Below are 144,179 nucleotides of genomic sequence, written 5' to 3'. Positions count from 1 at the left end.
CAGAGTAACTCCAAACTGCTTAAAAGTTCCTGTTGCATAATTAGCCAGGCAGAGTATTTAGCTGACAATGTGTGGGGTATTCCTAAACAACAGTAAAAATTTCTATTTGAAGGGATAACTCACAAATGCAGCATATTGAAGAATCCTAGTAATTAGGTGTGGTCTCCCTTCCCCCAGCCTGGAACCTGCTGGCTCAGGGGTGGAGTTTCCTGCTCATTTGTTCTGCCATGCCCACTGCTGGACCCTGTCGCTTTGCTGCTTGGAGCCACACAAGTGTTCATCCTGCTACTGGCCCCCGAGTTACTTGGCGGGAAATCGGGTTCCCTCCCCCTTCCTTTATAACTGGATGTCGAAACTAGTAAAAGGGGGCCTTGAACATGAAATCGTCTTGGCCTCGTTCTTTCTACCGCCCGGTCTAGTATCCTCTCTTTTCAGCTCGAACTGCCATCCTCAGTTGAACCATTCACATTGCGGACTGCTGGTCGGACCGCAACAATTAGGTATCATGTTTTCTGTTATTGTTGTTTGGGGGTTCTTGAATTTTTTTTTGTTTTCTTTTGCTTATTTGTTTGTTTTGTTTGTTTTTTCTTTTCTTTTATTGGATGTTTTCCTTATTTACCTTTAAAATGTTATCCCCTTTCCCAATTATCCTACTGGAAATCCCCTATCCCATCCCTCCTCCCCCTGCTTCTATGAAGGTTCTCCCCCACCCACTCCTGCCTCCCCTCCCTGGTATTCCCCTACACTGGAGCAAGGGCCTCTCCTCCCATTGATGCCCAACAAGGCCATCCTCTGCTCCATATGCAGCTGGAGCCATGGGTCCCTGCATGTGTACTCTTTGGTTGGTGGTTTAGTCCCTGGGAGCTCTGGGGGATCTGATTAGTTGATATCCTATGGGGTTGCAAACCCCTTCAGCTCCTTCAGTCCTTTCTCTAACTCCTCCATTGGGGACCCCATGCTCAGTCCAATGGTTGACAGTGAGCATCTGCCTCTATATTTGTCAGGCTCTGGCATAGCCTCTCAGGAGACAGCCATATCAGGCTCCTGTAAGCAAGCACTTTCCGGCATCCTCAATAGTATCGGGGTTTGATGACTGTATATGGGATGGACTGTGGGGCAGTCTCTGGATGGCCTCTCCTTCATTCTCTGTTCTACACTTTGTCTCTGTACTTCCTTCTGTGAGTATTTTGTTCCCCTTCTAAGAAGGACCGAAGCATCCACACTTTGGTCTTCCTTCTTCTTGAGCTTCATGAGGTCTGTGAATTGTATCTTGGGTATTCCAAGGTTTGGGGGCTAATATTGGCACAAGCTAGAGTTATCTGAGAAGAGGGAACATAATTTGAGAAAATGCCCCAGTCAGATTGGTCTGTAGGAAAGTCTGTGGGAGAATTTTCTTTTTCTTTTTTTTTTTTAAATATTTTCATTACATATTTTCCTCAATTACATTTCCAATACTATCCCAAAAGTCCCCCATAGCGCCCCCCACTTCCCTACCCACCCATTCCCATTCTTTTGGCCCTGGCATTCCCCTATATTGGGGCATATAAAGTTTGCAAGTCCAATGGGCCTCTCTTTCCATTGATGGCCGACTAGGCCATCTTTCGATACATATGCAGCTAGAGACAAGAGCTCCAGGGTTCTGGTTAGTACATCATGTTGTTCCAACAATAGGGTTGCAGATCCCTTTAGCTCCTTGGGTACTTTCTCTAGCTTCTCCATTGGGAGCCCTGTGATACATCCAATAGCTGACTGTGAACATCCACTCCTGTGTTTGCTAGGCCCCGGCATCGTCTCACAAGAGACAGCTATATTTGGGTCCTTTCAGCAAAATCTTGCTAGTGTATGCAATGGTGTCAGCGTTTAGAAGCTGATTATGGGATGGATCCCTGGATACGGCAGTCTCTAAATGGTCCATCCTTTCCTCACAGCTACGAACTTTGTCTCTGTAACTCCTTCCATGGGTGTTTTGTTCCCAATTCTAAGAAGGTGCACAGTGTCCACACTTTGGTCTTCATTCTTCTTGAGTTTCATGCGTTTAGCAAATTGTATCTTATATCTTGGGTATCCTAAGTTTTGGGCTAATATCCACTTATCAGTGAATACATATTGTGTGAGTTCTTTTGTGATTGTGTTACTTCACTCAAGATGATGCCCTCCAGGTCCATCCATTTGGCTAGGAATTTCATAAATTCATTCTTTTTAATAGCTGAGTAGTACTCCATTGTGTAAATGTACCATAATTTCTGTATCCATTCCTCTGTTGAGGGACATCTGGGTTCTTTCCAGCTTCTGGCTATAAATAGGGCTGCTATGAACATAGTGGAGCATGTGTCCTTTTTACCGGTTGGGACATCTTCTGGATATATGCCCAGGAGAGGTATTGCTGGATCCTCCGGTAGTACTATGTCCAATTTTCTGAGGAACCGCCAGACTGATTTCCAGAGTGGTTGCACAAGCTTGCAATCCCACCAACAATGGAGGAGTGTTCCTCTTTCTCCACATCCTCGCCAGCATCTGCTGTCACCTGAATTTTTGATCTTAGCCATTCTTACTGGTGTGAGGTGGAATCTCAGGGTTGTTTTGATTTGCATTTCCCTGATGATTAAGGATGTTGAACATTTTTTCAGGTGTTTCTCTGCCATTCGGTATTCCTCAGGTGAGAATTCTTTGTTCAGTTCTGAGCCCCATTTTTTAATGGGGTTATTTGACTTTCTGGAGTCCACCTTCTTGAGTTCTTTATATATATTGGATATTAGTCCCTTATCTGATTTAGGATAGGTGAAGATCCTTTCCCAATCTGTTGGTGGTTTTTTTGTCTTATTGATGGTGTCTTTAGCCTTGCAGAAGCTTTGTAGTTTCATGAGGTCCCACTTGTCAATTTTCGATCTTATAGCACAAGCCATTACTGTTCTATTCAGGAATTTTTCCCCTGTGCCCATATCTTCAAGGCTTTTCCCCACTTTCTCCTCTATAAGTTTCAGTGTCTCTGGTTTTATGTGAAGTTCCTTGATCCACTTAGACTTGACCTTAGTACAAGGAGATAGGAATGGATCGATTCGCATTCTTCTACATGTTAACAACCAGTTGTGCCAGCACCATTTGTTGAAAATGCTGTCTTTCTTCCACTGGATGTTTTTAGCTCCCTTGTCGAAGATCAAGTGACCATAGGTGTGTGGGTTCATTTCTGGGTCTTCAATTCTATTCCATTGGTCTATTTGTCTGTCACTATACCAGTACCATGCAGTTTTTATCACAATTGCTCTGTAGTAGAGCTTTAGGTCCGGCATGGTGATTCCACCAGAGGTTCTTTTATCCTTGAGAAGAGTTTTTGCTATCCTAGGTTTTTTGTTATTCCAGATGAATTTGCAGATTGCACTTTCTAATTCGTTGAAGAATTGATTTGGAATTTTGATGGGGATTGCATTGAATCTGTAGATTGCTTTTGGCAAGATAGCCATTTTTACAATGTTGATCCTGCCAATCCATGAGCATGGGAGATCTTTCCATCTTCTGAGATCTTCTAGAATTTCTTTCTTCAGAGACTTGAAGTTTTTATAATACAGATCTTTCACTTCCTTAGTTAGAGTCACGCCAAGATATTTTATATTATTTGTGACTATTGAGAAGGGTGTTGTTTCCCTAATTTCTGTCTCAGCCTGTTTATTCTTTGTGTAGAGAAAGGCCATTGATTTGTTTGAGTTAATTTTATATCCAGCTACTTCACCGAAGCTGTTTATCAGGCTTAGGAGTTCTCTGGTGGAATTTTTAGCGTCACTTATATATACTATCATATCATCTGCAAAGAGTGATATTTTGACTTCATCTTTTCCAATTTGTATCCCTTTGATCTCCTTTTGTTGTCGAATTGCTCTGGCTAGGACTTCAAGTACAATGTTGAATAGGTATGGAGAAAGTGGACAGCCTTGTCTAGTCCCTGATTTTAGAGGGATTGCTTCAAGCTTCTCACCATTTACTTTGATGTTGGCTACTGGTTTGCTGTAGATTGCTTTTATCATGTTTAGGTATGGGCCTTGAATTCCTGATCTTTCCAAGACTTTTATCATGAATGGGTGTTGGATCTTGTCAAATGCTTTTTCCGCATCTAACGAGATGACCATGTGGTTTTTGTCTTTGAGTTTGTTTATATACTGGATTACGTTGATGGATTTCCGTATATTGAACCATCCCTGCATCCCTGGGATGAAACCTACTTGGTCAGGATGGATGATTGTTTTGATGTGTTCTTGGATTCAGTTAGAAAGAACTTTATTGAGGATTTTTGCATCAATATTCATAAGGGATATTGGTCTGAAGTTTTCTATCTTTGTTGGGTCTTTTTGTGGTTTAGGTATCAGAGTAATTGTGGCTTCATAGAATGAGTTGGGTAGAGTACCTTCTGTTTCTATTTTGTGGAATAGTTTGTGAAGAACTGGGATTACATCTTCTTTGAAGGTCTGATAGAACTCTGCACTAAACCCATCTGGTCCTGGGCTTTTTTTAGTTGGGAGACTATTAATGACTGCTTCTATTTCTTTGGGGGATATAGGGCTGTTTAGATCATTAACCTGATCTTGATTCAACTTTGGTACCTGGTATCTGTCTAGGAACTTCTCCATTTCATCCAGGTTCTCCAGTTTTGTTGAGTATAGCCTTTGGTAGAAAGATCTGATGGTGTTTTGGATGTCTTCAGGATCTGTTGTTATGTCTCCTTTTTCATTTCTTATTTTGTTAATTAGGATGCTTTCCCTGTGCCCTCTAGTGAGTCTGGCTAAGGGTTTATCTATCTTGTTGATTTTCTCAAAGAACCAGCTCCTTGATTGGTTGATTCTTTGAATAGTTTTTCTTGTTCCCACTTGGTTGATTTCACCCCTGAGTTTGATTATTTCCTGCCGTCTACTCCTCTTGGGTGAATTTGCTTCCTTTTGTTATAGTGCTTTTAGGTGTGTTGTCAAGCTGCTAATGTGTGCTCTCTCTAGTTTCCTTTTGGAGGCACTCAGAGCTATGAGTTTTCCTCTTAGAAATGCTTTCATTGCGTCCTATAAGTTTGGGTATGTTGTGGCTTCATTTTCATTGAACTCTAAAAAGTCCTTAATTTCTTTCTTTATTCCTTCCTTGACCAAGGTATCATTGAGAAGAGTGTTGTTCAGTTTCCATGTGAAGGTTGGCTTTTTATTATTTATTTTGTTATTGAAGATCAGCCTTATTCCATGGTGATCTGATAGGATGCATGGGACAATTTCAATATTTTTATATCTGTTGAGGCCTGCTTTGTGACCAATTATGTGGTCAATTTTGGAGAAGGTACCATGAGGTGCTGAGAAGAAGGTATATCCTTTTGTTTTAGGATAGAATGTTCTGTAGATATCTGCCAGATCCATTTGATTCATAATTTCTCTTAGTTTCACTGTGTCCCTGTTTAGTTTCTGTTTCCATGATCTGTCCATTGGTGAAAGTGGTGTGTTGAAGTCTCCCACTATTATTGTATGGGGTGCAATGTGTGCTTTGAGATTTACTAAAGTTTCTTTAATGAATGTGGCTGCCTTTGTATTTGGAGCATAGATATTCAGGATTGATAGTTCCTCTTGGAGGATTTTACCTTTGATGAGTATAAAGTGTCCCTCCCTGTCTTTTTTAATGACTTTGGGTTGGAAGTCAATCTTATCAGATATTAGAATGGCTACTCCAGCTTGTTTCTTCATGCCATTTGCTTGGAAAATTGTTTTCCAGCCTTTCATTCTGAGGTAGTGTCTATCCTTTTCTCTGAGATGAGTTTCCTGTAAGCAGCAAAATGTTGGGTCTTGTTTGTGTAGCCAGTTTGTTAGTCTATGTCTTTTTACCGGGGAGTTGAGTCCATTGATATTAAGAGATATTAAGGAAAAGTAATTGTTGTTTCCTGTTATTTTTGTTGTTAAAGTTGGCATTTTGTTCTTGTGGCTGTCTTCTTTTAGGTTTGTTGAGGGATTACCTTCTTGTTGTTTCTAGGGTGTGGTTCCTGTCCTTGTATTGGTTTTTTTCTGTTATTATCCTTTGAAGGGCTGGATTTGTGGAGAGATAATGTGTGAATTTGGTTTTGTCGTGGAATACTTTGGTTTCTCCATCTATGTTAATTGAGAGTTTGGCTGGGTATAGTAGCCTGGGCTGGAATTTGTGTTCTTTTAGTGTCTGTATAACATCCGTCCAGGATCTTCTGGCTTTCATAGTCTCTGGTGAAAAATCTGGTGTAATTCTGATAGGCTTGCCTTTATATGTTACTTGGCCTTTTTCTCTTACTGCTTTTAGTATTCTATCTTTATTTAGAGCATTTGTTGTTCTGATTATAATGTGTCGGGAGGTATTTCTTTTCTGGTCCAGTCTATTTGGAGTTCTGTAGGCTTCTTGTATGTTCATGGGCATCTCTTTCTTTAGATTTGGGAAGTTTTCTTCTATAATTTTGTTGAAGATGTTTGCTGGTCCTTTGAGTTGAAAATCTTCATTCTCATCCACTCCTATTATCCGTAGGTTTGGTCTTCTCATTGCGTCCTGTATTTCTTGGATGTTTTGAGTTAGGATCTTTTTGCATTTTACATTTTCCTTGATTGTTGTGCCGATGTTCTCTATGGAATCTTCTGCACCTGAGATTCTCTCTTCCATCTCTTGTATTCTATTGCTGATGCTCGTATCTATGGTTCCAGATTTCTTTCCTAGGGTTTCTATCTCCAGTGTTGCCTCATTTTGGGTTTTCTTTATTGTGTCTACTTCCCTTTTTAGGTCTAGTATGGTTTTGTTCATTTCCATCATCTGTTTGGATGTGTTTTCCTGTTTTTCTGTAAGGACTTCTACCTGTTTGATTATGTTATCCTGTTTTTCTTTAAGGATTTGTAACTCTTTAGCAGTGTTCTCCTGCAATTCTTTAAGGGATTTTTGTGCTTCCTCTTTATTGTCTTCTGCCTGTTTAGCAGTGTTCTCCTGTATTTCTTTAAGTGTGTTATTAAAGTCCTTCTTGAAGTCCTCTATCATCATCAGGAGATATGCTTTTAAATCCGTGTCTAGCTTTTCCGGTGTGTTGGGGTGCCCTGGACTGGGCGAAGTGGGGGTGCTGGGTTCTGATGATGGTGATTGGTCTTGGTTTCTGTTAGTAAGATTATTACGTTTACCTTTCGCCATCTGGTAATCTCTGGGGTTAGTTGTTATCGTTGTCACTGTTTAAAGATTGGAGCAGAAGCTGTGCTCCACTCACCAGAAGTCTTAAGATCCTGTGGCGGGTGTTGTGGGTAGCTGGCGAGTGTCAGTCGACCCTGCGCCCCAGCTGCCCCGGTGCTTTTCTGACAGGAAGAGGGTTGTGGCCCTATGTAGGCCGGATTTCTCTCTCCCCAACCAGAGCAGTCTCAGGTCCCGCGTGATTGGACTGGAGCAGAAGCTGTGTTCCACTCACCAGCAGTCCCAAAATCCTGCGGCGGGGGTCGTGGGTAGCTGGCGGGTGTCAGGCAACCCTGCGCTCCCGCTACCCCGGCGCTGATCCGGCCGGATGAGGCCTGTGGCCCTACTCAGGCCGGTTTCTGCTTCCCTAACTAATGCAGTCTCAGGTCCCGAGCACTTGGATTGGAGCAGAAGCTGTGCTCCACTCACCAGAAGTCTTAAGATCCGGTGGCGGGTGTTGTGGGTAGCTGGCGAGTGTCAGTGGACCCTGCGCCCCAGCTGCCCCGGTGCTTTTCTGACCGGAAGAGGGTTGTGGCCCTATGTAGGCCGGATTTCTCTCTCCCCAACCAGAGCAGTCTCAGGTCCCGCGTGATTGGACTGGAGCAGAAGCTGTGTTCCACTCACCAGCAGTCCCAAAATCCTGCGGCGGGGATCGTGGGTAGCTGGCGGGTGTCAGGCAACCCTGCGCTCCCGCTACCCCGGCGCTGATCCAGCCGGATGAGGCCTGTGGCCCTACTCAGGCCGGTTTCTGCTTCCCTAACTAATGCAGTCTCAGGTCCCGCACAATTGGATTGGAGCAGAAGCTGTGTTCCACTCACCAGCAGTCCCAAAATCCTGCAGCGGGGGTCGTGGGTAGCTGGTGGGTGTCAGGCAACCCTGCGCTCCCGCTACCCCGGCGCTGATCCAGCCGGATGAGGCCTGTCGAGAATTTTCTTGATAAATGATTGATGTGGGAGGGCCCAGCTCCTTGTGGGTAGCACCACCCTGGGGCAAAGGGGCCTGAGTTGTATAAGAAAGTAGGGTGTGCAAGCCAGTAGGCAGCCCTCTTCCATGGCCTCTGTTTCAGGTCCTGCTTCCAGGTTCATGTCTGAAGGTTGGGCTCTGACCTCCCTGAATATGGAGAGTAACATGGACATCCATGTATAATCCCTTTCCTGCCCAAGCTGTGTTTGGTCATGGTGTTTTATCACTGAAATAGGAAGAAAACTATGTTTTCTATATGTTAGGGAAGATGAATGGCTGGAGAACTGCGACATGTGGGTAGTCTGTTACCTCTCTGCTCAACACGGCCCATGTTGCTTTGTAGGTATCATGGTTACTGATGAACCTCAAACAAGAGGAGAGAGCCAGTCAGCACTTGTGGTTCTGTGAACACTAATGATGTTTATATTTCTGCATAAAATTAAAAGTTCTCTTTAATGGTTGATTTAGCAGGGGACCTAAACTAGTTAGACACACAAAGAAATCTTCCTTGTGATTTACCTTTTTCTTTGAAATAATTTAACAAATCTGGGAGCCCAGTGATAAAAGTTAGAGAACACACCTTCTAGAAACTTGAGTTCTAGATGAGAAAACAACAGGGTAAATAGGAAAGAAACAAAATAGATTGTGCTACATTAAATAAGATGGGGATGAAGTCAGAATTTAAATCCAACTCTGTGTGATCACAGTGCTTAAAAATAAAACCAGGGTTTTCTCTATACTGGTAGAGATTGTATGTCACTTTTAGATTGATTTTTGTTCTATGATAAGACACCTAAAAATGTTTGCCCCGGTTATATAAATAAGAATGAAAATACTTTGCAAACTTAAATTTGAGACTTTTCATGGAAAAGTAAAGATGACAATATAGTATAGAGACAACAATTAGACCAGATACATGCGTAGTGAGGACAAACAACACATGGTAAGTCTGGAAGTCTCCCAGGTACAGAACCAGGCTACTACACATGAAGGACTATTCCGTGTGCTGTTCTGACATAACAAGTGGGCCTGGGGGAAGAGTATCTGAGAAAAATACAAAATTATTGCAACCTGGGTGATCTGTGGAGTCTGCATATCCAACTGACCCAAGGGCTTTCTTTCAGAATATGTCAAGTTAACAGGCTCCAGTGATGATGCTGTAAGCTGTAGGAAGAAACATATCTTCTGTTTCTTGCCTGCTATGGCTTTTACCTAGTTTGTGCCCCCTTCAAATGCCCCTGTGTTTTTAAAACCACTGTCTCAGGCTTGGTCCTATTATTAGAAGGAAGCAAGAACCTTTAGGGAGTAAGGCTTGGTGAGGGGGCTAGACAACTGGGGGTATCCTTGAGGGGGCCGTGGTGGGCTCTTTTGTTTACCCTCTCTTTCTATTCTTGGTCATCAGGTACCTATTACTGAAGTAAATACCCTGGAAAAAGCAACTTAAGTGAGAAAGGGTTAATTTGGCTCATGGTTAAAGTACACAGTCAGTCATGGTGGAAGAGTCAAGACAGGAGCCAAGGATGGCTGATCACATTATATCCAGTCAGAAAGCAGAGAGTAATGACTGTTTGTGCTTAGCTAACTCTTTCCTTTTTATATGCTTCAGGATCACAACCCAGGGAATGGTGCCACCCACAGTGGGTGGATCTTATACCCCAACTAAACTAACCAAGAAAATACCTCACAGGCATGTTTATTACAAGTAAAAACCAAAAATGCTTCACTAGAGTCCCATTGAGAGCCTTAAAGCATGTAGTCCTCCAAGATTCATATCCCCTCAGAATCTACACCTCAGCCACCACCAGCCACTACCAGCACTGTCTCTGGAATTCTTGTCTCTGAGAGATGGTCCTCCTAGCATGTCCCTGGAACTTCAATCTCCATATAAGCACACACTTCCTGTACAAAGCATTTCCTCTACCTGTTGCTGAGCCTGACCATTTTGTTAATTCCTTTCATAGAGATAGAGATAGAAGGAGAGAGAGAGAGAGAGAGAGAGAGAGAGAGAGAGAGAGAGAGAGAGAGGTAGAGAGAGATAAAGAGAGATAGAGACATATAGATATAGCAATTGAATGCTCTCCATTCTTCTACTTGACACCTCTCCCCAGAACCTGCTAAAGTGTTCTGAATTTTTCTTTCCATTATTGCAATTTTCATCATTATATTAATTTATGAACTCTCTGATTTACAAACCATTTTCAGATTGTGGGTATTAATCACCTTAAGTGTAACTATTTTGAACTGAGGTTTTTTTTTTATATGTGTAAAACATCCACATTTTGAACAATCATAAAGAAACGTCAAAACAGCATTAATAACATATGGATTTCACGCTGGAATGATTATTTGGGTGTATTGAAATAACTACATTATTAGAGTAAATTTTGCATTTCTTTTAGCTTCAAAATATAACTCTTAAATAATCTATATTATATTGTATTATATTACTCATGTTAAATTTCTATGGGAAAGAGAAGATAAGAAAAAAGTAATGTGAGGTGGCTGGAGAGATAGCTCAGAGGTGAAGAGCACAGGCCACTCTTCCAGAGGACCCAGGTTCAATTCCAGACACCCACATTGCAGATCACAACCATACATAACTCCAGTTCCAGGGTAAAATACATAATTTAAAAATCTTATGTGATTACATATTTCATGTACTCTGTGGTTATTGTATCCCAGACATTACTCATGGAGCAGTGAGTGAAATCATTATTATAGAAGTTGCACTATATAAGTTGAAACAGAATATAAATAAAAATCAATAATTAAATAGATAGATGATATAGATAGATAGATAGATAGATAGATAGATAGATAGATAGACAAAATAATTTTGGAAATTGATATACTTTGTGTTATGAAGAAAAATTAAGTGGGGTACACAGAGTAGGACATTAGTTCTAGATGGCAATTGAATAGAACTTTCTGGACTCAGAACAAGTACTGTGGGCAGCGGGGAACTATTTAAGTCTGAGTCTGTGCAAAGAATGTGAGAAGGACCAGGGCATAGTAGCTGTATCCTCAGTGGTGAGACTATCTTGTGAGCGCCCGTCTTGCCATCAAGAACGATGCCACAACAGGATCCTTCTGCACATGTTTATTGGGAGAGCTTGATTGCAGAAGCGAAAAGACCCATAGGAGAGGTGTGTCTCACACCCGGATTGGTTATGCATTCTACCTCATTTGCATGTCTCACATCTGATTGGTTATACTCTCAGTATCATACCTCATGTACATGTCTCTCATCTGATTGGTTATACTCTCAGTACTTCACAGAACCTCATTATCATACCTCATTTACATGTCTCTCATCCGATTGGTTATACTCTCAGTACCTCACAGAACCTCATTATCATGCCAAAGTTTTTTGACTTGGCAAAAAACTTTACTGCATATGTACACATTGGTTGTTTACCCAACCTTATGCGTGGTGGCCAGCAGTAGCCAGCACCACCTTGTAATGGCATATGTGGCTTTCCACATCTCCCCCTTTATGTTTTAATAAAATGATGCTGGACTAGGCCTGTGCAATTATGTCCATCCGCCATGGCTCCTGTTTTAGGTCGTTCCTCTAGTGTCACAGCCTTACCCGTCATAGGGTAACCCTATTGCCATCGGGCCCAGTGTCTTAGGTTGGTCTGTGCACGAGGAAAGTTGCCCATCTTTGGATACCGCAGTGCTGTGTGACAGTAACTGCTAAATGACCTAGGGCCAACTCTACAGAAGAGGCCAACCAAGTTTTAAAGAAATGAATTAGCGGGGAAATCATGATCACCCTACCGTGTGCAATGAGGAAACCTCAGTGATGTGCAAGGGCTGATCAATGATCGTTGAGTCTCTCTCATCCCAGTGCAATGGATCCATAAATCCGTGGGGTGCAAGAGCAGAGAACTCAGATGCAGACTAATTCTTGAGCATAGATAACCAAACTTCAGGGTAGGGGCCGTTTTCAATGGCTAAGAGTGCCTGAGTTATAATCACCTTGTCATGTTTTTGTTGGGTTCTGAATTTGCAAACCAACCAAAGCATGAACACCAGTCCACAGCATATGGCAGCACCAAACAAAATCACTCCCACCCATTCCTTAAAGTAAGAAAATGCAGAGGTAAGCCAAGAGGTAAAGTCTCCAAGGGTCACAGGTTCCACTCTGGTTCCATTAAGGTTCAGGATCTGTATCTGCAGCCTCATCTGCAACCTTTCCAGCTCCTGCGACCAGTTCCCCTTCAGATAATACAATAGGTCTGTACTTTTAATAAAAGAATTATTAATATACCTATTGGGAGTAATGCACACATGCACACAACTCATTTGTATGACATCCATCATCTGTTCCATGTTATGTTGTAAAATATTCACTCTCTGATTCACTAACATTAACCCTGAGGTGATATGAGAATCCACCCTTTGCAGGGTAAGCAATGCCTCAGACGTTTTTTCTGCTATCTGACTTATGGTGTCAGCAGTATTAACTTGATTGGCCATAGCAATTCCTGCGGTAACCGCTGACACTGCAGACACCACAATGACAGCTGTGATTCCAAAATCTCTCTTCTGCCTAACAAGACTCATTATTGGGAACTTCTCTGGATCTGCCTCAACAGGTACAGGGACAAAGATTGGTAGATGTACCACTAAGGCTAAGAATTTAGTTCCATTCCAGCATTGCGTCAAAAAACAAGTGACATTTGTACAATCTAACCATTCTGTATTATTTTGAAATTTAGCCAATATAAAGAAAAATGGAGGATTAACACAAACTTCTACTGGAGAAGTAGTCATATTTCTGATAACTCTATTAGTTGTCACATTATCTAAATGAGCAGGGGTATTGGAAAGTGTGGCAGAAACATTCAGTATCTCATGAAAGTTTCTAGTCAGCAATGCAAAGGCTGACAAACTGGTACTAGCACCTGCCTCATTACTTAAAATCCATTGATAATATGGCCAAATATTTTCTTTTCCTGTAGCATCTCCTTTATCATCCATTACAGCAAAATCTAATGGAGGTGACAAAACAAAACCCTTGGCTATTTCTTTCCGAGGAGAAATTTTTGATTGACAAGGTGAAAAAACTATAGGAAATGTGAGGTCCGGATGACACCAAGGCATGCTGTGTATAGCAGTACCATTGCCAACAGGCCATCGTGATCTTTTGGGAATAGTCACATTTCCCTTTATCATAATAGTGGTGATGTTTATAGGTGAAGTTACATTATTTTCAATATCACCTGAGCCTGATTGCGCTCCTTGGACAACTTGCGTTAAAGCATTAAGTAACACTCCAGAGCTCACTTTATTTTGGATAATGGGATCTGCCCAATTAGAGATACTATTATACACCCGTGGCTCTTGAGGAGTTTATCGTGCACAAGGCGCATCCAAAAAGCATTCAGTTGCAAAAAACAAAGGCAAGGTAGAGGAATTGGAATGTACCGGTAAAGGTACTGGCCATGATCTCACTATGGCCCACAAAGGTATACTTATCCTGGTCTCAATCATCAGGAGTAAGAATAACAGGATCATCTTGGGATTCATCTTGCTCTTTCACGGTCCTTGTCAGTCGCGTCGGAACCCAAAGTGGATTATCTTCACCCTGCGGAAAAACACAAATAGCTCCCCGGGATCTGATTAATATGGGATCCGGGCCATACCATTTATTATCAAGGACATTTTTCCATTTGACCATTTCATTGGGCGGTTGAGGCCATTGTCCGTGCCTTTCGGCTGGTGAGCTTCCAGCATCATCCAATTTTTAAAAATTAAGAGTAAATATTGTAAGGGATAGAGCCATCTTTGGCGTCATAGCCTCTATCCCCCCTTTTTGTTTTTGCAAATATTGTTTCAGAGTACGATGGGCTCTTTCAATGATGCCTTGGCCCTGTGGATTATAGGGCAACCCAGTAATATGTTTCACTTGCATTTGTTTGCAAAATTGACTAAATTTAGAAGAAGTATATGCAGGACCATTATCTGTCTTTAGCACTAGGGGCTTGCCCCATGCAGCCCAAGCCTCTAAGCAGTGAGATATGACATGAACTGCTTTTTCCCCTGTCAAGGGAGAGGCATGTAGGATACCAGAACTGGTATCGATGGACACATGTACATATTGTAATTTACCAAAAGCTGGGATGTGCGTGACGTCCATTTGCCAAACATCTAGGGGTTGCAATCTGCGAGGATTAATGCCCACTGAAGGTGCATTAATAAATTCTACACATTTACCACACTGTAGGACAATATCTCGGGCTTCTGTTCGTGTGAGCTTAAACTTTTGTCGCAATGTAAAAGCAGGGACATGATAAAGTTGATGAAAATTTTTAGTACTTTCTATAAAACTTTGTGATAGGAAAACCATATCTCTGGTGGCTGAATCAGCAATTGCATTTCCCTTAACCATAGGTCCAGGTAATCAACTCAGAATGAAAAGCCAGTAGCTATAACGCCTCATGAGTCAGGGATATTCCTACCAGAAAATTCAGAAAGCTTTGGTCATTGCCCACAACAACATTGAGATGGCTAAAAACATCCTCCAGGAATTTGTTTCTATTTCTTCTCCTGCCCACGTAGCCACCTAGCACATCTCTTGTTTGGTAGACTAAGTGGGAAGGAAAGTACTGTTCTGTGGTTAATTGATGCTAGCACCTAACACTGGCCACTCCAAAGTGCTGTTTCTATAGGAATGTTGAATTTGTATTTTTTTTTAAGGAAGTTTTAATTCTCCTAGTTACCTAATGACCAGTTTGAGATAGAGGCCTTCATTTACATTCTGTATCCTCCCCAGGACATAGCCTATAGCCTGTGGGAGTCGGTTGCCTTCCCTTGAATAGGATCACTGTACAAGCAAAAGGCTGCCTGCCCCTTTAAGAGCTTCATTTGCAATTGGCCTTCAGCAGAGCTTTTTCAGATGTACTTGACTCCCAACCACAGTGCAGCTAACTTATCAGTTTCTGCTGTGCAGACTGAGACTGCTTTTTAAACAAGTTAAAGGATGGACAGCCAGCAAATAAAGTTTTAACTAGTTATATTTTTCAACATGAAACACAGAACAACAATCATTCAATCATCCAAACAAAAACAAACATGAATTGACATACATATGGACAATTTGGTGCACCAAAAACAGACAATAGACAGACAGGGAATAGAACCTGATGTCTCAAAGGAACACAGATATCCTAACCGGAGCTAAAAATATCTCCATAGGAGCCAGAGAGGAAGCAGGACGTCTCCCGTTTTCCTTCTGTTCCCTAGGAGGGCTCTGAAATAGCTTATTTTCATTTTTTTTCTTTTTTGCTAAAAGATCCCAAACAGGGGATAACTGCTTTAGTGGCTCTCCTTGGTCTCTGGGTGGCCTCATGGACACTGTGGTCTAGAGTGCCCCATACATTTGGGGACCCTGGGGACGGGGGCCCCTCACTCCGTTTTTTGGCTGTTGCACTTTAAACTGAGGTGTTGGCCTTCCTGTTATATCTCTGACTGATCTACATTCATTTGCCCAATGTCTTCCTTTCCCACATTTTGTGCAAAAACGTGGTACTTTCTTTTCAAACCTACTCTTTCTACCCTTTGTACACTGCTTTTGCATATGACCTGTTTGTCCACATTATAGCAGGTTATTCCTTTTGTTTGTGCCATCAAGACTGCGGCAGCCAACCCTGCATTTGAAAGGGGTCCTCCTATTTCTCTACAGGCTTTCATCCACGCCTGTAGTCCTTTCCCTTTCCAAGGTGTGATAGCATTTCGGCATTCTTTGGTACATTGCTCATAAACTAATTGTTCAATTAGCGGCATAGTGGCCTCAGAATCACCAAATATGTGTCCTGCTGCTTCCATCATGCGAACCACAAATTCAGAGAACGGCTCCCTGAATAATTTTTGTCAAATTACCAGATACCTCTCCTCGATTAGGCAATGCTTTCCAAGCTTTCACTGCTGCCTGATTGATTTGATCATAGACCTGCACTGGGTATGCTAATTGATTGTTTGTCCATATACCCTGACCTGTAAGCATTTCAAAGCTCCATGCTGGTTGCCCTGCAGTGGCATTAGCATAGGCCTGACTCAAAGACAGATCATGCCATATAGACTTCCAGTCTAGATACTGTCCCATCGTAAGACATGCCTTTACCACACTCATCCAATCAGAAGAAGTCATGGCATGGTGAGCCAGTCTATCAATCTGGGACTGAGTAAAAGAGGCATTGATTCCATAGGTCCTTACTGACTCTGCTAACTCTTTCACTTGTTTATGTGATATTGGCTCATAATATCGCTGTTGAGCTTGATCCTGATAAATAGGAAAAGCCTGACATATTTTTCACAACCCTCTAGGAGTGCAAAAAGAGTGGCCATTGCCAATTGTTTTCTTATCTGTATAAGGCGGAGGAGGTGGGGGAGCACCGAGACTCCTCCCTATTGGACCAGATCTTTCTGCCTCATACTCTGCAGCAGCCTCCTCCAAACCTTCCTCCTCCCCTGCTGATAATTCCGAGTCCTCAGAGCAAGATAATTCTAATAATTCAAAGTCCTCGAGAGGAGGGTAAATTGACTTAATCTTTTGATCTTCATTCTTTATATTATCTTTTGTATCTTTATATTTTATATTATCTTTTCTATCTTTATATTTTATATTATCTTTTCTATCTTTATATTTTAGGTTCTTTTCTTTTTCTCTTTTTGTATCTTTTATATTACTTATTTTTTCTGCGCGTGCCTTCTTTTTCATTTCTCTCTGTTTCTGACATACTTTCCTGGTGTTCCTGCAAAAGTCGCTGCCCTTCCTTAACAACTAGCTCACATTTCTTGTCCCGGATACAAGCCTTAATCAATTTCTATAATGGACTTGTTGCTGCCTTCATTTTCCCTTCTGCTTTCTCTCTTGCTATATCTCTCCCTAACTCTTCCCAACTAAGTAGCGTCAGCGATCCAGTGAAGGCAAACCAAGGAACGAGTCTGTCTATCTCTTTTAAGAACCCGCTCACTGTACTTTCAGAAATCTTTAAACATCTTTCTTTAAGCAAGGCTTGCACCGGCCCTACTAATGGTGTAGACTGGCCAGTACCCATGATCGTACTGGACTAAAGTGTTCCTGAGACACTCACTTATCTTAGTCCCAAGATCGACTCACGAGTTTATCTTATGTATCTGCCAAGCTATTCCCAGCAGATATACTCGTGTCCAGGGCGATGACAATTAAGGCAATGGCATACTATCAAGGCAAGAAAGAAAGAAAGCAACACAACCCCAGCGCCAATTACCGGATCTATTCCGTAAGAAAGCATACCTCTCAGAGACCTACATTAATTTCTTTTTACTTACCGGTACCACCGTTAGAGTTCTGAATCCACGCAGTCGAATCCTTCTCAGCAGTCTGTTTTGCGGGAACACTTCATTGACCGCTCCTTCCCCATGATGCAGTTCTGAATCCTCCCTGTAGCAGGGGGTCTTCGCTCGTGCCTGAAGATGTCTTGTCCTGGGTTTCGGCAGCACTTCTTGTGAGCACCCGTCTGGACACCACAACAGGATCCTTCTGCATATGTTTATTGGGAGAGCTTGATTGCAGAGACGAAAAGACCCTGAGCCCAGAACTGGTGCTGCTTATATAGGCCTAGGAGAGGTGTTTCTCACACCCAGATTGGTTATGCATTCTACCTCATTTGCATGTCTCACATCTGATTGGTTATACTCTCAGTATCATACCTCATTTACATGTCTCTCATCCGATTGGTTATACTCTCAGTACCTCACAGAACCTCATTATCATGCCCGGGCCAGGCAGTGACTTGGCAAAAAATTTACTGCATATGTACACATTGGTTGTTTACCCAACCTTATGCGTGGTGGCCAGCGGTAGCCAGCGCCACCTTGTAATGGCATATGTGGCTTCCCACAAGACTATATCTCTAGAATGGACCAACTGAGCCTGAGCTGGAGTCATGAAGGCAGAATGGCAAAAGAAGTCTTGAGGCAGAGGTGGAGTATCACATAGGGCTGTGACTGTGACTCTGAACTTCATGCAAAGCCCTTGAGATGTAGAACAAGCCATAAGAGTACCTGGAAAATAAAAGGAGCTACAGATGTCTCCCAAGGAGGAGTCTCAGTGGTTAGAGGATGAAATGACCATTTACTGAGAAATATCAGGCTATGGAGACTGAGGGAGTTGATGATGGTCTGCCCCACTCAAGGGAGGAAATACAGAGCCAACATTCACAGATAGGAGCAACCATATTGTCTTAGGATACAGGAAAGCTTCCTTGTAGCAGATGGGGTTTTAGCCATGCCCTTAGCAGTGAGACTTTCATTGTGGAGGAAGAAAGGATGGAGAAGTCAGAAACGGAGATACGTGGGGCTTGTCCACTTGGCCAATCAGAATGTTTCACAGTCCATAAGCTACTCTGTCTCAGAAAATAAGTTTAAGAGTGATCAAAGTCAACCTATGCCAACCTCTGGCCTTCATAACACACACACACACACACACACAGCACTTAGCACAAACATACAGAGAAGCATAAACACAAGCACATACACATGCACACACAAGCACACAAACAAATACACACACATGCACACACACATACAAAAATCAAGAAGGTAATAAGCTTTTTACACTGGATATTTTTCAGTGATGCCTATGGAATATCTCTCTATATTCTTCTCTAATAGTCATGCCTGTGAAGGGTGGCTTTATGCACTATGTAAACAAACTTCCTTTACCCTTCTATTTATCATCACCTAAGAGACACAGTAGGAGAGATGAAAGCAGGTGGAGAGAGGGGGACCAGGGTGATTGCTGTTGGTAGCCACTTTCTGTTAGGATGGACTTCTGGAAGTCCACAGCTTCTGAGAGGGCTCCAGGCAGCAAGCGGGAAACCATTTTTCTTCCCCTTGTCCCTTGCTGTGGGTAGGTGGGAATCTTCACCATCTCTTGTTTACTTGCTATAGTCTGGTGCCTACCTTTGTTACTGTCTCTTTGTTAAATTAATTTCTGTGACCTTGAGTCTGTTATTCATTTGTCACTGAAGCTATAATTGTGTGCACCAGAGTGAAAAAAACCTTACAATCTTTGCATTTCACCATCTTAGAACTGGCATAGGTAGCCACTGCCACACTGGCTGCTACTTTTCCTCCAAAAGCAGCAGCAAGGATAATAATCTCTGCAAGCATCTGAACTCACACGTGCAAAACACACACGCACACACGCACACACACACACACACAAAGAAGGATAGGCTGAGTCTGGCTGGCATCATCAGCTACTCCCTTTACATTAAGCCTACATTAAGCCTATTTGAGTTTAATGAAATATTTACTTATTTAAATATATGACTTTCTTTAAAAAGTACTTGCTGAGGAACTCCAGAAAGGAAATAACCAGTGTAAAGATAATTTCACTTAAATAAGTCAAGACAAAAAGGTCCAAATGTACAAAAATATCAAAACCTGAAATCCCAGCAACTTGGGAATGTTGGTTAATTCTGGAGCCATAAGAAATGGCTTTTCTATTGACCTAAGTAAACACATAAATCCTGGAATGCCTAACTGTTGAATTGTGGTAATCACACCCATCCCTGTTAGCAAAGCTCCCCAGCTTCCAAGGAGGCAAAGTTCAGCACTGTGATGAACATTAACGACTTTCCATGGTCAAAGTCTCAACTTGTAGGAAGTCAGAATTCTTGGAGAGTGAACATTGAAGAAAAAATTAAATCAGCATTTTATGTTTTGGTGACTGTTTTAGTCAGGGTTTCTATTCCTGCACAAACATCATGACCAAGAAGCAAGTTGGGGAGGAAAGGGTTTATTCGGCTTACACTTCCATGCTGCTGTTCATCACCAAGGAAGTCAGGACTGGAACTCAAGCAGGTCAGAAAGCAGGAGCTGATGCAGAGGCCATGGAGGGATGTTCTTTACTGGCTTGCCTCCCCTGGCTTGCTCAGCCTACTCTCTTATAGAACCCAAGACTACCAGCCCAGGGATGGTCCCACCCACAGGGGCCTTTCCCCCTTGATCACTAATTGAGAAAATGCCTTACAGTTGGATCTCATGGAGGCATTTCCTCAACTGAAGCTCCTTTCTCTGTGATAACTCAGCTGTGTCAAGTTGACACAAAAATAGCCAGTACAGTGACTATGCAACATTTACCACGCCTTTACATTTTATTTACTCAAAATGCAAGGATACTGTATTTTTTTTTTTTTTTTTGGTTTTTCGAGACAGGGTTTCTCTGTATAGCCCTGACTGTCCTGGAACTCACTCTGTAGACCAGGCTGGCCTCGAACTCAGAAATCCGCCTGCCTCTGCCTCCCGAGTGCTGGGATTAAAGGCGTGCGCCACCATGCCCGGCTGACAGTTTTTATTTCTTGAGCTATAAAACTATCTCAGGAAATTACATACTTTTCAAAGTCAAGACTGAAGCCAGTGCTCTGCTTATCATTGAAGAGAAACAGCTTTCAACTTTAAATACACTTTTAAAAAAAGCTATAGATTTTTAAATCTTATTTATTTGTTTGATTATTTATTTATTTAATTATTTATTTGGTTTTTGGAGATAAGATTTCTCTGTGTAGCCCTTGCTGTTCTGGAACTCACTCTGTAGGCCAGGATGGCCTTGAACTCAGAAATTCGCCTGCCTCTGCTTCCCAAGTGTTGGTATTAAAGGCGTGTGCCACCACTGCCTGGCTTAAATACACTTTAAATTCATTGTTATTCCTGGTTTCTAAAATAAGAACCAAATTTACAGCTGTGTAGGAAAAAAAGTTAACACAGTCCCACTTTTGTCCAGTTATGTAAATCCACATTCTAATTTACCTTATAAGTGTTGGATTGGGTATCGGAATACTAGTGTTCCCATGGAAAAATAGCCATTCCTAAATATTTTATTAGAACTAACTTATAAATGATTCCATATAATCTATCTACTTTGTGCTTTGATTATGTATTTATCATTTTTCATGAACATTCTAACTTGGCTTTCCTATACCACCCTTCACGCTTTGTGCTGCGGTTCAAAATTATACTTTTGTAATTCATGTCATCTTTTATATCTCTCAAACATTGTCATTCATTTCTTTACCACAGCTGACCTTGCAAAATCCTTGTGAAACGTGTTTATTAACTTCCTACTGCTCTGTACTAGAAGCTAAGTGTTCAGCCTTGAGCGGTAGGATGGGTTAGGTTTCTATGGTTGCGGTTTATAGAATGTCTTTTAATATGAAATGTTTCTTTGTATCTCTGTGATTAAAACAATTAAAAGTATCTCTGTGTTTTTTGCTTTATTACACTCATGTACTGCATTTCCTAAGCTCTTGCATTTACATCAGGAGCAAACTTGAATAACTAAATGTACTTAAAAAGATAAAAGTAATTCCAAGTAGGGTGGGCATGGTGTCTCAATGTTTTAAATTCCAGTAACTGGGTGTCAGAGACAGGAAGAATTTAAACTCTGTGAGTTCAAGGTCAGAGTTTACCTTAGTTATATAGTTAGACATGGTCTCTAAATAAAGTGATAGATAATAGATAGATAGGTAGGTAGATAGATGATGATAGATAGATAGATAGATAGGTAGATAGATAGATAGTTAGATGGATGATAGGTACATACATACATAGATAAATATAATTTTGAAATTACTATTACTAAACATCTATAATAGCTGATAATTAAATCTTAATCTGATAACATTAATTCTTAAATATGGACATTAGGGGTTTGTTTTATGCCCTCAATATTTGTCCTATTGTTACATTGTTTCAATATTTTTAGTATGATGTTTTACTAGAATTTAGTGATAGTATACTTAAATAGCATTTCTAGAGGTGATAATCACTCCTGGTTGATAACTTGCAAAATTATTTATTTCAATTCCGTTCAAATCCATGCAATGTGCATTCAGCCTCTAGTCCCTACCTTGCTTACTCATTTCCAGGAGATGTGCACACCTGGTGATGTACCGGTATTGATTATTATTCTATTTAATACACACTCACTAGTTAACCATTTCCTTTCACAGTTTATGCTTTGATATCCTTCAACCATGTCTCTCAAGTTTAGATTGATGTTTGGTTTTTATTTTTTGACATGTCTCCAATTTGGTTTTATTTTACATATGAATGTCTGTTGGCTCTGGGTACCATCTAAGAGGAAAAAAATCTATACTTCCTCTCACTGGATCACTCTGTTCCTTTATTGAAAACCAATTAGGCATGAATATTTCAGTCATTTCTGAACTCTTTATTCCATTCTGTTGGTCTACAGACATGGTCTTATTTTTTTTTCTCCCCTCAATAAATAGAACTAAGTACAATAGTTTCTCTAACTTTGTTCTATTTTCTTCCCAGAACTATTATAGGTACTTTAAATATCTATAGAAAATTTTTAAGTAATCTTGTCCATTGCTTACCAAAAAATATTGGGGAGTTTGATTTGCTTAGGAGAGTTGATGTTGTCAAAGTGGTGAATCTTCTAATCCATGAACATGGTGTGTTCTCTTACTCCTTCACATCTTTACAAAACCTGTTTCTGAGTGGGAGAGCTGACTCTGCCTCCTGCTGATGACAGCATGGGGTATCCCAGTTGGAGCAGGGCTGGAAAGCACACCCTGGTGATGTCATGCAGGAGAACCTGAGTCTGAGCAGCTCAGCTGGCTACCACCCAGGCCCACCCCAAAGTCTACATCATCTGTGAACTGTTGGAGAACATGAAAGGGCCCGTCCTCCTTATCCAAAGCTATAGGATCTCCATGACACAGAGCAACAACAGGATGACCTGAAGGAGTCCCAGTGAGAATGCAATACTAACGGTGTCACAGAAGCCAGAGAACTCAAACCAGACCAATGACTCATTGCCGTGAACGCTTGTAAGTGAAGATGTGTGGGCAGAGGGATCCACTGTGGGACACACAGGGACATACTGCAGGTGACACAGTGAGGTGTTTTCTATGCTTTGTTTTGTTTATTTGTGTGGTTTTTATTTTATTCTGAGGGGCAGGCTGCAAGGGCGAACAGCAGATATGAAGAGATGGGGAGATGGGTGGGACTGGGATGCATGATGGGAAATCAATAAAACATTTTTTAAAATATGTCTCTGCAGTGTATTCAGTAAGCAGGTACTCCATCTATTTTGTTATTTTTTTTAATCTCTAAAATGTGGCATTTTGGATAATTTTGTAATTGAAATATATATTTTTCAATGTTTTGTTATCAATATAGAAATGTAATTGATTTTGTACACCAATTTTGATTTAGGTACCTTATTAAAGTGAGATTTATGTATGTATGTATGTATGTATTTATTTATTTGAGATTCTTTAGGACCTTATGTTTACAGTCAATTTTTCTGTAATAACATTTATTCTTTTTAAACTTTCCATGTCTATAATTTTCTATTTACCTTTCCTGTTTAGCAAGCCACTTATGAAATTTTGAAGAAAAAAGAGGGAACTGACATCCTTGTTCTATTCTGCTCCTAAAATTATGAGTAAATCCTGCAGTTTGCTTGTTTTTCTTTTCCCTTTTTTGAGACAGTGTCTCATGTAGTTCAGGCTACCTTCAAATTCCCCATTCCCCAGGATGACCTTGAACTCCTAACCCTCATGATTGCATTTCCCAAGTGCTATTATAGCTGTGGAGCACCAGATCCAGGCAAAATTCTTGAGTTGCTGTCAGCTTTGGTTCCTCCTGTAAATGCATCTGTGGAGCGAATGTTATGTGGAAAGTCAGCATGTGATTGGGGGTGTGTGCAGGGGAAGAGGTGCTAAAGGTAGTGCACACTTCCATCCCAGCACTTGGGAGGCAGAGGCAGGCTGATCTCTGTGAGTTTGAGACTAACCTGGTCTACAGAGTGAATTCCTGGATAGCCAGGGCTACACAGAGAAACCCTGTCTTGATAAAAACCACATTAAGAAAAGAAAAACAGGAGAAAGAAAAGGAGAAAGTCAGAGCATGCAGAGCTTGACTCCTTTGCTTTCCTTCCTTTGGGAGCAAGTAGTTTTGTTCCTACTGTTACTTGGCATGGAGTCCCCATGAAGGAGTTAGGGGAAGGACTGAAGGAGCTGAAGGGGTTTGCGACCTCATAGGAGGAACAACAATATCAACCAACCATCACCTCCAAAGCTCCCAGGGACTAAACCACCAATCAGAGTACACATGGAGGGACCCATGGCTCCAGCCACATATGTAGCAGAAGATGGCCTTGTTGGGACATCAATGGGAGGAGAGGTCCTTAATCTTGTGGAAGCTTGATGCCCCAGTGTAGGGGAATGCTAAGGTAGTGAGGCTGGAGTGGGTGGATGGGTGGGTGTGGGAGCACCCTCATTGAAGCAGTGGGGAGGAGGAATGGGATGGGGGTTTGTGGAGGGGAAACCAGGAAGGGGACAATGTTTAAAGTGTAAATAAGTAAAATAACCAATTAAAAAGAGAAAATAAGACACGTGCTCCACTATGTTCATAGCAGCCTTATTTATAATAGCCAGAAGCTGGAAAGAACCCAGATGCCCCTCAACAGAGGAATGGATACAGAAAATGTGGTACATTTACACAATGGAGTACTACTCAGCTATTAAAAAGAATGAATTTATGAAATTCCTAGGCAAATAGATGGACCTGGAGGGCATCATCCTGAGTTAGGTAACCCAATCACAAAGGAACTCACACAATATGTATTCACTGATAAGGATATTAGCCCAGAAACTTAGGATACCCAAGATATAAGATACAATTTGCTAAACGCATGAAACTCAAGAAGAACGAAGACCAAAGTGTGGAGACACTTTGCCCCTTCTTAGAATTGGGGACAAAACACTCACGGAAGGAGTTACAGAGACAAAGTTTGGAGCTGTGACGAAAGGATGGACTATCTAGTCATTGCCATATCCAGGGATCCATCCCATAATCAGCTTCCAAACGCTGACACCATTGCATACACTAGCAAGATTTTGCTGAAAGGACCCAGATATAGCTGTCTCTTATGAGACAATGCCGGGGCCTAGCAAACACAGAAGTGGATGCTCACAGTCAGCTATTGGATGGATCACAGGGCCCGCAATGGAGGAGCTAGAGAAAGTACCCAAGGAGCTAAAGGGAACTGCAACCCTATAGGTGGAACAACAATATGAACTAACCAGTACCCCGGAGCTCTTGTCTCTAGCTGCATATGTATCAAAAGATGGCCTAGTCGGCCATTACTGGAAAGAGAGGCCCATTGGACTTGCAAACTTTATATGCCCCAATACAGGGAAAGCCGGGGCCAAAAAGGAGTGGGTGGGTAGGGAAGTGGGAGTGAGTGAGTATGGGGGACTTTTGGGATAGCATTGGAAATGTAAATGAGGAAAATACCTAATAAAAAATTAAAAAAAGAGAAAATAAAAGAAAAATTCCTGTTTCTTATATTTATTCCATTTATCAGTGTTCTTGGTGTAGCATGACAAATCTGGGGCCAGCTTCTCATTTATAACTTCACTGTTTAAAGAGACACGTATCTATCCATTAGTAGTCTGTATTTACTTAAACTAATAAAATTTAGTTCTTTATGGTCACAGTTTTATATTATGACTTTGATGCACTTCATTAATTATTTTTCAGCTTATAAGCTATGCATGTCTGAAGAACAAAAAAATGTTTTTAGAAAACTGTACAGGGTAAAATAATCTTAAGTATGGATGAAAACGTTTTAAGAACTCAGACTATTAAGTATCCATCTTTTCAAAAGTTGTACATGTAAGTCTGTGTAAAAATAAATATATAGTTTAAATGAAAAATTTTTCATGTAGGCTGACAGTGCTCCTTCCAAGAGCCAATGACCATCTAAGGAAAACCCAAACACCAGGAATAAGAAGCCCTCTCTTGAGTTGTTGGTCAGGGTTGCCTAAGAAACTTGCAAACCATGGCTGTTGCCCTTAGTTGACCCCAGAAGTGGATACAAGTTCGGACACATGGCCCAGAGACCCCTGGGCTGGAACTAACCTGAATGAGGACTAGCTTTCTGGGTACCAGAAGGTGCCATGTAAGCTTCCAAGGGAAGAATGGAGCCAACCCAACAGGCCTACCCGTCTATGATGCCTATGAACCCCAATAATGACAGGAATGGCATGATAACCCTAAGTATGTGATAGTGGTACACATAGCTTGGCAGTAACAGACTGCTCTCCTGTTAGATTTAAGATTTGTTCTCTCGGAGGAGAACTCACAACTGCCACTTTACTAAGGTAGCGATCTGCTACAAAACACTCTTCTACCTTCTCTGCCAAGAAGAGAGAAAGTTGTGAAAATGAGCAAGTGAAAGACACCTTGCAGGAGTTATGGAGGTCTTGGTAGGCGGCATTAATTTCTCTGTCTCTCAGAGCTGTTTTGTTTTAACTTGTGAGACTACAGTGTCTGGCTAATATCCTGAACTTTTAGCACTGAGTTTATATTCCGGTAACTCTGTATGGCTTTTGTAATCATGAGGAAACAGAGCTATCAACTGTAACTTTAGACGGGAATTTAAAACTGCTGATTAAGGCCATTAGCTGTAATTGAACCAAGCAGAGGAAGGGGACAGGCAGTACTGTGGGTTTCAAAGGGATTATCCTCTACAAAATGGTTTGCTATAGAGACCTTATTTTGTCTTCCAAAGCAAAACCAGCAAACAAATCTGGCACACGCTGATACACAGAGCTATATGGCAAAGTGTTCTTTTAACAGCTATTGACACCAATGGTCTTGATGGGCATCCAGTGTGAAAACAGAAATATGGCAGGAATCTTCTAAATTTGGGCAAGGAATAGAAGCATATGGAAAGGAAGAATTGATATTTTTACAATGCATTCCTTTCCTTTTTGATAGGTTGATTTAAGGAACACTTAATTTAATTGAATCTTGACAGTAGGCTGGAGAGAATTCATGAGACAGTCTGAACACAAATTAGCCTTTAAGTCATCTCCCATTAGTTGGGAACACTTTTCCGTATTACTTAATATACTTTCCTAATAGAACTCAGTATCTAAATCTGACAGAGTTAGAGACTTTTTGAGGTTATAATAAACTCTGTAGTGTGTTATGTACTCTATGAGAAAAAGTGTTCTGCAAATTTTCACCAAATCTGAGATAGTCTGAAGTGCTATCTATAACAAGCCTGAAGTCACACTGTCCTCTCTTTGGGATCCTTTGTAGCATTAAGAATTTTATGTGACCACAAAAGATTAAACACAGTCGTTGCTAAGATTTTTATCAAAGGTATGATTTGTTCTAGGGACTGCTTGAGGATCTGGTGCATAAATGGCTATCTCTGGATAGAATTTGATAGCGTCTCCCAAGGGGTGGTGCTCCTGATGTAGGAAGTGCTGGAGTTGCCTCTGAAAAGTTCTGGTTACATAGCAACAGAAAAGAGGAAATGCCTTGCAAACACACAGCACCCAGAGAGTCCCTTCATGGAACATGATATGAACTTTATGGTATAGTATAGTATAGTATAGTATAGTATAGTATAGTATATAGTATAGTATATAGTATAGTATCAATCACCCCCTAAAGGCAGCATTTGAGAGCCAGAGTGAACAGGCCTGATTTTTCACATGCATGCCTCTGCTTAGCCCCTCCCACTTTCTTCTCACTTTCAAAATTCAGGCTAATTTTGCAGAAGTCAATGGGCTGGAGGGGGGTGGTGATGGTGGTCATAGCTACCAGATTATAAAAACAAAAGGAGTTGTGAGGGAGGCATCCATTGGTATCTGGAATAGCAATGGCCAGAGGTACCATTCCATCTCCCTCATTCTCCTTGCTACCAGCAGACTGAGGATAAACTAGAACACAGGAAGTTGTTTTATCCTTGCCCAGTTTGTCCCTGAGAAGACCTGGGCTCCAGAGAAGGTATTAACTATTCATTTTCCTTTCACTGGGGCTCTTGACAAGGAAAAAAAAGAAAAGAAAAGAAAAGAAAAGAAAAGAAAAGAAAAGAAAAGAAAAGAAAAGAAAAGAAAAGAAAAGAAATATATACACACACATATGTTTATATGTTGTTGTTGTTGTTTAGGTCCCTGAGGATAAAATGATTAGTCACTAGTTTTCAGTTGTTAAAGTGTGGGTGAATTCGGAGCATAAGAAGACCAAGGTCTTTGAAGAGGAAAAGAGTGAAGGGAAGGAAACGAAGGATGAGTTCAGTGCTGTTAGGGAACTAACTAAATAAACAACAACAACAACAACAACAAAACCCCCAAAGCTCAGCAGATTATTCTGGAAAGGAGGGTGAATGCCATGCTGTCAGCTCGTTAGGATTCATTCTTGAGCTGTCTTGTGTGTGGGGTGATTCCTGGTCCTCAGTGCCACAGATGATGAATGCTGGAGCCGACTCTCTGAGCCTTGAGGATGCTTTGAATCAAAGGAAGTGGTTTATTTCCTGGAAAATAAGTCTTCATTGCAAGTGACGGAAATGCAGATAAAGTTAAAGAGTAAGGTGGGTGTGTGGAGAGGCCGAGCAGAAATCCCAGCACGAAGGCAAGAGTTCCTGGTGGAAAGGCAGGAGTAGGGCTGATCCTGGGATTTAAAAAAAAAAATTAATTTTTGTTTATTTGAGACAGGGTTTCCCTATGCGGCCTTGGCTCTCCTGGAACTCATAGAGATCCACCTGCCTCTGCCTCCCAAGTGCTGAGATTAAAGTTGTGCTGTGCACCAGCACATCTGACCCTGCTCCTGGGATTTTTAACAACTGAAACCAAGGACTTGGATACCTCAAGACTTTTTCAGGTTTGTTCCTTCTGTGACAGGTAGAACATTGTTTCATGTAATCCTAGACTCAAGTCTTTATTACAGCCACTGCTGTTTTGACATACCCAGGGAGAAAATGAGATTTCTTTAGGACAGGAATTACTTTAAATACAGAAATTGGTGGTCCACCATCTTAACTACTTAAAGGAACCTGTTCGAGGATCTAAATAAGCAGAGCTGTAACTATGGCAACCTGAATTCAGAAGAAAGCCCTATGCAACTCTCAGAAAGAATGGAAGGGCAGGAAATTGGCTCTCAGGGTCCCTCCCTCCGAGAGGATTAGATGGTCTTTGCTCACCTTGAAAGGGCAGGGGGGTGACAAAGGTTTTGTGAGGAGATGGTGTGATGTAAAAGCTGCTTGTGAATTATTACACTGTGCTAAGGGAGGAGTTCACTCTGGTAGCTTACAAGCTCTTTAATTGCTCTCTGCTTTGGTGGTTAGGCATATAGGAGCTTATAACTTAAATTTTCCTCCATATTTCACATGTACCATTGTTCATGAGGAAGTGAGAGATCAACCTGCCAGAATTCATTCTTCCCTTCCTCCACACGGATTTCAGAGATCAAACTTGGGACATCGTATTTGGCAGCAAGCGACATTACCCACTAAGCCATCTCCCTCCCCCTCCCCCCACAATTTTTGACTAAATGAGAAAAAGAGAAATTTCTTGTTTTATGTTTATGTGTGTGAGATGCATCTTACATAGTTGGCTTATTTATTTCAGATGCATAACTTACCTTCTGAGATGGGGACATGAAGATTGGTGTTATTTACTTAAGTACAACAGAAGGGACATGAAGATATTGGTGTTATTCACTTAAGTGTGACAGAGGGGACATGAAGATATTGGCGTTATTCACTTACGTGCAACAGACGTTGGTCACTAATTTTACTCATTGCAAGATAAAAGGACTTAAGGCTACAAAGGAGATTTTGATCAGAAATTCTCAGAAAACCAAAAGTCCCAAGGTTTTACTGGCTTGTCCAAATTACACATTGCCAAGAAATGTCTGTTAGTGCATTGCATAATACTTGGGTTCAAAATGAATGTCAGTAGGTTGTGCTACTAGACTATTCTGCTATCATGGGTTTATGAGTTAGTCATACGGTTATATGATGATTAGATAATGTGCTCAGTAATCATTATAATAAACGCTAGTGTACATTGCATGTTTACCACAAATTAGCCACCAAGCTTTATAGTATGAATGTATACTGGTCACTTACTATACCACTACAATGTTATACTTACCTTTTGAGGTGTGGTGTCCCTTTCCAATAAGATCTACTATAATGACATCACCACCAACACCACCAACATCAATAGCAGCACCACCACCAGCACCATCAACAACAACATGTGCTACTTCTTTTCAGAGTATACTCTTTGGACATGATTGGTTCAAGGGAAGTTGCATAGCACAAATATAGCCAATTCCTGTCCATCACTGAAAACCGGGTTTACAACTGGAAAGAACATAATGATAGCAAGTACAAATTTCAACATCAGGAATGGTGGGAAGACAAGGTTCTGCCTCACTGGGGAAGGTGCTGAAGAAGAATAAAACTGACACTTTGTGAGAAGTCAGTTTGTAAAACAGATTTGGAGAAAAGAACTTTGGAAAATGGCTCAGTTGGTTAACTGCTCGTCAGGCAAGCATGAGGCCAAGTTTACACCCATAGTCCCCATGGAGAAGCCAAGTGCTATGGCTGAGTCTGTAGTGCTAGCTCTGGGGAAAGAGAAGAGCAGTGACAGATGAAGAAGTCCTGGAGCTCAGTGGAGTCAGGTTCAATGAGAAACCCTGTCTCAGGAAAAATAAAGTGGGGGACAATCAAAGAAGACATTTACTATCAACCTCTGTCCTACACACACACACACACACACACACACACACACACACACACACACAGAGTCACAAGCCCATAAACATACACACTTGAAAACTAGAGGCCAGGAGTGGATGTGTATACATAGGTTTGATGAAATAATAAGAGGAAGAGAGCCCTGGAGTTACGTAATGACCTGGGTTTCAAATACTTTTAAGTATCCTCATAGCTCACTTCTTCAATATTTTCCTCAGTTATCAGATTGTGTTTTCAACTACTGTCTGGTTTTGTTTACATTGGTTTGTTTTTCATTTTTGTCTCTTGTGATGAAAGCAACAGAAGGTGCTATGCAAACTGCTGAATCATGGAAAGAATCAACAACCTTAACCAACTGTTAACTACAATAATAACTGACATGAAAAGATTTGCCCTTGGGTACAATAGTGGCATGTATGTTATGGGGGTAGCCCTCTTAGTTTTTTTTTTTTTTCTATTTCTGTGATAAAACACCATGGCCAAAAGCTACTTGGGGATCAAAGGGCTTATTTCTGCTTACTACGCTGAGGTCACACTCAATCACTAAGGAAAGTCAGGGCAGAAACTCAAGCCAGGAACCTTCAGCCAGGAGTTGAAGCAGAAGCCACGAGAGAATATTACTTAGTGGCTTGCTCCATGGCTTGCCCAACTTACTTTCTTACTTTCTTACACAACCCAGAACCACTTTCCCAGGGTTGGTACCACCCACAGTGGGCTGAGCCCTCCTACATTAATCATTAATCAAGAAAAGGAACTAGACTTGCCTACAGGCAATCTGATGAAAATATTTTTTTTTCAGTTGAGTTTCTTCTTCCCAGTAACTCTAGCTTGTGTCAAATTGAAAACATAAACAATCAACCAGGAAGGTAACTGATCACTTTCTGATTGGATTTAAAGCCCTCTCCCTAGGAGGAAACACTGCAAAACTGGCCAAGAACTCATGGTTGGAGAATTCACAGGCTCCAGGGGTGAGAATCTACAGGTGAGTAGAATCTACTACTGAGATTCTAATAGATTGACATATCAAACTGCCATCCCAATTAATGTCTCTGTACCTGTAGACTACTGCAACTCTTAATTAGAAAAGGATTGAGGGGGGTGTATTATTTTGTTTTGATTGATTCTTTTGCTTTTTGTTCAGTAAGTGGTGGTTAATGAAGAAATTCACGACTGGTCAAGGTTCAGAGTACATTTCAGTAAAGTGCTCAGCCACACCTGGAACATCTGTATCACACCCCTCTCCAAGGCCTAGGGACCATTGTGGAAGAGGTGGCAGAAAGACTAAGAGCCAGAGGTTGGGGAGGAAGAAACAGTGTCTTCACAACATGACAGGATCGCTGCACTCATGAACCCACAGCCCCTGTGGTTCTTGCACATGGCTAACATTCTAGCACAGTCAACATTCTAGCACAGAATAGGAAAAGGGTCGTAAGCCACGCCCCAACTGAGGAGCTATGAGCAATTGAAAGCTTTTGCTGGTAGGAGACTTAGTTTTCTTTAAGGGACTAACTCCTGATAGGTCAACCATGCTCCAGTGGATGACCCCATACCTAAAGTAAACATGTCTCACAAGCTAGGGTTGGTGGGTTATTAAAAAAAATGGACACTAAGTTGGGGGGTGTTGAATATAATTTAAATTAATATTCCTATCCCCAACTAACTTTCAAATGAATGAGACACAGAATATAATTTATTTGTTTAGCTTTAGCACAATTACTGGGTAAATTACCCGAGTCTAATTTTGCAATGACTAGACTAGATACTTCCCAAAATCTTGCTGTTTTGGTTTTCTCAGGTTATTTCTGCTGAAGCAGTCTGTGAAGTGAAAATTTCTGGTTTCTTTGGAGACTCAGTTGTGTCATATGGTGTTCTAGAAACTGTCTTATGAGAGGGTATTTGTGTTGAGTCAGGAACACTAGAGAATATTTTGCTTGAGAACAGACATGTGTTTTTCTGGAAGCAGCCTGGAAAAAGGGCATGTGGTGTTTTGACACATGATGCTCGGAAAAGGTACAAATATATCCCTTTCCAACAGACAGTGGACAGCAGTGTGTGGTATTAGTGTGCCTTACCATTCTTTGCTGGTCATTGTTGGGCTTTGCTGATGCTTGTCTTCCCTGAGAACACTATGGCAATGGTTCACCTTGCCATTCTTTGCTGGTTATCATTTGCTATGAAATGCACCAAAAAACTGATAGTATTTGAGCAGCTTCTTGTCACTTTCACAGACTTTGGCTGATTAGCAGAGCCTTGAGGTTTCTTCTGGATGGACCTGCCATTGCTGATCTGTGAATCACGTTTGCAAGTAAAGCGAGCTACTGCTGCTGATTCTGCTGATTCGTGTGAACTGAACTGCTGATATTCTGACAATGCAGATTGGGTTTGTCCCAAAGAAATATTCTAAACAGGTCCACATCCTCCTTTTCTCTATTAGCGTTTCTTTACCACTACCTCTGGTGGACTATAAAGAAAGTTAAAGCACTTAAGAACTCTTTTTAAAAGTAGGATTTTTAAAAATATAAGCCTACAAGTCTGTCCTGGGAGAGTATTTCACTTGGGCATGTTGGTACATCTCATCTAATGGAGACCTCCTTTTCTCTCTTCTTCTTCCTCTTCTGACCTTCTCTCTCCCTCCCTTTTTCCTTCTCCTTATGGTCCTTACCTGCAACCCCCCCACCTGGTAACTCAAAACACTGCCTCTTTCTATTCTCCCTAGTAATTGGCGGTTACCAGTTTTATTTAACTAATAGTTTTAAATTGGGGACCAAAGTTTATGCCACAAAGGTTGGTGGACATGTGAATTCATCTTGGGGCAGCCAAATCTTGGGATACAGAATTTAGCAATTTAATACATAGCAGCACCAGACCAACCCCCAACATTTTCTCCTTTTTGTCTAAATAAAAAGACTCTTTCTCTTATAATAATAAACAACATACAGTAGGCACATATATGAAACACTTATGAAAACTCTTAGGTTAGAGTTACATTCACAAAGTCTAGTCTGTTTATATTAGCCAAATTTGGATAAAGTATTCTATCAACTATTCTATCTTGGTGTGTTCAGAGTTCTGTATCTAAGTTGTTTTCTCTAATGCCATTTCTAACATAACTTTCTATCATACCTTGTATTACTAACCTAAAACAGTTTCTAAGACCTAAAAACATCTTCTTAAATCCTAAACAATGTAAGCTTCATTGTGAAACTATAATTATGTATTCTTCAATCCCATCAGAGACCTGAAAAGGAATAAGCATTACCTGAGTATTCAGGAATGAAGAGCAAGCAGCTCCCCATTTTGTACATTTTGTCTACACTTAGAGCAATGGCAACTTTTGCCAGTGGCAGCTTGTCACATTTGAAGGAACTCCATTTGGAGATTTTCTGATGTTCATGTCTTCTTCCAAATCAAATGAGGTGCTGTCAAGAGCTGATATGTCTCAATGTTAAAAACAGAACTTTTAATACAACATCCTTAAGTGCCATATTCTGTACGTTTCTGAGAGTTTTGAAGACTATAGGCAAATTTTGTTTGTTTCTAGTTATTTATTATCTGTTCAACCTATGAAGCATATTTTGTGATGAACTAGTCTAGTATCTAACATGACCATGAGTTTGATTGTCTATCAACTTGTATTTCTAAGTTATCCTAAATGGTTTGTAATAGCAGCATTAAAAGGGACTAGAGCTTTAGACTACACCTTCAAATGAATTATACAAGTCTAATACCTATTCAAGAGCTGAAACATAGTATACAGTATGTTGTAACAAAAATACCTTCAAACAACATCACCATATAAAGACCTATAGCAATGAAACAAGATATAAACTTACTATGTATCAAAATTTTAAAATCTATGCCAATATAACAGAATAAAGAGCTTAATGTGTATCAATATACAAAGAACCATATGCCAATTTGACATTCTTGGATATAAAATGTTCTTTGGTTTAAGAGTAATTTTAAGAATCTATTACTGGGCTGGTGAGATGGCTCAGTGGGTAAGAGCACCCGACTGCTCTTCCAAAGGTCCGGAGTTCAAATCCCAGCAACCACATGGTGGCTCACAACCATCCGTAACAAGATCTGACTCCCTCCTCTGGAGTGTCTGAAGACAGCTACAGTGTACTTACATATAATCAATAAATAAATCTTTAAAAAAAAAGAATCTATTACTTTTTCCTATTATTCCTATAATATTTCTATATTATCTCTTTTACTTTTCAACCCCTTTCTCATAACATAAGAAAGAAGGATAGAGAAAAGGAGAGACATCCCTGAGTCTAACCTCCTATACCCTGCTTTCTCCCTGATCTTGGGAATGAAGTGTAGTTCTCTTAAAATTTGAGGTAAAGTATTTCTTTTGGGGACCCAAGAAGATTAGGAAAATGGTTAGCCTTAAGAAAACTAGCCGTAGCATTTGTTGTCCAGTCTCTGTTCACTGAGAAAGTTTAGGCTCAAGTGAAGTCCTGGCTGGACCAGTCTGTAAAACTGAGTAAATTGAAGTCATCTGAGGTCAGCAGCTTTCTTTAAAACTGTTCTGAAAGTAAGTCTTTTGAGAAAATAGCATTGAGGTAGTCTGAGATAAGATCAGATGTCTCAGGATCCACAAGGGTGGATCTTGTTAAAACTGTTTTCTTCTGGTTGTTATTCTCTGTGAACATATATGCCCTTACAAATAATACACAGTTTTGCATTAACATATGTATGGAATGTTCAAGGTGCACAGGTCAGTTAACAAAGATTCCTTGTTCCTTGTTTGAGCAGGTGAAAGATATCTGCCTTTCTTAAGCTAGTTTAGATTTTAACCAAACTGATTTATATATATATGATATATATATATATCATATATATAAATATGATAAATATATAAATATATATATATCATACCATTGAAAAGAACGGTATGATAAGTCCTGAGTGTTCCATAGTCAAAGAAGTATTGGTTAGGTAAGCTGAAAATGTTTCAGAGCTCTTCTAATATGGAGGGATCAGGAAATCATATTGCCTGTCCTGTTTGGTCTTTTTTATTTCTTTCTTCCTGTATTTACCCAGGATCTTTATTTCTTTCTTCCTGTCTGTACCCAGGATCTCCCTCATGATAGCTTATTTTTATCAATTCAGAAGGAACCCATAATCTCTCCTTTCCTGTGGAAACATAGACAAAACCTCTCCTCCACCATAACACATTCCCTGTTTTCGATTCTTAGGTTAGGGCATCTTTAAAATAGATTGGTTTAGTTTAGTGTTTCCTTCGTTGTTTTTATTGTTCTTACCATAACCCAATGTCTCTCACAACTGTAGTTTTTTTGTTCCATAGCATTTAAAAGATTCAAAGTTAATAAAACATTATGTAATAATCATTGGGAGCTTTTGTTACCCATTTATGTTTGTTAAGCATTTAATTTTAAAGTACGATTAGCTCTCTCCACAATTTTTTGTCCTGCAGAATTTTGTGGTATACCTATAATATGTTTTATATTAAAATACGTAAAAATTTGCTTAGTTCTATTACAGACATATGCTGGAACATTGTCGGTCTTAATTTGTACAGGTATTCCCCTAATGGCCATAACTTCTAATAAATGCATAATTACAGAACAATCTTTTTAGAAGTTAAAGCAGTTGCCCATTGAAATCCTGAATATGTGTCTATAGTGAACATATTTCAGTTTACCAAACTCTGTGAATGAAACACATCCATTTGCCAATTTTTTCCCTTTGGATATCTTTAAGGTTACTTCCTGAAAGGTAATGAAATTTGGTCATATAAAGAACAAGTCAGACATTGCTTTACAATTTCTTGGGTTTGTTGCCAAGTGATAGAAAATTCTTTTTTTAAACCTTTGTGTTAACATAGTGTATTTTATAAAATTATGAAGCTTCTAGCATACTTCCTATCAAAAGCTGATCAATTTCATTGTTATCTTGTGCTAGAGGGCCTACCAGACCTGTATCAGATCTAATATGTGTTATATACAATGGATAATTTCTATTTCTGGTCACTTAGAGTTTAATAAATAGTAAAGTCAATTCAGACCCATCCTGAATAAGTCCAGCAGTTTCTATGGGCAAAGCATCTTTTTTGCAGTTTGAGAGGCAATTGCTATATTAAGAGATTCTTGAAAATCTAATAACATCATAAGAATTGCATATAATTCTGATTTTTCAGCTGAATCATAAGGACTCTCAACCCTTTACTTGTATTTTCTGACTTATATCCTGCCTTTCCCAGCTTATTTGCATCAATATAAAATGTAGGGGCTCTAGAAATTGGTGTTCCAGAAACTGCTGTTCCTTTTATTATACAAGGGAGGATCTAATTAGTTCTTTTTATAAACTGAAGTTTTGTGGGTGTTGTCAATTTTACCCTAAAAATTATTTCAAACTCTTTGACAATGTACATCTTGTGCCCACAATGAGGCAATCTCAGCATTAGTAAAAGGTCCCACAGCCTCAGCTGGATCTATTACAGATAATTGATGAAGCCTCCTTTTTCTTTTTAGAATTGATTTAGAGACCTTTTCTATATAGGTTATTTTTTTTTTACTCTCTTGTGTGCTAAAAATACCCATTCTAAAGAATAATCTTCCCTCTGCATACGGATTCCTGTGGAAGAATGAGTGCTTGCAAGATAGCCAAAACCAGGCCATCTTTGGATCTATGTGACCAATAAGGGCGTTTTGTAGGTCTTTTTGTTTATTTTTTTTGTTTGTTTGTTTGTTTGTCTGTTTTTTTTCCTACCAGAGACAATTCCTTTTCAGCTTCAGCTGATAATCTTTTCAAAGTATTTAGTTCTTAAGCACTGTACTGGCTAGTTTTGTGTCAACTTGACACAGCTGGAGTTATCACAGAGAAAGGAGCTTCAGTTGGGGAAATGCATCCACAAGATCCAACTGTAAGGCATTTTCTCAATTAGTGATCAAGGGGGAAAGGCCCCTTGTAGGGGGGACCATCTCTGGGCTGGTAGTCTTGGGTTCTATAAGAGAGCAGGCTGAGCAAGCCAGGAGAAGCAAGCCAGTAAAGAACATCCCTCCATGGCCTCTGCATCAGCTCTGCTTCCTGACCTGCTTGAGTTCCAGTCTTGACTTCCTTTGGTGATGAACAGCAGTATGGAATTATAAGCTGAATAAACCCTTTCCTCCCCAACTTGTTTCTTGGTCATGATGTTTGTGCAGGAATAGAAACCCTGACTAAGACAAGCACCTTGTAAGGTTTGAAACAAATTACTATGCTCTTTATTAGTCAAACCAATTGTAAGTTGTAGCCAGTTAATATCTCCCAGTAGTTTTTGAAAATCATTAAGAGTTCTTAATTGGCCTCTTCTGATTTGTACATTTTGTGGTCGAATTGACTGCAGACTTATATTATATCTTAGATAACTAATGGAGTCTCCTCTTTGTATTTTTCAGGAGTGATTTGTAATCCCCAAGAAGGCAAAATTCTTTTTGCTTCATTAAACATATTTCCTAAGAGATATCACTTGAATCCAGTGAACAAAATAACATCCATATAACTATAAATTATGGATTCTGGAAATTGCTTATGAATCATCTCCAATGGCTTCTGTACAAATTATCGGCCCATAAGTTAGTCCTTATAAGGTAGGACTATTCATCATTCCTTGTGGTGGGACTTTCCACTGGCACCTTTTGGTTGTTGTGCAATGGTTGAATGTGGGAACTAATCTCTCTCATCTTATTCTTGTAAAAGAATTGTTAAAAACCAATCTTTTAGATCAATTATTATGATAGGCAACAAGGAAGGATGGGATTCCAGGCTACAAAGAGCTCATTGGTTGAATAACCTTATCAATTGCTCTCAGATCTGTTAACATCCTCCATTTTCCAGATTCCTTTTCAGTGACAATGACTGGAGAATTCCAAGGCTCATGGACCCTTCTATGTATTGAGCTTCCAGCTGCTCTTGGACAAGCTGTTCTGGTGCCTGTAATTTTCCCTTTGTCATGCACCATTGTTCAATCCAAACAGGTTGATCAGTTAACCACCTTGGTGGTAGGGCAGTTGGTGTGGCTCTTGCAACTAAAGTAGAAGAGTCAGCCTCTACCATATCATTTTATAGAAATCTTGAGGTTACTTGAGGTATCATTTTCAGGAAAAGACTGCCTAAAAATGTCCTGAGCAAAGTGAAGGCAACCAAATAGCTTTGTCACTCACTATGTTCAACAAAGGCACACAGGCTCGGGTAATGTTTGTTTAAAGGTAAGATGGAGTTATCTCTTATCCAGGGTGTGGTGAAGGAGGGAGAGTCAAGCTTCGTCTAAAGAGAAATCTAAAACTGACATTTTATAGGAATGAGTTGACAGTGGTGATTAGAAAGGTGGACGAATGACACCCGAGGGCCAATGATAGATTTCTAAAAATTACGAGGAATACAATTCAGCTCAGTCACCCCTCTTCATCTTCGTATGATTGCATTTCTGTTTTGTTAGTTTTTACCATCATTATTGCTTTGAAGTTTTAGAGATGGAGACTATGACATCATTTTAAGTACTTCTTACCAAGTTTTCTTTTACTTATAAAAACTATTAGTTACAGAAAAAAAAAATGAAGAAAAATGCTCCCACCACAGGAGGCTGTTAGTTCCAGCCTGCTTTTGTGTTAAGGCATTTGGCAGCATGTTTTTGTTTCTGTTATCAAGTCGCCTGCACTGTGACATTAACTTTAGCCTGGAAGGGTCTGAGAGATGACTAGTTATGTACAACTAATATAATTAATAAAATGTCATATTTCACAAAGGTTAGATTGAAATAGAGTAGTTGCATTTTACAAGCATGCATGCTAGAATTTGGTCAGAGCTTTTAGACATGTTCACCGTACTGGTGTGCTAGCTAATTCCATACTGTTTTAAAATCACAAAAGACCCTTGGCAGTCCCAACCATTTCCTATCAAACTTGAAAGGTCACATACGGTGGATATTCTTTAATTATAGTTTTGATGCCCCCTTCTTCCTTTACTTTTTTTTTGTATCTTTTTGATTTCTTTTTCTAGGTACTGCCAGGTCATGGTGGAGGTTCTTCTGAATGGCTGACAGAAGAGAAATTGTCCACACAGGGGTTGGGTGAATCTTTGTAAATAGTTAGCAGATGGATGGCTCAGGAAATACTTATCTATACAGAAGGCATCATATGCTGGACATTCAAAAAGTACTAAAATGATGCATGCACGTCTGGCAATGCCACGTGACCAGATTAAGCTTCGTGGGTATTTTTAGATTTTTCTTTATATCTGTTAACTACATGTGAAATCATGTAAGTTCCTTTTCAGACAGATTAAAAATCATTGTAAGTGCTGTAGGATGGCTGTACCTCAAATCACAAGGCTAGAATTTGAGGTGCATTTATGATCAACACATGTAGATTTTTGTTTGCTCTCAGATTAATTTATAGAGGTAATCCTATGAATTTATCAATGAATATTATTATACTTCCCCTGCTGTGTGGAAATTCTCTCTGGTTATAGCACGCTGTAATGAGCCATCTTTGGGGATGAGCCTTCATCAACAAGTGTTGTCATATCTGGAGTGAGCATCATCCAGGATCCCACAATGAGTAGACATGCTACTGCCACGGCCATACACTAAGATAAACCTAAAGCACAAAAGGCTTTTCTCCCATCTTCATCTTGCCCAGTACTGCCAACAATGTTTGAGCATAACTGAACATAGTATTTGTTGATCATTTCTGACTTTTCAAAAAAGGAGTGAGTTCCCAACTTCTGTCTTCTATTGTATTTTTGGTTTATTTATTGCTTATTGGGTTTTGTTGTTGTTGTTGTTTTGTTTTGTTTTGTTTTCGAGACAGGGTTTCTCTGTGTAGCCCTGGCTGTCCTGGAACTCACTCTGTAGACCAGGCTGGCCTCAAACTCAGAAATCCGCATGCCTCTGCCTCCCGAGTGCTGGGACTAAAGGTGAGTGCCACCATGCCCGGTATTGCTTATTTGTAAAGATCTATAAAGTTGGATGTCGGCCGTGGGCATGGAGAAACTCCACTCGGTCCCACTACAAGGAAAGATTTGTTTTCTCGGCTTCAGTGAATGCCTTTGTGTTAGAGATTGGTTCTAATGCTTTGAATTAACCCGGCCCCCCAAATCGGGAAGGGGTCCTTGTCCCCAATTGGTTTTTGATCGATCAATAAAGAGCCAAGAGCCAATGGCTGGGCAGGTTGACTGAGGGGGGCCTTTAGATTTCCCCAGGCTAGGAACTGGGAGAAAGAGAGGAGGAGAATCCCTATGATTGAGAGAGAGAGATGAATAAGATTTAGAGCTGCAGAAGAAAATTCATCCAAAATGTAGGAGGAAAGGGAAAGAAGTCCTACGGGAGAGGCTGCCCAGAAGGTAACAGGGCAGCAAAGATAAAACGTTTAGAAGGTGTTGAGCCAGGAGTACTTACTGGAGGGAGATGTATGCTACCCAGGCAGAGGATTAGAACTGCCCAACATTTGAGCTGGTCAAGGCATATTAAAATTAACTGGCGCGTGCGTGCGTGTGTGTGTGTGTGTGTGTGTGTGTGTGTGTGCGCGCGTGTGCGTGTGCGTGCGACCCAACACCTTTGACCATCAGCATGTCCAGAAACACCTGTTAAAAGTGTTTACATGCTCAACTGATGTGAAGAGAACAAGCGATGTTATCCCTAATGTTCACTGTCAGCTAGTCGAAGCTGCTTTGGAATCCGTGTTGTTCTTATACACTTCCCCTACCCCTTACTCCCCAGCCCCTACCCTACCTCCCAACCCCCATCCCCGTCCACGCTCTAAACTGCATTCTTCCTTCTGCTTTCCTCCTGTGTTCAAGGAGTGATCCTGTCTCAGCATCTTCTTCGTAGAACCCCAAGCTGAGGCAATAAGATACATTTTACTGTCACAAATGTTTTATCCGGAAGTATTCCTCAGATAAATATTGCCTTGGGACCTTTGTGTCTTCTCTGTCCCACAGCTGCCTTTCCATTGGCCAACTCCTGAAGTGGCATGTCCATACAGAAGCCTCCTTTAATCCAGACTGGATCTGTCGGCTATTCTGTCACAGCTCAAGTACTTTCCACGGTGACATTTGTTTTAAGTTCTATCCATAGGCCGATGTGGTTATTTGTTTAATGCCTGAAATCTCACCAGGGGGCAGGGTTTTTTTTTTTTCTATTTTTTCATTGTTTTATATACATTTGCTGTCCTACTTCTGACCAATCGTAATTTTTAAAAACAAATTTAGTCAAATGAATGAAAATTTGATTATAGGAGGAAAGAAACTATATTATTTAAGAAAACTCATTTTTTTAATAAAGAAAACTGCCCAGTTACTTGATCTTTACGCCTTCTCTCCATTTAAAAAAAAAAAAAAGACAAAAAATGAAAAGTTTAAGCCGTGCTGAACTATTTCATGGGTGGGGTGGAGGTTCTTATGGGGTCAGCATGAGGTCTGATATAAATTAATCCTGTCCACATTTTCTTTTAATGGATTACATAAAATTTATTTGAAATAGCTGCCTTTGGAACCCAGTTCTTCTGAATTCAATTTGAAACCCATTCTTCCATGTAATTAGAATATGTGTAAGAACTGGGGGTGGGGGAAGAAGTCCTGTAGTTAAATCACTTAAAAAACAAAATTAATTCCCATTGCTCAAGGCCTGAAGGGAAAAAAATCTACAGAGTGGGCAGAGAAGATGGGTTGTCTCATTAGATTTTGTTCAGAGCCTATTATTACCAATTTACTGGCTCAACCCTTGAATTGAATTGAAGTATCACTATGGTTTCTATATTTATAATATTATAAGAAATTTATAAGGTGTCACTAGGCTAAAATTTTTTCATGCTTATGTTAGCTTAAAAGCAGTCATAATACTTCACAAGCAAGCCGTTCTGTTTTCCTCATGCCGTTTAACAGTATGCAGTTAGCTCATATGTGGTTCTCATACGGTGGATAAATGTTATTATGTCCATTTACTGAGGAGCCAGAAAGGCTGCGTGCTAAACACTAAGTACACTCTGCACATCCCTGGGACCTGGGTAAAAGCAAGCTGTCTGCTCTGTTTGGTTTTTAAGAGGTGTGTGAGCCTCGGGACACGGGCTTGGTATGACCCAGATGAGATCTCTCCAGCAAGAATTTCAGCATGCTAACATATTCCTTTCTGTCCCCAGACAGGGACAACTAAACCAAGTTCTCAACTTTCAACCTACTTCAATTTGCTTGGTCAGTCTGCTTCTTGGATCATTTGTTTCCTTGAGATTTGGATCATAATCATTTTTTAGCGTAAGAAAAATTATTTATAGAACAGGAACAAAGGGAAAATCACTGGACTTTTCATTACCATTTTTTTTTTTTTTTGGAAGAAACCAAAGCATCAATGGGGCTCCTTCTCATTTTCTTGTTTATCTCATCTGTCATTATCTCACCTGAGCTCTCTGCCACTCTCACCAGCACTTCTGGATGTAGAAGAGAAAGGGTCTACGTCCCCTTTGGTGTTTGCAATTCTAGGAGGCTGGATGGTTTCTTAGATTTGAAAAAGATTTCATTTTTGTTTTCATTAGCTTCTACAAAAATGTAGCCTTTACAAATGGAAGCAACCATGTCTATTGTAGCATTAGTGATTCCTATGATGTCTGACTGCATTAAAAATATAATACTATCGTATCATGTACTCTTTTGTCTTTCAGGTGGTTAGAGGACCCAAACTTTTGGCATTCTTCTTTTCATTTGGACCAATATTAATATATACTTTGTTCTTTCAAGGTATCCAGAGCTGAAGCCTAATAAGTTGAGCCATCTTTTCAAGAATTTTCATGGAACTGAAACTTACAAAACTTAACATTCAGGGATAACGGCTGTTCTGGGGTCAGCAGTAAATACATAGAGAACAGAGTGATCCTCAAGAAAGCCAGTCTGAGCCGGAAGCAGACATATGTCTCAAGCTGGAAGCAGACGTATGTCATGAGCAGGGTGTCTGACAGTGCCAGTGACAGGGGCTGTGAGTCAGGAAACCACAAGGGTGCTGCTGACTAGGTGATACCACAAGGGTGCTGCTGACTAGGTGATACCACAAGGGTGCTGCTGACTAGGTGATAGAGCCAGATGTAGCAACCAACAACAGAAAGAGAATAGAAAAATCTAAACTTAAACTACTGTACTTGCAACTGGTAGTCAGCAGTGGAGGTGCTGTGGCCAGCCTAGGCTACATAGCGAGGCCCCGTTTAAAGAAAGCAGAAGAAGAAAAAGAAAGATGAGGGGGTAGAGGGAGTAGAGAAAAACGAATCTACAGTTTTTGAGACACATCTTTTACCATCATTGGTCAGTTATGCAGTTTTCTTTAGAAAATAGGCCTTTAAAGAGAGAGCAGTTTTATGTTCACAGAAAACCTTAGCGGAACGCACAGACATTTCCATAGTGTATCAGACACATTTCTTGGCACTTTGAAATGTGAGAAAAGCTACCTAAGGAAGGCAGCACTACTTTGGCTTATGGATGTGGGGTGCAGTCATCATGGAGAGGAAGGTATGGTACCAGGAGGCATCTAGTCACACTGAGTCTGATATCAGCAAGCAGAGAGATGAGCACTGATGACCAGCTTACTGTCTTCTTCTTCTTCTTCTTCTTCTTCTTCTTCTTCTTCTTCTTCTTCTTCTTCTTCTTCTTCTTCTTCTTCCTCCTCCTCCTCCGCTCCTCTTCCTCCTCCTCTTCTTTCTCTTCCTCCTCTTCTCCTTTTTCCTCCTCCTCCTCTTTCCTTCTCCTCCTCTTCCTTTTCTTCTTCTCCTTCTTCCTTCTCCTCTTCCTTCTCCTTCTCTTCCTTCTCCTCCTCTTCCTCCTCCTTTTTTTTCTCTTTCTTCCTTCTCCTCTTCTTCCTTCTCCTTCTCTTCCTTCTCCTCCTCTCGTCTCCTCCTCTTCCTCCTCCTCCTCTCTTCTCTAGTTGAGCATCTCTGGAAACAACCTCACAGTTATGATTGGATGTGTGTCTCTTTGCTGCTCTAAAACCTAGTCAGTAGTGCAGATTGACACTCATCAGTCCATTCTGTCAACATACCAGACAAGTGTCACTTTGAAATCATGATATTCCACCCCTATCCCAGGAAGAAAAAAAATCTCATGTTAATTTTATAACACAAAATGTATTTATTACATTTCATGAAGTACCCAAAGTATAAATGTTCCAGGAGTATTCAAAAGTATAAGCATAAAGTTTCTACTGGGGCTCAATCAATCTCTTATGATGAGACCCAGCAGAAAAAGTTACATATTTCTAATGTACAATGACACAAAATCCAACAGAGCGCAATAAGGGCATAGTTAAGAATGATGAGACCATAGCAAGACCTAAACCGAGGAGGCGAACACCAAATTCTGCAGCTCTGTATCTGGCATCTGCAGCTTATACTGGAATCATCTGGGCCTCGTCTGGGGTGGTGGGAACCCCTGCCCACTCAGGTCTCCAACCTAGAGTTGACCATTTACATGGACTGCTTTCACTCCTGTTTAGTTGGAAAATCAACAGCATCTGCTTCACACATATTTCAGGAAAAGGAAAGCCATTTAATTAAAAATCTGAAAAGCTCAAAGGTTGTCTCTCATGTTAGCAACCTGGTATTTTGTTTATTGTGAAGTGACTATAAACTAAATTTCTATAGACTAAAAGCTATTCAATATATTGCGAGTCCTGCAAGTTCCATGCTCTAGTTGTCTCCTGGGCTCCACATTGGACTGGCTCCTGGACACCTCGCTACTCTCAGATACAAAATCAGAATGATGGCTAATATCGGCTACATACCAGTCACCCCAACCCTCCAAGTTCAGCCAGTTTTCTCTCTTAAGTCTATGGGGCCTTACCTATTCAAACCCCCACACTTGCTACATGATAGTGACAGATGTCCACAGAGGAAATTCAGCGAGTTAGGTTCCAAATGTCTACATTTGAAATGGGCAAGTATTGTTGAATACACATCTTCAGAAATTTGTATTTTAAAATTAACCAGTAAGCCAACTTTGTTCTCATAACATGTATTGTATATTCGGTTTTGATCCACAGACATTTCAGTACATTATAGAAAACGAAAGACGAGATTTTATATGTTCAAAATCAAGCCATTTCTTTTTAATGCCATAAAGTAATGTGTTCCCAAATCACATACCCGGAATCTGATGCTAGTTTTAAGAATCCAGACTGTTAGACAGCCCAGAACCTTGTTTCAGCAGGAATTTCTTTCTCAAATATCCAATATTTGAAGTTTAGGTGAAATTTTAAGCTTTCTTTTTTACACATAGGCACAATTGTATAAATCAATGAAATAAACGCAGGAAGGAAATGTTTCCATTTTTTTGTAGGACAACTTAGCTTGCAACTCAGTCTAATCATGCTGACGTGTTACAAAACCACTAATGTCAGCATTTTTTAGAGACTAGGCTGAGCAATGTCTAAGTGGCTAGTGGCACCTCTAAGAGGTCCTTTCAGGAACCTGGGTAAAACCAGTTTTGGTTTTAACTGTCACAATTTAGATGCAGAAAGAACCCAGGAGGTGAGAATGTGAGCCTTGCTCACAGTTGGAGCAGAAACTGGTAGAGGTCCGGAAGACCATTCCAGTGAGGTCTTCCCAATCAACTGGTGTACAGAAAAGGGAAATGGCTGGTTCCTTCCTTAGAACCACAGCTCCCGTTGCTACTGGACCAGACTGCAGAGTAAAGACTGCTGTTGTAACTAGTTGTGGCCACCGGACCAGACAGAAATACTTGTGATGTATGCAATTGCAGAGAAGTTAGAAATTACCTGTACTTGGGTTAAATATTAAAGGGCCTTATGGTGGAAGTGGCGTTTGAGGGAATTACAGATTTAGGGTAAATCTGTGTCAGGTGTCTTTACAAGGACGCTCATCATTATACATTATAGTCGTGTGTGTGTGTGTGTGTGTGTGTGTGTGTGTGTACACACTCCCGCCTTCCGGTTTGGATGGTCCTTTAGAAATTTCTGGAGCTATGCATGCAACCAAGTGCTACATTAATGTAATCAAAGTCTGATCGCAGACACTGACAGTGTGTGAGTGGGTGCGTGGTGGTGAATTCCTGGGGCTTCTAAGGTCCTTGTCTCCTTGACTTGATGGTCTTAGACCTCTGAGGGCTCCTGGAGGAAAGTGGAGGTAGGTGGCCCCAGGAATCCAGAAGAGGGTGGGACTTGATGCCACTTGAGACCGACCGCGGGGAGGCAGTGCGGGCTCCGGGCGGCAGGGGGCGCCGTCGAGCGGCCACGCCGGGCCCAGCACCGACCCTGCAGGCCTCAGAGACGGTCCGCCATGCGCGCGCTGCTGCCGCTGCTGAGCGTCGGCCGAGGGTGGCGCGTGGGGGCCGCCGCCCGCCCTCCGCGCCGCGTCATGTCCCTGTACCGCACGGAGGAGCTGGGCCATCCCCGCTCGCAGGACTACCGCCTGTTCTTCAGTAAGTCGCTCGCCCAGCTCCGCGCCGGCCCGCGGAGGAGCCGCGGCGCCGTGCCCTGCCCTGCCTTGCCCTGCCCGGCCGGGTCCGCAGCCCGCGCCCAAGCCCGCTGCGGAGGGGACCGGTCTCGGCGCGCAGGGCGGCGCGGGGCCAACCGCCCTCTGCAGCGACCGCAGCCGGCCCGCGGCTCCGCGCTCCTCCCGCTGACCTCCGCGCCGTGGCCCGCCGCTCGCCCGCCCGCCGCTCGCCCGCGCCGCCCTCCTGGGCGCTGCTAAGCCCATCCGCCTCGGCACGGACGCAGAACTTTGGGGACCGGGGGCTTCACTCCGAAAGCGAGTTTGCCTGCGACCACGACCTTGCTGTCAGCGCAGGCGTACAGGCAGGGAGGAAAGTGGGAGGAGAATGTGAGCCAGGCGCTGGGATAGGCTTGTGTGCACAACGCCATCACGAAACCTTTTGTTTGGTAAGGTTAACTTAAAAACAGCAACAGTCAACTGAGTTTTTAACCTAAAAGTTTGCACCCTGAATGCCATCCACAAGCAGGAGATTGGCTGGCGTTCTGGCGAGAATGTGGTGCCACTTCTTGCCTAGAGGCGTCTGTGCTGCCCTGGGCTGGGGCCAAAGACAGAAAAGCTCCTGGCTACTTTCTTTTTTCTTTTCACTCTGTAGGTCTCGTTAACAATAGCGTGAAAATAGCCACGTAGATGGGTTGCTTTCAGGCCTCATTTACTTAATACCAGGTAGCGGAGCTGTTGCAACGTCAAGTCTTGTGCACACCTCTTAGGAGGTTCCGCCCTGAAGAGGTGAAGCTAAATCTTGTTCTGAGACCCCCATCCTGGATGAGTGTCTTAACTTGCTAAGCATTAGAATTTTTTTTTCCCTATAAAATAGGGCTGCAGAAACTGCTATGTATGTTCAAAGAAGTCACCGGACTTAGAGTATAACTTGAAATCATTAATAACTGTACTTTGCTTTTTACAGTTACTTTTCTGGAGCCGAAGGTTGAGGATTATTTTGCGATAAGGGAGCAAACCTAGCTTAAACTCTTTTTTTTTTTTTTTTTTTTTTTTGAGACAGGGCCTCACTGGGCAGCCCTGGGCAGCTTGGAACTCAAAGTAGTATACCTCCCTCTGTCTCCTGGATTGAAAACATGGGACACTTCCAATGGCAAACTCTTGTCATTGTAATAAATCTTATAATAAATAGTTTCTTCACAATTAGTTTCTGTTTTCTCCTCTACAAGAGACTCTGTCTTGTTTCTTGTTGAGGCAAGATGGATTTAGGTCTTTTAAAATTTAAAAGCGGGTGTGTACACAACCGGATCCTGGGTAGACAACAGTCTCCAAACAAGAACAACCATAAAAATAAAACAACAGAAGGAAGGGAAGCCCTTAATAAGTGTGCTCATTTCTGAATGGGTTTTATTCCCAAAGTTACAATGTAACAGCCGCTGGGAGTGTTTTCCAGAAGAGATGCTGTTATATAATGGCAGAAAGCCCAAGCAGAAAAGCCTGTGTGTATAATATGGTGGACGTGTCCTGGGTTTTCAATAAGTGCAGTAATATGTCATGAATGTCTCCTATCAGAAACGTCTTTCTACGGTGTCAGAATTAATGGAATAACAGTAAATCGAGAAGCAGCATGGGGTTTGTGGAGCCCCACTTTACCCCTGACTACTGGCGCAGGCAAACACAGGTTCTTTGTGCACAGGTGCATGCCAGCAGTACGACGTCTTGATCCTTGGGTGCTGTTTATTGTATTTTTTGAGACAGAGCGTGCCACTGATCTGGAGGTAGGTGAGGCTAGATGGCCAGGGGCCGCCGAGATCTGTTGGTCTCTGCCTCCCCAGGACTGGGACAATAAGCATGTACCATCCTGCTTGGTTTTGTTACCTGGGTTCTGGGGAGCAAACTCACATCCTACTGCTTGCTTGCACAGCCAAGGGTTTTGCCAATTTAGTTATCTCCCCAGCTCAAACCAGGCTCTTGATTCCAATCTTAGTTAACTGCTAACTCCAAGGTCACGCATACACACCCTGTGGTAAATACATCTCTCTGTGTAGGTTACAGAATGGCTGCAGAAGAGTTAAAGAGGCTGTAGCTGTTCTAGGGCTTCCCAGTGCCTGTACAAAAGGGCAGAAACTGGCTGTTGCAGATGCAGAGAGAATCACTGCAGGTGTTTGTTCAAGGTGCTGGGAAATCAGATAAGCCAGAGGTTTGAACCAGGCCGAGAGCCATGGGGTCAGAGTTGAGCTGAGCTTCATGGTTAAGTCAGGTTGTCCATGTGAAGGGTTGAGAGGGTGTGGGCTAGAATTCTAGTAGGCTGCACCTGAAGCCCCAGGGACAGTGGGAGCTGTCTGTCTCCTGGTCAGGAATGCTGGAAGGGAGCCCTGGATCCTTGTCTCTTCTGACTTCTGTTCTGGAAGCCACCTATGAAGGAAGGTGTGATTGAAAGTCCGGTCCGGGCATTAATCCATTCTGGATCTCTAGATTTTCATGGTTAAAAACAAAACAAAACAATGAGTTATTTCTATTTCCTATTCTCTGCCCATCTTCTAAGAGATTAGAGACTGTTGGGGGAGGGGGGATGTCATTCTTCAAGACCATTGAGGATGGATATACAGCTCTGTAGAGGCTCAATAAGGAAAAGCAATTTTCTCCTATCCAAAAGAATGAACCTTTGGCCCTGGGTGGAGATAAGACCTGCTCTGGTGTTCTCCAAAGATTAGAACATTATGTCAACTCCCATAAGAGTTAATCCATCTGGGCCTGTCAGTCACCTCGCTGAGACTGGCTGTCAGGGAGGCTGATGCGCCTAGTGCTATGCTAAGGAGATGGGAGGAATAATTATGCCCTTTATGTGTAATAAGACTATTGTACTTATCCTTCCCAGACACCCTCACTCAGCATCGAAGCTTACAGAGCACTGCTGAGCCTACCCACTTTTCTGAGTTACTTGGAAAACGGAGTTCTTTCTTTTTTCCAGACTTTCTGAAGCTATCCCTCCCCCTCTCACCTCGTGGCTGCTCACCAGCTATGGCTTTCTCTCTTCCTCTTCCCAGTCTTCTCCCAGGGAGCTGCCCCAATTCACAGCTTGCGACCTCTGATGATTCTTCTTCAATTTCTAATACGATTGTCATCACACTTCCTTTCAAGTCTGTTTCTAGATTCTTTTGTTAATGGAACTAGAAACCCCAAAGCAGAAATACAGTGTCTATGGTTCCCAGTGTGGGGCTCCCCACACCTTCTGCAAACAGGCTTTTCTTTATGGCATCCATGGGAGGATGTTGTAGCACTTGTGTGTGTTTGTGTGTGCATGCATGCACATGCCAGCTATACATGTGTGTCCATGCATGCACATGCCAACTACACATGTGTGTATGCCTGCATGCCCATGCCAGCTACACATGTGTGTCCATGCATGCACATGCCAGCTACACATGTGTGTGTCCATGCATGCACGTGCCAGCTACACACGTGTGTGTATGCATGCATGCACATGCCAGTAACACATGTGGGTCCTGGAGAGCAAATGCAGGTTATTAAGCTGGTCGTTTAGTTGTCCACCAAGGTGCAGAGTCCTCTTGCCTCCCCGCTTTTGGACTTAAAAGGGAGTCAAATTCTGCTTGTAGAATGGAGTTTCTCAGGGTACAGCTTAGCCTGAAACTACTGCTATAGTGAGATACAACCTACCTAGGTCAGGGCGCAGTCTACAAAAAGTGTGCTGAGCAAGCAGGGGATGAAATACAGCCCCGTGCCCTGCCCTCAAAAATAAAAAAAGATATCTGATAGTGAAGACTGTAAAAAGGCAGAGAAAAATTGTTTGAGGGCCTACAATCTACTGCACAGTTGGTCAAGCACTGCATTTGGGGTGGGGAGGCCTGGGTGTTAATCCTGGTTCTCCTGCTGTGTGCTGCTGGGGGCAGTTCTGTCTTAGGAGGAGGCAGCGCACCTTGTCCCAATCCTCTCAAGGTCCTAGCAGCACTAGTATTCCTTCAAGGCATTGAATGCATTCATAGTAGAAATTCAAGTACTCTGTGTTGGACTGTTGGACAAGATCTGTGACAGCATCTCTGAGGCTACCCTGTAATTTGTTTTTTTGGTTTTTTTTTGGGGGGGGGGGTTGTTTTTAGCATCAAATATACATAAGATTATTGTGAAATTAGGATGTCATAAGTAAAAATTATTTTTTATTTAATAGAGTGAGTAGGGCAGAACAGAAGGGAAAAACAGATAAAATGTTTTACTGCAGCAAATGGCAAAAATCCGAATAAAATTGGGCGCTTTCTGGGGAAAGGGTTCAAATGGCTTAATTCTTACTGGAAAGTGGAGTTAGACAATTCCTGTACCTACCACCAGAGGGCACCAGTGGACCGGGACTGCTGAAAGGGGTGACTGAAAAGGCAGTCAATCTACTACTTGAGGGTGAGCTGGGGAAGAGGAGATGAGGAACTTTTAATCCAGACAGTCACAGTCACTGAAGGAGAGGTTGAAGGGGGACAGGAGATGCAAATGCTAACTCCTAGTTTCGTTTACTCGTTACAGTAACTCACTGTAATATCAAAAATAAATAAATAAAATTATATATAAAAAAAGAACCCAACCTGGATGCATTTGGTGCTGGTGCCTATGAGCAATTCAAGGGTATTCTGTTTCAACAGAAGAGAAGCCAGAGTTAGGGATGAAAATCATCGTTCAGCAATGGAAACATTGCCCGTATTTCACACATATCCCAAGTCTCTGAGATATTGATACAGTCGCAGACAGAGCATTTTTGAGCTTCAATTTTTTTTCCTCCACAATTAATAAGAATAATTGGTTGATAAAATGTTTTTTAAAAATTGGAATATGTAGAAAGGTAGAGACATGAAACTGGGTGATACCAGGAAAGCGCTTCGGGAAAGGGCTTCGGGGACTGCCACGCCTCTCTGCCCCGTGGTCTTGCTTAGTGACTTGCTGAACCCTTGTCTCCGCCCTTTACGTTTCTTGACGTCATTTTATAAATCGTGGAGCGAGAAGCTTGGACCCGGTAACCCAAACTGTGCTTTCTTGAACACTTGCGTCCATTTGACGCGTTAGTTTTGCCTTCAAACTTAGGGTTTTGTGGCTTAACCAAAACATTTCATTTTACTGCCTTCTTGGAGAATAATAATGTACACATTAAAGTTCTGAAGAATTCGGACGTCAGGCAGCATGTCCCAAACATTTGAGCCATGTGACTCACTTCTTAGAACATTGGTAACAGCCTCGTGCAGTGTTTCTCAACCTGTGGGTTGTGACTCTAGTGGCCCTTTCATTGGGGCCGCATATCAGATATTTACATTATTATTCATAACAGTAGCAAAGTTACAGTTCTGAAGTAACACTGGAAATAGTTTTATGGTTGGGGGTCACGACCACATGAGGAACTGTATCAAAGTGTCACAGACTTAGGAAGACTGAGCGCCACCGTCCCCATAGCTCTGGAGTTTTCATGGCGTTCAGCCAGGGAAGTACCCTATAGGGTGGTTCCTGAAGCTTCTCGAAGCTTCTTCTGTGCTGTGGTGACAGGTGCAGGCCAGCAAGCAAGGCCTTTGGGTTTCAGTTCAGGCTTTCTAACCTCAGACAAGTTACCTGGCTGAACTAACTGTGGCATGATGCATGATGTCTCTGACCTCCGATGACATCTTTTAGCTCAGGTTCTCTCTAACATGGGGATAGCAGTAATCAGAGAACTGCCCTGGAGTGCGTGCAGTGAGGTGTGCATGAAAGTGCTCAGTGTCTCAGGTGCAGTACATACCTAATGGTTGTATTTCTTTCCTCTTTTGACTTTAAGAACTTAGACATTTTAATTTTCTCTTTATTTTTGAGAATCTTATACATAATAAAATCTCACATCTAACCCTACTTCCCTTTTCCGACTCTCCCAAATCCCTCCCAGATCTCTCTCTCTCTCTCTCTCTCTCTCTCTCTCTCTATATATATATATATATATATATATATATATATATATATAAAATGTTTCATTAAGTCTAGCTAGAGGTAGCTATGGATGTGGGACCAGGCACGAGGGCATATGAGAGCAGCTGATTGCCCTATCAAAGCTGTGCCCCTGTGGCACCAGCAGGCACGTCTTACCTGGCACGTCAGTGTTCAGTGTTCGTGAGGAGCAGGAATGTGTTTTCTGCCCCAGCGGCCTGCAGAGCACATTCTCACAGCATGAAAGCTAGCCAGCGGGGAGGAGGTTTCTCTGTTAGGTTTAATTAGGCTGTGTCCTGCAGCCGAAGCGTGTGGTGTCTTCAGCAATGGGTCTTATGATATTGCTCCAGTAGGTAAACAAGGGCCCTGACAATAGCCTATGTGGTTGAACACCTCTGGGGCATCCGTGACCAAAAAGCTCAATAGCAGGGTATCCCACGCCTTGCCCTGAGATTTTTATTTATAGCTGTCTTCTGGAAGTGTCATTGTCCACTCAGGTAGGGTACTTCATTCAAACTCCTTTTTAAATTAGATTTTTTTTTTTTTTTTTTTTTTTTTTTTTTTTGGTTTTTCGAGACAGGGTTTCTCTGTGTAGCCCTGGCTGTCCTGGCACTCACTTTGTAGACCAGGCTGGCCTCGAACTCAGAAATCCGCCTGCCTCTGCCTCCCGAGTGCTGGGATTAAAGGCGTGCGCCACCACGCCCGGCTTAAATTAGATTTTTAAGTGAGCTCACTAACTAGTGGTTTTCCATAGAGCTTTTCCACATCCATAGTTTTGGTTAATGTATTTATGACCTCTTTTCTTCTCCTGCATCTCTTTTCTTCCATCCCCACTTAATCCTTAACCCCTATCTTTTTCCCATTTTCTTCCATATTCCATGTATTCAATCATCCTCCAATTATATATCTTCAATAAGTCAAGGATCGTGGGTTTACCTATGGGTTTTTCACGTGTGTTTTAGGGTAGTCCTCCCTAAGGACACATTACCCATCCTCCCACACCCTTCCCTCCTCAAACCCCTCTACCCCAGTCTTCCACCTCACTGCTTTCATTTTACCTGTAACTACTATATTCATAGTACACTCACAGATATACACACACACCTGGAAATAAGCCTAATGAAGGAAACGGAAGACCTCTGCAATGAAGATTTTAGGACACTAAAGAAAGACATTGAGCCCCTAGAGGATGGAAAGACATCCAATGCTCACGGATTAGCAGAAAAGAGAATGTGGAAATAACCATCTTACCAATCAATACTCCAAGGCCATTCTTCAGCAGACATGAACAATCCAAAAGTTTATGGGGAGACACAAAAGACCCTGAGTAGTCAAAGCAATACTAAACAGAAAGAATACTGTGGGAAGTATCTCCATACCTGGTTTGAAATTATACTACAGAGTCATGGCGGTGGTGACACATTCTTATACATGGAGGGTGAGAGTAACGGGAGCGAGCGTAAGACTGAATATTTGGAAACTTGCAGTGTTCGGGATTTTCGCAGACGCAGCCTTCCGGCCTCTCATTAACTGTGGATGATAACGAGGCTGATAATGATAATGGATACTGATAACGTGCTAGCACAGGAGCAAAAGGGCAGCAGTGCCTGCCCTGTCCCTCTGATGCCTCAGTGACTTCTGTCATTGATGATAGTTTATTTATTGTGGAGTTTACATTCTCCTCAGCAGACAAGGGGAAAGCCGTGCTTTTCATAGTTTAGACTCTTGTTGCTGTGGGGTAGAAGGTGATTCACTCTATGAACCAGTGTTCTATGTAATTCAGTTACTTTTATTTATTCTAGGACTGAATCATACAATAACATTTTTTTTTTTTTTTGTAAATAGAGGCTGAAAGTACAACATGTTTTCTTGATTACATCACTTGAGTAGTGGGTGGTTACATGTTTGAACTTAGTAAAACTCCGGGTGAATAAGTTTCTGTATATTGGCCCCTATCATGGGACTTGAATCGATACATTGGAACATAATAGCTACTACGTAAGCATTTAAAGATATGTTCATTTGATGTTAGAATCCTATAGAATTGGATGTGAAATGGAAATCGTGTGATTCATACTGTCAGTAAGATGCAGCGCTCTACAGTTGTGTCGGTTCCTCTGCCGACTTTCCCTTCATCCTGGCCTTTGTGTGAGCTTTCGTTCTCTCATTTCTGAGCTCTAACCTTTGAAATGCCTCAGGATTCAGTTTGTAACCCATGTCTCTGCAATGCCTCTCTACTCTGGTGTTGGCCAAGCTTTCTGTAAGGAACCACATGGGAAATATTTTAGGTCTTGTGAACTGTGCATCTGTCACAACTGCTCATTTGATGCATCCTGGTACACAGCCATCAGCAACCAGAGTCTAATGAATGTGGGAGGTCCCACTATGTGCCTTAGTGTTGGAGGTCCCACTATGTGCCTTAGTGTTGTGGGGTCATCCATTTGGTGGTCATGGAATCCATTTTACCAGCTGTGCTCACTAGTGTTCTGTGGAGCCTGGTGTAACTTCAGTGATGTGTCTTCAACTAACGTCTACTCTCCTTACCCTATAGCCTACTTGCCCCTTCTCTTACCTTTCTCCCACATCTGGGTCATTGGCATCATATCCTTTTGGGACATAGCCAGCTCAACTTTATAGTGTTTTTTTTAAAGATTGATTGATTGATTGATTGATTTGTATATGAGTGCTTTATTTGCATGTACGCCTGCATGACAGAAGAGGGTGACAGGTCCCATTGCAGATGGTTGTGAGCCATCATATGGTTGCTGGGAATTGAACTCAGGGCCTCTGGAAGAGCAACCCAGCACTTCTAACTGCTGAGCCATCTTCCATCCCCAGCTCAACTTTTGAAACGTAGCCAGATGACATTTTTCTCTTAGTGCTGCCATCCTTGTCTCCTCCTCTGCGTCACCATCATCTTCAGCTGATCAATTGCAACAGCCTCCAGATTCTCTCCCTTTGCTCTACCGAGGACACAGCATCCCCTTTAAAACACACAAGCTCCGTGGAAACTCAGAGTTCCTTCTATTTTATTCCAAAAATATGCCAAGGACTATGTCAGGAGCCCAGGTTCCTTACAGTCAGATGCTAGACACTGCACCGATTTCAACACCAACCAGTTTTCAGACTTTGATTGCTGTTCCTGCCTGGCTGTCCTCGCTGGTGTTTCTCGGTGTCTGTGTTGCATTCTCTCCATATTGCTTCCTCCGGGCTGCTGTTAGACGCTGCTCGTGTGGGCCACACCTCCTGGCCGTCCAGACTCACTGTTATTCTCTTTCCGTGCCTTGGTCTGTTTACGTTTTTTATCTTGCGGTACTTGCTTGCCCTTTATGCTGTAGTTTATACACATCCATCACTGCCGTCTCCCACTAGAATATAGCGTGCATACGAACAGGAAGTGAGAATCTGTATTCCTAACACCTAGAACGGTATTTGGAAAAGCATATGTGTTCTCTGAATAATGACCAAATGAATTACTGTAAGGGGGCCTAGGATATAGGAGGAAAAAATAAGAAATCAGAAACCTGGGAATTTGAATATTTAACTATTAATGGGGAGCAGAGAAATAGGTCATTGGTTAGAAGCACTTGTTGCTCTCTCAGAGGACCCAAGTTTACTTCACAGTAGCTCATAACTCCAGTTTGGGGAATTCGATGCCCTCTTCTGAGTTCTGCAGGCAGCAGACATTCAAGTTGTACACACATGTAAAAGACACCCAGTATCATAAAAATAATAAAAAGCCAAACACTTGAGTATTCTCATTCCCGTGTGCTCTTCCTCGGCTGTGGAGAGGATCTCTTCTTGTAAGCATCATCGCCTGTCAGTAAAAAAGCTGAGGTGGAAGTAGGAGGTAAGACATGCATCAGGGATAGAGGGAATTCTGGGGAATAGAGGCCGGGGAGATTCATCCCGAGACAGCTATAAACCAGCAGGTCGCTGACCTCAGGATAGAATCAAGGGGAGATTTGTCCCAGGAGCTCTGAGGAGACAGATGTAAGAAGATGAGGAGAAGAAAGCAGCCACATAGCTGAACTCAGGTTAGAGTAACAGAGATCGTAAGTTAAGAGCAAGTCAGAGAACCAGCCAGAGCTCACGGCATAGGCGTTTGTGAATAATAATTAGTCTCAGGGTCCTCGTTGTGGGAGCCAGGGCTGGGAGGAAAAACTTGAATTTAGTTTTTACACTCAGCTTTACCCATGCCTGTCACATGTCATACAGGAGTTACCTTGTTGCCAGAGTAGGGAAGGGGGAAACAAAATCGTAATGAGTCATTTATTTCATAACTACTAAATGCCGGTTAGGTGCTAGCCACTTTTCCTGTGCAGGGAATTCAATACAGAATAACAAAGCAGACAGACACAAGAGCCAACTAGAACACTTTCCCTCAGAATTTAATCCTCTTGAGTGTTCATGGCCTGGGGAGGGAGCGTACAATTATAGTGAGGTGGCATGCGAGAGGTGTGTTAAGTTACACACTCCTGCTTTTATTGAGCTGAACTCAGGCCTTGCTTATCTGTTGTGTAGTCAATTCTTTTGTAATAATTTTATTAATCATTTACTTTGGCCTTTTATGGGCCTCTTTCCACCTCCACCTGGACCTATCTTTCTTGTAGGTGGAAGTCGAGGCTTACACTGTTAGCTCTCTTATGAGAATGGGTGTCAGCTTAGACTAATTCACTTAGTAATGAGTCTCTGTTCAAAGTCAGAGTTTTTCTCCTTGGAGCATTCATTAGTCTACCTTAGATGTTTTGTGCAGTGGGTATTTGAAGCCAGCCACGACATTGAATGAAATGGTCTCAGTGACTGAGTCTGGGTTAGTTGGCATATATTTCTCTCAGGCTGCAACAAGTCTCGAAAGCCAAATTAAACTTTTAAGGTGTGAAGTTAGCTTTGCAAAAAGCATACAAGTTCAAAAAGCAGCCCAGGACCTTCTTTCGATCAAGAGCAGCGTGTGCGCGGCGGTAACTCTGTGGCTCTTTTCTTTGCAGAGCATGTAGCTGGTCACTACATCTCCCCGTTCCACGACATTCCTCTGAAGGCGGACTGTAAAGAGGTATTGTTTCTACTTGGTTGGGGCATGAAGAACTTCCTGCACACGATAGGATCAAAATGCTTCTCTATTGCCCAAACGATGCTTGTGTAGGAACGCCTTAAAGTGAAGATGTGCTGGGCAGGCAGGGGAGGAAACCGAGGAGCTAGAACGGGGCAGTAAGCCTCCGTTCTAAATTAAAATTTGTATGAGGCCAGAAGAAAGGGAGGCATTTACAGACTATGAAGTTTAGACTGCAGTGAGAATTGAAGTTTCAAGGGTAGTAATATGGGAGATTAATCTGCTTATTTTGAATCATAATATAGTTAGCATTTGTGGGTGACTTCTGTGTACTGGCCACCATGTGAACGTGTTATTTTCTTTAACGCACTTAAGTTGCCGTCACAATGTCCAAGGGTCATAAGGTAGTGGGCATTTCGTTGGTTTGTGTAGCAGTCTACAGCTGACAAGTGTCAGAGCCAAGTTTGGAACCGGCCTTTCTGATCACAGAGTTCCCTCCCCTTACCACTCTGAAGCAGAAATAGAAGGCTGGAAAGACCTGGCGCTTCGTTAGCTTCTTTCTCTCTTTAAAAGTCACTTGACAGTTGGAAGGATGGTGGTGAGGTGGGCGTGTCAAAGCCACTGCTAAAGGGAGAGCTGAGAGGGCCTGAGGTTTTAGGAGAGCTAGGCCAGTGCCCAGCGCTGGCCACGTGACAGCGCAGCTCTGAGGGCAGCTGCTATTACCAACTTACTCGTTGGTAAGGTTCCAACCCTTGCCCTGGGTCACAGATGTGGGTAGAGGTGGGTGTGGGACACAGGTAGGCACACATCTGTGTGCATCCTGCCTATGGACTCTGAGGAAAGGACAGGACAAATCATAAGACCAAAGGCCAATCCCTTCTAACGATGAGGAGGTCCACACACACAGTGTTTATATAAGCAGCCTTCCCTATTTCTGACCCAGTCATGATTACAATTTTTGCTCCTTGTATTTGGGGATGTAGAGTTTTCAGAACAAAGATAGTGTTTCAGGGCAGCATGACTTGGGGTAATCATTTCCTGTTTATTTTGGTCCTTTCTTAGTAGTCACTTTGGTGTGTAAGTTTTACATAGACCCAATGAACATTTGTGAACGGCGTAGTCTCTCTTCCCGCCCCACCATGCACTCCGGCTTAATTTAAAAGTACTTAGTGGCAGCGCTGTAATCACACCTTGGTAGAATTCACAGGCGGGAGGTACAAGCACTTTCACAGCTTGTTAGTCAGGCTCCCGGGAGTTTCATTTCAATAATGAAATGACTGTTTGTGACGCAGTCACTGGAACCTGCTGGGCTCTCCTTAAACACTCAGCTGAGCCTTTGCCTGCGCCAGACAGACGTGGGAAGTTACGTGAAAGAGCTTTAGATTTTCTGATCATTGACTTTCAAACACTTTGGCCGTCTGTTCATTTGAGGCTGGGGGTGCTGAGGGAGAAGCTGCCCAGGCGTTACTGGTAGGTTCTCTGTTGAGTCTGGTTTCTAGACAATGGCTAGTATAACACACGTATGCAGTGGGCATGTTTTTGTTCCCATGTTGTGCGTCCTACATTCCTTTATGAAGTCTTCCAATCATAATTATCATCTTTGCTCTTACAGGAACATGACATTCCCAGGAAAAAGGCACGAAATGATGAATATAAGGTATATTTTAAGGTTTTTATTGCTTGGGTCATTTAAAAATTCATTTTGTGACTCTGCTGTTTATGTGTACACGTGCACATGCATGCAGGTCAGTACTCATGGAGGCCAGAAGAGGGCGCCAGATCCCACTCAGATGGCTGTAAAACCACGTGGCCTGGGGCAAGGGAAGCCAGCTTGGGGTCCCCTGGCAGGGCAGCCTGCACTCTTGACCACAGAGTCATTCCTCCAGCCCACTCTGTCACTCTCTACAGTCTGTTCATGATCTTGATATGTTTGCATTCTTAAACTGCTCCTAATTTTCCCCCTGCAAGACTTTTGTGTGGTCTGATGGTTTCCTCCCCATGTCTTTTTAAGGTATCTGGGGACAGTCTCACCATTTAACCTTTTTTATAGTGTTTATATTCATAGCATAAGGTTCATTATTTTATCCTTTTCTCACATATATATAAGCAGTTCTTTCCTGCCTCAGTTTATTTCTTTTTCACATTGAGCTAGAAAGAGTCTCTTCTAGAATTAAGACACAGCAGTCTTTTGGAAGTAGAAAAACAGATACAGCAGCTACATGCTAAAATACATTAATTCCAAATGTGTCTTTTAATCATGTGCCTCTTCAGTTCCTACCTAGGACCAACACATTTGATTGGCCCTTTACCCATCTCTTGCTCTGGGTGCTCTGGGTGTTTCCCTGCTAACTTTTGCCTCCTCGCCCTTCTTCCGGCTCCTTACCTCCGCAGCTGAAGTTCCTGCCCCCAGCCTACAGAGGCTGTCAAATTCCTACACCATTTGCCTGCCCATATTCTGTTCTCCTAAAGCGGTCGTCAGACCACTTGTGAAGCACCCACACTGATAAGCCTGCAGCGCTTGTTGAAGGTGTAGGGTCTGGGCCCTTTTTCATCTCTGCTGATGAGAGTCTCTGTTCCATGGGGGCTGGTTAGTCTGTGTTTTAGCAAGTGCAGTTCTGGCGTGAGAAAGAACCATGCTCTAGATGGGAGGTGACACACAGTCTACTCGAAGCTTTGAGGTTCCACGAGACGGGGCATGTTAGTCTGAAATAGTCTTTTCAGTGGGGGAAAATATATTCCAAGCTCAGAGTGTCAAATTAAAATGTAATTGTTGTAATGCAGATTATATGTTGGTGACTGATTGGTATTTATCTGAAAGTTCATCAGAGAAGAAAGAAGGGAAATCTCTCAGTCTTTGTTTTTGTTTTTTACCCCCATTCTTTTCCATTTCTTTCTACTATCTGCCACCTGTTCCCCAGGGGAAAAAGAAAAAGAAAAGGACTAAAGGAGGGGTTAGGTTCCCCTGACATTGTGGACTTATGACGAATGCCAATCTTCGGTAAACAAGACAGACCCTGGCTTTGATGAGTTACAGCTAGAGCGCTCTGCAGCTGGAAAGAAGAGAGGCGGGTAGCATGAGCCGCGGCCATCAGGTGTAAATGGTGACCAAGAGTGTGGCTTGCAAGCTCACATTTCAGACTTGTTCCTAATCTGTTGCTCTTTTGACCCAACTAAGATTGTATAGCCATTAGCCAGCCTGGTCCCCTCTGTCACCTCTTTGTATTCATCTGTCTACATTTGTTCTCTTACAGCCAGGCTTTCAGGGATGAGTGAGTTGTGCAAACATCTGCCATCTACTTAGGTTTTTCTTTTTAAGAGCTTCTCAGACACATTGAACCAGGTACGAGGTCCCTCATGGAAGACCACAGAGGATGAAGCGGGACAGAGGGCTGTGTATGAGGTCGCTGCTGTAGGTGTGAGCTGTCAGCCTGAGCTACAGTTATCTCCTCTGGGGCTCACGCTCTTACCTTGCCAATCATTGTCTTATCTAGAAAATTTTAATTAAAAAAAAAAAGCGCTACTAAATGGCAGTCTTTAATTACTAGCATCTGTTTCTATAAGGAAGTCCCAGAATGTGGGTAACCCATGCTTTAAGCCAGTTCGGACCTTATATTAAGATTCCTCAGAGAGCTTTTAAAAAATTAGCAGTCTCCTGGCTTTGTCCTGGTTGAACTGGAAAGGTAGGAAGCAGGCCCTAAGCAATGTGGTTTTGGTTTTGCCTACTTGTTTGTTAAAGCTCACCCAGTGATTTTTATGTGTGCAGGGTAGAGAGCTACTACATTTTTGCTTTCCTAATCTGTGATAAAAGACTAGGTTGGCTTGTGTGTATTTGTTGTAGCTGAATACGTTTTTAAAACACATCAGAATGAATGATGAAACATATAATTTAAGCTCCAATATTTTGTTAATTTTTAAGATTAGTTACATTTCTCTCTTCCCTTTCCTCTCCGCAAACTCCTATATACCCCTCCCACTCTCATAAAGTGTGTATCCTCTTCTTTCAATAACTGATACTGTGTGCTTGTACATCCACACACACACACACACACATACACGCAATACACACACATGTATGTATGTATGTATGTATGTATGTATGTATTGGTAATATAACCTGCTCAGTCCACATGCTGTTACTTGTACGTATGTGACATTTTCAAGTTCCAGGGCTGACGTTCGTTTGGCACTGGACAACTAATTAATGTGCTCCTCCCTGTGGGAGGGCCACCTCTCCTGCTCCCTGCTTTCCTCAGTTGCCTGAGGTCATTGTGTAGGGTTGAGGCCTTATGTCGTCCCCCACCCCACCCCACCCTACCCCTGGTTCACTTTTGTTCACCTCATGTTTGGGCAGTCATGTTGGTGAGACTTCATGCCTTAGCTTCTGACATTACTAGGTGACACAGTCTCCCATCAGATGTCCCGGGCCTCTGCTGCTTGCTGTCTTTCTGCTCCCCCTTCTCAGTGTCCCCAACCCTTTGGCATGGGAGTGTGTTGTAGATGGACAGACATGTCTACAGAGCTCTAATTTTTTTTTTTTTTGTTAGATTCAGTAGCTATACACATTACCCTCAGTTAGCTGCGAATGCTTCTAAATGCTCAGTTAACAGTCACAGACTGGCAGGGGGCTGGGCCTTGCTCTGGGTAACACTGCTTTAAACTGTTGCTTTCCCGTGACTGATTCAATGTTGCATTAAACACAGCATCCTTACCCTTTTGCGAGCTGCATTTAAATGTTACGACTTACTCTTTGTGAAGCAAGCTGTGGGAATTGTACTTACCCGCCACTGACCTAGTCTCCTTCAGTTAAGCATTCTATAAAGTAGGGACGTGAGAGAAGGAAGCCATGGTCATTTTGGAGTGTTAAGGAATCTGAACCCACTAACTTTGAGTTACAAAGGCATGTCTAAGTCCTCGTAGACTTTCTAATAGCCTATAGCAATAACTCTAATTTTGGATTATCGTTATAGCATGGATACAAATGTTCTTTTCATCATTTCCAGTGTTTTGACTCCTGGATTTTCTGTGTGTGTTCCTTTAAATTACATAATGATATTTTAATCACATTGCCATGAGCAGAAGTGGTCTGTCATTCTAGGTTAGCTGGAAAATAAATATCAAAACTCATTTCTTGCCCAGTGTACTGGCTATTTTTGTGTCAACTTGACACAGCTGGAGTTATCACAGAGAAAGGAGCTTCAGTTGAGGAAATGCCTCCATGAGATCCAACTGTAAGGCATTTTCTCAATTAGTGATCAAGGGGGAAAGGCCCCTTGTGGTTGGGACCATCCCTGGGCTGGTAGTCTTGGGTTCTATAAGAGAGTAGGCTGAGCAAGCCAGGAGAGGCAAGCCAGTAAAGAACATCCCTCCATGGCCTCTGCATCAGCTCCTGCTTTCTGACCTGCTTGAGTTCCAGTCCTGACTTCCTTTGGTGATGAACAGCAGCATGGAAGTGTAAGCTGAATAAACCCTTTCCTCCCCAACTTGCTTCTTGGTCATGATGTTTGTGCAGGAATAGAAATCCTGACTAAGACAAAATGGTACCAGCAGAGTGGGGTATTCCTGTGACAACCTGACCATGTTTTGGGGAGGACTGTGGAAGGACTTTGGAACTTTAGGCTTGAAGATCCATTCATTGTTAAGAGCTCTGTCAGATGTTGTGTAGGAGCTTGGAAGATAATGTTGAGAACAGTGCAGAAGATGGAGGTCTGGTTTGTGAAATTTCAGAGGGAAAATTAAAGACTCTTTTCAGGGCCATTGCTGTTTTGATTGTGAAGATTTTGTAGTTCTGGTTAGCTGGGGCTGAAGAATCAGCTGTGATTAACAAGATACCAGAACTACTAAAGCAAAAACTTTGCATTACTGGGACTATTGATGCTGGTTAGCTGGAGCTAAGAAATTAGCGGTGATTAAGAAGAGACCAGCATCGTTGAGGTGACATCTTCTGGGAAGTGTTTTCTAAAAGCACAAAGAGGCTGTGTTCCAGAGATAGGCAAGGTTGTACTCCTTCTGCAGCGGGACTTGGTAATGTGTAAGGGTCACCCAGGTGGTACTGGTTTTGAAGGCATGAAGGGGTCCTGCAGAGCAGCTGAGGCTCGGCACTGTGAGAGGCCATGGAAGGCCATTGGTGAAGGTGCAGCCTCAGTTGTAATTGAAGGCCCAGGACTGAAGGGGTCATGCAGTGTTTTGGAGATGCCAGTACCATGATATGACCACCAAGAGCAGCAGCAGCAGTGGAGTACAGGCATCTGGAGCCCATAGGACGACGTGTGTGCTACAAAGGGCATGGCTGGAGAAGTGCCCCAAGCCCTTGGAGGAGCCCAGAAGATCGTGAGTTGGATCCCAGACATTGGACGGTTGGAGATTGATTTTTGCTTTGATTGTGACTGTGCCCTGATATTTTCCTTCTTGAAGGAAGAAACTGTTTTAGTGGAGCCCACAGTTAAGAGACTTTTAATTGTAAAAAGACTTTGGATTTTAAAGAGATGGATATTTTAAAGAGATTGAAATTTTAAGAATATGTAAAGACTGGGACTTTTAAAGTTATTTAGATCTTGGGGATGAATAAGAATGTAAGGGTTGAGGCTTACTAGTGATGTGTTTGTGTGTCAAGTTGACAAGGGGTCAATTGTACTGGCTATTTTTGTGTCAACTTGACACAGCTGGAGTTATCACAGAGAAAGGAGCTTCAGTTGAGGAAATGCCTCCATGAGATCCAACTGTAAGGCATTTTCTCAATTAGTGATCAAGGGGGAAAGGCCCCTTGTGGTTGGGACCATCCCTGGGCTGGTAGTCTTGGGTTCTATAAGAGAGTAGGCTGAGCAAGCCAGGAGAGGCAAGCCAGTAAAGAACATCCCTCCATGGCCTCTGCATCAGCTCCTGCTTTCTGACCTGCTTGAGTTCCAGTCCTGACTTCCTTTGGTGATGAACAGCAGCATGGAAGTGTAAGCTGAATAAACCCTTTCCTCCCCAACTTGCTTCTTGGTCATGATGTTTGTGCAGGAATAGAAACCCTGACTAAGACACCCAGTTTGGCGTTGCATGCTTTTAACCCTAGTACTCAGGTGGCAGAGGCAAGCAGATCCCTGTCAGTTTAAGGCAACCTGGTCTGGATAGCAAGTTCTAGGCTAGCCAGAGTTACATAGTAAGACTCTTGTCTCAAAACAGACCACTGAAGCAGACCACATCTCCTGATTTCCAGTATTGTCGATGCCCTGAAAAGTGCTTCCAAGTGTCGGGTGACCTGTCATGGTATGCAGTGGTCATTAGATGTGTGACGCCTCCGTGAGCCAGGCAGCCTTGCTAACTGCAAGAAGGGACTGGGTGCCTGTAGAAGCCAGGAACGAAACATTGTATGTGTGGGATGGAAACTTACACTATTCTCTTATTAAAGGCAGTACTGATTTTCATTTAGCACACAGTCTCTCAATGCCAAGTGAAAAAAAGAAAGAGTGAATAAGAAATGGTAATCTTCTTCTTCTTCTTCTTTTTTAACTACAGAATTTGTTTAATATGGTTGTGGAAATACCTCGGTGGACAAATGCCAAGATGGAGGTACAGATATATTTTATTAATGTAAAATTGAAATGCTAACTTAAAAACAGAAGAGAATCGTTTCTAGCTATTTGGCATTATTTGAAGGATGGATGACAGACTTCTCTATGTAGGAGATTGTTTGGAATATTCTTGTGATCTTAGACCTTAATTTCAAGAACAGAATGTTTTGATCTGACTATCCCTCTGCAGAGTGTTTCTGTGTCTTTGGGCTCGCTTTTATGTAACTTGCTTTGGCCTTTCCTTGACACGGCGGTGAACACGTTCAAATTTTATTCAGACGAATAGACACAAACGAAGCGCTTTGTCTGCTGCTGGTGGCAGTGTCGTTTCTGGGGGTTTAGTTCTTTAGAGTTTTAGGTTGCCTGTGAACAGCACTCTCTCCTGAGTTTGTGGATCTTATCTAAGAGTGCCTACTTCGCCCTTGTTAAGTCTTCTTAAAGACTTTATTTTAATCTTTTCCGTGAAATGCAAGCTGTCAGGAACCATCTTGTGAGCTCTGTCATGCTTGCTCCCTCCTTCCACCGATGAGCCCTTCACAGTTTGGGGCGACTTCTCAAGTGTGGCACTTTGATTCCATTGTTTATTTTATATCATATTTTTTCCCCTTTTCCGATGCTCATGTGAATATGTTTGATAAGTTTAAAATGAACTCACTTGACAAAGATCTGAGCTGATTTTTTTTTAATTGCTGTAAATGAGCAATATATTTGTGGAGTACAAATGTAATTTATGAACATAACAGAAAAATGAAGTCAAGTTAAATCAGCATATCGTCTGAAATATTTTTCTCTGGTGAGGCCATCTTAAATTTTTACTCTCTTACCACTGTGCCTTGCACAATAGGTGTCAAGACAAACACAGCAGTATTCTTAGCCCAAGAGTTTATACTCTTTGCGGTTATGCCCACACGGTGCAGACCAGAGCCTTCTGCTCCTCCACCCCATGGATCCGGCTTCCCCATCCTTTCTCACCTCCTGCTCTTCCAAGCCTTTGGTAACCCCTGTTTGGCTCACACGCTCTAGGAGATCAACCACGGAGCCCATTTTCTTTGTTCATCAGTTGCTGGGCCTTCCTAGTTTCCACCCCTTGGCTGCTGTGATCGCGGTGGTAGCACCCAGCCCTCCTTTCCCTTGCTGTGTCCTTGGAACTGAGTAGCTTGTATGCCAGTTGTTTTCAGGTTCCTAGAGAACTTTGTACTGTTTTCCAAGATGGCTGGCTGGTCTATATTCCCTCGCCAGTGTACAAGGCTCCTCCCCTCGACAGTGAAAGACTTTCCTTTATGCATCCTTACTAGGACTTAGTATCTGAAGTCTTTTAGATAATACTTGTTCTTACTAGAATGAGATGAACCCTCGTGGCGTTTTGTTATTGTCAGTAAGCATTGCTCTCTCTCTGTGCATGTATTTGACTCTGTGTGTGTGTGTGTGTGTGTGAATAGGTAGACAACCTTTGGGAGTAAGTTCTCTACCCCACCAGGTGATGTACCTGACAGCAGATGCCTTTACCATCTGAGCTGTCTTGCTGGCTTCCTCATTATTGTCTTGATTGAATATTCCTGATAGCTATGTTGACCACTTCCTTTTTCTTATGTCTATTGATCTTCTGTGCCTCTTCCTTTGAGAAATTTCTAAGGCTAGTGCTCATTTTTTAATTACAGCTTTTGGTTGTTTTTCTCCTTAGTTCTTCAGCTTCTTGTGTATTTTGGACTTTAAGCCCGTGGTGGATGAAGCGCGTTTTCTCCCGTGATGTATATTGGCTTTCCTCTGTCAATTGTACCTGTGCTGTGCAGAGGCTTTTAGGGTTGGCGTAACCTCATTTGTCTATTTTTGCTTTTATTGCCTGTGTTTTTCATGGTCAAACCCAAACAGTTGTTGTCTATACCAGCTTGTTCTTTTCTCCGGTTTGTAAAAGTTTAACAGCCTCTGCCTTACATTGCAGGAATCCATCTCCTCTTGGTTTCTGTAACCATGTAGGGTAGAGGGGCTCAGTCTTGTTCTTCCGCTCATCTCCGTTGTCTTCCCAGTGTGGTTTTGTGAGGACCATGCTCTTTCCCCATCGCGTGTGACTGGCACCTGCTGAAAGCACTTGCCGTCTGTCTCCCCGGCTGTGTGTCAGAGGCTGATGTTTGCAGATTTCGCTGATTTTATTGCTGTGGTTCTCGAGTGTAGCTGGGAGTCGGTGATGTGACGATGGTTTTTCTTTTTGCTCACAATCACCTTCACATTTTAGGGTGTGTGTGTGTGTGTTTCCATGGAAACTCCACACTTTGCTCTTCCCATATCTATTCTTTTTAAACGACTTTGGAACTTCACTCTGGATCACAGTGACCCTGATTCATGCTACTTCTAATCCAACATGGGGTGTCTTTTGTCTATGTGTGTCTTCTTTGATTTTTTTTTTCTTTTCATTGTCAACTTACAATTTTCAATAGGAACAGATCTTCCTCTTCCTCCATCAAATGGATTTATTGTTGTTTGCCTGTAAATAGGCCAGCCTCTGATTTCTGCTTTGGATGGTTCATTGGTAGCACACAGAAATACTGTGGAATTTTGCGTGCTGTGTTTTCTCTATTGCGTCCTGAAAATTTTCGACATTCATTTTCTACTACATACTTTCATAATTTTAGAGGTAGGTGTGTGTGTGTAAAATCTTAAGAGCTTTCTGCATACATGATTGTATTAGTATATACATGATTGTATTGTATTATCTATAAACAGTGATGATTCTACCCCTTCCTTTCCTGTGTGGATGCTTTTCCTTGCCCTTGCCTAACTGCTCTGGGAAGGGCTTCCAGCATTCTGCTGAATCAATGGCAAGACTAAGCATCCTCGGCTCATATCATCTGTCCAAAAAGCTTTCAGTCTTGTTTGTGTGTGTCTGTGCCCAGTATGCTTGGGTGTCTGCAGGTGCTACAACGGCCAGAAGAGGGCACTAGGTGTGCTTCTCCACCATTCTCCCTATGTTCCTCTAAAGCAGTATCTCCCTGAACCTAGAGCTTGTATCTCTTCTTTCTGTGCTGGGAGTCAGCAAACCCCAGTGATCCCCCCGTCTCTACCACCCCCAGAGCTGGTTTCACAGGGGTTTGTTTGCAGAGCCACCTGTTACATGTGCTGGTGTCTGAAGCTGGTCCCTTAACCTTGTAGCTGGCTCTCTAGAGCAGTGGTCCTCAGCCTTCCTAGGACTGCAGCCTTTCCTCAAGGTGTGGTCACCACCTAGCCAACCATAAAATTATTTGTGTTGCTACTTCATAACTGTAATTTTGCTACTGTTAAGAGTCATAAATATGCGTGTTTTCTGATGGTCTTTCGGGCGCCATGACCCAAAGGTGGAGAACCACTGCTCTAGACCCTCACCATGGTAACCTTTGAGTTAACTATGATATCATAAGACTTGGCAATAAAAACCCCCAAACTAGCAGCAGCAACAACAACAAAAAATTGTCAATTAACTTTCACCCTCCTGCCTTTCCATTTATGCTGTTTTTCTTAGAAACAATGCCATGTATAAATAATTTAAGCCTAAATCTGTAATCGGGTGTCTTCTTTCCAGAAGGATTTTCTTACATGGTACTTGTTCATTAGTAATGAGAATAGACTTAATTTACTTTAAAACACCTTTGAACAGTAAGTTGAGATGCCGGTATTTGTTCGAGCCGCGGTAGGTTTAAAATCTCTTCTTTGCATACCGGACTAATGGTTTTACCCTTCTGTGTGCCTGCCTTCCCCTGTGATCTTCCCAGATTGCCACCGAGGAGCCCCTGAACCCCATTAAGCAGGATATAAAGAACGGAAAACTGCGCTACACACCAAACATCTTCCCTCACAAGGGCTATATATGGAATTACGGGGCCCTCCCTCAGGTAACATCCTTGTTATCGCGGTAAACTTTTATGCCTTCTAAAGAAACCACCTTGTGAATGCTGGGAACTCCCTGAATTGAACGTCGCTCCTAGCACATACCAGTTTCAGGGATTTATGGATTTAATTTTTTCTTAATGTGGCATTTACTTGTCCCAGTAAACTTTACTTCAAACTGCACAGATCGTCACTACTGAGTTCTTGGAGACAGGCTTAGAAGATTGACAGCTGACATTTGAGTGCATCCCTCTTTGTGGGCTTAGCCGATGCCAATGAAGAATTTTCAGCAAGTCTTTATCTAACCTTTAAGTGTGCTTTTTATACATTTCTCTATGACAAGGTGGGTTTTATTTGTAATAAACCTAACAGGCAAAATTGAGTTAAGTTACAGCTGGAGCTCGGGTCCAGGGTTCTGACTGGAAGGCCATGAGGTGGAAGCCAGCGTGATGGCAGGGCCTTGTTCTGCCTCTGTAGAGCTATGCCGACATTCCTGGCCCTTCCTCCCTATCTGTCAAGTTCCTCGCTCGCTCTCTGAAGTAGCAGCTCTTCCTGGTTGTGTACTGAGTAGATCTCTACACGTCTGAGCCAAACTCTGGGTTACAGAGACCTGAAAAATGTGCTGTTTTTTTGTTTTTTGTTTTCCTTATTATAAACTCCACTCTGTCATCAGCTGTGTAGAAATTTAATGTTTGTATTTCTATGTATTAATTTTTAATTACATGAAAATGTACGTGGGGGGCCCTGTAGGAAGTAGGGACAGCTGAGAAAAACAGATGCCCGGTTAGGATAAACAGTCCCGAGAAAACGAAGAGCAGCATCGTTCTCCCGAGAGCCAGCCTCCCTTTGATGCAGCCAGACCACCCGCGTGGATGCAGGCTTGGGTAAAGCTGGCACTCTGGAAACGGTGATTAGAAATGAGAGTGTTCAAGCCATGAGGGCACCCGCCTCGACTTCTTGGGTTTCTAAGTAGGTGGTTCTGTTGGACCTAAGGGGGAGAGGTTAAAAACAGCTTAGGGGATTGTGGGAGAGGAGACCACATGGCTGAAGGGGGGAGGGGGACAGAGAAGCTACTGATGAGCAGCAAAAACCGAGATAGGCAATGCTGAGCCGTTCAGGAATAAGCTAATATCCATCGTTGAGCTGCTTCCTAGGGGTGATGTGCTAGGACACAGATGTGCACAGATGAGAGTCAGGCACCAGGTTCAGCAGAGTGATGGATGACTGAGCAGTGACCTCAGAGCCTGGCTGTCACACCACAGCCAGCCGTGTGACCTCGGACAAGATGCTTTGTGCTTCTGCCCCTGTCTTCACCTGTAAAGTGGAGACCGTGGATATCTACTGCCCGTGGCTGTGCTGAGGTACACGAGACTGTTTCATTAGACATGTGTGACGGACAGCATTCCATGACCACTAGCAATTTTTCTGTCTGGAGGATTAGTGCTCAGTATAGGGGTTTCTTCCTAATGCTGCGACCCTTTAATACAGTTCCTAATGTTATGGTCATTGCTACATCATGACTGTAAGTTTGCTACTATTTGGAATTGTAATGTAAATATCTGATATGCAGGACATCTGATATGTGACACCTGTGGGGGTCGAAATCCACAGGTTGAGAACCTCTGGCTTTGTATCATTTCTTCCTTTTCCAAAGTTATTTACAGTTTGATTAGAGCCATTGACCACTAAGTCAGTGGTTACAATGTAGCGTGACGAGTGCCACTCACTAGCTTACTGATTCTGTCATTTTATTTCATTCAGAAAATAATAAGGCAAAGCTGGGTGTGGTAGCCCCCGTCCCTGTCATCCCAGCGCCTGGGAGGCTGAGGCAAGAAGGTTACTGCCAGTTGGAAGCTGGCCTAGGTTATTTATAGCAAGACCTGGTCTCAGCCCTATCCTGCCCCTCAAAAAGTTTAGCAAACTAACAAAACGCAGATCTACTGGTGAGACAGGAAGGGGTGCCAGATCATGACTGAAAATGAAAGGAGGATCTTTTTGTGGTTTTCTATTTAAAGACCAGGTGCCTCTTTTTCTTTTTTTCTTTTTTTTTTTTTTTTTTTTTTTTTGTACTGCTCTGGGTGTGTCTGAATTTTCAGGGTGTTCTTATCCGTCCTGCTTTGATTCTGTGACGTACAGTTGCCCTTTCCTGATTCAACTAAGCTGAACTGGACCTGTCTCTTAATTTTCTGTATGCTGTGCATTAACTAAGTTTCATGCTTCATCTTACATCCAAAATAATGTCTCAAAAATAAAGATCTGGCTAGACGTGGTGGCACACACCTTTAATCCCAGCGCTTGGGAGGCCTAGGCAGGTAGTTCTTTGTAAGTTTGAGGGCAGCCTGGTCTACATAGAGAGCTCTAGGACAGCCAAGACTACACAGAGAGACCATCTCTACAGCAGAAAGGCCTGGTGATGTTTTTCCATGCGAGAACCTTTCACTGGTTTCTTAGTGGTAAGAGGATCAAGTCTGAAACTCTTAACCTGTCCCCTTGCCCTATCTGACTGTCCCATAGTCAAGGTTTCTATTCCTGCACAAACATCATGACCAAGAAGCAGTTGGGGAGGAAAGGGTTTATTCAGCTTACACTTCCATACTGCTGTTCATCACCAAGGAAGTCAGGACTGGAACTCAAGCAGGTCAGGAAGCAGGAGCTGATGCAGAGGCCATGAAGGGATGCTACTTACTGGCTTGCTTCCCCTGGCTTGCTCAGCCTGCTCTCTTATAGAACCCAAGACTACCAGCCCAGAAATGGTCCCACCTACAAGGGGCCTTTCCCCCTTGATCACTAATTGAGAAAATGCCCCACAGATGGATCTTATGGAGGCATTTCCTCAACTGAAGCTCCTTTCTCTGTGATAACCCTAGCCTGTTTCAAGTTGACACAAAACTAGCCAGAAAACTGACTCTCCCCATGGCTCACTGGAAGACTCCCCCTTTTCTCTACTTCTTCTCCCGAAGACTGCGCAGGGTTGTGATCTCCAGGCCTCCACAGTACCTCCTCATTCAGCACGAACTCACGGGGGCTTCATACTTGTCAGAGTGTTCCCGTTCTGAGTACCGGATGAAAAGCCGAGATCAAAGTCATCAAATTCTTTGGGAATTTTTAATCCACACAGAAAGTCAGACAGTCAACAGAGTGAAATGGCAGATGTTAAAAATATGAAAGAAGGTGCTGGAGAGATGGCTCAGCGGTTCAGGGTACTGGCTGCTTCCAGAAGACTCAGACTCAATTCCCAGCAACCACATGGTGACTCACAACCATCTGTAACTCCCAAGTCTGAGGGGACCCAGACCCCTCTTCTGATCTCCTGGGGCACCAGCCACACTTACATATGTGTAGACTAAACACTCCTACACATAAATTGACAACATTAATCTTGAAGAAAGAATGTAAGAGTAGAGTAGAGCAGGGGATTGGGCCGTGGGGTGTCAGGGGTGTTTCCATTCAGACAGCGAGAAGATCCCATGACTTGGCATTGTCTGAACAAAGACCTCAGAGAAACAAGGGAGGAGGTAGGGCAGGCATTCAGAGGAGAGGCACCGTAGTGGTACGCAGTGCACGGGAGGGGTCTGAGCGAGTACACAGTGAGCTAAGAGGGGGCTGGACGTGAAGGAGAGAAGCGAGCACGTCTGTCCTTGCTTCCATACTATCTTTTAAACGCAGACTGACCTCAGCCTGAGCACCCGCATCCATGTGCAGCTTCACTAAAGATGTCAGGTTCTCTCCCACATAAGCATCACTGAATGGAACAGTTTTTAGACCTGAAATTACAGAGATTGCTCATGGCAAGGCACAATCTCATGTAATTTTTGTACGATTATTGCTCATATAGCTTTTAGAATGAGAGCCAAATACTGGCCCCTTTAGGATGCCGTTTCGTCGCTCCTCTGCACCCTCTGCCTTTTCTCCCCTCTTCTTCATTCCCCTGCCCACCCTCCAGCTGACTCCCTTTTCCGTTTTCACCCCCACTGCCTTATTTCTGGACTACGCCTTTCCAATGTGCACACGGGTCACTGGCTGGAATGTTTGCTCTGGGCCAAGTCTTTGTGATGTCTCTCAAGTCTCCTGTAAATCTTTTCACCCTGACTCTTGAACTGTTATGACTATTCCTGTGTGTTACTCCCCATTTCTCTAAATATCCACCATATTATAACTGACTATGATTTGTTCTGTTTACTGTCAGTTTCTTGACGTTAGAATACAGGTGTCATTAGCTCAGGGTTGTTCTGTTGGTAAGTAGTTTCAAGGGGCCAGTTTGCTTCTTGGCACACTGAATTGGTGATCGGTTTTTTTGTGTGTGCTTGTCTGGTGAGGCTGGCCAGGTGCAAAGATAACAGGACTGTCGCTCTGTGCATAACAGTGAACAGCTCTGTCTTAGTTAGGGTTTTACAGCTGTGAACAGACACCATGACCAAGGCAAGTCTTATAAAAAAACAACGTTTTATTGGGGCTGGCTTACAGGTTCAGAGGTTCAGTCCATTATCATCAAGGTGGGAGCATGGCAGTATCCAGGCAGGCATGGCACAGCAGGAGCTGAGAGTTCTGTCTTCATCTAAAGGCTGCTAGTGGAAGACTGACTTCCAGGCAACTAGAGTGAGGATCTTATACCCACACCCACAGTGACACACCCATTCCAACCAGGTCACACCTATTCCAACAATGCCACACCTTCAGATGGTGCCACTCCCTGGTCCAAGGATATACAAACCATCACAAGCTCTGAGAATGGCTAAGTCAACAACTTCATCGAGGATGTGCTTGCTTCATAGACACACAGATGGATATTAAGTCTACTTGGTTGCCCACATTTTGTCTTGGTTGAGCAGGGAGTTCACTGAGAAGAGTCACCAAGCCAACTGCTTGGAAGGACATGCGAGCAGCAGAACACAAAGGAGAAATCTTAATGATGAGCTTGTGACCCATCGCTATGACATCATTTTCTTAGGCTTTCTGGCTGTCTTCTCTCCCACGCACAGCTTTCCTCCAACCACAACTCTGCCTCAAGTAAACGTCATCTTTCTCCTCCCAGGGCCTTGAACTTGAGTTTACCCATGGTTACGAGGGTTGCTCCAGCATTCCCTTTATCTGAGTGCATATTTAGAACACTTGTCTGGAGAATATTAAAGAGTCAGTTTCACTTTAAAGCCTTCAGGCTGAATACAGTGTTGACATGTTTATTATTTTAAACTTCCTTATCAATTTGAGTCATTGACTACAAATATTAGATGGTTTTTTTTTTTTTTTTTTTTCGAGACAGGGTTTCTCTGTATAGCCCTGGCTGTCCTGGAACTCACTCTGTAGACCAGGCTGGCCTCGAACTCAGAAATCCGCCTGCCTCTGCCTCCCAAGTGCTGGGATTAAAGGCGTGCGCCACCACCCCCGGCTAGATGTTGTTATTTGTTGAATTTAGAGCCTGAGACAGGAGACTAACTCTCTCTAGGTCTGTGTATTCGTCTGATCATGAGTCCTACGCAGAAAGCTGTTGTAATAGGATGATGTGCTCTGGGCAGGGCTAAGCCCGTTAGCTTGCTCAACAGTGCAGCTGTTGCCGCTGGTGTTAGCTGCTGCTGATAAAATTGACAGACTCTATCCAGGTGAAGCTCGGGGTTGGGGTGGGGGCTTGAGGGGGTAACAGACAGGGATGTGTAGCTCCCAGTCTCTCTAATTTGGTGTTGGGAACCTAGATGATCAACAAGAATCTCTCAACACCACCTGTGTGCTGATGTTTTTTTTGTTTTTTGGTTTTTTTTTTTTGTCTTTTTAAATGATTTTCAAAGAGGCCTAAGGGCCAGAACATGGTGGTTACAAGCATATTGGTTAATATAGATTGTAAGGTAATGACCCCCAGTTCCTGTAAAAAGCTAGGATTTGTTTTAAGCCATGTCAATATGCATTCCGATTCCATGTTCATAGATTTATTCTCATTTCTTAAGAGGTTGTTTGTGGCTCTTCGTTATGCTCTCTTGGTTCCATGCTAAGACTTTTTTTATTTTTTAGATTATCCACTGGGTACACACTTTGAATCAAGTTGTGGGTTATATACCCATTCAGCTTTGCTAAACATTCTCAAATAATGACTCATACGTTCTTACCAGCATTATATAGCATAGGTTCCAGGTGACCCGTGTCCTACTATTTTGGGTTAACAGATCTCTAAATTCTTCAAAATAGTGTTTGGAAATAGTGTTGGAATGCAGTTTAATTTGTGGCTCTCAGATCGATTGCTTTTCTTTTTTTTCTTTTTAAAATTATTTATTTTATGTATATGAGTACACTGTCGCTGTCTTCAGACACACCAGAAGAGGGCATCAGATTCTATCCCAGATGGTTGTGAGCCACCATGTGGTTGCTGGGAATTGAACTCAGGACCTCTGGAAGAGCAGGCAGCGCTCTTAACCACTGAGCCATCTCTCCAGGCCCAAGGCACAGAATTACAGTTCAGAAGGCTGTAAGGCATCAATCAGTTGCTGGGATTTGAACTTGGGAATTACTCTTCTTACATGTATAAATCATCCATATTTATTTTTCTCTCTTAAATTACTTGTGTCCTTAGCGCCCTTTGTCCTGTTTGCCCTTTTTCTTATTTAATTGAACAGTTTAAATGTGTCCCTCTTGATACTCCTTCATTCATCTGAGATTTTTTTTCCTTTTGCCCTGTTATGCACCTAAACTTCCACTAGAGGGCACTGTCAAAGTTTTACATTGTTCCACGTTCCCCTGCGAAGTGAAATTACCCTGTAGTTTCAAATGAAAAGTGATGCTGCTTCTTGTTGTTGTTGTTATTGTTGTTTGGTTGGTTTGGCTTGGTTCAGTTTTTCGAGATAGGGTTTCTCTGTTGTAGCCCTGGCTGTCCTGGAACTCACTCTGTAGACCAGGCTGGCCTCGAACTCAGAAATCTGCCTGCTTCTGCCTCCCAAGTGCTGGGATTAAAGGCGTGTACTACCATGCCTGGCTGTGATGCTGTTTAATGTACCTCTTTTATAATAGACCCGAAGTCTATAGATGTACAGTATGAAAGGCAGGGGTGGGCAAGAGACCAGTCTGTCCTTTGGGTTTGGTTGGTTTTTGCTGGTTCAGAACACCGTGAAGAAATGACCCTAAAATTAACAGTAATAAATGGTTTAAGAAGATTTCATTATATTGCTAATTCCTCAATATTAGGAACTAAATTGATAGATAATATTGAGAGTGAAATAGTGAGTTCAGTATGCCAATTAATAAACAGAAAAATCCGCCAATGAGCTGCCAGAGATGACCCAGTGGTTAGGAGCAATGTTACTGCTGCAGTAACCCAGGTTCACTTCCCAGTAGCCATATGATGGCTCACAGTCAGCTGTGACTCCAATTCTTCAGGATCCAACTCCCTTTTCTGGCCTCCACAGGCACCAGGCACGTGTGTGGTACACATATATACATTCAAGCAAGCATCCATACACATAAAACAAAAGTAAATCTTTAAAAAATAGGGGGTGGGGGAAATCTCCAAAGCTGTATTGCATATATGTTATGAGAAGACAGTTTTGTCTCAATCTAAGGGACACGGGCTGTAGAGATGACTCAGCTGATATAGGCTCAGCTCACAAGAAAAGGACAGTATACAGAGAGAGTGTGTCAGAATTTTTTTTTTCGACAGCATAATGCTCTTTACATTTGCAGAGCTATTCCTTACTAATAAAATGCACATTACTTTCAAATGCCAACCAGTAGAAGTAAACACAGGAAGCAGAATAACTTATGATTTTATGGGCATTTTGTTTTAGAAGCTAGAGACTATGTTGGTGGATAAATTCTGTTCTTTTTTTTTTTTTTGATTTTTAATATTTTTATTACATATTTTCCTCAATTACATTTCCAATGCTATCCCAAAAGTCCCCCATAGCGCCCCCCACTTCCCTACCCACCCATTCCCATTCTTTTGGCCCTGGCATTCCCCTATATTGGGGCATATAAAGTTTGCAAGTCCAATGGGCCTCTCTTTCCATTGATGGCCGACTAGGCCATCTTTCGATACATATGCAGCTAGAGACAAGAGCTCCGGGGTTCTGGTTAGTACATCATGTTGTTCCAACAATAGGGTTGCAGATCCCTTTAGCTCCTTGGGTACTTTCTCTAGCTTCTCCATTGGGAGCCCTGTGATACATCCAATAGCTGACTGTGAACATCCACTCCTGTGTTTGCTAGGCCCTGGCATCGTCTCACAAGAGACAGCTATATTTGGGTCCTTTCAGCAAAATCTTGCTAGTGTATGCAATGGTGTCAGCGTTTAGAAGCTGATTACGAACTTTGTCTCTGTAACTCCTTCCCTGGGTGTTTTGTTCCCAATTCTAAGAAGGTGCACAGTGTCCACACTTTGGTCTTCATTCTTCTTGAGTTTCATGCGTTTATCAAATTGTATCTTATATCTTGGGTATCCTAAGTTTTGGGCTAATATCCACTTATCAGTGAATACATATTGTGTGAGTTCTTTTGTGATTGTGTTATTTCACTCAAGATGATGCCCTCCAGGTCCATCCATTTGGCTAGGAATTTCATAAATTCATTCTTTATAATAGCTGAGTAGTACTCCATTGTGTAAATGTACCATAATTTCTGTATCCATTCCTCTGTTGAGGGACATCTGGGTTCTTTCCAGCTTCTGGCTATTATAAATAGGGCTGCTATGAACATAGTGGAGCATGTGTCCTTCTTACCGGTTGGGACATCTTCTGGATATATGCCCAGGAGAGGTATTGCTGGATCCTCCGGTAGTACTATGTCCAATTTTCTGAGGAACCGCCAGACTGATTTCCAGAGTGGTTGTACAAGCTTGCAATCCCACCAACAATGGAGGAGTGTTCCTCTTTCTCCACATCCTCGCCAGCATCTGCTGTCACCTGAATTTTTGATCTTAGCCATTCTGACTGGTGTGAGGTGGAATCTCAGGGTTGTTTTGATTTGCATTTCCCTGATGATTAAGGATGTTGAACATTTTTTCAGGTGTTTCTCTGCCATTCGGTATTCCTCAGGTGAGAATTCTTTGTTCAGTTCTGAGCCCCATTTTTAATGGGGTTATTTGACTTTCTGGAGTCCACCTTCTTGAGTTCTTTATATATATTGGATATTAGTCCCTTATCTGATTTAGGATAGGTGAAGATCCTTTCCCAATCTGTTGGTGTTTTTTTTGTCTTATTGATGGTGTCTTTAGCCTTGCAGAAGCTTTGTAGTTTCATGAGGTCCCACTTGTCAATTCTCGATCTTACAGCACAAGCCATTACTGTTCTATTCAGGAATTTTTCCCCTGTGCCCATATCTTCAAGGCTTTTCCCCACTTTCTCCTCTATAAGTTTCAGTGTCTCTGGTTTTATGTGAAGTTCCTTGATCCACTTAGACTTGACCTTAGTACAAGGAGATAGGAATGGATCGATTCGCATTCTTCTACATGTTAACAACCAGTTGTGGCAGCACCATTTGTTGAAAATGCTGTCTTTCTTCCACTGGATGTTTTTAGCTCCCTTGTCGAAGATCAAGTGACCATAGGTGTGTGGGTTCATTTCTGGGTCTTCAATTCTATTCCATTGGTCTATTTGTCTGTCACTATACCAGTACCATGCAGTTTTTATCACAATTGCTCTGTAGTAGAGCTTTAGATTCGGCATGGTGATTCCACCAGAGGTTCTTTTATCCTTGAGAAGAGTTTTTGCTATCCTAGGTTTTTTGTTATTCCAGATGAATTTGCAGATTGCACTTTCTAATTCGTTGAAGAATTGATTTGGAATTTTGATGGGGATTGCATTGAATCTGTAGATTGCTTTTGGCAAGATAGCCATTTTTACAATGTTGATCCTGCCAATCCATGAGCATGGGAGATCTTTCCATCTTCTGAGATCTTCTATAATTTCTTTCTTCAGAGACTTGAAGTTTTTATTATACAGATCTTTCACTTCCTTAGTTAGAGTCACGCCAAGATATTTAATATTATTTGTGACTATTGAGAAGGGTATTGTTTCCCTAATTTCTTTCTCAGCCTGTTTATTCTTTGTGTAGAGAAAGGCCATTGATTTGTTTGAGTTAATTTTATATCCAGCTACTTCACCGAAGCTGTTTATCAGGCTTAGGAGTTCTCTGGTGGAATTTTTAGGGTCACTTATATATACTATCATATCATCTGCAAAAATGATATTTTGACTTCATCTTTTCCAATTTGTATCCCTTTGATCTCCTTTTGTTGTCGAATTGCTCTGGCTAGGACTTCAAGTACAATGTTGAATAGGTATGGAGAAAGTGGACAGCCTTGTCTAGTCCCTGATTTTAGAGGGATTGCTTCAAGCTTCTGACCATTTACTTTGATGTTGGCTACTGGTTTGCTGTAGAGTGTGTCAGAATTAATGTTGCTCTATGTGGGCTAAGTTAGCTCTCTGTTCACTGGTGGCATGCATGAGATTGTGAACGGCGCTGTCAGGGCAGGACTGAGATGCACCCTGACCATCCTTATCTGGCTTGTGTCTTTCTTTATGCAGTTGAGGAAACCAAGAACTAGATGTTTAGTGAAAGTCCTCGTGGCTGAGGTAGGACTGGCACGTAGCTATCTTCCTCTAGGGCGACATGACTTCTGGTTCATCTCCATGCAAGTGGTATTCCTGCCGCAGGACAGAGAGCAGTCCTTGATAGCTTTAGCTTTATGATCTAGGTGGTCAATCCCAGTTTGGTCCCATGTTGGTTTTCTTGCACATCGAGACAAGTTTTGCATCGCTTATTAACAGCACTCTCTGGGTTACTGACTCTGCCTTATTCCAGTCTTGCAAGTAGATGGGAATGCCTGATAGTTGGTGTAGCAAAGAAGCAGCAGTGTCAAGACTAGGAAAGAAGGGCAGTCTCAGGAGAGTGCACGCAGACACTTGGGAAGTAAGGAAAGGCGTGTCAAAGAGGTGATGGTGAGACTGAGTTTGCTGCTGTTACTGAAATCCCAGCATCATGAGTGCCAAGTCACACGCTGGATTCTAATCCTGTCTCTGTTACTTAGACCACTGTAAACAGTTTCACTTTATTTGTACAATGGACTGAGTAATAATTTATTCCTCACTGTGTGTGTGTGTGTGTGTGTGTGTGTGTGTGTGTGTGTGTGTGTTGTTAGAATCTGTCACCTGTGGCCAGTATGTAAGTTTAACAGTTGTATTGGTTGTTATTCTTGTAGTTTTTTAGTTGTAATAGTTTTGGGGAAAAATTGCTGGGCCTGACTATTTTGTTTTTGTTGTTATGGTTGTTGTTTTTAAGTAAAGATGGATAAGTAGATCTAGACTAGAAGGAAAATACCAGAGTTTTTCTAGGGTTGCCTGTATTTAAGTACACATTTTAGTTACATGAAATAGAGAAAGTATACGTGGATAATGTAAATGTCGGGGTAGTAGCAGTGGCTGACTCTCGAGATGACAGCCTCTCATTCCTTCTAATGTCAACTTAAGGCAAATCATTTTAGTCAATGTCTGCAGTGTGATTCAGAGTCAAGCAGATGTGAAGCTTCTGGGAAGAGATAATGCCTAGGAGAGAGTTTAAACTGATAGTAAATTCCCATCACATTATTCATCTCCAAAACTGTAACGTGTCTTTTGTAGCCAACGGGTCATCGTCTTCCCAGTAGAGTGGAAGAATTGACTTATTTGCATGATTTTGTCAGGATCTTGAAATTTAGTGACAAGAGGTAGAAAACTTCTAAGGGAGGGACATGAGACAGATGCGTTTTCTTTTCTATAGTGGATAATGCCTTGTCCGTTTTTTTGGAGGGAGCACTGTTTCTGACAGTAGGAGACATGTAACCAATAAGAAGTTTGTTTCAGATGAGAAAAGCTAGCCTAGAGGCTGCCACCGTGTTAGATGGACAATTGAGTGACAGGAGCCTCAGATAAGACAGTCAGGAGACAGGCAGACAGGGCACGGGCAGTGGGGACACGCAGACTGAGACTCAGATTTGTGAATGTAAATTTAGCCACTGACTGAGCTTAGGAGATGACTCTTCTGGAAATGCCACCCACGTTCAGATGGGACTTCCCAGACAAATTAGAGACAGAGGGAGGAAGTGCTGTAAGTCTGTTTTAATTATTGTGATGCTGGGGTGGGTGGGGAGGGGGTGTTGCTGGCACGTTAGCCCAGAACCCGAGCAACCTCGGATCATTTTTCCTTTGCATCGTGGCTAGCTCTAAAGCTTCACCGCCGTGTGGACAGACGGGGCTGGGCTGCAGGGGATCTTAGCCTACATTTCTGTCTCACTTTTGTCTTTGTTTCGTTCCTCAGACTTGGGAAGATCCTCACCTAAGAGATAAGAGCACCGACTGCTGTGGGGATAATGATCCCATTGACGTCTGTGAAATAGGCTCAAAGGTTGGTCTTACCGACGGCGGCGCTAATCCTCACCTGTGCTTTGGTTTATTCCTGTCATAGAATCTCATTTTAGCCTCCAGTTCCCTGATTCTTCAAAGCCTGAGCATGCTCTCTCCTCTGCTACTCAGACTCTCTCGGTCGGTATCTCTCTACTTCCCTTTCCTAAGTCTGGGCTCGGTAAACCACAGCAGGTGAAATGCAGCTGCCACCGGGCTCTGATAACATACGTGACACAGCTGCATCCGTGTGTGCCTTGTCTAGGGCGGCCATGTCACAGCAGCAGAGCTGAGGACTTGTAGCAGGCACTGTAAGGCCTTCGCCGTCTGACCCTTTATTGGAAGCTTGCCAAGTCCTGGCTTCAGACTCTTTGCGTTGTCTAGACCGAGACTTCAGTACTGATGAAAAGCAACTGCTGGAGCTGGGGTGTGGCTTCGTGGGAGAATGCTTGATGCTGACACGCCCCAGAATTGCCAGTCCTGGGAAGGCAAAGACAAGCAGATACCTGGACCTTGCTGGCCAAATAGCCAGGCCTGCTTGGTGAAGTTCCAGGCAATTGAGAGACCCTGTCTCAAATGAAGGCAAGGGGAGGGGCCCTAAGGAATGATATTGGAGAGTGTCCTCTGACCTCACACACGTGTAGACAAATGTGCGTGTGCTGGGGGAAGAGGGGGGTGCTGTGTGCATGCATGTATACACACACACACACACACACACACACACGCACACACCAGAACAAAAACCCTCCTCCTCTTTCTTTCCATATCTGCTTCCAGGCTGCTGAGTCCTGTGGAGAGAAATGAAGTCCGCAGGCCTACGGACTTACAGCTTATCAGCTCTTCTGTCTGTCCAGCTCCTGTTTCCACAGCCTGCACTGTTGTTTCTTGTCCTGTGCTCCTCCTATATGGTTGGCATTCCCAGGAGAGCCTCTCATCTTTGGGGTCAAGCTCTGGCAGAGACCAGCTCTCTCCCCGTTCCCGCAGACCTGTGTAAGCTGCTGCGTGCTCCTCCGACCCCATACCTGTGTTCTAGATTTCCACACTACCTGCCTGTAAGTGGCGGTTTCCTCTTCTTTCTCTTTCGGATCAGCAACTCCTCTTTCATCTTCCCGTGCATCATCCCTGACCTCTACACAGAGCCAGGTAAGAAGGGCTTTCAGTTCCCTCCATTTCCTCCTGCTCTCTGCGCTGTCACTCTGCCATGAAATTGGTCCTTCTTCCCTCCCGCCATCATTTGAAGCCCACCACCCTCCCTGGGACCCCGATGGCACTGTAGAGGCTGTGGGGCTCCTTCAGTGCTCACTACCCATCAGTCCTCTTCCTCCTCCGAGGCTCAGGCGGTCGTGCACAGAACTTATATTACATCGCAAAGGTTTACTTTCTGTATTCTGGCTCCCTCCCCGTGGTTTCTGTTACAAGCTTTCCTTCTGCCCACTCAGTCCTGGGGAGCAGGAGGCTGAGTCCTTGTCAATTCTTGTCCTCCTCCCAAGGAGCCCAGGTTTTTCTTAAATTGACAACTTCAGCTCATCTCCTTGCATTCAGTGGCCGTACTCTGGTGTCTCCTGGGCCTCTTCACTTGTAGTCCAAGTTGTATTCGCTTTTCCCGTTTTTAAATTCTCAGCTCTCAGTATTTTTTAAAGTCGGGGATGGGTGACAGGGCACTGGCAACAAAAGGAGGCAACAAGAGGCGCAGTAACTAAGTAGAGAAGATACTGCCTGAAGACAGCATGGCCCTGTCCTTTCACGGCTCCTCTCTCCCACCAGAAACAGGCATCATCCTGACGGCTTGCTTCTCTTCACCCAGTTAATGATGCAATATTGATTTTGTGTCCCAAAGAGCTTTCAAAACGAATTCTTTCCCTTCTCGCTGCCAGCCGCTTCATCTAGTTTGATGGTAATGTCTCACTTGACGTATTCCTCTACTAACCCGTTTCCTCGCTGGGTTTTTATTGTGCCAAACTTGTATACCTTTTGGAACGGCCTCTCCTGGCATTCTTTCTTCCTACTTCTTGTTTGCACACTGCCTACCAGCTATAATCCATCTGAACGGGCCTTCAGTCGTTCTCTTTATGGAGAGAGTTGCACTTTCCCACCATGCCCTCTTTTTCTGGTTGACCTGAAAACTCACTGCTCTGGGCATTCGCAACCGCCACTGGCTTCAGGTGCTGCTCTTTGCTAGGCACATGCACAGTCCTGCGTACACTCAGATGTCAGCATAGTAAAGCTCTAAAGACAGGGGTGTCCACTGCATCTGTCATCACTGCTGGTCTCAACGCCTGGCTCGGAGAATATGCCTAATTTAAAGAATGTCAAGTGGAATTTGCTAGTTGGTACCGTCTTCTGACTTAGTTGAAGTCAGTTGTTGGAAACTTTTCTTCAGGTGGCATCTTAGGATTCTTGCTTCTCTCCTTGTTTCCAATGTCCATCCTTCTGATTCCCCCTTGTCATCTCTTAATCGTCCATGTCATTTGTTGCTTTTTCATGTCTTGATTTTTCTGCTTTCTTTCCATTTTCTCCAGTGTTTTGGCACCTCTTCCTCTTCTCATTCGCCCTCTGATTCCTACTCCTTTGTGAGGCGAGAGATCCTTTCTGTCTCGAAATTCTGATTTTATACCCAGATTTGTTAGAATTCATGTGTCCGTTACTGTTATTCTTGCCTGGCACATGAATTCAACAAAAAAATATGAATGGAGTATTGATTTTTTTTCAAATTTAAGATATAGTTTTCTGAATTTATTTTTTATTTTTTTATTTATTTTAAACTTCCAGGTTTTACTCCCCTCTGGTCTACCCTCCAACTGTTCCACATCCCATACCTCCTCCCCACTCCCCTGTCTCCATGAGGATGTCCCCAACCCCCACCCCACCCCACCACACCTCTAAACTCCCTGGGGCCTCCATTCTCTTGAGGGTTAGGTGCATCATCTCTGACTGATCCCAGACCTTGCAGTCCTCTGCTGTATGTGTGTTGGGGGCCTCATATCAGCTGGTGTATGCTGTCTGGTTGTTAGCTCAGTGTCTGAGAGATCTTGGGGGTCCAGGTTGATTGAGACTGCTGGTCCTCCTACAAGGTCGCCCTCCTCAGCTTCTTCCAGTTTTTCCCTAATTCAACCACAGGGGTCAGCAGCCTCTGTCCATTGGTTGGGTGCAAATGTCTACATCTGACTCATCCAGCTGCTTGTTGGATCTTTCAGAGGTGGTCATAATAGATCTTTTTTTGTGCAGTGTCATGTCTTGGGACCTCCCCTTAAGCTGGATCCCACTCTGGGCCTGTCGCTGGCCCATCTTTTGTAAAAAATATTTTCTTCTAAGAGGGATAAAGAGATATATGTATAATATTAAATAGGTTATATAAAAAAAGATTAATCATCGTAAGGACCAACTCCTATGCCAAGATTCCATGCTGGGTTTCCTGCCCATTTCTTATTTCATAACAAGTGAAGGTCACTAAGTTAAGTAAAATTTCATTGCTGGAAAGATTATGTTCTTAATTTTTTTTCTTATTCTTAGGATATAACTCTTGGAGAGGTGTGTAGTCAATTCCTATTTAGTACAGAATATTCAGTCAACTTAAACCTGGTATGAATAAAAACATTAAAGGCATCTTATTTTCACCCGTGTCAACGCGCCATTGAACACGTAATTAGTGAGACTGTAACTGGAAAAAATGTTAGCAACATTTGACATAAATTGACATGACACAGTCACACTTATCTGAAAGCCAAGAATAATACTAAGAAAATTCAATGTGGATTTTGTGTGTGTGTGTGTGTGTTTTGTTTATTTGTTTTTTTTTTTTTTTTTGAGACAGTTTTTTTGTATAGCCTCGATGTCCTCCAACTATGTGGACAAGGCTGTCCTGGAACTCACAGAGATCCATCTGCCTCTACCTCCCAAGTGTATAATTATTATTGAAAGCATTTTTTTTTTTACATTTTACATATAAAGTGTGGTATATAGTAGGTATGTAGTGTATAATTATTGTAGAGAATATTAATTATTATACTTTATTAGTTTATTCTAGAACTGACAATATTGTAGGCCTGCCTAATTCAGCCATTCCCGACTCTTTGGTCCATGTGATGTTTTGTGCATGCTTGACCCAGAGAGTGGCAGTATTTGGAAGTATGGCCTTGTTGGAGTAGGTGTGGCCTCGTTAGAGTAGCTGTGTCACTGGGGGTGTGGGCTTTAAGCCCTTCACCCTAGCTGCCTGGAAGCCAGTCTTCTGTTTGCCTTTGGAACAAGATATACAACTCTGAGCTCTTATACCATGCTCTCCTGGATGCTGCCATGCTTCCGCCTTGATGATAATGGACTGAACCTCTAAACCTGTTAGCCATCCCCAATGAGATGTTGTCCTTATAAGAGCTACCTTCCTTGGTTATGGTGTCTGTTCACAGCAGTAAAACCCTAAGACAGTCCACAGCAGTAGAAAACCTATTCACACTGTTGTACACAGCTTGACACATTGCGACTTACCATTATTCTCTGTTGTTAACTGGGCCGGGTTGAAGTTTGTTCTCTCTAGAACCAGATCAGTATGGAGCATAGGTTTAAAGGCTCCTCTTATGATTGATTATCCCGGGCTCCTGAGACCTTGCATTTGCTTCGGCTATTCTAGTAAATCCATATAGATCCCAGAGGGGGAAATACTCTCTGTAGAAGACTTTTGGAAGATCTTTGTTTTACTGGTGAGAAACTAGAACCTACAACACTGTGGAATAATTTGCCCCAAGTCATCTCTTGGGATTGTGGAGAACAAATTCAACCCAACATTTATGACAAAAGATCCTGCCTTTTGAAATTTCCCCACAAGACTTGCTGGCTTTACCTGAAACCTGGGGACCACGTTATGGTCTTGCTTCAAATCTCAGCCTAGTTTGGAAACTGAATAGTGTTTGCTCCAGCAGAAGTGGTCACAGCATGTGCTGCATCCTGTCACTGCAAGGGTAAAGTGACAGCCCAGCAGGGGCAGTTGATGTCCTCTGGCAACAGAGCAACTGACTCCTCTAGTCAGCATGAGCTGTGGCAGAACTTACTAAATGAGAAGTTAATATCGTCACCTCTGAATGAAGCAGTGTCTGAGGAGTATCCTTAAGGAGCTTTAAGAAAAAAGGCTGTGAGAAGTCTGAACACACATAGCTACTGGGTGATGGAAAGAAACCGGAGCCTGTCAGTTAATAGACTGAGGGCCACGGACAGATTTTAACATTGTGAATTTCTGAGAGACCATGTATTATTCATCTGTCCTCCATGTGAAGACTGCACATACGGTCAGCATAAACTCGTTGACTTGATTTTTACTGGAGTGTGGCTGCTTGATAGGGATTTTACCGTTTGTTCTAAGCATCCTTTGCAGTTTTGGGTTCTGTTCAGGTGTTACAGCCAAGCAATGCTTCATTTGAAATAAGGCTCCCTTTCTCTCAGGGTTATTATGAGAGCAAAGGCTATCTCATCTGATGAAACCTGACCGTCGGCTCAGCTTCCTTCCTGCTCTGCTTACAGCCTACAAAACAGACTCACTGTCACTGTGTTGTTGGAAATAAGTCTTGTGAGTCAGAAAACAAAGTAATTGGGAGTGGAAATGCTCAAGAACTTCCCTGCTGCCTGCCTCTGTATTGAGGCTGGTGTTGAGGTGGCTAAATCTTTGTCAGAGCAGTGTGTCTCTCAGGCATCCCTCACCTCTTGCACTGAGAGGCTCATAAGCAGAGGTCAGAACTGCCTCTGCTGGAAAGCAGCTCGGCCAGTGCGTCTCTGAGTTACCCAACATGGCCAGCTTTTCATGGACAATTGCACGGAAATTTCAGACTGGTTTGTTTTATGAAGTCTGCACAATTCCTTTGGTCCCTTGTACCATGCTCTTCTGAATGAAGCCTTGTCCTCAAGGGTTTGTACTCTAGATACTGTAATTGCTTCTCCTGACAGATCCTAACTCCTTCTGCCTGTTTCTGGTCTCTAGATCCTCTCTGTCCACACCCTCTTTAGAATGGAGAGTCACTATCAGAGAATACTATGTGACCCAGCCTGAAAACTTAGCCTTACCTACCTGCTGCAAAGTTGCCCTGTGAAGGGCTTCAGGCTTGAGAGTAGGCACACCCCACATTAGACTTTTTATAAGTATCTCTACATCTTCCCTTTGGACTTTGAGGATCAAGAATTTAATAGAGGATAGACTAGCCACACGAGACCCTACTTTCTGCTCTAAAGATGAGGTGTCAGTCCCACTGTACAGTCACACACGTGGCTCCTATGTGGTGACCACTTCCTTCATGTACATGTAGGTGAAGACTTGAGAGTCATTTTACAAATGTGTGGGATAAAATTGCTTGATTGTATGGTTTCACATCATTTTCTTTCTCTAAGCAAACCCTTTGAAAGCACGCAAATGACTTGGCTTTGCACACCTTGTTTTCTGAGTGGCGAGCTCCATCTTTAATCATAAGGCAGTATGTTCATAATGTAAGCTTATGGAGGAGTTTATTAGCCGATTAAACCTTTAAAGATAATAGAATATAGCAGAAATGCTCAAGTGAGGAGGCTGCAATCTCACCTAGAAGGAGGAAGGAAATAGCCACAGGAGGCAGAGGGAGGGACCTGGGTGGAAGAGGGGAGGGGGAGGGAGGGAAAGGGGAACAAGATCAAATGTGTAGGGAGTGGTCAGAAGAGAAGCCCAGGGGGCCAAGAGAATGGGTGGAAATAAGTGACCTCGGGGGTGGGAGGTGGGGGGATCCTGTAGAAAGTACCAGAGACCCTGGGAGGTGAGACATTCTCAGGACTCATTGTGGGTGACCTTAGCCAAAATGCCCAACATTGGGGAGAGGGAACTCGAAGACTCTACCTCCAGTAGATGGACGGAGCCTCAGGTGGAGGGACTGGGTCACTAACCCACAGTCAAAATTCCTGACCCAGAATTGTTCCTGTCTAAAAGAACTGCAGAGATGAAAGTGAAAAAAAAAAAAAAAAAGCTGAAGGAAAAGCAGTCCAATGACCAGTCCATCTTGGTGTCCATCTCATATCGGGCACCAAGACCTGGCACTATTACTAATGCCAAGATGTGCTTACAGACAGGAGCCTAGCATGGCTGTCCTCTGAGAGGCCCTACCAGCAGCTGACTGAGACCGACACAGACACTTATACCCAACCTTTGGACTGAAGTTGGGGACCCCTATGGTTGAATTAGGGGGAAGATTAAAGAAACTGTAGGGGAGAGCGATCCAACAGGAAGATCAGCAGCCTCAACTCACCCAGACCCAGGGATCTCCCAGAGACTGAACCACCAACCAGGAGCATACACAGGCTGGTCCCAGGCCCCTGGCACATATGTAGCATAGGTCTGGCCTCAGTGGGAGAGGATGAGCTTAATCCTCGAGAGACTTGGGGCCCCAGGGAAGGAGGAGGTCTGTTGGGGGATGGGAGCACCCTCAGAGGAAAGAGGGAAGAGGAATGGGATGAGGAACTGTGGTAAGAAGGACTGGGGCGGGGCAATGACTTTAATGTAAATAAAATAATTTTTAAAAATTTAACAAATAAAAAGGATATAAAAGGAATTGCGGCATTGGCAACCTGAGGGTTCTGAAATCACGTTCTCAAGCCAAGGAGCTTCCGTCACCTTCTGGTGTAGTGCATGTATATGATGTACCTGTGTGTGTACATGCATATGTACACGGGAGAGGGCATGCGTGCTTGTGTTACATGATATGGAGACAGAAGTCAGCCTCTGGTGTCTTTCCTGCTCCTGCACAGGTGCCATCCACTTTGGGTGCTGAGGCAGAGTTTTTCATGGACCTTGGGCTCTTGTCCGTTTGGCTGAGCTGATGATCAGAGACTTAGGGTCTCACTGTGCTGCTGATTCCCAGCAGTGGGGTCACAAGCTCTTCACCCAGTTTTTAACCGGAGTCCTGGGAATCGAACTGAGGTCCTCATGCTTAAGCAGCAAGTGCTGAGCTACTGAGCCATCCTCTGGCCCAGCCTCTTACTTAATTTATCCTAACCTCACTTCTCAGCATCTTTTGAACCTGCTTTGTCTCTGTGTAGCACTAATCATTCCGCTGTCATGTTGTCTTCTTAAGACAATCGTCACTGTTTCAATTGTTGGGGCTGGTGTGAAGTAGCCTTTTCTTGAGGACTGTTTTAATCCCACTTTCAGCCTCTTTTACACTGTGCGAATTTCTGAAGTAAAATCTTAGTCTCCAGACTGTGGCACACAAGTTGTGGTGGGGGTTGTTACTGTTTTCACATTGTATCATGTTTCTTTCTTCGTTTATTTATTGTGTATGTGTGTGCACCACACTTATGTGCTTGCACATAGATATGCACCCATGCCCTGGGACAGATGTGGAGGGCCGAGGACACTTGCTGGCTTCCCCTTCCGTAGCCTGTGCTCCACAGATGTGTTGGGCAGAAAGCCCAGACAATTGCAAGGGCCTCCTCCTTGGGTAGCTTCCTTCTGGAGTCAGGGTTCTACAGCATGCCTTGTTCTTTAGTGTCTGGCTTTCTAGAAGGACCTAGAGGTTTTTGTTTGATTGTTTTGTTTCCTTAGTTGGCAGTTCTTTCATGGGAAAAGACAGTAGAAGTCCTGAGTTACTTGCTCCTGGCAAGGGTCCTGCCCGGCAGGCTTCCTGACCATTCTACATGGTTTATATCTACTAGAACTATATACACTTCTGTCTCGTGAGCTCGGTTTTATGGTTAAACCTTCCCTTGCAAATGACAGGCCTTTTCTCTGTGAAGGTTCTTTCCCGTGGAGACGTGGTCCATGTGAAGATCCTTGGGACTTTGGCACTTATTGATCAGAGTGAAACAGATTGGAAAATAATTGCTATCAATGTGAATGATCCTGAGGCTGAAAAATTTCATGGTAAGTCTGACCCTTTCCGAAAAACAGAAGTAAATCAGTGTGTCGTTGGGATTCTTAGAATTGAAAAGGGAGGCATGGAAGGCACCAACGACTCATATATTTAGGGTCTAAGCAGAGTTTTAAAACTCTCCTTCTGTAGTCCACAGAGATTAGCCTAATATGTTTCTGTGTGAGTTGTGTCATATTCCTAGGAGGCAGAAGGGAAAAGAAAAGTTGGAGACAGACAAATGATACTTTGTGTGGGATACAAAAAAGTTGGTACTGTATGTTTCTACCTTCTGTTTACCTTTCTCTCCCTCCCCTCCTCTTCCTTTCCTTCCCTTCCTTCAGTCTTCCTATCTCCCAGCTTCCTCCTCTTTAGTTCTTCCGCATAGTGCTTTTGTTCTGCAAGCAGTGTGTTTATATGGCTAGTTCTTAATCTGTGTATTTTCTTTGACTTGAGCTGGTACTTATAAAGACAGGGACTTCTTAAACATTTCCTGATCTTCTCTGATTCTTTTTTAATATTTTATGTTTCTTCCTAGATTATTCTAATAACTCTAAGTGTCACAAGTTATATTTACTAGAGCAATTCTTGCCTCTGGGCTGGGGAGGGAGGAGTAAGCAGGCAGCTACTGCCTCCTTCCAGGGCACCAACACCAAACCTAGGTACATTCCACCCAAGTCCACTCAGGGAAGCAATGAGTTTTTGGGCTTCCTTCAGAGCATGGGTGAGGGCTCTTTACAGGAGTGTAGGTGATATCAAAGCAGCCACACCAGCAGAAAGCCACCCCAGCCAGCAACGATGATGACTTGCATAGAGAGGGAGTGTCCCTTCAGGTAGCCTTCCGCAGTCTCTAGCACCTCTCGAGGCCACAAAAGTATGTGCAGTTAAGGGAGAATTATACACAGTAGCTGGGAGGGGCAGGAGAGAGTGACAGATGGGTCTAATAACCTTTTCTCCTGCCTTCCTTCTGCAAGAGTACATCGCCAGGCCCTACTCCTGGGGTCCCACACAAGTACTCACAACATCTCTGATGAAGATGGCCACTGTTATGCTCAGATGCTAGTGTATATATGATTTGGTACTTCACCAACTTCAAGCAATGGTTCTAAACTGTCCAGTGTAGAACTTAGGGAGGCAACCACAGCTGTATAAGTTCATGTGTGTCATGTTCAGAAGACAGCATTTTACACCACTCCAGCTTTTATATTCTGCTTCCTCTTCCTTGATGTCTCCTGAGACTCGGAGGGTAGGGGAAAGTGGTAATTGACAAAGATATGTCCTGTTTAGGGCTGGGCACCCACAGTCGCTTACACTTGGTGCTCTGACCAATTCTGAGCCTGTGCATTGACTGCTGCCTAATGCAGAAAAAAAAAATGCTTTTCTGAGCTACCAAGGTTGAGAGCAACCCATGTCTTTGTGTATAGACACAAATATTTAGAAGGCAGTCTGATAACATGACCACTTATCAAAGCAACAATAGCAGGTTCCTCAGTGCCTATAACCTCCTAAGTCATGGTCTCTTCACCAGGTTTACAAAAGTACCAGGCATGAAGTCTCCTCCTGTGAAACAGCCTTCAGATCTAGTCAGAAAGCTGGCTACCCCGAACACTTGTGCAGCTGTTACAGTAGTGAGCTCGTCTTGCCCACGTGTCAAGATTGAGTTTGCAGGGTGCAAGGCTAATAAGACCATTAATGCCTTGCTACCCCTGCAGCCTGCATAGCACATTTTGGCACTATGAAAGCTAGCCAGAAGGGAGGGAGTCTCCTGTTAGTTTGATATTTGTCATTGTTCTGCAGTCAAAGTTTGTGGTGTCTTCAGCCGTAGGGTCTTACCCTATATAGTTATGGGGGGTAACCAAGGACCCTGGAAATAGCATGTGTTGTTTTTAAGACCTCTGCCTTGCTGCTGGGGTGTGGGAACACCACTTGGGCAGGCAAATGGGAGACACTAGCCTGTTTTACCGATGCCGCCATCAGGTGCCGGGCTTGTGGGAAGCTTCTATACACCACTCAGGGGGTGGGAAAGCGTAGCCTAAAATGTAGGTCTCAGCCCGAGTGAGAAACATGCTGCAGGAAATCTCAAGGGGAATCGGAACAGAGGGGGCCCATGGGCAGTGGATCACGATGGGCAGCGGGGGGAAAAAGAACTCTAGCCTAGCTCAGCCATGTCTAGGACCACAGAGGACCCTTCCGTGGGAGAGGGAGATGATAAGGCTCTGTAGACGAAGGCTTTCTCCATGCTCCCTACCGAGGTTCTTGATGAGAGAGACAGCCCATGCTGATCCATTCCACTTAGTGACTGTTCATTGTGGAAAATGGGTGCATACCACATCCTCAGGGTGGACCAGAGATTAAATACCTTCTGTAGGAAGGAGTGTCTGGAAGGGAAGTTTATTGGCCAAACCGTCAGGGCTCATCTAGATACCTCATTAGCATAGAGAACTCTTTTCTGACCTGCGTGACCATTGGTGGGGAGTATGGTCACATGTTCCAGGCCAGGAATCTGGTAGCAAGCAGGGAGATGCCTACTGTCCTGTGAGGGGTGTCTGGGTGCCAAGGTCTCTGAACCCATTCAACCTTACCAAGTTTGTTGGTACGGTCCTCTTCCCCACACGCTGGGGCCACCCTGACCCTCATAATGGGAGAATGCCTTATTCTGAGATTTTTTAATTTAACAACCCACGTCTTTTAGAAATGGCACTGTTAACCTAATTACGTTTTAAATTAGCTCACTAGCTGGTGGGTTTCCCTACATCATTTACAGAGAGCGTTAGTATGGCTAACCCACCTATTCCTCTTCTTCCTACCACACTGCCGCCTCCCCCATGTAATACTTAGCACCTAGTGTCCTCTCTCTCTTCCCACGTATTCAACTGCACCTCTGATTACATTTTTTGAGTGGAGAGATAGTGGGTCTCCATAGACCTTCTTCGTGTGCTCCTCCTTTAAGTGAATCCTCCCTGTTTCTCCTCTCCTCCCGAGCCCTTCCCTTCCTGAGTCTTGCTGCCCTCAGTATTTGACCTCACTACTTTGATTTTACCTATAATCAACTCTTCTTCTGCAATGTATACCTCAGACACACCCAACGACCCTGCAGTGTATACCTCAGACACACCCAATGGCCCTGCAGAGTATACCTCAGACACACCCAATGGCCCTGCAGTGTATACCTCAGACACACCCAATGACCCTGCAGAGTATACCTCAGACACACCCAATGGCCCTGCAGTGTATACCTCAGACACACCCAATGGCCCTGAAGAGTATACCTCTGACACACCCAATGGCCCTGCAGTGTATACCTCAGACACACCCAACGACCCGTCTCTACCTGCCTGGCTCCCACTTGTGCTCCAGGTTAAACACATAAAACTAAAGCTTAGAAGCCAGGATCACCACTTGAGAGAAAACATGCAGAGCTGTGTTCTGGTCTGGGTGACCTCACTAAGTATAGTATTTTCAGTTCTATCTAATGACATACAAACTTTCGTGGTCTTAGTTTTTACAGCTGAGCAATGGTCCATTGTGTAGGTACCTCATTTTCTTATTCACTAATCTAATGGTGAGCATCTAATGGTGAACCTGGGGCTTATGGATTGGCTGGTCTGGCTGGTCAGTGGTGCCCAGAGATCTGCCTGCCTGGGGTTACAGAGACACATCGCCCTGACTTTCGTGGGAGTTCTCAGGCTCAGTCCTCAGGTCCTCGTGCTACTGTGGGAGGCACTTCACCTACTAAGCCATCAATGCAGGTTTAACTGCATTTATTTCCCTGATGGTTAAGGATATTGAACATTTTTTTCATATATTTATTGGCCAGGCTTGTATCCTCTTTGGAGAACTGTCAAATACTGTCTACATTTGCCTGTGTAATCTTCATTTATATTGATAAGTTCACAGGTAGTACTTATATATATGTATGTATATATATTTCTTTTGCAGTTTTTAAAAATTGAAATATAATTACATCATTTCCTCCCCTCCAACTCTTCAGATCACTGCTGCATGGCTTCTTTTTATTTAATTATTATATATAATATGTATATGCGTTTATATATCTACACATAACACAAACATATTTTATATATAAATGTATAAATACAGCCTCTGATTAGCATTGCTTGTGTGATTCCAGAGCTGACCAGTCAGTAGCACTTATATTGATGTAATTCAGTTACCAGTCTATGCCCTGTGCTGTGTGTTGGACAGGCACTGGGGGATTTCCTGCCAGAGAATGATGGAAGAGTCATTTGTCTTAGCCCTGGCTCTCACAGTGGAGCCAAATACTGCACTATAAATGGCTTCACTTTGGCCAAGAAGCAGCCATACAGCACAGAACAATTTAAAGTAGGTCACATCATGACCACAGCATACTAACCTATATATCTCTTACTGTATTAATATAGACATACCTGTAGGCTTTTCAAGGATATTCTGGAGTTATTTTGCTTGTAATGACATTGCTTCTTTTATTGTTTCCCATTGAAAACATGTGCAGACTTTGGTAAGGTATAGTGTCCAACTTTGACACAACTGAGCTGAAATGGCTCTGAGCCATTGCATGAGAAAATATGTTTCTCAGTTGCAAAATATCCTGTTCCTGGCTGGATTTCTGTAATCTTAACTTTAATATCTGGGCATAGTAGTTTACATCTATAAGCCCAGCACTGGGGAGGCTGACACAAGAGACCATCAGTAGTTCAGGACAGCATGAACTACCCAGTGGGAGCTTGTCTCAAAACATTTTTAAAAATCAACATTTCTATCAAGTTTCACATTCTGTAACTGTATTGGACACTGAAATCTTTTTTTTTTTTTTTTTTTTGGTTTTTTGAGACAGGGTTTCTCTGTATAGCTCTGGCTGTCCTGGAACTCACTTTGTAGACCAGGCTGGCCTCGAACTCAGAAATCTGCCTGCCTCTGCCTCCCGAGTGCTGGGATTAAAGGCGTGCGCCACCACGCCCGGCTTGAAATCTTTTAAAAGCTAAATAAAGTTTGAAATGAAATACCCAGTTAGAAAATTGCCCCTCCCCCTTTGGCTCATTAACACTTGGGAAGCACTGATACCTTTTAGTCAACTGTAATTAGTTTTTAGTCTTTAATGCTTCATAATGGTGCCCTAATGGTCTGAAAGAGTTAATAAGACTCCCAGGCACCTAACTGCACTGGAGATGGCTGGGCCATTAGAGATAATCGCACCAGGTTAAGAAATAACCAAGCTGGAGCGTTTTAAGAAGACTGGAGGGGCTCCTGTCACTCTTCTTTGGTTTGATTAACTGCCTGAGGACCTCAGTGGGGCAGGTAATGGGGATTTGCAAACTTGGCAGCCGGCCGTTTCTTCCGGTTTTGTCTCGAGCTAAATGAAAACTGCTGTCTTATGTCCTGTAAAAACTTTGCCTCTCAGGTGATTTCATACTTTTAAAGTGAAAGCTTACGAACCAAAGCTTAAAAATCAGAACAGTGACATTGATTTTAGCCAATTTGAGATGAGTACGTTACATCAGCCGAGCTATGATGGACTCCTTTTACATTAGGAGGCTGGAACCTTTTCAAAGGCCAGCATCAAACTGTCCTAAAGTTAGTTATCAGAGGGTTTTTTTTTTTTTATTTTTTAAAATTAGATATTTCCTTTATTTACATTTTAAATTTTATCCCCTTTCCTCATTTCCCCTTTGAGAGCCCCCTCTCCCATCCCCTCTCCCCCTGCTCTCCAACCCTCCCACTCCTGCTTCCTGGCCCTGGCATTCCCCTATACTGGGGCATCGAGCCTTCACAGGACCAAGAGCCTCTCCTCTCATTGATGTCCCACAAGGCCATCCTCTGCTACAAATGTGGTTGAAGCCTTGAGTCCCTCCTTGTGTACTCTTTGGTGGGTGGTTTAGCCCCTGGGAGCTCTGGGGGTACTGGTTAGTTCATATTGTTGTTCTTCCCATGGGGCTGCAAACCCCTTTGGCTCCTTGGGTCTGTTCTCTAATTCCTCCATTGGGGACCCTGTGTTCAGTTCAATGGATGACTGTGAGCCTCCACTTCTCTGTTTGTCAGGCACTGGCAGAGCCTCTCAGGAGACAGCTATATCAGGCTCCTGTCAGCAAGCACTTGTTGGCATCCATAATAGTGTCTGGATTTGGTAGCTGTATATGGGATGGATCCCCAGGTGAGACAGTCACTGGATAACATTTCCTTCAGTTTCTGCTCCAAACTTTACAATTCATAGACCACATGGAGCTCAAGAAGAAGGAAGACCACAGTGTGGATACTTTGTTCCTTAGAAGGGGGGGAAGGTCAAAATACCCATGGGAGGAAGATACAGAGACAAAGTTTGGAGCAGAAACTGAAATTACCAAAGTTTTTAAGTGTTTCAAATGTAGAATTTGAAGGTTCAATTATGAACATTTAAACATCAAATAGACTTCATATGTTCTTTTATTGTCTTCCAGGACAGGAAATAACATGTAGAAAGTGTGTCAGTTTGGCTATAATTTCACTTCGTATGTGTAAACATGTCTAGTGCCCCTACCATTTTAAAAGATAATTAAATTGTCATGTGCTTGGTTTTCTTCTTCCCAGAGTATAACTTAATATTGTCATTGGAAAACAAAGTAAAGGAAGGGGTGATAGAGGTAGGGAGGTGGGGAGGGAGGGAAGGATGTAGGTGGGAAGGAGAGGATTTAATGGCAGCCTAAGGCAGGATGTCTCTGCTGACTGCTGTAGCCAGAGGCAGACTGTTAGTGTTAGCTTTCGTGGGCTCAGAAGGGACAGACAGCGCATCCATCACTCTTGTATTCCTAGAGCTCTAGTGTATTCGGCACATTGCCTTGTGTCTAGGAACCGTGCCAGATGCCTCTAGAGCTATCTATTTATCACTACACAACTTCAACCAAGATGTGCTCCCCCCACCCCCACTGCCTTTTTTAAGATGCTAGGTGAGGGGAGGGTAACAGTAACGTAACTAAATAAAGCTTCAGCCATTCAAATCCAGTGTGGTTCCAGACCAGGATCTTCACTCCTTGCTCTTCTAAAGTATCAAGTTAGTCAAGTGTTCTTGTAACTTTGGGAGAGTGGAGACCTTTCCCCCTGAGGCAGTAGTGAACTGGTGGTAATTAGAAGTCTGCTAGAGAGAGGGAGCTCTTTTGATGTCTGTCCTTTGATTTCATTAATGGTTTAGAGGCGTGGGTGTGTGCGGAGAGGGTGTGGTGTATAGCATTAGGAACTAATCACTGGAAGTCTCTTGCTTCTTTTTTGAACCTTGACCCCTGTAGGCTTTAGGGCTGTAGTCACATTCCTATGCTGTGTAACATGGGGGAGGTATGAGTTCTAAAAGGTTCCCATTTCCTTGGAAAAGTCATACAACCCCCAAAGCCCTAGAGCCATTCTACAGTTGAGTTGTAGGTTGCCGCCCTCTTATCCTTGACCCCTGATGGAGGTTTCTAAGTTCCTTTCCTAGCAATACCTTTCACCTGACTTCCTCTGTAAGCAAACGGCAATCTTGAGTGTCATTGCTAAAGGAAAGTTTGTTACCATAATTATTAGCAGTATAGCAGTTACATTGATGGTATTCGCTGAGATGGTTTCACACCTGCACACATTTAGAATTACAGATCCAACCATGGGACCATGAGACAGATGTCTTGGGAACACAGCACACTTCTTATCTCTTAGGAAGACTCTTAAGGATTAGCACTGGAGGTTCAGAGGCAGTTTTGACACCATGCCTGTCTGTCCTTGTAGCAACTTTTTGCAATATGCTTCAAATAAAATTACATTAGAAAAGTATCTACATTTCTTTATACAAGGCCAGGGTATAGATTTAATTAGGGGTGGGGGTCCATACAGAGTTTCTTATTAACTACTAATAATGAATATCTATATTTTAGAAAAATAATCTATTTACTCCTATTGAGATTGCTTTCTAATATATTTAGATGTATACAGCGACTTACAGAATATTGTCTTGATTTCCATTTCCATGTGGTAAGTATATTGTTTAGTGTAGGTCCGAGTTGGTAAGAGTAGATTTTGTGGGGCAGGGAGGAGCGTGGAGAACAAAATGAACGCAGTGATGGCGGTGCTCCCAAGCGCATGCGCATGAGACAGAGCCTAGACCAACCTGGAGACATGAGAGTCTTCCGAGGTTCTGAGAAAGCAGGGACAGCTATGGAAAGTCATAGCCTGAGTAGGACCCACCTTGTGGTGCAGAAGGTGCAGGGGGTGCTAGGTACTGGCTGGCTCTGTGTCATAGTGTGGTTATCCCCAACCGCCTTTCTTTTACATAATAGAAGCAAAGATAGATAGCTTTACACTTATTACCAGGTTTTATCTAAATATAAAAATTCCTCAGTGGGATATATGCCTTCCTTTCCTTGTGTTAAGGTTTGTCGTGAATAATCCTAATAAAAGCCGCAGGGTTTCCCTTCTATACTCTGCGTAAGTATGGGTGGCTCCTAGGTGGTAAGAATGAGGGGTAAGGCCGGGCAGTGGTGGCCCACACCTTTAATCCCAGCACTTGGGAAGCAGAGGCAGGCGGATTTCTGAGTTCGAGACCAGCCTGGTCTACAGAGTGAGTTCCAGGATAGCCAGGGCTACATAGAGAAACCCTGTCTCGGAAGAAAAAAAAAAAAAAGAATAAGATTGGGAGTAACATTTTGTGCTGAACTCTGTGCACTGTCCAGCACAGTGTACGCACTAAATGTCTTAATTTATATGTGTTTCAAAAATGAACATTTTTGAGTGAAATCTGGAAACATCTTCAAAATAGGTGTATTTTCATTTATTTCAACAGGAGAAAAACACTCAGTTTTGACATTTTAAATGATTATAGCTCTTTAGTGTCAGGAGAATACACTTTATTTTTATATTTGTGCCATTTTAATCATAGTCAGCTACATGTCGTTGCTAAGTTGCCAACATATATTCTATTGCCGATTTTCTCATTTTAATCTCAGAGGTATCTCGGATCTATTCTTGCTTTTGCATTCCCTTAAACACCCATATCTTTCTTTTCAGGTGGAGCGGTATTAAACATTTCTCTGGTCTCCGCATCCTGAAACCAAAATTTATCTTCTTCATTGTTTACCAAACATTTTAGAGAAATATTACTTTATAGGAGGGTAGAAAACCTCCCCACACTCATTCTTTACAAAGACATCTGGATTCTCTCCCTCTGTAAAAGTCATCTAGTACTTTCCACTGTTTCCTGACATTTACTCTGTAAACCGGGCTCCCTGTCACCTGGCACCCCCACCTCCTACGTATGCCAGGCTCTTCTGTACATTGGTGGCTTTGCAGATACATCTCCATCACTCAAATGTGCTTTAGCGTTCAAGAGCCAGTCTAAATGTCATCTCTCCTCCAAGTGACTTTGATTGTCTAAGGCAAATGTAATCCTTTCCCCACAAACAGCATTCTGTTAAACATTTGATCTCACATGTTTATGGTTTGTTTCTGTGTGTCCACCTGTGTAAACTGTGAATCCCCTGAAGAGTAGGCCTTTCATTTACTTTGTCTGATTACTTGAGACAGGTCCCATGTGCCCCAGGTAACCTCAGGCTTGCTCTGTAGCCGCAGATGACCTTGAACTTCTGATCCTCTGGCTTCCCCCTTGTAAATGCTGGGATCGTGGATGTGCAGTACCACACCCAGTTCATAAGACTCAGACTCAGGGCTTGTCCATACTAGGTGACCGAACGGACACTTCTAGCTGAGCTACTTCCCTAGCACTCCATAGCTGTACATACAGTCACTTTAGTGCACTTTAAATACAGAGTTTAAGGAGTTCTGACAACTGTATATGTTTGTCCTGATACCAAAGGCTTCTGTCATCCACAAACTCCCTCTTGTCTGTGTATAGCCAATGAGTCCTGTCTTCCTATCCTAACCCTGGAGTAAATATTGTTCTCCTTTCTGACTGATAGCCTTCTCTGGAATGTGCATCAGAGCGGCTCAAGATCAGAGCGCTATCCAGGTGTCTTGTGATATGAAATATGGCCTGTAGAATGTGACTTTTTGTTCTCATTCATGTTCTGGAGAGTTGTACGTTGGGCAGAGGAGTGAGGAGTGTGTTCCCTTCCACCACCGTAAGAGCCCTGTGGTGTGCGCCAGTACACTGTACTTGCATTGCAGAGTGGACATTCAGATTCCCAATTTGGAGCTGATACGAGTATTGAAGTTTTGATGGGAATATGTTTTCACTTCCTATAAGGAAATACTCGGGAATAGGATCATTAAATCAGATGTAATTATAAGTGTAGCATTGTAGGCGGCTATTAGAAGACTGTACCAGTGCCTTTCCACCAGTGTATGGAAGAGCATGTTACGTGGTTTTTAAAATAATAAAATACCTGTTAAAATTTCGTAGACTAAGCCGGGCGTTGTGGCGCATGCCTTTAATCCCAGCACTTGGGAGGCAGAGGCAGGTGGATCTCTGAGTTCGAGGCCAGCCTGGTCTACAGAGTGAGTTCCAGGACAGCTGGGCTACACAGAGAAACCCTGTCTCGAAAAACCAAAAAAATAAATAAATAAATAAAATAAATAAATAAAATTTTGTAGACTCCACACACATGCACCCATATAAGGATTGTTTTATATTCACAGAGTTTTCATTTCCGTAGCCACTTACTTACTCCCTTCCAGAAGATTCCCCAGGTCCAAGTCCCCATCTTGACCTCATTTCCCTTCCGTGTAAACATGCCAGAGCTTCTCATAGCCCAGGGCTGTGGTGCACACTGTCTTCATCTTCATGTATCTGAAATTGCACTTTCTTTTATTTTGGAACTATAGTTTCACTGGATATAGTATTTTGAGCTAAAAGTTTTGTTTTTTAAGTTCCATAAACACATCTCTTCCTCCCCTCTTCCCTATCTCTTTCTCTTTGTTTCCTTCTCTCTGCTGTTTCTAATAAGTCAGTAGCCATTTGTGTTTTGAAAGTATTATTTTGCAGGACCCTGGTGACCTTTAATCCCCGCACTTGAGTAGCAGAGGCAGGCAGATTTCTGTGAGTTTGAGGCCAACCTGGTCTATAGAGCTAATTCCAGGATAGCTGGGCTACAGAGGAAACCTTGTCTTGGAAAAAATAAAAATAAAATGGTTTTTTTTTCCCTCAGACTGATAATCATTACTGTTCCAAAACGTTATAGGCATGTTGGCACACACCTTTAATCTCAGCACTCAGGTGGCACCATGTGTGTGAGTTTGAGACCAGCTTGTTTTACATTGTGAGTTTCAGAACAGTTAGGGCTAACTAGGAATGCCTGATCCCAAAACAGAAAAAGAAAAAAAAAAAAAAAAAAGAGAGAACACTTGGGTAACTCTTTTTTCTTTTCTTTGTTTCAGATCATTACTTAAAACTGTGGCCTTTTTCTTCTTCCCTCTTTGATATTTGACTCTGTCTATCTTAGTTCCCCTTCCTAGGGGGATCCCTCCCTCCCACCCAGCCCCTCACTCGCTACATAATTAACCACTGTGGTTCTGTGGATTGTAACTTGCTTAGCGAAAACTTAATAGCTAGCATCTACGTATAAGTGACTACATACCATATATGTCTTTTGGGTCTGGGTTACGTCACTCAGGAGGATTTTGTCCCCCCAGTCCCTCCATTTACCTGCAAATTTCATTGTGTAAAATATACCACATTTTCTTCATCCATTCATCCACTGACAGATATATAGTCTATTTCCAGTTTCAGGCTCTTATGAATACAGCGGCAGTGAACACTGAACTGTGTTAGGGAGTAGAGTCCTTTGGGTGAGTGCCCAAGAGTAGTATAGCTGGCTCTGGAAGATCAAGTCCCAGCGTCCTGAGGACCCACCACTGATTTCCATAGTGGCAATGGGAGTGTTTTCCCTTCCTCTGTGTGCTTGTTCTGTATCTTGGCCATTCTGACTGGTGTGGGATGGTGTGATTTTGATGCGTATTTCCCTACTGACTAAGGGTATTGAACATTTCATTAAGCGTTTCTCAGCCTTTTTCATCTCTCAGAACTCCATTTAGGTCTGTACACCATTTTATAGTTGGGTTACTTGATTCTTTTATGTCTGGTTTGGTTTTAGAGGGTTTTTTAAAAATGTATTTTAGATATTAGCCCTCTATCAGATATAAAAGCCCATTATTTAGGCTTCCACTTTCTCCAAATGATAAAGTCTTTTGCCACAGAGAAACTTTTCGGTTTCATGTTGATCTTAGAGCCTGATCTATAGCTGATCTGCTCAGAAAGTCTTTTCCTGTGCCAATGAGTTCAAAACTATTCCCAGCTTTCTCTTCTATCATACCTGGAATATCAGTCTTTATGTTGAGGTCCTTGATCCATGTGGAGTTGAGTTCTGTGCAGGGTGGTAGATATGGACCTCTGTGCATTCTTTTACATGCAGCCATCCAGTTTGACCAGTGCCATTTGTTGAAGATGCTTTTTCCTATTGTCCTTTTTTTGGGGGGAGGGGGGTAGGATGCTATTTTGACTATATTAATCCTACCTATCCATGAGCATGGAAGATCTTTTCATCTTCTGATATCTTCTTCAATTTCTTTCTTCAATGAGTACAGACATTCTTTTAACTCTCTTTCTGTCTCTCTGTGTGTGCCTCTGTCTGTCTGTCTGTCTCTCCATCTCTTTCTCTTTTCTATCTCATCCATGCTCCCACTTTATATTTTTGAAACAGGCTCTCTCTACATAGTCCTAGCTGTGTAGGAACCTACTATGTAGACCAGGCCAGCCTCAAGCTCACAGAGATCCTCTGCCTCACAAGAGCTGAGATTAAAGCCTGCACTGGACCACCACGCCCAGCCTAAGACTCTTACTGGGACCCTTGCTTCGGCTTTTACTCTGTGCAGGGTGATTGTTTTTCCGCCTGGCAATGGCAGGGTCTTCCTCTTACACGTGTGCTCTGCCCTGAACCATTTCAACATAAAAGCCAAAATCTCAGTGTGACCCTAAGAGTTGTGCATGGCAAGTGTGTGGCTGACCTTCTCACCTCTCATGGCCCACTGTTCACTGAGTTCTAGCCCAGGACTTTACTCTTCCCCCGTTCTCAGATCTTAAAGCACACTTCGACTGCAAGGTATTTCTCCTTTCTCCATCTCCCCTGAAAAACAAATCGCAGAACTCTGAATAGTTGTTCCTGCAGTTCATTTAAGACTCCTCTGAAGGGGCTGGAGAGGTGGCTCAGTGTTTATGAGCACTGGCTATTGTTTAAGGGGACCATGCTTTGATTTCCAGCCCCCACGTGGGAGCTCACAAGCATTTGTAACCCCGGTTCCATGGAGCCTCTGCTTGTGTCCACAGGCACCAGGCATGCATGAGGTGTGCATGTTGGTAGACACTCACATATGTAAAATGAAAGGACAAAAATAATCTTTTAGAAAGAGCTCACTGAAGAACTTGATTTCTACTTTTCCCACACCACTAGCTCAGCAGTCTGCGTGCACGAGAGATGTTTAGTTTTTCTCTCATTTATTACGAGCCCTAAATTGATGACAGATGTTTTTAGTCACCAGTTTTATTGGATTTTTTTCAGAACATTCAAACATAATTTCACAGAAGCCAACACTTTTCTATTAATACATTAACCTGCTTACATTAAATGCTTAGTTAAATCCCTAACTACAGCTGCAGGTAACCATTGCAGAATGCCTTAGGAAGGAAGACTCCTGATACTTGGCAAAGATAAAACCCAACTGCTGGTAGGAGTGATGTGTGCTTCCCTGTAGAACGTTCCACCAGACTTAGCACACACTACCGTGTGGCTATTGTACCCAGTGCAGAGTCTTTGCTATTTACACCGGTAAGGTGATAAGTGGTCCAATTGGAGGGCTTGATTGGCCTAGCAGAGAAACTGAGATGCAGCTTGCTTTTATAAATAAGCACTTCCAGGTTCTCTGTGCTTATTGTTGGAGCGGTTCATCTTTGCAGTAAATGGCATAATTGTTCACATTATAAACTTTCATATATAGCCCTAAGAGTGGGAATAAATGGGAGCTAGAAAATTGCTACTTTTCTTTAAAATAGCATAAATTATAAAAATGTACCGGACAGAGCCGGCCTACAGATGGACAGTGGCAGTGGTTAGACATTATGGGTGGGCACAATGCCACCGAGCTAAACTCCTAAACCACCATGGGGAACAGTAGTTCCTGTTCATGTTTTGCCATGGCGAAGAAAACGTGTAAACACAGCTGTGTTTGTCTCTGACACCTTTGGCTGGACAGTGTATCTATGCAACAAGAAGAAAAGCAGGTTAAGAGTTGAACATCTCCTGGTTCTGATTTATAGTTCACTTGCATCACACATCTCAGCAAACCTGTCAGGCCCTCTTCGCTACAGTTTCCTTATGTTTAACATAAATATGTTCTGTGGCTCTGCTTATCAATTTTAAGTACAGTGTTTCAGACCTTCAGAAAAATCATTCATTGAGCTGGATTTCTGGTTGGACATTTACTACTGAGGTCTTAAAAATGTTGAAATTGCGTGCTTCTGATTTTGTCTGAGCTTTGTGTTGTTTATGAAGATGCAGCTGTTTCCCCCAGGGATGTAATTAATTGAGAATTGGCAGGTTTAGCCTCTGCTGGAGATTTGTACTTGTTTTTGGCATTATTAAATGTTTGACATTTTTAATCGATGGTATCTTAAAGGTCCCCTCCATAAGTTCTGAGCAAAGAGCTCCCTTGCCTGGAAAGTGTATTAGATAATTAGCTTCTTCTCTCTTTGAAATTGATGTGTTAGGTAAAGATAATCAAATGTTAGGCAAAGATAATCAAATGTTTTATACAGTGGAATAAAAAAAAAAAAAAAAAAACAAGAAACAGTGATTGGGTGTGGTCCAGGGATAAAGTCATCCATCAGACTGAAGTATAAGAAATTATTTTGGAAATTAAAGTACATTTTTAGTTCAACATTTGTATACTAAGATATTTTTCCAATCGAATAATATAGCATGAAATTGGAAAAACCCGGACTTAATCAGTTTACAGGGATGCTTTTTGAGAATATAGGGAATATAAGAAAATGACAATGGAAAATCCACCTTAGAAAGAACCTCTCAGATGAGCAGAAAAATATGAAGATAAACAGAATTTGGGGAGGAAACAATACTGTATTAGGTGAAGAGCTTAGGAGTCTGTAACCCAGGGCTGGGCGGAATGGGCCTTGCTGAAAGGGTGGGCTGTGTGGGATTCCCTGTCTTAGAGCATCTGCCATCGGTTACAAAGGCTCAGGAGGTGCTGCGATTTCTTACATTAACTGTGACCTGCACTCGCTTTCAAGCAAGTCTCTCTCTGCCCACCCCACCCCCTTTGGTTAATTCAAACCTTGATGCTGTTTGTTTCAAAATGTTTTGGCTAGATGTGTAGCCCTTAGTATCATCTCAGACTTTAAGAAGAAGAGTGCTGGAGGAAAACCGAAGTTCTCTCTTGCCCTGGCCTCTACCCCACCAGGTCCATCTCGCTTACAAGAAGCTCCCAGCTCTGGAGGTGTTCAACCTCTCCCTGTGTACCAAGCAGGGGGCAAGTGTGAGCAAGTAAGGGAGCAATGCGTGTTTGTAGGAGCAGAGACACGTGACAGGGCGGGGCTTCGGCAAGACTTGACACCAAGTAGTTTCTGGGCTCTCCCTGCCTGTGTGTCACCCATGTTTTTTAGTTATAGCTGTCTAATTTTTCAGGTTTATCACGTCTGTTTGTTATTTGCTATGATATATTGTACATCTCGGAATGGTTCTAAACTTCTCCTTTAGTTACAGTATATTGGCAAGTATTTATTATACTTCTAAATTGATTATTAGAAAGGCTGCTTCCCTGCGGACCTCTTTGAACAAGGGTTTAATCAACTGAAATGCAGTCATTTTACTTCCAGTATATTCCAGTGTGTGTCATTAAAAGTAAACACTGGAAACCATGGCTGAGTTAGGATAATCATTGTGTACCATTCCGGTCCTGCCTGATTTACACCCCACCCCCACCCCGCCCCTCGGACCCACCACTGCCCCCACCCTGCACCTGGCCCCTCGGACGCACCACTGCCCCCACCCCACACCCCGCCCCTCAGACTCACCACTGCCTTCTTTATTTGGCTTCATTTTCTTTATGGGGCTTTTGCCCCTGAACATTTGTTTCTTTGCTGTCGGCTTCTCCCTGCAGTGTCAGCCAGGACAGCTTCTGGCATGCGTGCTCCTGTACATATGTCAGCTCTCACAGCTTTAAACAACATGACACATAGTAAGAGTTCATTAAATACCCGATAACACTTCACATCGCCTTTCCCGTCTATTGTCAGTGCGCTGCCTTCTGGGTACTGCTCTCATTTGTTTTCTTAAGTTCTAGACTAGTATTTCAAACAAACAACAAAAAAGAACCACATGAGTCCTGAAACTGTGATTTTACTAGTTTAACCACTCCCGTTACCTGTCAGATGAGGCAAATCCTTGTCATGGTATGTGCTTGCTTCTTTGTGTCCTTCTATGTGTCCTCCTTCTCCGCCCCATCTTCACACACCCTCCTGACCTGTGTGTTATTATCCGTGGCTTACTCCCTGGCTTCCCAAATGCTGTTCCTTTGGCCTTCTCCGCTCCTGCCTGGCTACTCACTGGACTCCTCTGGGTCGCTCTTTCCCTCTCTTACCTGATATTCCCATCCTGTGTCTATCTGTGACAACCTCCTTGTACTTTATCTGCCCACTTCCTCTCTTATGTAGCCCTGGGAACTTCCAGACAGAAAGAATCCTGTATCTAAGCTTGGTGTGGTGGCGCTCACCTTTTATCCCAGTACTAGGGAGGCATCTCTGAGTTCAAGGCTAGCCTGATCTACAAATAGTGTTCCAGGACAGCCAGAGAATCTCTGTCTTGAAAAAACCAAACCAAACCAAACCAAACCAAACCAAAGAAACCCAAGTGCTGAAGGGTCTCAGTAAATGTCTGTAGAATGAAGGAACAGTATTTTACATAGGGAAATAAAAGTCTGCATGTGACATGAGACATGTCAGCTATTGCCAGCACAATTGGTTACGGTGTAAACTGAACTAGGCCCCACATTTCCTGGCTGCCTCAGACCAGGGCTAACTGTAGTGCTGTGTCAATGATTTTTTAACAGGATGTTTTTGTTTCTTCCCTCTCAGATATTGATGATGTTAAGAAGTTCAAACCAGGTTACCTGGAAGCCACTCTCAATTGGTTTAGACTCTATAAGGTACCAGATGGAAAACCAGAAAACAAGTTTGCTTTTAATGGAGAATTCAAAAACAAGGTAAAGATGAGGATGTATTTGAGTGCACACCTCTTGATGTTTGGCAGCGCATGCTTCCCTAAGATGATCTCATGTGAGTGCTCATAGCACAGAGGGAAGGCAGAATGCTCTCTATTGATGTCTCTATTCAAGGGGGTTAGCATTCATTTTTTATGAATATTTAAGTGAGGCAACAGAGCTAATCTACTGATAACTCATCCCAGAAAGTGAAGGAATTTTGGAGTTAGTTTTCTTTCTTTTTTTTTTTTTTTTTTGGTTTTTCGAAACAGGGTTTCTCTGTATGGTCCTTGCTGTCCTGGAACTCACTTTGTAGACCAGGCTGGCCTCGAACTCAGAAATCCTCCTGCCTCTGCCTCCCGAGTGCTGGGATTAAAGGCGTGCGCCACCACGCCCGGCCTTGGAGTTAGTTTTAACTTTGCAAATTATGTATGAAGAAAAACGCGTCGTTTCCTAGTTTGAGGAGGCTGTTTTCCCTTAATGTAAATCCCTCCAGTGTTCCCTCCTGTCTAAACCTTACAGCGACTGAGTGAAGTTGCTTAACAATTGAAGAGAAGTCTTGAATTGTCTTACTGGTAAAGGATTTTTCCATTAGAATGCCACAAAGCTTCCATAAGAATATTTCTAATCTACTATGACACAAATGGAGAAAATCAGCCAAAGAGCTGACTTACAGAGTCTAAAATACAGAATATTTTTTTAAAGCTGTAACTAACCACTAAATAAATTGCACACTCTTAACCAACTTCTAAGTGGGCACAGGAAGTGTGTTCTGCAAGTGAAACAATGCATTTAATGAAAGCTTAAAACTGACAGCAAGTATTTCTCCGCAAGATTGATTGCTGGACTCAGGGTTTTCTTAAAGGGCTCATTAAAAGGATCCTTCATGTCACAAGGGCTTTGTTCAGAGTTTTAAAATATAAAAAGTATTTTAGACTTGTCTTAAAATGCAGTGTTTGAAATTTTTGAAGTAAATTTTTTCTATCATTTCTCTCTCTCTCTCTCTCTCTCTCTCTCTCTCTCTCTCTCTCTCTCTCACACACACACACACACACACACAGAGTTCTTTATCGTCTCAAAGGTAGCTTGGCAAGTTGTAAATTTACAGAGTCAGTAGTCTTCTGTGGTCTGGAAGCTTTAATAGACATTAGTTCTTTTCTGTATGGTGATTAGATCATTCTTGTAACACCAATCATTTCATGTATTGCTTTTTACGATTGCCATTAAAGTACAGAGCCCAACTCAAAAACATTTAATTGTGCCTCTTTTGCGTGGTTTAAAAATGGCACCAATTTTTTAATTCTAAAGTTTGCCAGCCCATTTCATTAAGCAGGTACTAGAATTTATTACAAACAGAATTATCTGAATAATTTTGTCAAAGACACCTTCCCTGTATTATTCATGTAATAACTTCCATTTCTTATCCCCTATCTAAGACAGTACCCAGAGCCACCATTCTCTCTTTCTCATCTGTGGACTTGAGAGAACTTTATTTCACAGGTTAATTTCTCATTATGATTCAATCTCAGAGCCCAAGATTATTTCTTTGATATGATAATTATTAGTTGCAATTGAAGAGCATAAAGCTAGTATGAATTATTTAATAAATAAGGCTTCTCTGTAAAGAGAAGAAACAACATTTAGTGGGGAAAGATAAGCAGTTATTTTCTTGTGCCTGGAGAGATGGCTCACTGGTTCAGAGGCCTCACTGCTTCGGCAGAGGGCTCAGGTTTGGCTTCCAGCATCTACATAGTGGGCCACATCTCCCTGTAACTCATCTTCAAGGGCATCTGATACCCTCTTCTAACCTCCAGGGCTCCTGCACACAGACCATGCCCATGAACAATCTCAGATGCACACACATACACATAAACTAATCTTGAAAAAATAAGTAAAAATAATTTTCTCCTTTGAGTAAAGGTTTTTATTATATAATACTACTACATATTCACCTAGCCAAATGTTTGTTCATTACTGATTATGCAATTTTAGATATTTTAGAATTAGTTCCAAGAAAAAGTTGGGGCAGTGCTTTTAGACAGTGAATTGTCCAAAATCACAGACTGTATGCAGGCATGCAATGCTGAGATAAACGTGTGTGTTCTCCCTCCCAGATCTTGGGCTAGGCTAAGCACAGCAGTGCATCATTTTATTATTCATTACTAGCTCTATGGTTTAGATCCAAGATGGGCAAACTGTGTCTGTACAGGTCAGATTGCAACACACAGTGTGGCTTCCTAACATCTCAACACTGCCATTGCTCCACAAAAGCATCCATGGCCAAAGAAGGGTGGCAGTCCATATTTGACCCACAGGCTTTCATTTGTCTTCTGCCCTTTACATAGATAGCACCCCAGCCTCACTCTGTGCTATGTCTCTGAGGAGGAGATTGAGGCTGAGTGAAGGTGAGTCAACACCTGTGTCTCAGCTGGTGACTAAGGAAGCTTTTCCACCCGTTTGCCCAGTTGCAGAGCTCACGCGCTTCATGGTTCGTGTGGGCAGGACACTGCTTTGGTTGGAACTAGGTCCTGACTTGCCCTGTCTGTTTTTGGTTGAAACTAGGCTTTCGCCCTTGAAGTTATTAACTCTGCACATGAACGTTGGAAAGAGATGGTTATGAAGAAATGTGACAAGGGAGCGATCAGCTGGTAAGAACGCGTCTCTCCTGCAGATACAATGTTAATTTACTGTCCGTTTCTGCTAAACTCAAGTTTCCTAAGTGCTTACGTCCCAGAGTTTCAAAGAAGGGAGGCCAATTCTTTTTCACATAAAAATTTCAGAACATCTCTTTAGTGGTAGCTGTCACTGACAGCTAGGAATCCAAAGTGGTTCATTTCTATCAAATGATTTCTGTCTCAATAAGATATACTGACATTTGTTTATAAGTTAACAAATGTTTAATGATAGATAATATCTTGTGATAGGTGCAAAGATGGAATAAGAAGGTAGTTTTGATCAAAGAAACATATTTTCAATTATCCCAAGTTATCTATGTCTTGAAGTTATTTTGTTTTGTGTGGTTTTTCACTTCCACAAGGAAGGTGCATTTGAGTCACAGAGCGTCTTCTTGTGGTGCAGTGCAGTGCTGGCAGACAACAGTGCTGCTCTGTAAGCCTGGCTACCAAATTTTAATCCCCTGGACCTCTGTAAGAGTAGAGGGAGAGGACCAGCTGCACAGAGTTGTGCATTGGCCTCTACACATGTACTGTGGCATGCATGCACCTCTGCACCTGACATCCAGGCACAGGAGTAAATGCACAAGTGGCTGCATGTGCGTGCACATACACACACACACAGACATGGTGTTTTATATGCCAGTCAATAGTACCATCTCTATCTAGGTCTGTATATATTTACCCTCCTATAGCATTTTCTTCTACAAACTCTAAGAGTCATGATTCCAGACACAGCAGCCTCACATCCTGTATGGTCTCCCTGGTTCTTCTTGGTTGTGTCACTTTTAAGTAAAAAGCTTCGACAGCTTGTACCCCGGGGCACTGACTTTGACACTGTCATGACCGTGAGCTTTATTTGACTTGAAGACAACAGTTTTCCATGGATTAAAATTCTATATTCTTGACACTATAACTTTTCTTTTGTATCTGTTATTTTCAGGCAATCATTTCTTTCTTATCTAATCTGTGGTTTTGTGATGTTATCTATTTTAACATGTCTTTTTAAATTCTAAATATGATTTGTGTTTGGTGTGTACAGCATTTTTGATATTGGTGATTTTTAACTGCAATGTGTGTCTCCTTGGCTCAGTCCCTGACACTGGGCATGTACTGTACAACATTTATAAACTCTTTATTCAGTTAGTTTTATAATGCTAGGACTTGATAAATTTAGAACAAAAAAGTTCAGTACCTTAAAAGTAAAACACACACACACATACACACACACACACACTCTCTCTCTTGTGCTATTTTCAATCACATTTTTCGCCGTAGGTACCAGCACCCTAGTCCAGCCATTTAGTTGTTATCAGCTTCTCCCACAGGCTGTTGTCAGTTTGAGAGCTGAAAGATCTGGAGATTGCAAGTTATGTAGAGAACTCATTGGCTCTGTGTTTCACTTCCAGCGTGCAGAGAAGTCCTTGACACACAGTATAAATTTTGAACTTGAAAATGAATATAAATCCGCATTGGATAAACTTTTCGTTTTGAGACAGAGATTTACTATTTCGTCCATGTCGGCCTTGAGCTTCTCAGCGCTGTGCATGCAGGACTTGAGCTTGCCCCCCTCCCTCAGCCTCCCCAGTAGATGGGATTACAGTGGGCGGGATTACAGGTCCACACCGCCAAACCCAGCCAAAGAAGCATGGGCCGTTCAGTAACACATGCTATACATTCAGGCAGTCCAAGTACAAAGTGCTGTAGAAAATCCTGGTAGAGGAACAAAGACACATACACATGTGCATGCGCATACATGTCCTTATCCTCTAGACCAGCAGTTCTCAACCTGGGCCCTAGCCAACCCCTTCACTGGGGTCGCCTACGACCGTACGAAAACACAGGTACTTGCATGATGATCTATAACAGTAGCAAAATTACAGTGACAAAGTAGTAACAACACAATTTTATGGCTGAGGATCAGCACAACATGAGGAGCTGCTGTGTTAAAGCCACAGCATTAGGGAGGCTGAGAACCACGGGTCGAGCTGATATATTATTATATATATATATTATTATTATTATTATTATTATTATTGGCTAAATTCCATACTGACCTGTGACTAACGGTAACCCAAAGGGAAAAGGCGACAGAGCCAGCTGGCGTGTACTGGAATATACTGTCAAAATATTTAGTTGAATTTTTTTTTTAAAAACTCAGTATTTTAAAATGTCCTAATGCTGGATTTAATACTGTTCTTTCTAGTGCTGCCGTCTGTATCTGCCTTTGCTGTAGGAAGGGGGTTAGATTAGAAATAAGATTATCAGATTCAACAGATTAAAACTGCATACAGCTCATTTTGAATTTTAGAACAGTTGGTTTTCAAAATCATGTGTGTTCATTTTTATTTTTGGAAAACAAAAAGGCTCACGTGAAGTTTAGGTGTAGTTTGATAGTGCGCATTACAAAAAGGCTCATGTGAAGTTTAGGTGTAGTCGGATCGTGTGCTTTTTGCTTGGCAGTCCTAATTATGGAAGCTGCCATGTTCCCGCCTGCCTTTGCTCAGCAGTGACGAGGTAGAACGGACTTATCCCACATCATGTGTCTCTGGAGGACGGGCACTTAAGCCCTTGCAGTATCCAGTTGTTTTGCCTGTTGCCTGTGCTTTAAGTTTTTATTGTTCTCTTATTTTTTATGTGTAAGGGTGTTTGGACTGCATGTCTCTGCACCATATGTGTGCATTGCCCGCCGAGTCCAGAAGAGGGTGTGGATCCGGTGGAACTGGAGTTATAGGTAGTTGTGAGCCTCATTAGAGGTGCTGTGAATGGAACCCTGGTCCTCTGGAAGAGCAGCCCCTGTGCTCTTAGCTGCTGGCTGAGCCATCTCTTTAGCCTTCTTAATATTTTTACTCTCATTAGAGACACAGCTGGCTTCAGACTCTATCTGTCTCAGTTTTCAAGCTATTCAGACATGAGCTTTGGAGACAAGAAAACATAAAGAAGTTATAACTTAGAATTGGCTGGCACTTCTCATCAAGCCTTTACACAGAGAGCCGGTGCCGTGTGCACCCCTGGAGTCCCAGAGCAGGAGAGGCTGAGGAAGGGGGATTGTAAGTTCAGGTCTACCATGGGGCACATAGCAAGGGCTGCCTCAAAAAACCAAACTAAACAAATAAGAAAAGGTCTGGACCAGCGAAATGGCTGAGCAGGTAAAGGCACTTGCCAACAAGCCTGATGACCTGAGTTCAGTTCCTCGTCTGGCTGAAGGAGAGAAGTGCCTTTCTGAAGGCTGTCCTCTGACCTTCATGTGCGTGCTGTGGCAAAGCATTCACACACACACCTACGTAAATCATGATGTTAGCTAAAAATCTACAGGCAATTCATAAATTAAATATTGTTTGTGGCAAAAATGAAGCTGAATTCTACACTGCATTAATGATGCTAGCAGGATGGGAACCTGCTGGTTACAGACTCACGGATGCTGAGCAACACACACACACTGGACAGGCTTCTCACCACAGACTCCGAACATGGTTTTTGGTATTTTTGGGTTTTTTTTTTTTTTTTTTTTTTTTTTTTTTTTTTTTTTTTGGTTTTTTGGTTTTTTGGTTTTTTGAGACAGGGTTTCTCTGTATAGCCCTGGCTGTCCTGGAACTCACTCTGTACACCAGGCTGGCCTCGAACTCAGAAATCCTCCTGTCTCTGCCTCCCAAGTGCTGGAATTAAAGGCGTGCACCACCACTGCCCGGCTCCAAACATGTTTTACAATGCAGTCTCGAAGCTCACATGCAGCTGATAGGTCCTTTGAAAGAAAACGAGTGTCTGCGGCTGCCCCATTTATTTCTTAGGAGACGATCATTGTCACTTTTTCCTTTGATTAAAAAAGTGACTATTAAAAATAGCTCCCTTCTCCTATAGTGTTATCTACACCCATTTCAACCCATCAGCTTTTCTTTGAAACTTTTAGAAATTGGCCTTACTGTATGTAAGAGTGATAGTGGCCTCTGCTGTCACCTGAGGAGCGGCGCCTGCGCAGCGGTGGCGTGCTTCCAGGTCTCCCAAATTAGGACGAACACGAGTTCCCATGCCCTTACTGATTGGAGACTAAGCCGATGAGGCTGGTGCTCTGCCTTCCTTAGGGAAGTTTTCATGTCCTACTTTCTGATTCTCCTTAAGAGAGAGGGAGAGGGGAGAGGGGAGAGGGGAGAGGGGAGAGGGAGGAGAGGGAGAGAGAGAGAGAACCATTCCAGTACCAGTGCTTATTCTGTACAGGAGAAGTCCCTACACCGTCCCACTCTGTATTGGATTTGGTTCTTACGTTAGGTTAGATGTGTTTGGGATGTTTATGTCTACACCAGGAACTGTTTGATATTGCATCCTTGCAAACCTGTTGTGATTGCGGAGGATGCAGTGGAGGGCCTTCTTCCCTATTTGCGTGCACATTAGTGCTCCTGGTCCTGATCCACATTTGCTCCATTCTCTCTTCCTTGGCTGATGTCGTCACCCCTGCAGCATTTGGGGCTGGTCATTCCCACACACCCACCCCCCCACACACCCACCCCCGCTGTGTAGGCTGACGTCATCACCCCTGCAGCGTTGGGGTTGGTCATTTCCCCCTGTGTTAGCTGACGTCATCACCCCTGCAGCGTTTGGAGTTGGTCATTTCCAGCTGTTAACTAACATCCTTTTTCTTCTGCAGTGTGAATGTGCACATCTGCGATAGCCCTTTCCACTGCACTATGGAGGAAGCAAGATCATTGGTTGAATCGGTAAGGAGACAGGATCCAAGGTGTCTTTTAATCATGTGCATATCATAAGATCGCTTACCGAGGTTCTGAAATATGTAGCAACAAAACATGTCAAGACCTTTGAGAAGCCTAAAATGAAATAATGCTATTGAAGTTAGCTTCTTTTTAGTGGGTGCGGAGCTGGGTCATTTAAGTCAGAGGCTATTAAAATCTTCTAGTTTACTTCTTAAATTCTGGGTTCAAATTGTCTCCATGTTCCCAGTCCATGGCTGTCTGCTCGAATCTCCTCTTTGTGCTCTGCTGTCCCAGTCAGTTGTCCCTCAAGTCATCTGCATAGAGCAGTGCATTTTGGCTGAAGAGATTGAAGTAGCAAAAGCCTTCCTTGTCCTTTGCATGCAGATCACCTAAGTCATAAGCTTTGCTTCATTGGAGGCTTTGGGTAATGATACTGTGTGGTGGCAACTGGCTTTACCAGTATATTAATTCTTAATTAGAGACCACTAGATAAGAGCAGTAATATTTAGGTAATTAGGTATGTAAAGTGTATTGAACAAAGATTTAATAGGCTTAAAAACCCCCCTTATAAATTAAGGGCTTTTAACTAATTATGAGGTAGAAACTAGTAAATGTAGGCCTTTATGAACAACTAAAATGTTCCTAAATGTCATATTTGTTAATTATGGCTGCTTCTAACTTGGATTTTCCCACCACTAATTCATCAGCTATTCAATTATAGCCTACTCTGTGATAATTAATCAGTGCTAGATTGCACACTAAAGCAAAAAACAAAAAAACAAAAAACCCAAAAATTTGTATCCTTTTGAAAGTTACATTTTAGTTGGGAAGATAAATAATAAATGTAGATGGAAAATAGATAGGCTTTCAATGGATGATAAATACCATGATGAAAAATAAGAAGGAAGAAGGGATACAAGGGCAAGGAGAGGATGGGAATTATAGTCATCGAATAGCGGTCTGGGACAGCTCTACAGGAAAGGGGCGCTCCCATGAGTCTGGTGTTGTGAACAGTGACAGAGTGACCAACTGAGTGTAACAGGAGAGCCATCTAAGTCCAAGGCCACAGGCAGTCTGTGGGACCCTGAGGATTCCTGTGAGTTTAGGACTAACTCAAGCAACATACTGAGTTCCAAGGCAGCCTATGTGAGGGGGTGAGACCGAGTCTCACAAAACTAATAAGAAGATGCTGTGCAGTTTCATTTATCAGATTGCCAAGAGTTTAAAAGTCTGATGATGCTGGATGTTTTCAAGTCCATGGGGAAAGAAAGGCCCCATACTCAGTGATTAGCTTGGCAGTCTAGATGGTTATAATTACTTTAAAGAATGCTAAGTAATTCTCACTGAGACTGAAGGTGCTTCTAACTCAGTGTTCTGAAATTGGCCAACTAGATATAGAAATACTAATGTATGAGCTTATAAGATCAAACATAAAAAGTTTGAATCTAGGTGTTGGTTGATAAGATTAGAGAAATAAACATGTACACTGCTGTCCTTGTCATGGTTCAGAATCAGAACAGGAAGAAGACAGGGAGTCAGGGAGGCCAGGAGGACCTGGAGAAGGCAGGGAGTCAAGCAGGAAAGGACCTGGAGAAGGCAGGGAAAACATTATCAGGATATATGCTCTGAAAAGTAAATTTTTCTTTTTTTTTTTAATTTATTTTTTTATTAGGTATTTTCCTCGTTTACATTTTCAATGCTATCCCAAGAGTCCCCCATACCCACCCCCCCAATCCCCTACCCACCCACTGCCCCTTTTTGGCCCTGGGGTTCCCCTGGACTGGGGCATATAAAGTTTGCAAGTCCAATGGGCCTCTCTTTTGATACATATGCAGCTAGAGACAAGAGCTCCGGGGTACTGGTTAGTTCATATTGTTGTTCCACCTATAGGATTGCAGTTCCCTTTAGCTCCTTGGGTAATTTCTCTAGCTCCTCCATTGGGGGCCATGTGATCCATCCACTTCTGTTGCCAATACTGAAGAGTTAAATATCTGATGCTTTTCATTAAACCATTGTTGTTACTCTCAAATTTAAATATTATCCTCTTCTCTGATGTGAAGAAGGCATTTATTAACTGTCACAAAATTCTGATTGTCATTATCTGGCTTCCCATTACGTTTGTTTTCTTTTAAATAGGGGTCTATGTGTTTTGAATATATTTAACCAATCAGGAAATCTGTCCTAACAGTGGAGAAATAACCTTCTTGAGATTTACTTATTTTTGTGTTTTGTTTTTTCCTGGAACTCAATCTGTAGACCAGGCTGGCCTCAAACTCGAGATCTGCCTGCTTCTGCTTCCAGAGTACTTGAGATTATTTTTTTAAGTAATGCCATGATACATGTTTTAAGAGATGACATTCTTGCTTCTTTTTTTGCAATTCTTTTTAGACTAACAAGAAATTACTTGGTTGTTTTATATTTTTGCGCTCTCTCTCTCTCTCTCTCTCTCTCTCTCTGAAATGGTCGGCAGTGACAATTAGAAACAGATGTTAATTTTAGACAGGAAACTGAGCCAGTGAATTTTCCAAAGAATTTTATGACATGTAATATACAGCTTAAAAAGATACAACAGTGTCAAAAGATGAGGCGTTGACAGTCTGCATGTTCTTAAACTTGTTTTAACTTGCTGCCCCCAAAACCAGCCTAGTTAAGCATGTTTTTTTGTGTGAGAGAGGAAGATGTCTTGAATAATAATGATAATCCTCTGTCCTTCTCCTCCTCCATATATTTCTGGGGAAATGTATTAGGCATCTATCTACCTATAGCCTTGCTTTGGTAATGCTACCACAGGTGAGCATGACAGGACAGGCTGCTTAGAGGTGGTCCCTGGGTGCTGTTGTCTGAGTGTGGCTTGAACGAAAGCGTCTTCAAGCACTCAGCTACCGGGTTGAGGACACAGTGGGCTATCTGTCTTACTGAAAGAAAGTATTTCTGAGCATGCGTTCTTTTTTTTTTTTTTTTTTTTTGATTTTTTTTTGATTTTTAATATTTTTATTACATATTTTCCTCAATTACATTTCCAATGCTATCCCAAAAGTCCCCCATAGCGCCCCCCACTTCCCTACCCACCCATTCCCATTCTTTTGGCCCTGGCATTCCCCTATATTGGGGCATATAAAGTTTGCAAGTCCAATGGGCCTCTCTTTCCATTGATGGCCGACTAGGCCATCTTTCGATACATATGCAGCTAGAGACAAGAGCTCCGGGGTTCTGGTTAGTACATCATGTTGTTCCAACAATAGGGTTGCAGATCCCTTTAGCTCCTTGGGTACTTTCTCTAGCTTCTCCATTGGGAGCCCTGTGATACATCCAATAGCTGACTGTGAACATCCACTCCTGTGTTTGCTAGGCCCCGGCATCGTCTCACAAGAGACAGCTATATTTGGGTCCTTTCAGCAAAATCTTGCTAGTGTATGCAATGGTGTCAGCGTTTAGAAGCTGATTATGGGATGGATCCCTGGATACGGCAGTCTCTAAATGGTCCATCCTTTCATCACAGCTACGAACTTTGTCTCTGTAACTCCTTCCCTGGGTGTTTTGTTCCCAATTCTAAGAAGGTGCACAGTGTCCACACTTTGGTCTTCATTCTTCTTGAGTTTCATGCGTTTAGCAAATTGTATCTTATATCTTGGGTATCCTAAGTTTTGGGCTAATATCCACTTATCAATGAATACATATTGTGTGAGTTCTTTTGTGATTGTGTTACTTCACTCAAGATGATGCCCTCCAGGTCCATCCATTTGGCTAGGAATTTCATAAATTCATTCTTTTTAATAGCTGAGTAGTACTCCATTGTGTAAATGTACCATAATTTCTGTATCCATTCCTCTGTTGAGGGACATCTGGGTTCTTTCCAGCTTCTGGCTATTATAAATAGGGCTGCTATGAACATAGTGGAGCATGTGTGCATGCGTTCTTTAATTTGACTACTTCTGGGGGCTCATTTCTTAGAAAGAATGAATACCCCAGTAAAGCAGAAGGAATCTTTACTTTTTTGAAGTTAGAGTCAATTTTATTCCATAATCTCATTAAAAACATTTTTGTGTTCACTTCCATATATAAACATATATATGAATTCTCTCCTGTTCTTGCCTTTAGGTTCCAACACCTTCGATGAATAAGGAAAGCAATGCAGAAGGTACGGAATGTCTCTTATAAACATTGTCAGTTTAAGAGAGAGACTGAGAGTGAGTGTGTGCTTTGGGGAGTCGGTTTTGTCCTTCCACCATACACTCTGGGGATAGAATCCAGGTCATCAGGCTTGGGAACAGGTACCTTCACCCTGAATCATCTCAGCAGTCTTGTTACAATTCTTGAGAGCAAAATCTATGACTTTGTTTATAGTAGTAAAAACCAATAAATAAATAAAACTAGTTTAAAAGTTATATAAATTAAGTAAAATAGATTTCAGATTAAATTGCTCAGATAAAACATCATTTGTCCTAACTTCAACAAATGAGGATTACAGTTGTTAATTTGGAGCTAGCTAGTCTGACGACATGGTGACTGAACACCTGCCATCTGGCTTGCTCGGGCCTCCTCGTGGCTGCTATAGTATGGCAGTGTGACTCACTCACGTGATTGATGGCTCTCTGTGAAGTAATGAGAGATTCCAGCCAGTTCTGGTAAAGTTAGGACGACTCTAGAAACTTGAATCTAAAAGATTTATTTTATTATCTCTAGGCATTTTAACTGAAAGTCTTAAAACCAAAATGTATCATAAGTTCCATGACTTTGGTTATCTTTATTTGAAGCTGTTTTAAGAATTCTTTAGTAACATTTCAGAATGTAAGCATATACGCATACCACATGCCATTCGAAATATGACAATGCTTTTGGCCTTTTAATATAAAATGTTAGGATATTCAACTTTGTGAATTTGGAGGAAAAAAATGAGAACAACTGATGGCGTTCAGCTACGAGATGTTTAGGGGCGAGGGTGTCCCTAGACATGGATCCATGGAAGAGCAGTGCAGCCCTCATCTGCTGACCAGTCAGACTTTTTTTGCAGTACATCTTCTTTGAGTTATTTAATGAACAATCAAATTTTAGAGCAAAAAGGTTTTTCTAAACCTTTCCTATCTTTTGCTAGAGGGCTAACTTCTGTACTCTTAGCCAGAGACTAAAATGCCCTCAAAGGGGGCCAGAAAAATACTGTGAGAAGGTTCTAGAATTCTACTGTAGTTTTCTATGAAGCTTGAGTCAACTGAAAACATGGGAGAACTGGAGGCAGTAGCCAGTCTTAAGGAGAGAGATGACATGTTAAGATTATAGAGACTTTTACAAAAATCTTTCTGGATACTTCCTACAGATGTAAACTAAACATGTCTCATTCTTCCTCCCTTCACTGCTCCTCATGCCTTCTACCCCACCTCCCCATACTTTAAACAGAAGAAGTGTGGCACTTCCTCCCCAACTGATGGGGACACGAGGCTTCTGCGCCGACGTCAGCCTCCAGGGACTCCCGGGGTTCCTTCTCCTTTAGTGCTCTTGCCGGGAACCTGGATGGCCATCTGATGACTTCCTGTCAGACATCACTGTTAAAACTTTTAAAATAAACTTGTAAATAAATACTAACATTTTGAACCTCTCTTTTATATATTTATTAATAAAAGAAAGAAACAGTTTCACTTAATTTTGTATTTGAATCTAAAGGCATTATTTAGCTAATGATTTCATTTACTTTTGTGTCTAATTGGTCAAATGTATAATCAGGAATTTAACAATAAAATTTTTACCAATTACTATTATATTCATAACTTCTAGGCACTTTTCAAGTCCATCATTGGCAAAGCCTTTTTTAACCAAACTGTCCTTTCTTAGCACTGTCTGCATAAGTGAGTCATATGCCTTAAGGCTCATCCTCTGATTGGTTGTTCTAGAGGCCCTTACACCTTCCAGCTTTTCACTCCATCCCTTTGACTTTAGTCCTCACCTCTGTGGAGATTAAAGATCCTCAGAGGAAGAATGCTGCTCAGACATCTCCTTAAATGCTCCGAACCCCACTCTATTCCTAAGTGTCCTCTGCACACACTGTGTGTCCTTTACACACACACACACACACACACACACACACACACACACAATGTCCCCCATCTCACTGGGCACCCCACCCTCCCAGGTCCCTTCTTAGGCTCTGCCTCATCCACATGGCTCTAGGCCTCCTTACCATTGATCATTCTGTCCCTGGCTTTGTTCCAAACTCATCCTCCGTATTTCCACAATTATTTTCTTAGCTCTTCTCAAAATAGATTCAATGGCTCTTGTATTCCCAAGAATAAAACCTAAATTCTCATTCTCTCCAGACATCCATCCTCTCTCCTGAGGTGCTACTGCCCACATCACTGTAGACATGTAGTGTACTTTCATACTCTCGTGACTGTTACCCGCCTGGCAATCCTGGCCGAAGCCTTTTCTCCTTTTCCTTTCTATTTGGTCTCATGGCTGCATTCACTGATATGTTTTTCTGGTTTGCAAAATATTGTTAACAATACTTTTTTCCACTTACAGAGCACCTTTGGTGTCTCAGGAAGTGTTTCAGAAAGCAACATGCATACACCCTATAAAGTAGGTTCTGCTCACTTGGTGTTTGCAGTCCTGGGATATTCTGTAGCTTGCCGAACATCACACAACTAATTTCAGAGCCAGGATTAGAACTATTGACTCGCAAGCTATATATCACATGGATTTTCCTGCCTGTGTATGTGAGATGCTTCTCACAATGAAGGCAAAATTTATAGCATCCTTCTGCATGAAGATAGAGACAATGTAAGCATTTTCAATGCATGTTTGGGGGTGGGGGGTGCATGTGGAAGACATAGCACAACCTCAGGTGTCATTCCCCCTCAAGCACCAGTCATCATTTTGGAGTCAAGATCTGTTGCTGGGATCCAGGACTCACTGATTTGGTTAGGTTGCCTGGCTATAGAGTCCCAGGGAGCCTCCTGTCTTTGCCTCCTCAGTTCTGAGTTGACAGTCACATGCTAACATGCTGGATGCTGGGGATAGAACTTGGGTCCTCATGCTGACACACAGCAAGCACCTTACCAACTTAATCATCGCCCCAGCCCAGCAAGAAAGCAAGACTTTCTTGAAGTCCTTGGACAGTTTGAACAACTTTGAGGGATAGCAAAGAGCACAAGGGAAGAATATATTTTAGTGCTGTACTGACGGTCCTGGTTGGTGGGTTTTGTGGGGGCTGTTGGTTGGTTGGATTTTGTCAGCTTGACACAAGCTAGAATTACGTGGGGAAAGGACAGTTAATTCAGAAAATGCCTGTAGGGAAATCTGCGGTGCATTTGCTAGTGTATGGGAGAGAGGCAGGGGGTGGCAGCCTTCTGGGGCTGTGCTATCTTGGATATCCTGAGTAGTATAAAAAAGCCAGCTGAACAGGCAGTGAGGATGAAGTATGAAGCACCACTCCTCCATGGCCTCTGCTTCAGCTCCTGCCTTGAGTTCCTGCCGATGTCTTCCCTCACTGGTAGGGTGTAATCTTAAGAGTTGTACACTGAAATTTTTAACTAAGTTGCTTTTGGTCATGGTATTTGAGCACAGTAGTAGAAACCCTAACAAGGCACTGACTTAAATGTGAAAATAAAAACACATGTATAATAAAATGTCATATATAAAGAAGAAGGAAGACCATTTGTCATTCCTCCTTAGAATAGGGAACAAAATACCTGTGGAAGGAGTAAAAGAGACAGAGTTTGGAGCTAAGACAAAAGGATGGACCATTCAGAAACTACCCCACCCGGGGATCCATCCCATAATCAGCCACCTAACCCAGACACTATTGCATATGCCAGCAAGATTTTGTTGAAAGGACCCTGATATAGCTGTCTCGTGTGAGGCTATGCCAGTGCCTGGCAAATACAGAAGTGGATGCTCACAGTCATCTATTGAATGGAACACAGGACCTCCAATGGAGGAGCTAAAGAAAGTACCCAAGGTGCTGAAGGGGTCTGCAACCTTATAGGTGAAACAACAATATGAACTAATCAGTACCCACCAGAGCTCGTATCTCTAGCTGCATATGTAGCAGAAGATGGCCTGGTCGGCCATCATTGGGAAGAGAGGCCTCTTGGTCTTGCAAACTTTATATGCCCCAGTACAGCGAAACACCAGGGCCAAAAAGTAGGAGTGGGTGGGTAGGGGAGCAGGGTGGGGGGAGGGTATAGGGGACTTTCGGGATAGCATTTGAAATGTAAATAAAGAAAATATCTAATAAAAAGTCATATTTTTATATATCATTATATACATGTACATATGTGTAATTCAAATTATATATAAATATTTTATGTTTATATAAATATGTTTATATAAATTCTATATAAATAATATTTAACCTATGTATAATATAATAAATAATATATTTATATAATTTACATATATAAACATATAATATATATAATGAGTACAGAACACTTAGCCCTGCAATTTAAAAAAATTAAGCTGAATTTTTATGGAAGGCCAGGATGAAGAAGTTTGTGTGTTGTGGGGGATGTGGAAGTCAACTTTGTAAAGGAAAAAGTGGGATGAAAAGCGAGGTGCCACGGACTCCTGCAATTCCTTAAAGAGGTCTGGTCTGTGGTACATGGCATTAGATCTAAGATGGCTTCTGAAACACAGATGAGAGAGCCAAAAGGAACCAAGGCGAGGGCAGTGGCCATGCCCGCTGTCTTCACAGAAGTCCTCACAGGTGATAATACTGAGTTACCTCATCAGTCCAGGCTTTCACTGGAGCATGCTGATGGTGTAGCAAGATACGATTAGCCAAGAACTTAGGGGCTTGGGATTGGCTCAAACACTGTATATAAGCGTTTGAGCTGGGCAGTAATCTCAGATCTGCACTCTGATGCTGGTCTCGGGAGCCACAGTGCCCGGGATTTGTCACATGACTCTGTTGTCTCTCAGCCCCCTCCTCCCATCCTCAGTCTTGTTCACACAGTGCGTGTGGAATTTCTTCTGTGTATTGAAAGACTGTGTCTAGGTGAGCCAGCTTCCCCTTCCTCGGGCAGGCAGTACCCAGATGCCACCTAGTTGACACTTCTGTGACTCAAGTTTGCTTCATAGTGTGTGATGTTTTTTATAAATAATACATAAAATTGAATTAAATCGTCACGCTTATGGAACTGAGAAGTGAACCCAGGGTTTCTCTGTGCCCTGCAAAGGACGGCTGCTGAGCTGCTACCCTGAACCTAGTTGTCATTATTAGGTGACAACTACATTTTGTTGAGTTGGCCTTTTGTAATTATTTCAGAATGTCTTCCAGCTTATCTAATTTAATTCTTCCCAGCCCAGTCCTATGGGGCAATTAAATTGAATACATTTATACTAATGCTTAGGAAACCCATTGGGAAATAGCAGATTGTATCATTTTTTAAAAATGGCCTCAAACAGATTAGAAAACGGAAATTGACCCCAGTGGGCTGTCGGGTAATACCGAAAGCTAGTTCCCATGAATGGAGTAAATTAGAAGGTCATGATCCTAGATCCATCTTCCTCAAAGTTGCTCCAAGGGAAACTGTCAAGATTTTCCCAGCTCCCGTACAGTGTTCTCATCCTCGTGGTTCTCTCCGGCTTGCTGCTGTTAGTGCTGTTGCTCAACAGAAGGCCCACCTCTTACCATGAACACGTCACTATTAGGAGCCAGTGTGCTCATTAATTAGAGTGATGTATTCTGAGAAAGGAATTTGTGGCTGTGAGCTAGATCAGGGCATGCATGCCTTGTGCCTTGCCCTTTGCCTTCCATTACCATGTTATTATTAACACAGTGAATCCAGTTGTTATGTTCTGTTGAGCCTCTGTTATCTCCATCTTCCTGTCAGTGTCTGTGCAAGAAACCTATTGGTGACTGGCAGTGAGGTCTTTGCAGCTCCCAGTCGGAATCACCGTTTATTTTACTAGTACTATTCGTAATAGATTCAATTTTGTCTATGTATTTTCTTGGCCTGATTCTTTATTAGATCTTTGATGTCCTTTTCTATTTCTGCGATTTCTTTTAAGATCTGAATACCAGATCCAAGCCTCAGTTTCAAATAAAAACACTCTGTATGCTGGCTCTGAAGTTATACATGCTGAGCTGTGGGGGTGTGATAGAATTCTTCAGATTGAGGGAGGGCCTCCTTCCCATTGCCTGTTGAAAGCTTAAAGTGCAAAGATGATGTTGTAAAACTTTCAATGAGATACTACATTAAAAGTGAATAAAATAGCCAGGCAGTGTTGGGGCATGCCTTTAATCCCAACACTCAGGAGGAAGAGGCAGGCAGATCTCTGAGTTCAAGGCCAGCCTGGTCCACACAGAGTTTCAGAACAGTCAGGGCTACACAGAGAAACACTGTCAAATCAAACCAAAAGAATCAAATAGATGGGAACAATTTTGGAAGACGTTACCAACGATGGCTAAATGGTCTTAATTGGCTAAAGCCTCAAACACTGGGCAGCAGATGTGTAGCTGTGGCCCTGAATTTGATTAGCAGGGATCAATTCCCTGACCTTCAAAACCAACCAAGCCCCCCCCCCCCCGGGAGGAGGGGGGGAGCCAGCAGTTCAACTGAGCTGGTTGTCCCTTCTTCCCTTCTTGTCATAACGACACTGATTTGTGTAGAGCAAAACGGTTCCTCGATGCTTCTGTGTCAGGTTCCCATAGCTTCTAGTGATGGTGTGGAACAGAGCTCTGGGTGCAGACACAGAGACCAGCCAGTGCACTTCCGTGGTGTCTCTGTGTTTTAGCTTGAGCAGGTCCTGATCCTGAAACTCAGCTAGAGTGTGTGCTCTTCTGAGACCCCTTGCCCAAGCCTCCTAGGGAAAGCTTGGTTTTGTTGTTGTTGTTGTTGTTTTCTGTTCTGTAATTCATGCACAGTATTTAGATTGGTCTGTCTTGTTCAAGATCTGCTCCTATTGTCTGTCCTATAAAATCACTGAACTATAAAATCACTGAGACAGACTGCACCATGACAGTTTTGAAAGCATTTGTTCTATACACTAGCAATCTGTCTTTGCTGAGTTACACTGATATGGTGCCTTGTGAGAAAGATGGATGCTTTGTTTGTTTGTTTGCTTTTGTTTTACTTATCACGTGTTAAGTTTATAGAAGGCAAATGGAGTACTGGAAGTTACAGGCCCTGTGCCAGTTGCTTCAAGTTGGTTTATTTTCTTTTAATGTGCGTGGATTCCATTCCTGGAGTCAGGAAGCTCATTTAATCTGAAGATATGGTTCTAAATATTACATCCCCCCCACACAAAGTTGCCTTATTGTCACCTAAAATCCTACTTACCATCAGAACCTGGGTTAAAATCCTTTCTGAATGATCTCCTCTGCTGTGCAGCCTCAGTGGGCATGAGCAACAACAGCCTAGTGTCAAGACAGAAGCAGCCCAACCCTGACTCTTCACACATCCCTTGGACCTTCTTAATGCAACCTAGAACACTGTGTTGCCTTCCCAGTGAGTGGTTCCTGCTACCCATCCGGGGTTTTTCTCTGGAGGAATCTGGCCAGCAGTCATTTTGAGAGTTCTCACACAAGATTCCTCTAATGCTCCTGGGAACAGAGCTAACATCCAAGCCTGCTCACCCTGTCTTCACTGCTGCCTTTTGTACAAGAGGAGACAAAAATAAACCCACAATCCTTGACAATAAAAATAGACCCCAGGCTTAGAGGCCAACATTCTTCTTCCAGAATGGCTTCCTTCATGAATTCTTGGATAATGACCAGTAATAGCTTCCATGTTTAAAATGTGACCTCCTGACCCTGAGAGGAGCTTTTCAGACTAGAAATAACGTGAGCAGCACACTGACAGGAGACCAGGAGTAACCCAAAGAAAGAGAAGGCACAGCCAAATGAGAGGAACATAATCCATGCAGATCTAGTTGAAATGGGCTCAATTGATAGATTCTCATAAAAATAGTTTTAAAGGGCATCTGTCCCACTTAGAGCTGCTTAGTCCAGGCTACTCTATTTCACAAATGTTTTTCTCACAGAAAAGTCACTTTTCCCTCTCTTTCCCACAATATCAAATGTCATTCCTCTGATAGCCTCGTTTCATTTGCAGAAATACTTAAGAATTCTACTTGGGAAGATTTTAGAGCTCTTGACTCCCGGTTCCTCGTTTTCCAATCCTCCCCGCCCTCCACCTTTTAAAACAGTGCCCTAACCATGAACGTCGTAATATCAGTAGCGTTCTCTAGAATGCATAGGCGTTCTCCCTAGCATGTTCACACATGCACAGGTGCTCGTACATATGCATGTATATGCAAAGGTCCAGGAGCTGTAGACTGTAAGCTGCCTTTTCTGTTTGGTTTTGGAGACAGGTGGTGTGTAGCTCATGCTAGTCTTGAATTCACTAAGAGGCTGAGTATGATCTTGAATTTGATTTATTTTAATCCTCCTGCCTCCACTTAAATGCTGCTATGACAGGTAGATGCCACTATGCTTACCTCTTGCAGTGGCTTTTCTGAAATCTGAAAGAGGACTTGGGATAGGGAACTTGTTTAAACAGCCAGGAATTTTGCTTTGTATGGAGAGCATACACAAGCATGCGCCAAGGTTGGTTGCAGAGAGCCAATGATAGAACTGTCTTGAAACAGGGTGTTCAAACCCAAATGTGGCTTCCTGTTTCTGATTATTCTTGCCTCCATGCTTCACCTCCTTTGTTCTGTGTGTATGCAGAAGATTGCGTGATGGCAGATTCGATGTTATGTACTGTACTGGCTAATTTTGTGTCAACTTGACACAGCTGGAGTTATCACAGAGAAAGGAGCTTCAGTTGAGGAAATGCCTCCATGAGATCCAACTGTAAGGCATTTTCTCAATTAGTGATCAAGGGGGAAAGGCCCCTTGTGGGTGGGACCATCTCTGGGCTGGTAGTCTTGGGTTCTATAAGAGAGCAGGCTGAGCAAGCCAGAGGCGGCAAGCCAGTGAAGAACATCCCTCCATGGCCTCTGCATCAGCTCCTGCTTTCTGACCTGCTTGAGTTCCAGTCCTGACTTCTTTGGTGATGAACAACAGCATGGAAGTGTAAGCCGAATAAACCCTTTCCTCCCCAATTTACTTCTTGGTCATGATGTTTGTGCAGGAATAGAAACCCTGACTAAGACATGTACCTAAAGTTCCTATCCAGAAATTGTTCCGAAGGCCCTTGATAGCTAGCTTGGGCAACACATTGAGACTTTATTTAGGGAGAAAATAAAATGCTGTGTGTGGTACCATATGCATGTAACTCTGCCACTCTAGAGACAAAGATGAGGGAGTCACCACAAGCTTGTATATGCAGCAAGTTCCAGACCACTCAAGACTCCCTAGCATTTTAACCGGGCATGGAGGTACTGGTCTATACTCTCAGCTACTCCAGAGGCTGAGACAGAAGGATTATAAGCTTAATGCCTGCTTGAACTGTAGCAGGAGATCAAGATGCACACCATTTATCATTTTTTATTTCTTGTTACTAGGTTCTGCCCTACTGAAATCTATTTAAAACATTGATAGCTTTAGAATCAAGTGACATTCTTAATGCGCAGACTCCTTTATGTGAGAAGAATTTCTTGGGCTCTCATTCAAAAATCGTTTACTGTGGACCGATGTGTAGTATGTCCTGCAATTGTGATTATGAGTTTATAGATGGAATATAAATCCAACGATATTATGTATGCCTTAACATTTTCATGGAGAAGATACTAGTTATGATTGGTTCAGTAACTTGTGACAAAGGGAACACACTGGGTTGGGTTTGGTTTGGTTTGGTTTGGTTGGGTTGGGTTGGGTTGGGTTTGGTTGGGTTTGGTTGGGTTTGGTTGGGTTTGGTTTGGTTTGGTTGGGTTTGGTTTGTCTTAGTCTGGTAGCAGGCCCTTCACTCAGCTGAGGACTGCTAGCCTTGGCTCCCAGGATCCTATGCTGGAAGAGGAAATTGACGTATGCAAATCTATGTCTCTCTTTTTCCTAATACTTACATTGAACAATGAAGGTGGGTGTTGACCCAGAGATGCAGTGACCTTAAAAGGAGGAACATTAAAAAAAAAATGTCAGCATTTTAGCATCTGTTTGTGTGGCTATTTCCCCATGGTATACAACAGATTAGCTTGTCATTCCTTAGTACTTTCTTCCTAGACTACGTTGAATGAAAAATCTAAAGTGAGAGAGTTCCAGAGAAAACAGGGATGTGGGATCTGGAACTAAGGTTAACTCTCTGGCAGATTCATTCCCGCTGACCACTTGGCCATTCCATGAATGCCTTTTACAATTTATCACTGAGAGCATACAGGTGTTTGGAGTTGGCCTTCGGTTGAATTATTGATGTAAACCTAGCAAGGAATTTACTGGTACTAATAAACAGGCAAAGTATTTGACTTTAAAATGAGTTTTCACATTAGACTACTGGTTTTTTGAGAAAGGAGAAAGGAGAGTCAAATGCCATTTGACTCTCATCTTCTTCACCTCTCTAGAAGGACCATCAGACTCGCATGATCATGCTTGATAACTTATATGTGTGCATGCATATCTGGATGGCATAAGGTGGTATTCCTTGGGGATAGGAGTGTAAAAGCCAGAGCATAGGGAAGTGTTGAAGAAGGCTGTCCTCTGGACAAGACAATGGCTGTTACCCACATGAACTCACAGCAGCTGTGGGCACTGGCACAAGATCTATGCAAGATGAGTAAAAATTCCAGCATCACGATTCGAAGCTCCTGATGCCCCACCCATACGGAACTGAGGGGCTAATGGTAATGGATGGGTGTTGTGGGGAGAGGTCTGGGAAGAGAGTCACTTGTGCTTCAAGCAGCTAGCCATTGGTAGGTCATCATACTTAGAATTAAGGGCTCAAGGTGTGACTCGGTGGTAAAGAGCTTCCCTTATATGGTCACAGCCCTGCCCAGTGTCTGACCCCTCTCAGTACCAAGGAAACAAAAGGGAAACTCAAGAAGATTAATTCAAAGAAAAATGAAACATACAGAAAAACAAAGTCCCAAGAAATACCAAGAAGTCACACACAGGGCCTGTAGGTGCTTGGCTAGTGTGACTGTCCTGTGGAGGAGAAGTGGCATCTGTGACCAGAACAGGCAGACATGGTGAGAAGAAAGAGGATCTGGTGTCAGTGACTCTCAAGCAGGAGTCGGGAGGGGCAAAGAGAGAGCTGCCCAGCTTGGTCAAGGAGACTGAGTTCAGGAGACTTTACTGATTCGGAGGGGGAGGGGTTAACTGTCTAGTCCATCCTCAATGGACTAATTATACTGCAATCTGTACTGCTTCATTGAAGCCTGGCGTACAGTCTTCCCTCCTAGTGAAGGCTGCCGCACTTGTTACCTCTGCCCATACTCAGTCTGTACCTGCTGGGTAAAGGTGAGGATTTCATTAAACCTATGGTAGTTTTGGTTCTTAATGGTCTAACCTGTTCATGGCAAGGCGACTAACTGAAACATTCCCTTAGTCTTCAGCTTAGGACACGGTCCGGAAACAGCTGAGTGTGACATCCTATGGCCAGTCGACACTGGATCTCAGCCACACGGCTGAGCAACAAATCATGTGGTCATTAGAAAAAGCAGACGGGAGCTGGCGAGATGGCTCAGTGGGTAAGAACACTGACTGCTCTTCCAAAGGTCCTGAGTTCAAATCCCAGCAACCTCATGGTGTTGAACCACCCGTGATGAGATCTGACACCCTCTTCCGGTGCATCTGAAGACAGCTACAGTGTATTTGTGTATAATAATAAACAAATCTTTGGGCCAGAGTGAGCAGGGACGACTGGAGGGAGCGGGGTTGACCAGAGCGAACAGAGGTTCTAAAAATTCAATTCCCAACAACCACATGAAGGCTCACATACATAAAATAAATAAATAAATCTTAAAAAGAAAAAAAAGAGAGAAAAGAAAAGAGCAAGCAAATGGGTCCTTCACACTGTTCCAGAAGGACTTTCCACAGGAAAATGGCCCAGCTTAGGATGAAGGAAGCCCAGAAGACGGTCCATCAGAAAAGGGCTTTTTTTGAGAATTGAGACATATTCTTTTTTTTTTTTTTTTTTTTGTTTGTTTGTTTGTTTGTTTTTGGTTTTTTGAGACAGGGTTTCTCTGTATAGCCCTGGCTGTCCTGGCACTCGCTTTGTAGACCAGGCTGGCCTCGAACTCAGAAATCCGCCTGTCTCTGCCTCCCGAGTGCTGGGATTAAAGGCGTGCGCCACCACGCCCAGCTTGAGACATATTCTAAAGAGGTGAGTGGATTCATTGTGACTTTAGAGAAGTCAGAGGTAACGTAGAAAACTGCATGGCTTTTTATGCACTACAACTTGATTTAGAAAGGCTAAAGGGAGAAGATGAGGCTCTGGGTGCCTCTTATCCCTTACCCACCCACCCCCACATGCCATCACCACCCAAAACTTTCCACTTGTCTTATTCTGAAGGTCCGTGTACTTGTACTTGACTTTTATAAGAAAATACACTTGTATTTTGTAAGGAAACAAACATTTGTGTCAAAAAGTATGTATAAGTATTTTAAGAATAAATAGTAGGTTTCCGGTTCCCCAGATTTACATTTCTCAGGGCTTAAATTGCCGTTGAGATAAATGCCTGGGTCCAGGAGCACCAAAGACCAACCATCTGAGAGAATCACAGGATGGGCGGGGCCAGAAAGACATGGATTTCTCCTGAGTCTCAAGACAAGAGAAAGTAGGTACCTAGATCCTTCTGCAGACCTATTTGTTGAAAAGATGGAGACATAGAACTCTGAGCAGCCAACGACATCACTTGTTTCAATAATGTGTGCTGCCTGTCCATCTATGGCCTGGACTGTCTCCAGCATGCAAAGGCACATCAGTGATTCTCAACGGAGCTTTCGGTGGCTTCTGGATACTATTCATGAAGAAGGTTCCCCCTCACCTTTTGGTCTGAATTTCTATCAAGAAAGCGATGGATTCGTGTTAGATCCCCACAGCTGGTTCTGTTTTGGGAACCTCCACTCTTGAGTTTGCAAGAGGCCAATGCTTGTTGAGCTTTTCTCCAGAAGATGGTTCTCAGAATCAGAAGTCAATGGAGACATCAAAGGTTACCATCAAACCTAGACTTGGCCACATGAATTATAATGAAAAGAATTGGCAGTACAGAAAGCTGTGCTTCCTGTCATGAGTAACCCAGGTAAAAGAGTGTACACACAGCACAAAGGATCACAAACAACAGGGCAGGTGGTTTGTCAAAATGGTAGGCATTCAGATGTGGTTTTGTTTGTTTTGTTGTTGTTGTTGTTTTACAAGTTATTGTCGATAATATATTGTTATAAATATATAACCAATTACCAAAATTAGTGTGGTTTATATAAAGAGATAGTTCTCTGCTGGGAGTACAAGCATCTTTTTTTTTTTTTTTTTTTTTTTTTTTGGTTTTTCAAGACAGGGTTTCTCTGTGTAGCCCTGGCTGTCCTGGAACTCACTTTGTAGACCAGGCTGGCCTCGAACTCAGAAATCCACCTGCCTCTGCCTCCTGAGTGCTGGGATTAAAGGCGTGCGCCACCACGCCCGGCATGAGTACAAGCATCTTAACCTAAGTTGTGCACATAACCACGGAGTCAGAGTGGCCCAGGTAGAGATACACGTAGGTCAAGTAGTTACATGGTGGGATACAGTGGTAAGGTGTCACATCCCAATGTAAAGCCAGGGGCGGTTAGACATGACAACTGGATCCCTTTAGAGAGCTTGCTTCCTCAGTAAAGGAAGGCTAAATGCTGACTGCTCAAACTGAGCAACTGGGGAGTCCCATGTGCTACTCTGGGCTTGCTCTTGGTTAGGAAGAAAAAAGTCCAGTCAGTTTCTGCTGGGAAACTGTCCATGGAGATGAACAATATAGATGGTCCGGGGATGGTAAATCATGCATAGAGAACGGCTCAGAAAGCTCTGAATTTGTCCTTGGGAAGAGATGAGTCTAACAAGCTAGAAATGAGTAAGGTCTGCAGAAGCCATTAGACTTGGGGTTTTTGAAAAGATGCCGAGTCGGTCAGAGAGCAGGAAGGTTCAGGTCTCAGACTGAAAATAAAAACGCTTGATGCCTGTCACCAGTAAGAGATTGTTTCCAATCTAAGTTCTAACAAGATAGTAATAATGTTGGAAAAATCACAGTTTGCAGTGTGCTGTACTGAGTTTAGTATGGCTTTCGCAGACTGCCGCACTCGCGGAAAGTTTGGCTCTAAGCCATTCTTGTAGTTGAGAAGCGCAAACTATCAGTCATATAGACATGGATTTTAATTTGCCTTATTTACATGCTTGTATAGATTTTCTATTCCCTTGTCAATAAAGTGAAAATAAGAACATTTTCTTGGAGACTATTGTATTGCATTGAAGGTATTAAGTAGTTTCCTTTAGGGTGATCCAGGTAATTTAAGAAGAAAGGAAAACTCACTTTAAGGGTGTAGAATGTCATAGAAACCCAAAAGGACAGGAATCATGTGAGACATCCTCAGAAGCAAGTGAGTCCAGGAACTACAAAGAAATGGCAATTCCGAGTCAGTTTGCACCACAGCCAAGTTATCTTTGGATGTCGAATAATTTCATTCTCTGCAGAAGCTTGCAAGTACAGTCCACATGGTTTCTCCCTTAGGGTATTTTTTGGCTCTAATATTTTATCTACAACTAAGTACAAATCCCAACAAGTTGAAATTTGATTGCCATAGCTTACCTGTGTCTATCACTGGTCTACATAACTCGGATTTAGTGGGTGTACTGGCTGGTTTTGTGTGTCAACTTGACACAGCTGGAGTTATTACACAGAAAGAAGTCTCCCTTGAGGAAATGCCTCCATGAGATCCGGCTGTAAGACATTTTTCAATCAGTGATCAAAAGAGGGAGGGCCAATTGTGGGTGGTGCCATCCCTAGGCTGGTAGTCTTGGGAAAGACTATAAGAAAGCAAGCTGAGCAAGCCAGGAGAAGCAAGCCAGTAAGCAGCACCCCTCCATGGGCTCTGCATTAGTTCCTGCCTCCCAGTTCCTATCCTGTGTGAGTTCCTGTTCTGACTTCCTTTGGTGATGAACAGCAATGTGGGAGTATAAACTGATTCAACCTTTTCCTCCCCAACTTGCTTCTTGGTCACAATGTTTTGTGCAGGAATACAAGCCTTGACTAAGATAGTGGGTCAGGCTTTGATCATGTGATACTCTACTCCCAGCTGAGGTGATTGTAAAGATGCAAGTAGGATAAAAGTAAGGGTGATGAGAGTTCCCATAACTGAACTGACCTAAGAGTCAATGAGAGGGTATACAGAAAGCATCCCGGCTAACACCTGCCTGATATGTGCAAAGACTCTAGAACAGTGTCCACATAGCTCATAGCTAAAATCCATGGCATGACATGACTGATGGAGAAAGGCCATATATCTTCAACCACTTCATCCTTCAAATCAATGTTTTTCTGCACCTGTCGGAGGAAGATAGTCCCAGAACTGGCAATCATGTGATAGTTATGAAAACAAAAAACAAAAGCTTCCAGATTCAAGCGACTATGAGATGAAAGAAGTGTTCCAGAGGCTGGTGTTTCTGTGAGTCCCATCCTTCACAGAAGGATTCTCATCTGTGGTCTCATTTATGCTCATTTCCTGACCATGCATTAATAACCAGATGGTAATTTGAAAAGCTACCTGGTACAATGACTACACACATCATTTGAGTCTTCTCCACGAGTTTATGTAAAAAACACAGGGTTACTGATCAATTTCTTAAAAATGTTTTCGTCTTTCATTGTTATTGATGAGATTATTGGTCTCAGGGGCTAGGAAGTATGAATGGAAGATGTGTGTTTTAGTGATGAAAAAGTGGCTGACATCAGAGAGGAGTTTGGTCTCCATATACCCAAACTCAGGAAAAACTCAAGCCACTACCAAAGAAGTGTTATTTCCTTCCTGTGTAAGTTGGGCTGTATTTAGAATTCAAATACTCCCATTTAATGAGAAGAACCGGATGAAATGGTCTTGAGAACAGCTTTAATTCTATGCTGCAGTTAGTGTGGTAGCTATCTAGAGGTGATAATATCTAGAGAAGAGTTAGCCCAATAGCCTCGGTTCTAAAATTGTTATATAAAAAAAATAATGCCAGACAGTTTTCCTTTTGGTATTTCAATTTATGAGTGTATCAAGGTTTTACATTTCTGCACTTGCTAGAAGATTTCAAAATCAAAAGTTATAAAGGCAAAAATCAAACTTCTATCTGAAAGATTTTTTTAATGAATTCAAGTTCTAGGGGGCAGTACCAAACACACACACCCCTCTTCTCACTTACAGGTTTTCACACTTTACTCTGTGAAGCTAATTTCTACTTTAGTCTCAAATCAATATTTTCTTTATTGGTGAGAGCACTAGTGTTGTTGTCATTGCAAAAACAAGGCAATGTCCCTTGCTTTGGGCATCATGAGAAGAAAGGTAGTTGTCTTAGTGTTTTATTGTTCTCAAGAGACACCATGACCAAGGCAACTCTTACAAAGGACAAATTTTAATTGGGGATGGGTTACAGGTTCAGAGGTTCAGTCCATTATCATTAAGGCAGAAGCATGGCAGCATCCAGGCAGATGTGCAGAAGGAGCTGAGAGTTCTACATCTTGTCTAAAGGCTGCTAGGAAGAGATTGGTCAAGCTCACCCCCATCGTAACACACTTCCTCCAACAAAGCCATACCTACTCAAACAAGGACACACCTCCTAATAATATCCCACCCTGTGGACCAAGATTTAGAACATGTGCTTTCCGGCAAGTTGACTGACAACCTCTGCTATTTAGCTGGGGGAAAAAAAAACTGAGGTGAGCAAGCCTAGTCTTCAGCTGATTTAGCAGATTATCAAGGATCTGTATTCGTCATTCCTGGATCCAGTCAACCCTGCTATTGACTTCATGAAAGTGCCTGAGTTGAACTTGATGAGACCAATTCCTGCTCTGAAGTCACGGTGAACACATTAGTACTCACTGAGATATGCCAGTCTGTCGTTGCATGGCTATTGTGCATCTGCTCAGCAGATCCCTCATTACAAGGTTGGGAAGAGGTAGCATAAAGGAAGCAGCCTTACTGCAGATACTAGAGGAGGCTTCAATGGCCCTTGCACAAGCATTAGGTCATTACCTCATTTCATCACCTCCCCTTAGCTAAACCCATGTATTCTACTCTCTTTTAGACAACAACTAATAAACTACATAGACATTAGCATCTTTAGCTATGAAACTCATGGTTTTCCCCTTCCTAAACTATATATCTTCTATGCATAAATGGGCCCCAGCGGTGTTCTTTTACCTGAGTCAGAAATCTAGTTATCTGTAGTAATTCCTCTTCCATTTGCTTTCATGGCTAATTCCATTCCACCATGTCAATGTGCCTGTCAGCAAATCTTTGCCCTTGTGGTTTGTACTATTCGTGTACCACCTAGAAAGGGCATCTATCTCTTTCAGTACTTTTCTTCTCTCAGTCCAAGCAATGGCTAGTTAGGGTGTTAGCTTCCTTACTGGTGCTCTGATAAAATAACATTAAAAAGGCAAATTAAAGAAGGGGTTGCTATGCCCAGATCGTGAGACCACCAGAGACCACCAGGAGTTTAGCTCTTATACAAAAGCAAAAAGTCTTTATTCAGGAACGAGCTCAGACAATTCCACATCTTCCAAGCTCTCCAGCACAGTTGAAGATGCGGAAAGGGCTGAGCTGGTACAAGTCTTGCCTATTTACCATGGTATCAGGGTGACAGACTTTCCACATTGGCAGTTGATTGGTTGACATTTACTTGGCACACTTCTATTGGCTAGTAATGATTTCAGCTTGGTATGAACAATGGTTGCTAGCTTAATCAATCTACTTCGAACATGAGGTACTTTCCCCTTAAGAACTGATTGGCCATGGCTAGGAGTGGAGTGGCTATTTGCCCTGTGAATTTGTGATTGTTAGTTACCAGGGTAACGTGGCTCCAAGAACAAGTTGGAGTTTTTCAAGTAGCTGAATTCATTCATAGGGCAAGTTAATCATAAAATGGAGCCTGAAAGCAAAATGGAGTTTGTAATGTTAAGCTGGACCCTTCAGGTTTATTTTGAGTTATAGTTCTGGAAGGACAGCGTGCATCATGGAAGGGAAGACACAGTGCCAAGAACAGGAAGTTAACTGACCACATCTCCTCTGTACTCAGAAACAGAACAAACAGGAAGTGGAACCAGGTTATAAAACCTTAAAATCCACTCCCAGGAGCACACTTCCTCCAGCAAGGCTAACCTTCTACAGGTACCATCACTTTCCCAAATAACACCTACACTTGGGGGTTAAGAGTTTAAACATATGACTCTAAGGGAAACATTTCTTAATCAAAATGCAGTAGTTAATCCCCTCAGATCATTAAAAATATATGAAAACAAATGACTTTTCTTTAAGAAAAATATCAATGTTAGAAATACATTCAACTTAGCCTCTTTGAGTCTGTGGATTGTACATGGTTATCCTGTACTTTATAACTAACATCTACTTATATGTGAGTACATACCATGTGTGTCTTTCAGGGTCAGGGTTACCTCACTCAGGATGATATTTTCTGGTTCTATCCATTTGCCTGCAAATTTCATGAAGCCATTGCTTTTAACAGCTGAATAATATTACACTGTGTAAATGTACCACATTTCCTTTATCAATTCTTCTGTTGAGGGACATCTAAGTTGTCTCCATTTTTTGCTATTACAAATAAAATTTCTATAAACATAGTTAATCAAGTGTCCTTGTGGTATGGCAGAGCATCTTTTGGGTAAATGCCCAGGAGTGGTATAACTGGTCTTAAGGTAGATCTATTCCCAATTTTCTGAGAAACCACCAATTTGATATCTAAAGTGGTTTACTAGTTTGCACCCCACCAGCAATGGAGGAGTGTTCCCCTTGCTCTACATCCTTGCCAGCACAACCCATGAAACCAAAGAAGCTAAGTAACAAGAAGGGAACAAAGAGCCAGGCAGTGGTGGTGCACAGCTTTGATCCCAGCACTTGGGAGGCAGAGGCAGGCGGATTTCTGAGTTCAAGGCCAGCCTGGTCTACAGAGTGAGTTCCAGGACAGCCAGGGCTATACAGAGAAACCCTGTCTCGAAAAACCAAAAAGAAAGAAAGAAGGAAGGAAGGAAGGAAGGAAGGAAGGAAGGAAGGAAGGAAGGAAAAAAGGAAGGAAAAGAAAGAAAGAAAGGAAGGAAGGAAGGAAGGAAGGAAGGAAGGAAGGAAGAAAGAAGGAACAAGGGAGAATGCTTGAATCTCATGGAGAAGGGAAAATAGATTAGACACCAGGTGGATGGAAGGAGGGGATGGGGTGGTGGAGGGATGGGAAAGGGGAACAGGATAGATCAGGCAGGGAGTGGGGTGGGGTAGAGAAGACAGGAAGAAAGTACTGGGAGAGACAGCTGGAATCAGGAAGAATCTCTGGGATGAGCTAAGACAATGGAAACTCCCAGGAACCTATGAGAGTGACCCTACCTAGAACTCCTGGAATGGGGGATGTGAAGCCTGAAACAGCCATCTCCTGTAACCAAGCAAGGCTTCCAATAGAGGCATTGAGATCCCAAGCCAACCACAAAACCATCAACCCACAATTTGTCCTGTCTACAAGATGTGCAGGGGTAAAAATAGAGCAGAAATTGAGGGAAGAGCCAGCCAATGGCTGGCCCAGCTTGAGACCCATGCAACGAGAGGGAGACCATCCCTGACACTACTAATGATTTTCTGTTATCCTTGCAGACAAGAGTCTATCATAACTATTATCAGAGAGGCTTCACCCAGCAACTGATGGAAACAGATGAAGAGACCCACAGCCAAACTTTAAGGGGAGCTTGGGGAATCCTGTGGAAGAGGATTTGGAAGGATGGAAGGAGCCAGAGGAGTCAAGGGTATCACAAGAAAAACTACAGAATCAACTAACCTGGGCTCATAGGGGCTGATAGAGCCAAATCCCACAATCAGAGAGCATGCATAGGATGATCCTAGGCCCTCTGCATGCATAGCAGGTGTGTAGCTGGGTCTTCGTATGAAACTCCTAACAGCCGAAGCAGAAGCTACCTTTGACTCCGTTGCCTGTCTTTGAAGATCTCTTTTCTCTAATTGGGCTGCCTTGTCTAGCCTCAATAGGAGAAGATGTGCCTAGTGTTACTGCAACTTGATATGTCAAAGCTAGTTGATATCCCTCCCCTTTTCTGAGGAGAAAGAGAAGGGAGGTGGGTAGAGGAAGAGGAGAGGGAGGGACTGGGAGGAGAGGAGAGAAGAGAAGGGAAGCTGCAATCCAGACATAAAGTAAACAAATAACTTAATATTATGAATAAAAAGAAATACAAATGGCTTGGTATGTAATTCATGTTATATAGAGTGCCTGTCCAGCAGATGTAAAGTCATGTGCTTAATTCCCAGCACTCCAGACATTCGGCCATAATAGGGCATGCCTGTAATTCTGATACTTGGGAGACAGAGGCAGAAAAAATGAAAATTCAAGGTCATTGTCTTAGGTTTTTTTTTAATTGGGTATTTTATTTATCTACATTTCAAATGTTATCTCCTTTCCCAGTTTCCCCTCCACAAACCCCCTATCCCATCCCCACTCACCCTGCTTCTATAAGTATACTCCCCCACCCACCCACTCCCACCTCACCACCCTGGCATCCTCCTATACTGGGGCATAGAGCCTCCACAGGACCAAGAGTCTCTCCTCCCATTGATGTCAGATAAGGCCATCCTCTGCTACATAAGCAGCTGCAGCCATGGGTCCCTCCATGTGTGCTCTTTGGTTGGTGGTTTAGTCCCTGGGAGCTCTGGAGGGTCTGGTTGGTTGATATTGTTGTTCCTCCTATGGGGCTGCAAAGCCCTTCAGGGTTTTATTGATGTGATGAAACACCATGGCCACAAAGTAAGCTGGGGAAGAGAGGGTTCATTTGGCTTAGACTTCCAGATCAGAGTCCATCATTAATGGAAATCAGGACAGGAACTCAAGCAGGGTTGGAACCTGGAGGCAGGAGCTGATGCAGAGGCCATGGAGAGTGCTACTTACTGGCTTGCTTCCCCTGACTTGCTCAGCTTGCTTTCTTACAGAACCTTGGATCACCAGCCCAGGGATGGCTCCACCCACAAGGGGCCCTTCCTTACTAATCACTAATTGAGAAAATGCCAGATGGAGTCATTTTTTCAACTGAGGCTCCTTTCTCTGGGATAACTCTAGCTTGTGTCAAGTCGACACACAAAACCAGCTGGTACAACCGACCACTGGTCAACCTGACACACAAACACATCACCATTAAGCCACAACCCTTACTTTCTCAAGATCTAAATAACTTTAAAAGTCTCACAGTCTTTACAAATTCAAACACATTAAAATTTCAGATACTTGAAAATATCCAATCTCTTTTAAAATTCAGTCTTTTACAGTTCAAAGTCTCTTAACTGTGGGCTTCAATAAAGTACTTTCTTACTTCAAGAGAGAAAAATATCAGGACATAGTTCTCAATCAAATCAAAGCAGAAGCAAGCTCTAATTGTCTAATATCTGGGATCCTCTCGCTATCTTCTGGGTTCCTCCAAAGGGCTTGGATCACTTCTCCAGCTCTGTCATCTGCAGCACACAGCTTGTCTTCTAGGCTCCAGCTGCCTCCACTCCACTGCTGCAGCTGTTCTTGGTGGTCATCTCATGATACTGGCATCTCAAAACGCTGAGGCCTTCTGCTGCAACTGGGATGCACTTTCACAAATAGCCTCTCATACGCTATCTTCCTGGAGCCAAGCCTCAACTGCTCTACATGACCCTTTCATTTCCCTGGGCCTTCAACAGCCACCGAGGCTGCACCTTCTCCAGTGACCTCTCCTTGCCTCTCAGAGTGGGAGGCCTCAGCTACTCTTCATAAGCCCCTTATGCTTTCAAAACCAGTACCATCTAGGTGACTCTTACAGAGTGCCAAGTCTGGCTGTCAGAATAAAGTAGAATCTTGACTGCCCCTGGAACACAGCTTCTCTAAACTCCCAGAAAACACTTCCCAGGAAACTTCACCTCAGTGATGCTTATCTCTTCTTAATCACCACTAATTTCTTAGCTTCATCAAACCAGCAGAAACACTATCTTCTGAAGCCAGCCAGGAGAAGACTGAACGCCATACTGGGCAGAGCCTGAGCATAGGAGACTTCAAAGCCTTCCCCCACTGTGATACATTTCCTCCAGTAAGGCCATACCTCGAAACAGTGCCACTTCCTGTGGGCCGAGCATTCAAACACATGAGTCTGAGTCTATGGGGGCCAACCTATTCAAACCACCACAGTCATCTTTGTTTATTTTTCAAGTTCAAGGCCAGTCTTGACTATATGAGACCCTATCATAAAGAAAAAAAAATGTGTACATCCAAATTGCTAAATTAACAGCTACATGGTAGTAATGGAAATGATAAGTGAAGGCTTATAGAAATATGTAACAGATTTAATTAGCCTCAAACTTTAATGTGCTTAGAAGTCCCCTTGTAGTTTGTTGGAATACAGGCTCAAACTCACTTGGTCTTTGATAGGGACTGGAGTTCTGTTTTTAGCAAGCTCGAAAAACAAAAAACAAACAAAAGAAAGCTCTGAGGATACCGATGTAACTGGTTACAAGTTTTCAGGAGCAAGACTTTGGCTTATGCTAATCTGTGTCTCAAGGATTCCTTGCCCTAAAACATCCTTTTCTGAAAGAAGTTTTAAAGCCGTCCCTTTAAAAAATAATTATTTGCAGTATTGCAGTGATGAGGGGATGTGAAGGGAACCTTTCAGAGAGGTGACCCATTCACATTTGTTCTTTCTAGGTGATAACCTTTATTTTTATACCAGACATAAGAACTTCAATTTGCAAGAATCCCCATGACATTAAGTGACCTTTGATAGACATGTAAACTTTTGAAAGGTTAAATGAAGAGAGGGAAGACGAGGAAGAGACAAAATAACACTGGAAATCTACATTTGCATCTCCACATTTGAAAACTCATGTAACGTCATGCTTAGTCACCGTTAGCCTGTACTTCCAGCAAAGGGCAATGAAAAAGGCAGGCTATATTAACTACATTAGCCTCAAAATAACTCATTTGTTTTCCTAAGATAATCGAACGTTTTTTTGTTTTTTTTTTAATATTTTTATTACATATTTTCCTCAATTACATTTCCAATACTATCCCAAAAGTCCCCCATAGCGCCCTTCACTTCCCTACCCACCCATTCCCATTCTTTTGGCCCTGGCATTCCCCTATATTGGGGCATATAAAGTTTGCAAGTCCAATGGGCCTCTCTTTCCATTGATGGCTGACTAGGCCATCTTTCCATACATATGCTGCTAGAGACAAGAGCTCCGGGGTTCTGGTTAGTATATCATGTTGTTCCAACATAGGGTTGCAGATCCCTTTAGCTCCTTGGTTACTTTCTCTAGCTTCAATCGAACGTTTTTTAATCGTTTAATTTTTTAAAATACAAAGAAATATTCCATGAGCTGTAGAATTGTGTTGTTGTTTTTATTGCAAACCATTCATAAACATCACATGAGATGCTTTGTGGACGTGGATTCACTTTGTTCTTCTCACTTTAGGTTAGTTTTGAGGAGCATCGTGTGCTGGGCTATATTGCTTTACTGATAGTAGAATGAAGAGAAGGCATTTGATGCCTACATGGCTTTACGTTATTCTGTAATACGAACAGTTCTTGAATGGTATCTATATACTGTTACAAACTGTTTTATAAGAATTATTTCATTATACACCGGGACACAATTTAATATAGTGGCATTATGATTTATGCATGAGATGGTCTCTCCATAACCTCTTGAATCGAATGCTTTCTTGTTTCTCAGCTTGGGATATTTTAGAAGAAACTAAAAACTTTAGGAGGTAGTTCCTTGCTGGAGGAAGCTGTCTACCAGGCCTGAAATCATTATCTGGTCTATTGTCTCCAGCCTCTTCCTGTCCCTCTTTCTTTCTGCTTCCTGCGCACCATGAGACTAGTAGCTTCAGCCACATGTTCCCACCACGGTGATGCTCTCTACTGGTATAGACTCAAGCATTCCTTTTGTATGGTTGTTGCTTAGGGTGATCACAGCGTCACCCCTCCTGCCCCTACACTCCAGCTTATGGTGGCTTGTGTGCCCTGGTCTTTACAGTGAGAAAAACAAAACTTTACTTCTTATGAAAAGTGGACCTGTAAAGGTACCACTACATGACACCTGATGCTAATGACACAAGAATAAACAGGTGCAGCCAGGCTGTAGTGGCACACACCCTTAATCCCAGCACTTGGGAGGCAGAGACAGGCAGATTTCTGAGTTTGAGGCCAGCCTGGTCTACAGAGTGAGTTCCAGGACAGCCAGGGCTATACAGAGAAACCCTGTCTTGGAAAAAAAAAAAAGAATAAACAGGTGTGCGAGGCTTTTTGACATTATAATATGATGTCACCTGCAAAGTTCATGCTCAAAAATGGAATAATTAAGTTACTGGGAGAAACCCACAACAATTTCAAAATGATTTAAGTAAGCTGACAATTTTGTACTGAACTTCGTCCATAGCTGTACTGGAGTGTGGGGGCCACAGGCTGCAGGTTGTATGTTCCTGGAAGAGCATTACCTGGATATACAGAAAGCTGGAGTGTCCGATTTGACAGTGGTTCAGGTAAGCCTGTGACCAACCTCAGCACTGTGACGGAAGGCTAAAAATGTTCAAGGAGAAAGGCAAGTCTTACCTGATGGCCTGGATACAGAAACAGGGCAGAATTATGGAAACAGGAAGGAGTTTGGGAGAAAAGAGGACTAATCTAAACAAAGCTATATTTACAAGGGCAAATCCCCTGTGACAGTCAAAAATCTGCTATATCAGACTTTTAAATGGCTTCCCTCCCCTCTCT

General features: G+C 42.7%; 1 protein-coding gene across 4 annotated transcripts; it reads left to right on the top strand.

Annotated features, from left to right (window-relative positions):
- The first annotated feature begins 46,900 nt into the window (after positions 1–46,900).
- On the top strand, positions 46,901–130,894 carry Ppa2 (inorganic pyrophosphatase 2). Of its 4 annotated transcripts, none has more exons than XM_085835509.1 (12): positions 46,907–47,161; positions 58,104–58,168; positions 59,778–59,822; positions 65,663–65,716; positions 69,459–69,578; positions 81,841–81,927; positions 90,654–90,780; positions 107,856–107,983; positions 110,543–110,628; positions 115,292–115,361; positions 119,454–119,493; positions 130,775–130,890. In XM_085835509.1, the coding sequence occupies exons 1-12, from the start codon at positions 47,020–47,022 to the stop codon at positions 130,855–130,857; spliced, it is 1,047 nt and encodes a 348-aa protein (XP_085691635.1). In that variant the 5' UTR covers positions 46,907–47,019; the 3' UTR covers positions 130,858–130,890. The 4 variants fall into 4 exon arrangements, with proteins under 4 accessions (XP_085691636.1, XP_085691635.1, XP_021013991.1 ...); XM_021158332.3 differs by lacking the exon at positions 130,775–130,890 and adding an exon at positions 120,750–120,932 and having other exon boundaries at positions 46,910–47,161; XM_021158331.3 differs by lacking the exon at positions 130,775–130,890 and adding an exon at positions 120,747–120,932 and having other exon boundaries at positions 46,912–47,161.
- Positions 130,895–144,179: the final 13,285 nt, after the last annotated feature.

This window comes from Mus caroli, unplaced genomic scaffold (assembly GCF_978045245.1).
Source record: "Mus caroli unplaced genomic scaffold, Mus_caroli_1 scaffold_3, whole genome shotgun sequence".
Classification (NCBI taxonomy): domain Eukaryota; kingdom Metazoa; phylum Chordata; class Mammalia; order Rodentia; family Muridae; genus Mus; species Mus caroli.
This window is presented reverse-complemented; position numbering and strand designations above follow the sequence as displayed.

Bases quoted from the DNA above. Each gene is read 5' to 3' on its own strand.
- Ppa2 (XM_085835509.1), top strand. From the start codon at position 47,020: ATGCGCGCGCTGCTGCCGCTGCTGAGCGTCGGCCGAGGGTGGCGCGTG. The intron at 59,823-65,662 runs GTATATTTTAAG...TTTTAACTACAG, and splicing joins CACGAAATGATGAATATAAG to AATTTGTTTAATATGGTTGT. The intron at 90,781-107,855 runs GTAAGTCTGACC...CTTCCCTCTCAG, and splicing joins TGAGGCTGAAAAATTTCATG to ATATTGATGATGTTAAGAAG.